Raw genomic sequence first — 144,179 nt, 5'->3', positions numbered from 1 at the left:
CCTCCTTAGCCTCCTCCAATCACCTGTATGTCAGGTTCTCTCTCCTCAAACACCACCTGGATCAGATCATTCCTCTGATCAAAAAGCTTTTAGTGGCTCTCCACTAACTACAAAGTAGGTTTAATCTCTTTAAACAGGCTTCCAAGTTCTCTCCGAGTTGGCCCTCGTCCTCTTATCCAGCCCTAGGTCCCCTCACTGCCTATCCCCAAGGCACCCAGAGGCATGAATTATTTGTCTGTGAGTTCCAATAAGGGCAAGGACTATGTTGGCCCCCTCTCTGTATGACTAGTGTCTGGCACAGAGTAAATGCTCAATAAATAGCTATCGAGTGACTGAATTGGTACATGCTATTCACCTGGCCTGGATACACTCCATGTCCTCCCATCTGCAGTCTACCCACCCATCACGACCAAGGTCAGATCTACCTCCGTGGCACCGGCCTGTCCAGCCACCCCAGCTCACCATGATCTTGCCCTTCTCCAAACCCCTCCTCAAGTATTTTCTATCCCTGTGACCCACTTGACACAGACCACTTACTAGCATGAATCAACATGATCATTCACATTCAGGAATGTTCATTTTTGCGTTGTCTGCAATAGTGAAACAATGGTAACAATTTGTGGCAAAGACTGCCAGTGCCTCCTAAGATCCCTTCCATTCTTCTTTATTAAAAAACTCTAATCCTTAGCTGGGCCTACTGCCGCCTAACTTAAAAAAGATAAAAACAAAACAAAACACACACATATCCCAGCCTCCTTTGCAACTAATTATGGCCACAGGACTGAATTTTAGTCGATCAAGAAAAGGCACACCTTCCTCTTCCATATCCTCAGTCCCACTGCCTAGAATTCAGGTGGGACTCTGGAACTCCAGCAGCCACACTGGACCATAAGGACAAAGGCATACTAGGGGAGAAAAGAACTACATCTATCTTTCTACCTACCTATCCACTTACCTCTATATGTACCTATTTGAGAGAAAAATAAATGGTATGTGCATTATATTTTTAAGTAAAAGGATGGATTTATGTATTACTTGCATAGCAAATGACAAAAAATTTTAATCATAAAAACGCTAATTTTTTCTACTTTGTATATATGTTGCTTCCTAAATAATCTTTTAAGCTTCTCAGAAGCAGAGATCAGAACTTCTGTTTTCTTTGTGTCTGCCACTCTCCCTAGCATGTAACAGATCCTAATATTTGATTGGCTAAAACCTGTCAGAATTTGTCAAACACTGACTATCTGTACAGAAACACTGAGGGTAAGTAGTGAGGGGGGGACTTAAAAAATGAATAACTTTGTATTTCATAGTCTGAAAGGCTACTCACTTCTCTAACCCTAACATCAGAGATTCTACACTCAATTAAATATTAATGTGTCTGACATCTTCACAGCTCCCTTCTTCCCACCTCCCACCAAATTTAATTCATGCATAAGCTAAAAATTAACTATTTTGAATTTTAAAATGAGAGGAAAATGTTGGTTATGGAGTTTAACAGCAACAGAGGTTGAACGGAGGAAAATAAAGACAAAAATGAAATGAAATGGAATTTCTTTATAACATGTGATTTGAAAGATGAAATTAACGCTCATCCACCAATTTACCAGGTTCAAACTTATTCTTACCCTATGTACTTATGCACCAGAGGATGAGATTTCTAAGTATCAGTACTGGAAATCCATCCATATTTTATGCCCTTCACCGGAAGACTTTGTTTGGGGCCCATCAAGAGGTAATGGGGCACAGCACAGAAGTTTATTGGAAAAACCAGCTCATGTTTGTTTCATAATTATATACTTGACATTTGGAAACTCCTGCTTGTTACTAATCGCTTAATTAGGCGCTCCAAAGTTCATAAAAATCATAGGTTTAATTTCAACTTAAAAGATCCTTTGGTACCTCTTGCGCTGCAATCTGGTCTCACCCACTGTACACGAGATCACAGCCCTGACAAATGATCGCTGACGATAACAGACCTTGTTTAAAGGAGAGAAATCTACACACAGTGATGACCTGATTTTTTTTTTTTTAATCTGTGTCCAGGGAAAGAAGGTGTGGAACAGATAAACAATAATGGCAAGAAGAAGGAAGAGGAAGAGGGGGAGAAGGGGGAGGAGGAGGAGGAGAGGAGAAAAAAACTAATTGTTGACGTTACATTCAGCAAATCATTAAATGAAGCTTCAATTAACGGAGATTTACATGAACAGTCTAAGTAGTGAGTGACCTTCAGGAAAATTACTACTAAGGCAAAGGCCTTTGCATATCTCTTTGGAGACGCTGGACCAGAGAAAGACCTCAGCTGCATGTCTTATTACAGGTTTCATTTAAATCACCAAGATTTTTCCTGAACTATCTATACCTCTTAGCTAAAGCAAGTGGCATATTTGATGAATTTTGGCAGTTATAAACACACATACACACAACACCCAAAGTAATTATGTCTAGGAGTACAAACTACATTTTGTTTTCTTACGAGCAGTCATTAGAGAAAATGAGGATGACTTTAACGGTGAAAATACTTTTGATAACAAAGGGTTTTATGAAAATGCAGAATATCACTTCAAGTCAGTATTTCCCAAAATGAGTTACTAAAAACCCTGATTCATCAATATATGCTTCACACACACAAAAAAGGAGCTCTGTGGTCAAAAGAACATGAAATGCGATGCCTACTGTATTCTCTCTTCGATATTTATGTTAACATATTACATTCTATAAGCATATTAAAGGCTCTAAAAAGCCATGCAATAAAGTAATCTATATAAATGTAACCAAATACTTTTTTCTCAAAGTAACTTATATTACTATTCCACTTTGGGAAACTATGCTCTAAATCAATAGTCTCAGGTTGGGTTTTCACTGTGCATTTATAATCCTCAACTGACGCTACTTACTATGAAGGTTAGTTACCAAATTCTCACTGTGGTTAAAGCACTAAAAAGAACAAGAGATGAAGAAAGTAGGATCTTTGATCTCCAGGAGCTTACACTCCAGTAAAAAATCTAACATACATCCCACACTAAATGCATCATGGTTCACGGTATATGCAGGCAACAGTTGCCAACGTTAACTTGCACAGGAAAGGTTTCAGATTCTGTGAAATTTCAAACTGAATTTTAAAAAATGGATTGAATTTCATTTGGGAAGAGACAGAGTTTGGAAATAACGAGGTGCAAAGATAAAGGGGCAGGAAACTCAAGGTGTTCTGTAGGATGATGACTAATTGGCTAGTGTAGAGATTTCGGGTAAGGATCCTATAGGCTAAGTGGCTGGAAAGCTCTCCAGCAATTTTAACTAGAGTTCAGATTATGAGGTGCTTGAAAGCAAGGCTAAGGAAGGTGGGAGTTATTAGGTAGGCAAGATAGAATAATCGTAAAGATAATATGATTAGAGCTCTGTACAGAATGGTTTGCAAGGCTACCCTCAGTATGGGAGTGCAGCAGCCTGAGGCTTCTCATCCTCTGCTTGGATCACAGCAATGCATAATTGAAGATCTTAAACAAATCCATGTTACAAAGATTCAGAGTGGTATGTGTTTTATCAGAAATGTTCACAAGCAACCAAGAGACTAGAAAATTATGGCTTTGGAATAACACAGAAGGGCGATAAATTTCCTCTATCTTTCATAAATCCAACCTGATGGCAATACAAATGAGTAAACCTGAAATATCACCCTGGGCACTCCCACTGTCACTTGGGGTAGTAACCACGGAATAGCCCTGCAAAACTGACGAGACCAATTTCACCACTGCAACATTTATTGGTTACGAGAGGTTACCTTTATCCTTCAAAAGCCACACACTAGTAAAGATTTACATGAAGCAGAAAATTTCGTATCAGGAATCTGTGTGTTAAAAACAAACAGACAAACTGGCAACTTCATATACTTAAAAATGAAAACAGAAAACACACAATTTTATGTTTAAAACCCAATGACTGCTTGCTTTAGAAAAACAGTTTTACTACCACGACTGCCTTCACATCTAGTGGTACAGTTTAGGTAACCAGGAATCTATAATGGTGTTTGCTAGGAGGGTGAAATAGGTTGAAATGAGACATGGAAAAAAATTTTTATTTATAATTATAATAAAACACAAGTGGCAAGTTTCCCCAATGCCCAGGATGGCTCTCCTCATACAGGAGGCTTTTCACTGGGATTTATGCAGCACTCTATGGAATTTCAAAACAACTGACCACTGAATATGTCTGAAGTCTGACTAATTAGAATGGTTGGTATAAATAGGAAGCTTGAGTTCACTTACATTACTAAGTAATTAAACATCACTCTTTTTTTAGTCCTTTTTGCTAAAAATCTTCCTACAATGAATTAATACATATTCCTGCTTGTTCAGTGCATTATTGAGATTAGTCATTTCCAAACTCCAAACTGGCACCAGACTGGCTATATCCAAATCACCTGGAGAGCTTCTGAAAAATGTAGATTCCTGGCCTGCTTCCACCCCCACACCCCACTCTCACTCTGATTCTGTGTGGGTCTAAATGAAGTTCCAGAGATATTCTTTAATGACTCAGGTTTGTGAAACCTCTAATCTAGATGATAATCAGATGTTTCTTAGATGTTTCACAATATCAGAAGGGCCATGAAATCTCAAGATTTTATGTCACTACTGTGACAAGGACCATGCTAGGTAGATACCAAACCCTTTTCCCTTTTATTCCTGGGCACAGAGCTGGACTACATTTCCCAGCCTCCCTTGCAGTTGGGTGGGGTCATATGACTAAGTCTCAGCCGTTGGAATGTGGACAGATGGACTGTGTACCACTTCTAATCCTGACACGCCCCCCAATCTTCCCAGAGAATCTTCCAGTTTAGCTGCCTTCCTTTGCTTGACAATCAGGATCCTTAGATTCAGTTAAAAAACGGTGAGACTGTAGAGGAATATCAGAGCCACAAGAAAGAAAGAGTCCAGGTAACTGAATTTAAGATGCGAGGACCCTTTGTTGCTGCCATTAGTTTACCCTTACAAGTACAAAACCCTTAACATTTTTACAGCCTTGGTTGTTGACTAAACATTTTGAAACCATAAAGAGATATACTTACATTCCAACATCTAACTAGGCATACTTAGATGTTAGGCATAACATCTAAAAGGCACAGAACCATAGGAAATATTTAACATTTAAAATAAAATCTGATATGAGCTTGTTTTTCTGTTGTTTTCTTCTTTCTAAAAGTGGAGTACAAAAAAAAAATCTGGTTAATTGAGAGTTCCAGGTAATGAGATTTCAATTTAATAAGGTTTTATAACAGTTACAGGAATAAAAACAAAATATAGCAACTAATAAATCTGAATTCTCAAAGACCAAAAGAACACAAAATAAAAGGCTGTGAAATTTCAAGACTTAATAGAATCACACAACCAGAGGAGTATTCAAAAGGTCATGATATTTATTTACTTTTGAAAAAATCTGTAGGAAGAAATTCTACCACTGAGCTCATCATTGTCATCACCTTGGAGGTGGTTTTACAATATAATGTGGAGAGGACAAGGTTAGGAGTTAGAGGTGGGTCTACATCCCAGCTCTTCTGCTTAGTACTTGAAAAACCTGAATAATCCAAGGCTCCCTCTCCCCATTTGCACAGTGGTGATATTACCTACTTCATGGGTTGCTATGAAATTAAAATGGGCTTTCAGGCAATATATGGCACACTGTAAATATTTAATGCTTGCTTAATATAGTATTACTATAGTATTAACATCACACTAGATTATAGTTGCCCCCATTACTACTGCTGCTGTCTCCCTCCAGCCACCTCTCCTGCAACAGATCTTAGTTGCAAGGTTTTTTGGTGGGTTGTTTTGTTTTGTTTTGTTTTGTTTTTGAACAACCAGTTATTGTCTTCATGCATAAGGAAGATCAGGAGCCACAGTTTGCTAATTCTTATCCCAAAAGAAAGATGAGGCTGATGGTAGCTATGCCTGGAATTCTATATGGGTAAACACTGTTCTTGTAAAACTACCACTAGTGTGCTAATATCTGCACTTCTCAATCCTTTTTCTGCCAACCATGAAGACCAGTAAGTCCTGAGCAAGGATCATTGGTGCCTGACGCTTCTCTAAAAATGGTAAAACTCTGCCGATTCTTGGAGACAAGGGGAGGGCTGCCTGTCATGGTCATCCAATCTCAGCAAGCCTGAGCTGCAGGGGCCCTTCTTCTCACAGCCCACCTCACAAGTGCAAGTCCACAAGAGGGAGCACAGATCATTTGATGGAATGCACCCTCCTCTCTCCACCTGGACTGCCCGAGGCAGCAGGGAGAGCCTGCCCCCGCATTGCTTTTGATAAGCTAGTGAGGAGACCCTCAGTTTTCTAAGTTTTAGTTTGAAAATTGAATTCAGGAACTTGTCAACTCTGACAGCAGAGCTTTAACGTTCAGTTCAAAAACCATCTGCTTGTACTTTATAAAACCCAGCTTCTGACTTCAGAGCAGTAGGATTTTTCAAAATCTTCACTTCGTCGGGAATGAAAACTTCAGTTTTCCTTCCTTCCAATTAAACTTGGGTTCTTTATGAAAGCCATTACATTTTTCTCCCTCTTCCTACCTAATTCTTCCCCCCAAACCACCTCTTTGAGCTCACAGAACTCAGTCTTACATTTCAAAAAGCAAAGCTGAGACTTTTGGGGAATGTGGACCCTCCTCATCAGCAAAGACTGAGAACAAAAATAGATAATACACCCGGGATTAATCGCCAATCAACATGTTCAACTGACAGGATTTATGACACTTGAGGTTTTAAAAATAATAACAAGCAAAGCCTGTGGGAGAAACCACTCCATACCTTGAAGTTACAAAAGTCACACCTGGCAGCAGAGACCTCCATCAAAGGCTATGTATTGAGAGGTAAAATTACTGGGACTCAAAGGGATAGGTCAGAACCCTACACAGGGCAGGAAACCAAAGGTAAAACCACGATCCAATGACAGATGGCAAAGTCCTGTCAATTCCAGGGAAATTACACGGTGAAATTCATTTCTGACATTTCATTCACACAAGAATAACAGGACCCTGAAGTTAAACAATGACATTCTGAAAGGAAACACCTCCGCAGATGACGCTTCTTGCATAGTTCAGCCTTCAGGGCATACACCCAAACCAGAATTTCATACGGTTCAGGCGTGTGTGGGAGGAGGTGAGGGGGGATGGAAATGCAGAGAGAGCAGAGAAATGAGGAAGAGGGGGAAGACAGCCAACACCTAAGCAAAGGGAGGATACAGTGACAATTCATTTCTACTCCCTCCCAAAGGACCTGAACCTTCACTCTATAGATTTTTTTTAAGTGACATTTGAAAGGTGCTGCAATCATCCATTCATTTGGGTTCTGTATGGCCTTTAAATGTAATATTTCAACTGAGAGTTCAAGCTGCTGGGGAGTTGAGATGTTTTCATGAAAAGTAACCAAGCCAGACAGTTCCTATTGTCAAGAAGATCCTGTTGAAGGGGAGAAGAACTAAAATTAGCCACTTTGGCTAATTTTATCACTCAGGCCCAGGGGCACAGGTTTCCAGACTGTTCCACTCTTCCTAGCAGGAAGGTATTGAAGGAAGCAGTCCTTAGATACTGGAGAAATCCAGTATGTGCTTCCACACATGGTTCGGACACGTGGGGGAGGGGGGGATCGTATCTCAGAGCTGTTTCCATTTACCAACACAGGAAACAAAGTTAAATGCTTTTTAGTGACTGGCAACTCAAGAAAAACAGAGCCCTTTTATTTTTTTTTAGGTTTTTATTGAAATTCCAAAGGCAGGATAGATGATATTCTAAATTCTAGTTGCTAATTTCTGTCTTATTGTCATCCATTTGAATGATGATCATTATTACTTTTATTAAGATTTATTTTAAATTTATTTTCAAATGGCTTCAACAATGATTTTAATTAAATATTACTAACATATACTGTATTAGAAATCAATTCTTAAAGTATAAAAAGCATCAGAAAGGATTCCTCATCTTACAGAATAACACATGCACGTGCACGCACACACACACCCCTCCAAGCAGTTCACTTTTGTTTTCCTCTGCTTTAGAGAATAAACACAATTGCTTGCAATTCCAGTCATACTGAGTGGCCCGTGTGCCCTCCCTTTACCCCAGCATATGCATAACTGTTTCAAAAAGGTGATTACACACACATCTTTCTTCCCACTGAAGCAGCAGATTGGGGAGACTGAGTTTCCCCCGTGTGTCTCAGAAACACAAAACAGGACATTTAATTTGTTTAAGTTTCCAGAGCAATTTACCGGAGACAAAAATAAAATACCATGGCATTTTGCTGGCATCTTAAAAAAAGAAACTCTCTCTGAGAAGTACAATGAACCTCATGAGATCTCCAACATGAGTCTTCTATTTGTATGCGCACATATTTTTATAATTTTGTTCACTGAAGAACAGATTAACATATTCCAACCCATGCACATAGTGAAAGAGGAACTTCCAAGAAAACAGATCTTTTACGGGGTAGCCTTGAAGGTTACCAACAGCTACACAGGCCCAGGCAGCTATCCACACTGGCCTATCCCAGCCTCTGCAATCAAGAGACTCTGTTCCCTGGATCGCCTTAAATTGAAAACATTTGTTCCTATTTAATGGCATACAGCACCATACCAGCATCAGCCCTGAGTTTTAAAATCTTTGAAGAAAACTCCTATGCCTGTGATTAAGGTACGGCCATCTATGCTTTCGTTATTTTAAATGAAGCTTGAAATGAGAAGAATGATTTTTCTAAAAAGAAATCATTCATCTGCAGCTCATGGCTTCTACACTGCATATGGTACCCAAGGAGGTCAAAGGCAGTCATCATTTTAAAAATACTAGGTCTCTACTCTTTGTATTTGCACTGATCTGCTGCCATAGATGCCCTGCTGTCTTGGAAAACTTTCTCTGCTTGGGTGTGAGTTCTCAAGCTCTTTGTTGGCATGCTGATTCTCCTTACCATTGCAATGATAGGTCAGCACAAAACCCCTCAAATGTATGGGGTTCTCTGTTCCACAGCTTCTGCTTGCTCTAACTTGACCCCCAACTACCACATAGCTATTTAATAACCATAAGGAGGATTTGTAAGGCACCATCTAGTTAAGAGGTATCACTTGACAACACACGTATCTAAACAACTGTCAGCCCTTCCACATCAGTTCAGAGTTCTTTAATTGCAAACAATGGAAAATGACTCAGGCTAATTGAAGCAGAGAAACGCTGTATCAAAAGAGTATAGGAGTCCCAGAGTAGATGTCCCAGAGGAGATGTAGCACAGAAAAAAGTAGAAGGCTAGAAAGGCTTGAAGTCTAGCGAACAAGAACAACTGGATAGTCTTAACTGGGAACTGCTACTGGAATGAATGAGTCCTAGTCAATACCCTCGTCATGAGGGTGTTGCTTAGACCACATCGCTGATTTTCCAGAGTCTCAAAAGGTCAATTCCACTTGGCTTATATCAAGGTTTCTCAACCTCTGCATAACTGACATTTTGGACCAATAATTCTTTGTTGTAGAGGAACTGTCCTGTGCTTTGTAGAATACCTGGCAGCATCTCTGGCCTCTACATACTAGATGCCAGTAGCATTAACCTCTAGTTGTGACAAGTTCTCCAGACATTGCCAAATGCCCGCCCCCCCCCAACCCTGGAGGCAAAATCATCCCCAGCTGAGAAATGGCTTAGACTGAATCACAAAACTGTCCATCTGATGACTTAGGAAAGGCCACTCCCTTGATGTAAAATAAAATCCCAGAAGACAAAGGCAAGGTAGGTAAGTCTCCCAAAAGGAAGTCAGGATACTATTCCCCAAAGATAAGAGAATTAATGCTTGCAGTCCATTTCAACACCGGTATGCAGAAAGTTGAAGAAGATTGTTTTCTAGCCCATGTGTTCAGAGAACAAGAAAAAGAAGGTGGAATTTAATACAATTCCAAAAACAGACTGTAGGAAAAGCAGTCCATCAGAATGGTGCACTAGTCCCTCACAATGCTGTGCATTCATTTCCTGCAAAAGCACAATCCGAGTAAAGTGGGTGTTCTCATTTTCATTGAAATGCTCCATGTTTCCCTATCTGTTTTTAAATCCTGCCAGATCTTTTTCCAACTCTTGGTATCTATGGACTTGTGGTAATTGACATGGCTAATTTAAGGGAAACTGATTCCAAATCCCAGAAAACACCCAACGCATCTCTGTATTAATTAGTCAGTTAACTCTGTTGGTTCCAACATGGTGCTAATGAGACCAAAGACATGAATCCAATCCTCATGCCATATGGGCTTGTTCCACAGCCAGCCCGGAGCCCCACTCCAACCAGCCAACTGATAGATAGATGTATATGGCTGCTGGCAGGAAGGGGGGAAGGAGAGAGGATGGAGGTGTCCAGACAAATCCATCTCCGCTGCTAGCACACCCCGTGTGGCACATTCTCCCAGAAAAGGGGAGAGAATCCTCATGGAATCCAGAGCACAGCACATCCATCACGGTGCCTCTTTCCTAACACTCCCATGTGTAATGCCGCGCCTTTTCCTCTCCCCTTTCCAGCTCATACCTACTCATATTAAGTTCCTTTGCTGCTTCTTCTCCCTCCTGTTCATTACCATTTCTTAAAGATTGGAGTGCAGAACTTCATCTCCAATTTGCACTGACTCTAAATTCCCTGATCCTACCATCAGCAGCAAGTCTGGGCTTGTCTCTTCTTCCATTATTATTTCTGACAGCCCCAAAGAAATCACTTAATATTCATTTCAGCCTCCTTTTTCAGACAGTCTTAAAAATCAATTTCAAAATTTTTCTTCTTGATCCTGTCATTTAGCACTGAAATGGCCCAAACTGATTACTTGGGGAGCATTAGCGTTTCTCCCTTCTTCCCCCTTGATGTCAGACTCTGTGAGTCTGTGAGTCTGTTCTGGTATAATTTGGTTTGTTTTTAGTTCAGGGTGGTTGTTTTTCACCGAGAAACATGATTTTTTTAAGCTACATTTGTAGAACAATTATCCTTATTAAAAAAAAACAAAAAACAAAACAACAACAACAACAACAACAACAACAAAACAGCACTAAAGAATAGGCCAAACCCTTCGGCTAGGAGAAAAATCAGATTCAATGGGTGAAGAAAGAAAAAGAGAAGTCTTGAAATTCAATTACTCTAAACCTCCAAGAGTGCCATGTGAAAGCCTCTACTTTCCAAACAGTAAATTAGCAACAGTAACATCATCTTATTTATTAATAAAAAGGAGAAGTTCAAATAGCCATTCATGATAAGACGCTGAAAGCTGCAAGGAAGCCAAGAATGGGAAGAAAAAGGTCTGAAAGGGAAAAAAAGGGAAGGGCAGCTTTTATAAAGAAGAAAAAAGTTCTTTGTCTTTGCTGCCATTCTGTGAATAGTCTAGAGAATTCAGTCCATTATTATTGTCGCTGCCCTTCTTCCTTGCCATTGTTTTGCTTTTTCAGGTTGTCTTTAATTCTCCAAGTAACGTTATTAGAGAAATGGAGAGGTCGAAAACCACCAGGAGGACCAGGGTGTGGGGGGGGTTGGGAACAGAACTCAATGAAACGTGTCCAGAGCATTTTATCCCTTAGCCTGTGTTTTCTCTTCTTAGCAAGCAGAGGACGGTTTTAAAAGTAAGAAATGCTGCAGACATGACATTAAAAAAAGCCCTGGACCATGCAAAACAGTCCTCCAGCTTGATAACCATAACCAGTCTTTGCTCTTAAGAATCACTCTGCTATATTTGTAATTTCACCAGCTTGTTATTTATATTGTCACAGTATCTTCACAGACATCCCCCTACCACGACTCTCACTTGAGAAAGGAAATATCTGCTAAAACGATGAGGGAACAAAAGCCATCGGCATGAACTGCAAGAGAGAAAACAATTGGATTTTTCTTATAGGATCAAAGAGTCAAAAATCATTCTTTCTGGGACTGTGGAACATCAAACATTGGGACTTAAAAAGTGTCACCTCAGGAATTAACAAACAACAGAATGTGCACCCAGCCCCAAACCATTTTCTGAGACTGAAGACAAATTGTAGGAACCCGTCCACATCACGGCAAATGTAATCACACAGACTTTGAAAGGGCACAGTGTGTCTGGTGATGAGAGCACCCTCTATCTTTTCTGCCTACCAAACATGCGACCCTTCTATGTATACCAAGTGTCCTTCTAGCGCCACCAGGAGGCCACTTACACTGTGCCATGGTACTGTCCTGGCTTTTAGGCGCTGATTCCATGACGTCAGCCCATGACTCCAATGGACTGAAAAATCACCTCACATAACCAAGGGATAGTGACAGTACTACTGGCTGAATGTTTACTGAGCCCAGTAATGCATCTCACTTCCCCTGCAACACTGCCGCTGACTAGGAATTCACTCATCTACATGGATGTGCAGTTAGCCAGGGGATACTTTGATGAGAAGGGGAAAATGAGATCTGTTAGATTACTGACCTTTTTTTTTTTTAAATAAATGACTCATCTTTGAAGACTGTGAAGGTCGCTGCGAGAAGAAAAATTTTAATAGAGATCCCGAACTAAGGCATACAATAAGAACAGATGAGTTCTGCAATCACACCCAGAATTCTTCTGAAAGTTCTGACAGACTTCAAGCAAAGCCAACAGAAGAACATCCACACTTCAAAATTAGGTTATGATTCACTTTACCAAGGGTCCATTTATTTCACGAAGGGACTGGCTTCTAAATTCTTACAAATAACATTAGCTCTTTAAATGCATTTCTAATTGCATTAGAATTATAAATATTTCAAACTAGTCTCAACTGTCAGAAACAGAAAATCTGAACTACTCATGCAATTAACACATATCTGTAGGCTAACAGGACTAGAAATGGGACCCTGTGTGAGAATGACACACCCTTAATCTAACGATGCCACGCTCTCAGTTTATCGGTCTTCATCTCTCATTTCCTTACAATGCTTCGGCATTTACAAACTGTCTTTGATTCTAACAAAACAAGTGTAATGTAAACCCAACGCAGAATCACATAGCATTTTCACTGGCAGGTGACCATTAGACGTCACCTAACAAAACCTCCCTCTAAGGTTCAAGGTCCCACAAGCACATGCCTGATAGCCTCACTTAAACACAACCGCTGACAGGAGATGGCTACTTTTCAAGTCTCTTATACTTCATTCAACGTCAATGGCACAGGATCTCATACAGAACAGTTAACATTTACAGACGACTATGTGATATTCTATGATACATGAATGGGGGGACAGTTAAGAGGAAAACATTTTTATTATAGTCACCTCTGTTCTGCTGAGATGGTTTCCTGATTCTTCCATTTCAAGTATTCTACGTAACTTCACCTTTTGAATCCTTTCCACCATACCATCCTCAGATTATCTAAGAATGCCATTCTTCATATAAATGCAGTCATATGATATGCATTATTTTGTGTCTGACTTCCTTTCAACATAATGTTTTGAGATCCAACCATGTTGTTACACTTATCAGTAGTTCTGTTTTTAAGCTAATAGTCCATTGTATAAGTATATTAGAGTATGTTGTTTTCTGTTAATAAGCATCTGACTTGTTTCCAGTTTTTGGCTATCATTAATAAAAATGCTCTACACATTTTTGTTCATAAAAAAAAAAAGACAGGGAAGGGGTAGCCACCTGGAGCTCCCACTTCGGCTCCTCAGCTGTACCATCAAAGGATACAAAAATGCTGATTCGAAGGGGCACATGCACCCCAAGTTTATAAAAGCACTATCAACAACAGCCAAAGCATGGAAAGAGCCCAAATGCCCACTGATTGGTGAATGGATAAAGAAGAGGTAGTGTATATACGCAACGGAATATTACTCAGTAATCAAAAAGAATGAAATCTTGCCATTTGCAACAACATGGATGGAACCAGAGGATATTATGCTAAGTGAAATAAGTCAGTCAGAGAAAGACAAATACCTTATGATTTCACTCATATGTAGAATTTAAGCAACAAAACAGATGAACATAGGGGAGGGGAAGGAAAAATCAAATAAGATACAAACAGAGAGGGAGGCAAACTAAAAGAGACTCTTAAATACAGAGAACAAACTGAGGGTTGCTGGAGGGGAGGTCATTGGGGGATGGGCTAAATGGATGATGGCATTAAGGAGGGCACTTGTTGGGATGAGCACTGGATGTTATATGCAAGCAATGAATCACTAAATCCTATTCCCGAAACCGTTATTACACTGTATGTTAACTAACTTGGATTTAAATAAAATTTTTAAAACGAATGGCAGCACCAAAAATCCCAAATACGATAAATTTCTTGAAAATCACCTATCAGATAACAGTAGTACATCCACTGACCTAAGGAAACACTGAGAGTGCCTTAAACCTCATGGAGAAAGAGCTCTCTGAATTTCACAAACATCCTCAACTTTTAAGTCTGGCATTCTCTAACCTGAGAGCGGATCCCGGTCAACAATTCTGCAGGCTAACAATTAATTGATAACTCTTTGGGGAAGGCCTTTGCGGTCGAACGTTAGACTAGTTACTATGATGGAATAGAAAAAAAAATCTATCAGACGTGGTTCTTCACCATCTCCTCTCTCACTGGGGAGACAAAACTAACACACAAGGCTGAGGAATAAATCCTTAAACTAACCTTTGGTTTTTTTAATTGAAATAGAAGAGGGATAATGCATGGATTTGCTAATAATACTTCTGTGCTGTACATATTGGCCTTGAATGGCTCGTCCGTGGCTTAATCTGACTTCAGGGACATTTCATCAAGGCCTCTCTGGACTCTTCCACATGTTCAGCTGATACCACTTCCCAAGCATGGTGTCTTACAGAACACTCTGTTGGGTGGCTGCTCTCTTTCCCATTTTATACAGAGCAAACATGGAAGTTAAACACTTTCAACACCTATCCTGTATTAGTTTCCAAAATTTTCCATGCCAACATGGAAATAAGCTTCCAAAAAGCTAAAAAGCATCTTCATATAAATAGATGTCAAGCAGTTTTAAATACTTAACAGTCCCTCTCGCACTCTTTTGCCAGTTTACTTATGTGTAATGTTAACAAGGGGAAGAAAAAAAACAGGAAAGGAAACAGGAAACGTAGCTCAAAGCGAGCTGCAAGTGAAAGCTTGAAAGAAAACCTAGGAAAGACATACAGCAGTCCCCTCCCCATCATACCTATGATCGGCACAGTAAGAGATGAACAGCAACAACTAATAAAGTAAAACAATTATCACAATATACTGTAATGACAGTTAGAGGTCTCCCTCTCCCACACATACAAAATACTTTATTGTCCTGCACTGTACTCACGCTTCTTCCTCTTGTGATGATGTGAGATGATAAAATGCCTACGTGATGAGATGAAGTGAGGTGAATGACGTAAGCGCTGCGACTTAGCACTAGGCTCCCGCTGACCTTCTGACATTTCATCAGAAGGAGCATCATCTGCCTCAGGACACAGCTGACCGCAGGTAACTGAAACTGCAGAAAGGAAAAACGTGGATAAGGGGGAACTACTGCATGTAAATCATTTGCATGAACCCTCAATTTTCCCTCTTAAGCTTCCCAGGATTCCATTTCACACTAAACACAGCAGAGACAGCTGAGACAAAGGGGGGGGGGAGAGAATGAATCACTTAATGTACATTCTAGAAGAATATAACCCTATTCTTTTCTGAGAGAATTCATGTCAACTTCCCCTCCTCTGCAGATGAATAAAAGCATTTTTAAATAAAAAGTTGCCATAAATTTTGATGTTGCAAATAAATCCTCCAGATGTTTTGTGTAGTTTCAGAAGTAAAAAGCTTCCAAAGCATTTACTCTGAACATAATAGCGGACTCTACAAGAATACATCGGGCACTAAACCTAAAATGGTATTATATGAAACATACAGCATATTTCACAGTTTTTTTTAAGGAGACTTGGGACATTGAGAGCAATCTCTTGGGAATACAAAGTTAGGCTACAGCAAATAAACTTTTTGGTATTTAAAAAAATTAAATGCTTAAATGCCTGGATCTGTTTAGAGTTATTACTTAAAACCGGAAAGAATTAAGACAGATTTTTAAGTTGGGGGGGGCAAATTAATGTTGGTTTTAATTCTTCACTTTATAAGCACCTATTTATAAATGTTAAATAATTGCTGAAAATAATAGAATACCATAACATCTAAATGAACATTAAAATGTATTAGGTAAAAATATTTTGCATTTGGGTTCCAGAAACCACAATTACAGACTAAAGACTCCCTTACTTGACACAGAAAAAGGAATTTGAAAAGAAAAGAAAAAAAAAGAAAGAAAAAGAAAAAAAAATTTTGAGACAGCTGTGCCCTCTGGAGGTGGCACTTGGGAATTGAATAAATCGTCCCTAAATCGGTAACAATGACTTTCCTAAAGAATTGAACAAGCACTTGCAAATGCAAAGAAGGCTTAGAAGGTTTCATCCATGTTCCTTTCTTTGTGTCAAACCAGTTTTCAATGAATATTAATTTAGAATTTCAATTTAGAAATGTTCAAATGGGCACAAAACATTTTGGTAGAAGGGATTAAAAGCTTGTGTTCGATATCTGGAATACAATGATTAGGAACATGCTGAATATTACAAAAAGAAAGAACGGTAGTTCCAAGTCAAATATCCTGAAACCTCTTTTGGTGAACTGCCTGAAAGCAGACAGCCTACGCTCTTCAAACCATATTTCCCAACACTCTGGGACAGAACCAAATCATCCAGACTAGCCAATGCATATCCTATCTTCTCAGACTAATTCACCACCTCTCCTTCACTTTTCTTTTGACCTGTCTTTTTATAGTTCATTATTAATAAATGGAGCTATATTTCCCCATCTAGGGAATATATTGTTCCAGTGGGAGAGGAAATACGTATTTCCTGTTGGGAGTTTTAGAAATAGAAATTAATAAAGTTGGCTTAGTGTGTGTGGAATTTCAATAGGAGTGAAACATATATATAGATATACACACAGACACACACACACACACAGACACACACACACACACACACACACACACATAAAGAATGCAATTATGGGTGGGGGGAGTCAAAAACAAAGCCACTCAGTAGTACTTAACATGAAAACCAGAAAAAAGCCACTACTTCTAAAGATGAGAATTAAGACATCTCGATGGCAAAATCTGCCTTGGATGTGGGTGAGTGTTGTGTCTTTCTGAAAAAGTGGTGGGAAAGAAATGAGAGAGCGACTGAGTAAGACTGATGCGCGGGGAAGGGAGAGAATTTAGCTACTATCTGTAGGGAGTGGAGGAGAATCTACCCAAGTATCAGCGGGATGTGATTCTCTTCAGCAAACAGGTTCCCTGGTGCTGTCTGAGTGCGTGGCCTTTGGACTGCCACGTGGAACTGGAACCGAAGGTTCGAGAAGAAGGAAGCAGAGAAGGTCTTTCTGGCTTCCAGTGAATCCGGGCCACACTTGCATCTCCGGTTCTGGCCCTCTGTCCAAAGGCAACTTCACTCTCAAACCCCACTTCCTTCCTCCTCCCCAGGGAGAAGAGAAGGGCCCGAGTTACTAGAACCTGGCTCTCAAGCCAGCTTCCACTTGTTTGTGGTTCCAACCTACCGGCGCAATTCTTAACTCAAGTTCTCCTGCCCCTTGGCCAGCCCCTTCTCAAAGTGCGCCTCCTCCCCCGACGCGCACTCCTTAAAGAGGCCCCGGACAGTGCCCCTGAAACTCACGGCGAAATCCAGGTCCCACTGCCGGGTACGCGCGCGGCAACCCCAACTATGAAACTACCACGTGAGGACGGCGGAGAGTCGGGGCCTGCGCGCGCACGCCGCGCGTGGCTTCCCGCCTCACTCGTCCGCGCACCTGCCCGTCCGCCCGTGGGCCGCAGCGCCACCGTAGCGCCGACAGAGGGCGCCCGAGGCCGGTCTCGCCGCCCCAGGCCAAGGCCGGGCAAGCAGCCTGCCTGGACCAATGCGGAGTGCCCCTGTGGAGCCAGGGAGATGGCAGCGTCAGCTAAGGAGTAAGGGACACTGGGCTTCGGCATAGGGGACGACTTTCTGAACTTATCTGAACCTCAGACTCCTCATCCAAGATATTAACACGAATATCTAAGCCGTGGTTGTCAGTTATGACCATATATGCATTCGTTGTTCATTTTGGTCACTCACAGCAAGTATCTTTGAGGTCCCTGCTATTTTCCAAGCGCTGTACAGGCACTAGACATACCCTGACAATCAAATTGGACCCAGGCTCTTGGAGTGAACATTTGAATGGGATGAACGTGGGGTAGCACGAATGAGATTGTGCATACAGAGCCCTTAGCACAGCTCCTAGAACATGCTCGGCCTTCTCCAAATGCTGGTGTTTATTATTATTAGGTGTCTATGCCTACATCGACTCCATCCTCCTCCTACAGAAAAGAGGATTGGCTTATTCCTGGGTGGCCCAAGGCAGGGTACAGACTTCCTCACATTAATAGCTGGATGAGAGTTTGATTAATGAATAAAGCAATTGTATAAACTGTGCCCTGGACCCCTGGAGGAGGGTGGAAGTAATGGAAGGGACAAAGCACTGCCACTCATGAGGCAAATATTGCTGGAGCCTGGCGTGGAAACTTCAGGGTAACCTCCCTCCTGGGAAGGGCCTTGAATCTTTGAAGGACTAACCACTTACCCAAGATAAAATAGAGTCTCTTTCATTAAAAGAGAGGTGAGTCTGCACAGGGATCTCCCCCGCCCAGCCCATATCCTCCTCATTAAAAGCTTCAATGGCATTTTGGGTGTTAGCTACCTCCTACCCTTTTTGTAGGTGTAGTTAGGGGTTCCCAGTGGATTCAGGGCCCTAAAAAGGTTTCTCTTAGAGTTCCCCCTCAAAGGAACTGATCAGAGATGATAACTTATATCACTGAAGGGAGTCACATGGTTGTGGAAACAAATACTCAACAAATGAGAACGTTCTCTACTTTTTTAAAAAGGTTTTTTAGGGTTTTAATTCCTCAAACGGCATCCAGACAGAGGAAGGGTCCTTTTCCTCCCTAGGGCCACTGAGAATGATTTTTTCTTTAAAATAAATTTCAGGGAGCTGTATTAGTCTTCCACTGCTGCATAACAAATTACCATAAACTTAGCAGCCAAAAACAATACTCATTTATTATCTCACAGTTTTTGTGGATTGGACATCTGGGTACTGGTTTCTCCTGTCAAGGTCTCACATAGCTGAACTACAGGTATTGGCTGACACAGCAATCAGACAAGAAAAAGAAATAAATAGAAAGAAATAAAAGGTATCCAAATTGGTGAGGAAAAGGTAAAATTTTCACTATTTCAGATGACCTGATACTCTATATAGAAAACCCTAAATACTCCACCAAAAAACTACTAGAACTGATAAGTGAATTCAGTAAGGTCACAGGATACAAAACAAATATACAGAAGTTATATTTCTATATACTAATAATAAAGTAGCAGAAAGAGAAATTAAGAAAGCAATCCACTTACAATTGTACCAAAATAATGAAATACCTAGGAATAAACTTAACAAAGGAGGCAAAAGAACTGTACTCTGAAAATTATAAAACATTGATGAAAGAAACTGAAGATGATATAAACAAATGGAAAGATATTCCATGCCCATGGATTGGAAGAATAAATATTGCTAAAATGTCCATACTATTCAAAGCAATCTACAGATTTAATGCAATTCCAATCAAAATACCAACAGCATTTTTCATAGATTAGAACAAAGAATCTTAGAATTTGTATGGAATCACAAATGACCCAAATAGCCAAAGCAATCCTGAAAAAGAAGGACAACGCTGGAGGTGTCGCAATCCCAGATTTCAAGATACACTACAAAGCTGTAGTAATCACAACAGTGGAGGACTGGTACACAAATAGACACACAGATCAATGGAAAAGAATAGAGAGCCCCAAAATAAACCCATGATTATAATGTCAATTAATCTTCAACAAAGGAAGCAAGAATATGCAAAGGGAAAAAGACAGTCTCTTCAACAAAAGATGCTGGGAAAACTGGACAGCTACATGCAGAAGAATGAAACTGCACCCCTTTCTTATACCATATACAAAAATGATCTCAAAATGGATTAAAGACTTAAATGTGAGATGTGAAATCATAAAAATCCTAGAAGAGAGCACAGGCAGTAATTTCTCTGACATTGGCTACAACAACATTTTCCTAGGTATGTCTCCTGAGGCAAGGGAAACACAAGCAAAAATAAACTATAGGGACTACATTAAAATGAAAGCTTCTGCAGAGCAAAGGAAATAATAAAAAAAAAAAAACTAAGATACAGCCTACTGAATGGGAGAAGAAATTTAGAAATGACATCTCTGATAAAGGGTTAGTGTCCAAGATATATAAGAACTTATACAACTTAACACCAAAAAAACCCCAAAAATCAATTAAAATGAGCAGAAGACATGAACAGACATTTCTCCAAACAAGATATACAGATGGCCAGCAGACACATGAAAAGATGCTCATCATCAGGGAGATGCAAATCAAAACCACAATGAGATATCACCCTACATCTGTCCGAATGGCTAAAAGCAACACAAGAAACAACAGATGTTGGTGAGGATGTGGAGAGAAAGGAACCCTTGTGCTCTGTTTGTGGGAATGTGAACTGGTGCAGCCCCTGTGGAAAACGGTATGGAGGTTCCTCAAAAGATTAAAAATAGAATGATCATATGACCCAGTAATTCCATTCCTGGCTACTTACCCAAAGAAAATGAAAACACGAATTCAAAAAGATATATGCACCCTTATGTTTATTTCAACATTATTTACAATAGCCAAATTATGGAAGAAGCCCAGGTGTCTATAAACAGATGAATGGATAAAGAAGAGGTGGTGTATATATGTACAGTGGGATATTACTCAGCTAAAAAAAGGAATGAAATCTTGCCATTTGCAACAACATGCATAGATCTAGAGAGTATAATGCTAAGTGAAATAAGTCAGAGAAAGACAAATACCATATGATTTCACTCATATGTAGAATTTAAAAAACAGAACAAATGAACAAAGAAAAAATAAATACACACACAAAAAAACAGACTCTTAACTATAGAGACCAAATTGATGGTTACCAGAGGGGGATGGGGTGGGTGAAATAAGTGAAGGGGATTAAGAGTGTACTTATCATGAGCACTGAATAATGTATAGAATTGTTGAATCAGTGTATTGTACATCTGAAACTAATATGACACTGTATGTTAACTATATTGGAATTAAGGTAAAATGTAACATAACGTAACATAACATAACATAACATAACATAACATAACATAACGTAACATAACGTAACATAAAATGTGCCACCTGGAGGCCCTATTAGGGAAATATCCAATCCTAAACTCCCTTGGGTTGTTGGCAGAATTCTTTTCCTTGTGGTTGTAGCATTGAGGTACCCACTGTCTTACTAGCTATTAGCCAAGGACCGCCGTCCGCTCCTAGAGGACACTCTGGTCCTCACCGTGTGTGTCCTCCATAGATCCTCTCATATGACCATTCTCTCTTTTAAAACTCACCTGATCACATCAGTCACCCTAATAATCTCCTTTGTGAGTAACTCAAAGTCCACTGATTAGGAAACTAATAATGGGAGTGATATCCTATCATATCCACAGGGGTGGAAATTATACAGGTGTCTTCATTTGAGCTGCTGTAACAAATACCATAGTCTGGGGGGCTTAAAAACAAAACAAAACAAAACCACATTTATTTCTCACAGTTCAGGAGGCTGGGAAGTCCAAGATCACTATGCTAGCTGATTCACTTCCTAGTGAGAGCCCTTTTTCTGGTTTGTAGATGGATGCCTTTTATCCTTACATGACAGAGAGGAAGATCATCTCTCTGGTGTCTCTTATAATAAGGGCACCAATCCCATCATGAGGGGCTCCATCCTCATGACCTAAAGATTCCACCTCCTAACATCATCATATTGAGGATTAGGGTTTCAACATGTGAATTTGGGAAGGACAGAAACATTTGGTCAGTAGCAACAGAACAGATACACCGCGGCAGGGGGAGGGCGTGGAACTCTTGTGGGTCATCTGTCTGCCACAGAAGAAAATAGAGGAAAATACACCAAGAAAACACAGAGCTGTAGGAATGTGCTGATTTACAGACATCAAATTCCTATCTAACTTCACTATTGACTAAAGGCCAGAGGTACTTCCAGAGCCCGAGGGATCCCTCCTTCTATCTGACCTCAAGCCCTTAGCCCTCTGCAACCTTCCCCTTCTGCTTTTCCACCCTCTGCATGAGGGGGATCAAGAGCCAATGCTGGAGCTCTGAGGTCAAGGGCATTTACTGCGGGCCACTGGCGAGAAAGGCCACTGACACTTACCCCACGGTGCCTCTGACCTGGCAGCAAGGCGGCAATTAGAAGTAGAAGGGTCAAGAAGGCACACCAGGGTTCTGAGCTCAGCTCTGCCACTTACTCACTTTGTGACTTTTGGTCTAGTTACTGAATATCTGTTTCTGCATCTGTAAAATGAAAATAATAAGATTTCCCTCAGAGTGGTTGTAAGCACCAGCTGAGATAATGTACATCAAATACTTAATACAGCATCTGCATGGGAAGAGAAAATAATGGGGAAACCGTAAAACCTACCCAGGAAGCAGGTTGGAGAAGGAGGAGTTGCTATTTCCTAAGGCATCTAGTGGGTGCCCAGAATGGTGCTGGGAACCATGAGATTCACAGGCATCCATAAAGCGTGATGTTTAAAACCTTGAGATATCTACAATCTGGCAGAAAGACAAGCAACTTACCCGGCAAACAGGCCCTTAGTCATAGAGAGACACATTGGGAGTGCAGGGGCTCTCTTGCTCTCTTTCTCAGGAACTTTTTGCCCAGAACCCACAAGCACTTGGCCTCCCCATGTGTTCAAGCCAAGGCTTCACTTCAGCCTCTGGCCTTGCCATGACCAGAGCCCTCCTGGTGGCCGGATATAAGGCCCTGGAAGTACCACACGGATAGAGACCTACCCGTGGAACCCTCACTTAGTGATGCTCAGGTGCTTAGCCAACATTCCTTGATGGCTCCAATCTCCTGCCACATAAAGGTAAATATCAAGTGAAAATGGCTTTAGAAGGATTGGTGGCACCAGAGACTGCCAACGGTGTTTTATTATTTTCCTATGGCTACTGTGACAAATTACCACAAACTTAGCAGCTTAAAACAACACACATTTATTTATTTTTTTTTTTTTACAGTCCCAGAGGTCAGAGGTCTGAAATCAGTTTCCCTGGGCTAAAATTATGGTGTCAGCAGGACTGCATTTCTTCTGTGAGTTCTGGGGAAGAATCCCTTTCTTTCTCTGCCAGCATCGAAAGACTGCCTGCATTGTTTGCCTCGGGGTCGTCATCACTCCAACCTCTGCTTCCCCCAATCACATCTCCTTCTAGGACTTTGACATTCCTGCCTCCCTCTTATAATGACCCTTGTGATCACACTGGTCCCACCTGGATAATCCAAGACCGCTCTTCCTGTCTCGAGATCCTTAATTTAATCACACTTGCAAAGTCCCCTTTGCCAGGTTAATTAACATAGTCACAGATTTTGGGGGGATCGAGATGTGGAGATTTTAAGGGGCCATTATTTTGCTCACGACAGGTACCTATTCTGCTGAGACAAATGCCTGCATACTTGCCCTCTACCCCTTCTCAAATGACGCGCAAAAAAAATGACTCATCTCTAACCATTTACTTGATCTAGCCCACAAGCAACTTGGTGATGAAGCACATTTTCATAGAAGTAAGTTTGTTGAAGTTTAGTGAGAAAAAGACACTGTGCTCTCAACATCACAAGACAATGATTTATTAAAATCTGCATTTAAATGCAATTGATAGGGCACATTTAACAAGACATGAAAATAGAACCTATATTTGAGAAGCGTTCTAGCATTCTTCGCTTCAAGATGAAGTGATGATGATCACTAACACCAAGGCTCCCCCTACCCTGTTTCTAACTATTCTTCTTTTTTATTAATTTTTTTAACGTTTATTTATTTTTGAGACAGAGAGAGACAGAGCATGAATGGGGGAGGGTCAGAGAGAGAGGGAGACACAGAATTCAAAACAGGCTCCAGGCTCTGAGCGGTCAGCACAGAGCCCGACGCGGGGCTCGAACTCACGGACCGCGAGATCATGACCTGAGCTGACGTCGGACGCTTAACTGACTGAGCCACCCAGGCGCCCCTGTTTCTAACTATTCTTTAAACCCACTTGATACTGCACTTTTTTTGACAGTTTAGTGACAGGCACAAATTACCTCACTGTTACCATAGTGACTAAGGGACCTCCAAATAAAGAAAAAAGTAAGATTAAAATAAAAGAGGGAAGAAGTAGTCCAAATCAATATTAATGAGTCATCGTCTAAGTGCAACCCAGTGTCAACTGCTCAAGCTTTGGGGGTTTTTCCAGTAAGGACCCCCGAATCAGTCAGCCAGCTGGGGAAGTCGCCTGTGTGAACGAGAATGTGTGTCTCCCGCAAGAAGCAACGGTTCAAAGTTTATAGAACCTTCTACTCTCCCTTACTTATGCATCTCTTTTATTTGGATCGCCTCCTTTGTTTTTCATCTCCTCCTGCTTTTTCCCTTCTGAACACATTAGTTACTATGGAAACATTGGTGTGAATGTCAGAAAGCTCGGCTCAGAAATGCTTCATAAAATCAATTTATAGAATGGTCTGACATTTATCTCATGTTTGGGAAATTTAGAGAATTTGTGATATTCATGACCAGGGACAGGGGTGGGTGGAAAACACTGTGCCATATATGGATTTTAAAATTTGTTTTATATACACTGTGAAAGCATCAGGTTTTGTCTTTAAGGGGAAGAATGGCAACAAAAACAGGAGTCTGTTTTGGGAATTGAAATCGGATTCATTTTCCATCAGTTCAGGAAGGATTTCCACTTTCTAAGTTTGTAAGGCTGACTGGAGTCTCTTGTGTCAAAATAAATGCTTTTTGAAAAAATTATGGTTGTCTTATTTTTTTTAACTTTAACCTGACAATAAGACAAATGGCATTATCCATAATAATGTACACACGGCAGCAGCAATATTAGTTAAAGGCACAGAAATGTTGAACCCATGCTGTAAAAATTCTTACTTCACTATGGGGAATATCAGAGTTAGAGTTATCCCTATGGAATAACAATAATGATAGCTAATGTTTAAAGCACATTTACTATGTGTCAGGACCCATTCTAAATACTTTCCATGTATTAATTCATGTGATCCTCAATCATTATACTTTTTTTACGCACAAAAAAACTGAAGCCCAAGGAGGTTAAATAACTCATCCAAGTACGTGGTATAGAAGCTGATTCACACCAAGGCGATTGGACTCCAGAGTCTGTATTCTTAATAATCATGCAAAACTGCTTCTGTATGAAAAAAGTAAAATAATACTTAACAACATATTCAGATACAGAGCTTTGAGTTACCAGTTTTGGACTAAAAAGACATTCTAGACATCCACTTGCATGCAGCACTGTCTCTATGTTATTACTCAAAGCCTTAAGGCTTACCACATTGTTGTTAAAGATCCAATGAGTTCAAATGATTACAGTTGGACCCTGAATTCAGTTTAGAGTCCAATTTGATTTGCAATTTTCAGGCTCCTACAAATTTGGTTACATATGAAAGAGTAATGGAGTGCCTGGGTGGCTCAGTCAGTTGAACAGCTGACTCTTGATTTCAGTTCAGGTCATTGGGTCAGGTCATGATCTCAGGGCTCAAGCCGGCATCGGGCTCTGTGCTAATAGCTCAGAGCCTGGAGCCTGCTTCGGATTCTGTGTCTCCCGTTCTCTCTGCCCCTCCCCCAATTGTGCTCGCTCTCTTTCTCTCTCTCTCTCTCTCTCTCAGATTTAATAAATAAATAAGTAAATAAACATTTAATAAATAAATAAGTAAATATTTTAACATTTAATAAACATTTAATAAATTTAATAATATGTTTAAATAATTAAATTTAAATAAATTTAAAAATTTTAATAAATAAGTAAATATTTAAACATTTAATAAATAAATAGGTAAAATAAACATTATAAAAAAGATTCTTTCTCTCTCCCTCTGCCCCTCTCCCCTGCTCCCACTCTCTCTCTCTAAAATAAATAGAGCAACAATGTTTTACTATGTGATTAACAGCAAATGTATAAACAGCTGACATTAACTCCACTGCATTTCATCAGAATTTTATTACAAAGAAAACCCAGTGTCAACCTGTGGGGCAAAATGTATTCTTTCCCACCCAACATTTTCCCTCCCCTCTAGAAACAGCTCCCAGTTTTCCTTTGAGAAAACTGCACCTGCTTGATCCTCTTGCAGCAAAAATGGATCACGTGGTCCAGGCCTAAGCCAATCAGCACATCACAGCTACCTGACCTCAGTGATTGGTGAAAAGATCATTATGTGACCAGATCAAAATCAAAGAGATGCCAGAAGATTCTTGCTGGGAATGCTCAAACAGGAAGAAGGCCCCTTTTTCTCCCCGGAAACTCCTAAGTGTGGAATGAACAGCTCTAACCATCTTTGCCACCACAAAAGCGTTGGCCTAGAGCATACAGAGGCCTCTAGGCAGAGACACTGAAACTTTTAGAACAAAAAGCACGTGAAAAATTGAGAAAAACCCGGCCAAACGGCATCATGAATAGAATACTGTCCAAGATCTGTCTGGTAGACTTTTGAAGGTACTCTTACCCCTTCTACCCTTTTCTTTTCCTTAATGCTTATTTATTTTTGAGAGAGAGAGACACAGAGGGCAAGCAAGGCAGGGGCAGAGAGAAAGGGAGACACAGCATCCGAAGCAGGCTCCAGACTCAGTTGTCAGCACAGAGCCCGACGCGGGGCTTGAACCCAAGGACCACAAGATCATGACCTGAGCCAAAGTTGGACGCCCAACTGACTGAGCCACCCAGGAGACCCCTTCCACCCTTTTTTTAAACATCTAAACACATTTGAGCTGACTCACAAAAAAAAAGACCGTAAAAGGCCTAATGGGCAAAACAGGAAGCATCTGTGTCCTTTGAGGGCGGACACTATACCTTGTTCACTTTGTTCATAAATAAGCAAACATTCCCTTACCTAAGATTCAGAAGATCCACAAAGCCCTGAAAACCGAAATTTCTTCTGTAGCTCATTTGGTGAAAAAACAGACATGACTTGCATGGGCATGAGACTATTCATAGTCCTTACTCATCACATTTAATGTGAATATTCCTATGTTTTGCTAAAGAACCACTGATGTGTGATCACAGGATGCTGTTGCAGACTCTGCCACAAGCATCAGACTATATGCGACTATCAGACTATAGAGAGAGAGAGACTACTGTCCAAAATCTGTCTGTTAGACTTCTCAATTATTCAATCAATAAGGCACTTCCATCCTGCCCCCTCTTTTTTTTTCCCTAATATAAACACATTTGTGCTGGCTTACAACAAACAGAAAAAGGCCTAATGGAGAAAACAAGAAGCATCCGTGTCCTTCAAGGGAGGACACTACAATCATCTTGTTTATCTTTTTTTAATGTTTATTAAGTTTTGAGAGAGAGAGAGACAGAGTGCAAGCAGAGGAGGGGCAGAGAGAGGGAGACACAGAATCTGAAGCAGACTCCAGGCTCTGAGCTGTCAACACAGAGCCTGACGTGGGGCTTGAACTCATGAACCATGAGAACATGACCTGAGCTGAAGTCAGACACTTAACCGACTGAGCCACCCAGGCATCGGTCTTTTTCTTTTTTTAAAAAAATTTTTTTAACGTTTATTTATTTTTGAGACAGAGAGAGACACAGCATGAACGGGGGAGGGGCAGAGAGAGGGAGACACAGAATCTGAAGCAGGCTCCAGGCTCTGAGCTGTCAGCACAGAGCCACACGCAGGGCTCGAACTCATGGGCTGTGAGATCATGACTTGAGCCCAAGTCAGATGCTTAACCGACTGAGCCACCCAGGAGCGCCATTGTCCATCTGGTTTATGCTTGTTACAAGCAAACATTCCTTTACCTGAGATTCCAAAACCCACATCCTCTGAGTTTTATGTGTATATGCTTATGTGTATATATATGTATATAAAAGTAATGTTATTTACTTTTTATTTGACTGTAGCCAAGAAAACAATCATGCTATGGTGATATCCAAAAGAGTACTGGAAGCTAATTACACACTATCCTCAAAGAAATTTTGGGGTCATGACTCATCTGTTTTCTTCTTTTCTACAACCTAAAATAGTAACTCGCACATAGTAGGTGCTTAAGATGTACTTTATTAATTAATGAAATACGTGCTACATTCTGACACCTCTACCACGTAACAACACTGACAAGTTGTCAATAGGACAACAGACAGAAGGAGGGGAAACCGAAAGAAGGAGAAAAGCCCCTAAGGATGGTGACATGACTAATACACGGAGGGAGACGGTCCAGGCCTCACATCAGTTATAGAAAAGCCAAATGAGATCAATGATCTCCAAGGTGACTTCTAGCCCCATGGTTTTGCTGCATGAAAAGAAAATCTAAAAGGGTGCAGACAGAAGTCTATATAACCTAAAACACTAACTAATAAAGCATGGAGTAATCTCTAAACATGGAGGAGACTCCCTTGAAATTTGAAATTTCATATATATGAAAAAATTCTGCATCAACCATTTTACTCTGCCTAAAAGATCATACAAGTCTAAGAAATAGCCCAGCTCAAAATGGCCCACACTCTCGTCTGAGAAATATTAAACCCTTACCTTCCTGTTAATAAAACTTCTAAAGTCCAAACCACCGAGCTGTAAGAGCCCAGCCCAACCCAGCATGTTGTCAAATTCTTCTACCTCTGGGACCTTGTGCAAATCCAATCTACTTTCCCATGAGAATAGATCTTAACTGCCTCCTTTCATTCCAGGCTCTCCTCCAGTCTTCTGCTCACAATTGCCAGATGAGTTTTCCTAAGGAAAAATTTGGATCCCGACATTGTTTTAAAGCCTTTAACACCTCTCGCTTAACTTCAGCAGCTTGTCTCTACCTTCATGATGATACCGCACTGTCCTATTTCCTATCCCACCTCTAGCTCCTGCTTTTCAGTCTCCAGTACTGAAGCTCTCTCCTCTCCCTGTTCTAAGTGTTAGAACTCCTTAAATCTTGGCGAGAGGCCCACCGCTCATTCTATACCTTCTCCTTAGGTGACCCCATCCTTACAAGGCCTTCATTAACATCTAGATGCCAACAAGTATCATTATTGATTGGTTGAACTGAGGTAAAATATAGATGTATCATTTTTACTACCTTAAAGTGTACAATTCAATGGCATGCAGTACATTCACAATGTTGCACATCCATCACCAATATTACCTAGTTCCAGAATTGTATCATCTCAAACAGAAACCCCAGACCCATTAAGTAGTTCATTCCCCATTTTCCCCCACCCCTAACCCCTGGCAACCACTGATATGCCTTCTGTCTTTATGGACTTGCCTATTCTGCACATTCCACATAAATGGAATCTTAACAGCATGTGGTCTTTGTGTCTGGCTCCTTTCACTTAGCATTATGTTTTTAAGATTCATCCACGTCATAGCATGCATCAGTTCTCCATTCTTCTGTAAGGCTGAAAAATATTCCACTGTATGGATATACCACATTTTATTTACTCATTCATCTACTGATGGATATTCAGGTTGTTGTCATCTTTTAGCTATTATGAGTAATGTCGTTATGAACATTAGAGTACATGTTTTTGCTTGAATACTTTTTATCATCTCTTTTGGATACATATGTAGGGGTGGAATTGCTTGGTCATATGGTATTTCTTTTTTTTTTTTTTTTTTTTGGGAGGGTTGATTTGTGTTTTTTAAATTATTTTTTAAATTTTATTTAAATCCAAGTTACTTAACTTATAGTGTAATAATGGTTTCAGGAGTAAAATTTAGTGATTCATCACTTACATATAACATCCAGTGCTCAATCCCAAAAAGTGCCTTCCTTAATGCCCACCACCCATTTAGCCCAGCCCCCTACCCAATACCCCACCAGCAACCCTGTTTTTTCTCTGTATTTATTTTATATCTCTGTGTTTTTAATCTTACTTTTCGTTCCCTCCCCTTATGTTCATCTTTTTTGTTTCTTAGATTTCACAGTATTTCTATCTGTCACTTACTGAGGAACTGCTGAAATGCTCTCCATAATGGCTGCACCATGTTATATTCCCACCAGCAATATATGAGGATTCTAATTTCTTTACATCCTTGTCAACACTTATTTTTTTTTATTTATGGCCATCCTATCTCTTTGTAGTTTTGATTTACATTTGCCTAATAACTAATGATGTTGAGCACCTTTTCATGTACTTTTTAGCTGTTTATGCATCTTCTTTGGGGAAAAAAATGTCTATTCCGGTCCTTTGCCCATTTTTAAATCAGTTTGTCTTTTTTGTTGTTGAGTTGTAGGAGTTCTTTATATATTCTGAATACTTAACAGCTATATAATTTGCAAATATTTTCTCCTGTTCTGTAGGATGACTTTTTACTCCCTTGATAGTGTTGTTACAAAAACATTTTTAATTTTGATTAGGTCCAGATTATTCTTTTCTGTTGTTGCTTTTGCTCTGGTGTCATATTTAAGAAATCATTTTTTAAAAAAGGAAATTATTACTGAATTCAAAGCCATGAATATTTGCCCCTGTGTGTTCTTTTAGAGCCTTAACGTTTTAGCTCTTGGGGCACCTGGGTGGCTCATTCAGTTAAGCATCTGACTTCAGCTCAGGTCATGATCTAGCAGTCCGTGAGTTCGGGCCCCGCATCAGGCTCTGTGCTGACAGCTCAAAGCCCGGAGCCTGCTTCTGATTCTGTGTCTCTCTCTCTCCCTGCTCCTCCCCCACTTGTACTCTCTCTCTCAAAAATAAATAAACGTCAAAAAAAAATTAAGTTTTAGCTCTTAAATTTAGGTCGTTTGAGTTTCCATTTTGAGTTAACTTTTGTAAGTGATGTGAGGTAAGGGTTCAACTTCATTCTTTTGCATGTAGATATCCAGTTGTCCCAGCACCATTTGTTGAAGAGATTGTTTTTTCCCCCATTGAATGGTCTTGGTGCCTTCGTCAAAACTAAGTTGACCATAGACACGTGGGAATTCTTGTTATCTTTTACACAGATTTCTCCTCTGAGCTCAAGACCCATATATATATCCATCAGGTCATTCAACATATGTACTCTCAAATTTCCAAAGCAAACCTGATGGTTTCCAACCTCCCAAGTTTGTTCATATTCCACTGTTCTTTCTGGGTACCACCATTCACCAAGCCATGGAAGCTAGAAACATTTCCCTCCCCTTCACTCTCCATATCCAATTCCTATCAGCTGAGTCTCCATAATAAATCTGGAATCTATCCAGTCCCTCCAACCTCCTCTGCCATTCCCTAGATCAAGTTACTGTGGCCTAATCCCTGCACCATTAGAAGGTCTCCTAACTAGACTCAGATCCCTACCCGTGCATCCATTCGTGTATTCTTTTAGTCTATTATTCAGGGATCTTTTTTTTTTTTAATTTTTTTTTAATGTTTATTTATTTTTGAGAGAGGAAGAGACACAGTACAAGCTGGGGAGGGGCAGAGAGAGAGAGGGAGACACAGAATCCGAAGCAGGCTCCAGGCTCCAAGCTGCCCACACAGAGCCCGATGCGGGGATGCGGGGCTTGAACTTGTGAACCTTGAGATCATGACCTGAGCCAAAGTCAGACGCTCAACCGACTGAGCCACCCAGGTGCCCCAGGGATCTTTTTTAAATAAACCAAATGAAATCATGTCTCTCTTACTCTCCTACCCCTATTCCAAGCCCGCCTTATTTTAAAATTTTCTATTTCTTCCTTTTGTTCATGGGATAAAGACGAAAATGGTAATGTGGCCTGCAAGGTTCTGTAAGACCTGATTCTGAATTTCCCCACCAGCCTGATTATATACCACTCCTAAACCTTCAAATAAGTAACTCCTACTCAAACTTCAGGTCTCACCTCAAATGCTACTTATTTAGGTGACTTCTCCTAAATGAGACTCCTTGCTAGTTGTTACTATAGTATACTATACATTTTCTTTGTAGAGCTTTTCACAATTTGAAAGTATGCATCTGTGAGACTATTTAGGTCTGTTCCCTGGTAGATGTAAAGCTTCATGAAGTCCATATTTTCTAGCCTGGAAATTTCAAGATCCTCCATCATCTGACCCTTGTAGACCTACTCACAACTATTCTCCTTTACATTCCCATCTTCATGTTCTAATTAACCCCTGTAAAAATTCTGTCACTGTATTCTGTTCTCACTGCTGTTTTCCTATTTCTTCTTAATTTTTTTCTACAATTATGTTGTTATTACCATAGCCCATTTTCATTCTTCACTCATTCGTTCAATTTGTGAAGTACCTATTATGTGTCAAGTCCTGCCCTGGAGATGCAGGACTAAAGACACAGGACAGAGAAAGTCATGACTCCTGATACAAAGAAAACAAGGAGAAAGGCCCATAAACAAATAGCTAGAACCCCAGATAAAAGTTCATATGAAAAGTACTTCTAAAAATTATCATGGGAACAGGTTTCATTTCCTAAGAAAGTTACCAAAGCTCCACTAAAGAATGTGTAATCATAGCTAGGTCTTGAGAGATGAGTAAAAGTGGAAGAGAGAGATTTTTAGGGACAAGCATTTATACAATGTTAAGTCATGATGAAAGAGGGTGGCATGTTTGACAGCAGCAAATGGCCAAGTTGTTTGGTATGCAGGGCTTGGGCAGAGGGTGAGAGCAGAAGGTGAGGTGCCCAAACTAAAAGCCCATGCTTTTATATTGCAGACACAGCTGACAAGCATAGTCTTCAGCAATTGTCCCTTTTCCTCACTTGAATAGAAAGTGTAACTTCCTAATAAAACATTAACATAAGAACTGTATTTCAAGAGAAAACTGGTGGAAATATTTTAGGGTGGCCCCAGTGAATCCTACTCCCTGGTGTATAAGCTTGTGTAATCCCTTGCCCTTGAGTGTGGGTGGAACTTGTGATTTACTCTGAGCCAAAACAATATGGCAAAAGTGAAAAAATTTTGCCAGTGTAATTAAGGTCCTTAATCAGTTCATTTTGACTAATTAAAAGGAAGATATTCATTCAGGTTGAGGGAGGAAGGGGCTGACTTATTCAGGGGAAATCCCACAAGAGAGAGACTGGATGCTCCCTAAAGCAAGAAACTCCACTGGTAAGGAGATGAAGTAGCCAGCCATGTTGGAGAAGCCAAAAAGGAACTTTCGGCAGGGGGCAGTTGACAGTCACCAAAAACCTAGGGCCTGTCGTGCAGCCAGAAGAAAATGAATTCCACCAACAACCTTAATGATTTGAGAAATGAGTTCTTCCCCATTCGAGCCTTTGGATAAGAATGCAGCCCCAGCCTACACCTTGACTGCGGCCCTGTGGGACAGGGAGCAGAGGACCTAGTTGTGCCATGTCCAACTCCTCACCCAGAGAAACTGTGTGATAATAAACGTTGTTGCTTGAAGCTGCTAAATGGTGGTAATTAGTTACACAGAAATAGAAAACTAATATAAACTTAAACTTAGCAAAGGTATTTTTGTTGTTGCTGTCCTGTGTTTTTACACTTTTGCCAAAACAGCTTAACTATCTAAAGGGACAATTGAAAGAATATACCGGTCAGAACAAAATTGAAATGTATTTCTAGCCAACTCCCCAGTAAAGTGAAGTGATGAGTGAGGCCTCAGTCTGACTTGTTCTACTTTACAACGAGATACTCAAGTTGGCTTTCATTCTTGGCAGTTTCTTTGGCTTCTAATGAACCAGTTGCTCTCAGATGAAGGACAAAACAAATGCAGAAACATAGAGGCTTGGAGGATCAATGCACCACCACAGGGAAACAAATGGGAAAGCACACTTATGATACAACACACAGCAGCACATAAATAGTCCACAGCCCGCTTTGCCTCAGTGCCTTCCTTGCCTCTGCTATTTGAGTCAGTATCTTCCCATAGGAATAATTGCATAAAAGGGAGTTGATGACCCAGCATCAAATGAGTCATTACTATGACTGATATGGTCAATTTTTATATAATAAAAGCAAAGAAGGGATTTGGCGTCTCTATAACAACTTAAAATGAAAATATTAGGCTTCAAGTTATATAAAATGGTACAAAATGCTGCTCATCTTATAAAATAAGTTCACAAGTAGCATAATAAACATTGTGGTATAAAATATAACTCTATAGCATCATTTAAAAAATACAAAAAAAGCACTAGACCTGATCAATATATATCACTTAATTTTGCATAATTTTGCTAAGAAGCTAACATATTCCCTATACAAAAACCTAGCAAGGATAATTAGAAACTTATATCGCTTATGGAAATAGAATGGGAACTCTGAAATAAAATGCCAGGGAAAAAGATGCCAATAGTAGCTAAGACAAATAATCCTCCCTAACCATGTAGAATTTACCCCCAAATCAAAAAGTTGGGTTAGTATTCAAAAATAAATCATAGTAACTCACATCTGCAAGTTAACAAAAGGGAGAAAGCTAATCATTAGATGTCGGAAACTATTAAATTTCTATTCACACATTTAATGTTTAAAACTCTTTAAAAACTAGGGCTAGTGGGATAATTATTAAATATAAAAAGCCTTCTTCTCAAACCAATAGTCCATCTAATGTTTAACAGGTAGATGCATTCTAGTTTAAATACACTATCTTTGATTGTGCTTTGATTATTTCACCTTCAATCTGTCGATGGTTCAGGCCCTCTATATTTCTTACCTGGATGACTTAGCAGTCTCCTAAATGACATCTGCTATGGCCCAAATGCTCATGTCCTCCCCAAATCCATATGCTTTGAAATCCTAAACTCCAAGGTAATGGTATTAGAAAGTAGAGCCTTTGACAGTAATTAGGTCTTGAGGGCAAAGCCCTCAAGAATGGGATTAATGTCCTAATTAAAAAGGCCCCAAAGAAATCCCTCGCCCCTCCAGCCATGTGAGGACATAGAGAGTCCTTATAGATAGCCATCTATGAGACAGAGGCCCCCCACCAGCTGTCAAATCTGCCAGCACCTTGATCTGAGACTTCCCAACCTCCAGATCTGTGAAAATACATTTCAGTTGTTTCTAACCGACCTAGTCATGGCATTCTGTTAACAGCAGCCCCGAGTAAAACAGTATCACTGTCTTCGGTCTAATTCCTCTGAAAATATTCCCCTCACTGTGGTCAGAATCATCTTTCTAAATGTGATCATGTCATATCCCTGATTAAAACCCATTATTGGTTCCTCTTCCTCCTCAAAAGAAAATTCTAGTGCCTTGGCATGCACCGAAGGCTCTTGGCGATCTGACTGTGCTAATACCTGCAACGGACATTCTGTCTCCCTGCTTGGTCCTTGCAGGTCCTGTGCTCTCTCTTTCCAGCCTCCTGCCTAGGAGGCACTTCCTCCTCCGTCTTCACCAGGGGTATTCCTGCTTATCTTTAATCCTCAGCTCAGGTCTTTTATCTCTTGATTTACCTCGTATCACCTCTAAGAAGCCTTCTCAGATACCACGCTACCTCTTAGGTTACAGCTAATGCCTGTGCGTATATCCATTCCGCGCTCTTACCACATGACACATGATTATCCAATTTAGATATCTTTCTTTTCCACTTGATGACTGTGCTCCTCAATATGATGCCCACTGCTCAGCACATAAGTGACTACTGTTCACTGAAAGAAAGAATAAATGATTTAAAAATTGAGACAAAGGAGCAAAAGTGAGTTGCGTTGGTTGGAACACTTCTACTGAAACACAGGTTGGAATGGAATCTTCTGTTGGTGTTAGCTGCCCAGACTAGGTGAAAATGCGTGAGATTTTTATCTACCACCAATCCTAAAAGAAATCACTGAAAAGTCAAACTTTTGGATCTGAAATATCCTATAGACCTACCTAAACCACCTTATATTTTACACTCAGAGGATGGGTTATTCCCCTCTTAACTTAAAAACAAAAACAAAAACAAGCCTATGTACAAAATGAAATGTCAGCTACATTTACCTAACAAAGCTGAAGATGGTGGCCACATTTAAGTGTCTGCACACACAAGAAGGATACAAACTTGAGAAAGCCACTCCCCTCATTCCGTAATCTGTGGGCAAACGTCTGTTTCTTGAATGAACTCTAAACTCTTAGCCATGTCTTACAAACCTTTCCTGATCCGCCCCACCCGCCTCTCCGCTTTGCACCGTCTCCTGGTGTGGCTCACGGTCCGGCAGCTCCTCCTTTTAGACAACGTTCTTCTTTGCCAAAGTCAGTAATTTTGTTATTTAAAGAGAGTTCAATAACTATAGCAATATTTAGACATCCAGATAATTTGCAGTCTCATTTTGGCGGATAAAGATTTAGCGTGATGATCACTTTAAAAATGAGAAATAAAATGTTTTCTCATTTCATAGTATTCAAATAATAGAGTAGGTGTCTTTTGACATAAGATGTGCTTCAAATAAATTTTGAAAAGTTCAATTTGTCTGAATGGAAAATGAAGCATAATTGATTTTTGACATTTTAATTTCAAGCGAGTTGGTTGTCAGATTTCACTTGAAAACGACCCACAATATCTACATCAAGGGCACATCAACTATCTTCAGCCATTATTGTTATTTTTCTATGTTCATAAATTTATCCTATTACTATAAGTGGTATCATTTGACACATGTGAGGAAAGAAGAATTATGGTTAGTCATATTTCCAGTTTATTGCAAACATAACAAACACCATACATCCATAATTTTAACAATCCCTACATGGATTCCATTGTTCAATGGTAAAATTAGAAATGATACTGAACCTCTACAGAGGTCAAGGTTATCATATTAGATGTTGCATCCACAGAAAGGATTAAGAAATGGCCTCTGCCCACTGAGGAGAGAAACCTGGAGACAAAATCATCCCCATTCTATGTAATATTTATAATAGTGGTAGGAAATGAACATGATTGCTTTTAGGTCTTGGGAAAATGTCACAAAAGCGGTGACATGTGAGAAGTGTCCTGAAGGATTCATAGGAGCTTGCCAGGCAGAAGAAACAGTGGGCTCTCTCTGGAACCAGAGACTGGAAAATCAGGGGCAGGGTGTGTGGAAAGGCATGGTCTTTGCTGTGGCATCCTGGTCCTTCTTTGAAGGACACCAAAGACCATGGCTTTTTTCCCTACGGACAGTTAGATTTGCCTTTGGGTGGAAACAAATGTAATAGAGGTAGACACAACAGACAAGAAGGAATAGAGGAAGACAAAAATCCTAGTTAGGAGGCTCTTACAAAAATGTCAGCAAGGCATGCTGAGCTCTAAAATCACAGCAGCTGGAACAGAGATAAGTCAAGAAGTTTATCAGTTACCTATTGCTGCACCATAAAAACACAAAAACTCTGAATGGCATATGATGGTATTTATGTTCATAGATCTGAAGGTCAGCTGGGCTGGATTAGGCTGGGTTTGGCTGACCATCCTGACTGAGACAGCTCTCCTTCACATGTGTCATCTTCCTCTTGGAACCAGCAGCTAGCCCAGGCAGTTTTCGTGCGTGTGTGTGTGTGTGTGTGTCTGTGTGTGTGCGTGTGTGCGTGCATGTGTTTAATGTCCACACTGGAAGCACAAGAGGTGTACTTCAAGAAGTGCAAGGTGGTAACACAAAAGACCTCTTAAAGCTTAGGCTTGAAACTCACACACCATCACTTCTGCTTTATTGGCCACATAGCCAAACCCCAACTCACAAGATGGGGGAAAATACCTCTTTACTGGTAGGAACTGCCAAGTCAAATGGCAAAAGGCAGGAAAACAGGTAGGGTAGTTGATAATGGTGTTGATAATGCAATATATCACACTCTACCTCTGGGCCACAGTTACTCATTTTCCTCCCAAATGTAATATGTGCTCACGCCCACCAGTGGATTCTCAAAAGTCACATCCAATCACATTCCAAGTTTAGGATCTTGCAATCTACATTAGATCCAGATGTGTCTCATTTAGAAAAGAACAACAGTTGCTCTTTGTTCAGAGAATACCAAACAAAAGAATGAGTTATCTGCCCTCACCCCCCATCACACACACACACACACACACACACACACACACACACACACACACAGTTTACAAACAGTGGTGAAGATGAGGCAGGATAACTGCAATAAACATTCCTCTTGAAGAACAATGGGAGGCTCTTAGCAGTTGTGAAATCCCACTGGGCAAATGTTGCTCTGTGGATGAAGAAAGTGTCTTGATGAGGCCTGGGTTCTGTTCCCTGGGAGTGCCTCCCCCATCCATAATTCTCTATTGTTTTTGACTCTGTTCTTTGAGATGTTTTTCCTTTTCATCCTCCTCCTCAACCACTTCTGAAAAAGGCTGGAAGATATGCCATTTTAACAACTTAAAAAATATTTTTGAAAAGCTTCAATCTCTTTTAGTCCTAGCTGGCAGTGCTTTTGCTAATTCAGCTGTCTAAAACAATTTGTGATTTTCTGTGTATTTGATTCCACAGTCTACTCTGTGTGCCAAAAGCCAGAAGTCACACCCACAATTCTTTGCTAGACATGCTTTTCTCTCACTCTTAATTACTGCTACTAAGCACATTTGACTAATGTGGGACAATACTCTTAAGCTTCATAAATGCCCTTTTTCCAGTTGAAAAGGTATACTGTCAGGCTCTCCATTTTCTGTCTCAGTCTCTTTTATACAATTAAAAATTATTGAGGACTCCAAAGAGTTTACCTTAGAAAATCCTAGAAAGTACAAGAACGCACAATTACCCATTCCATTAAATACCAGGGCAATGATATTCACTTGTCATGTAACCTCTGGAAAACTCCACTGTGCTCATGAGAAAATAAGAGCAAAAAAGACATCTTAGTACTATTATGAAAATAATTTGATCTCATGGGACCCCAAAAGGACCTTGGAGATTCCCAGGGATCACCAAACCACATTTTGAGAATTCTTGGTCTAGACACCCTTTATTTCCCGAGGTTCATGACAGTTTCTATACATACCCACACCCTTGATTTTCCTACAAATAACATAAATCTAGGCATACAATATCTTTGTATCACCGTAGTCTTTAAGAGCTCCATTTATCTAAGATAAGAATGTGGAAATCGATACCTCAATACATAAAATAATTCTTGACTAGAAATATTTGAGATAAGAAAAAGTGATTATCTATAATACTAACTTGTCTGGCATTCTGTCAACTTCAACCACAAAATAGTATATCTAAACGACAGTAAGATTAGAACTCTGAAAAGATCTACAGAGTTGAAGAGACAAAAATTAAGAGGTCATGACTCGCTACGTAAGAGAGACCTCAACGGAACCCCAAGGGTTTGGTTAAAACTCTGAAGGATTATACCACAAAAATAAGAATAAACCAGGGGCTTAAAACTCAACTTGTAATCACCTCATCCCTAACTGCCTGCAATAGTGAAAAATAAATCTCTGAAAGATAATAGCATTCAAAGACTCAGAGTATTTCTACAATTTTTTGTAACAATGTCAATCACTCAGTAAAGAAATACACACGACCAGAAGGCACAATGTGACCAAAAACGGAGAGAAATAAAATGGAAACAAATCCATAGGATATTCAGATATTAGAGTTATCAGACACAGACTTTAAAATGACTAAGATGAATACATTTAAGGAATTAAATTATAAGATTTCCACAGAGAATTAAAGAACTAATTGGAAATTCTAGACTGAAGAAATGAAACAGGTGATGTTAAATACTTACCAGATTAGGTACACAGTGAATTAGACATAGCTGAAGAGAAAAAGTTTCTGCTAAAATTTTTATTGGGATTGTACTGAATCTGTAAATCAACATGGAAACAAATGACATTTAACAACACTGAGCCCTCCAATCTATGAATACGGCATCTGTTTATTTAGGTTTTCTCCCAGTAATGTTTTATAGAATTCAGTGTACAGGTCTTTCATAACTTATCAAATTTATACCTAAGTATGTCATATTTTTTGATGCTAGTATAAATAGCATTGATTTTTCATTTCATTTGTCAGTATATAGAAACTCAATTGATTTTTGTATATTGACCATGTATACAGTAACCTTGTTACTCACTTATTTTTAGAATCTTTGTATCCCATAGGTTTTCCGTAGAGCCCAATAGGTCAGTGTGAAGAGACTTTTACTTCTTCCTTTACAATTTTTCTTCTTCTTGTCTAAATGTCTTGGCGAGAAACTCCAACATAATGTTTAATAGAAGAGGATCATGGGCATCCTTGCTTTGTCTCTGATCTTGGGGAAAAGCATTTAGTCTTTCACCATTAAGTGCGAAGTTAGCTGCAGGTTTTTAAGATGCCCTTTACCAAGCTGAGGAAGTTCTCTTTTATTTTACTTTACCGAGAGTTTTTATTGGAAATGAATGTTGGATTTTTTCAAATGCCCTTTTTGTACTTACTTGAGATGATAACATGGTTTTCCTATGTTAGTCTGTTAATGAGTAAATTACATTAATTTTCTAATGTTAGCCCAAATTTGCATTACCATAAACTTCACTAGGTCATATATTATCCTTTTTACACCATGCTTAATTCAGATTGCTAACTTTTGTTTAGAACATTTGGATCTGTGTGTGATGACTATTGGTTTGTCGTTTTCTTGTGATTTGGGGATCAAAGGAATGCTGGCATCAAAGGAGTGGGGATTATCCCCTCTTCCATTTCCTGGGCTTATCTGTGGAGAATTGGATATTTTCCTCCTTACGTATTGTAGTTTTTTTAAAATTTATTTGTTATTTGTTTTTTGAGAGAGAGACAGAGAGCAAGCTGGGGAAGGGCAGAGAGAGAGAGGGAGACACAGAACCCAAAGCAGGCTCCAGGCTCTGAGCTCTCAGCACAGAATCTGATGTGGGGCTCAAACTCATGAACTGTGAGATCATGACCTGAGCTGAAGTTGGACACTTAACTGACTGAGCCACCCAGGTGCCCCTCCTTCTTAAATATCTTTAAGAGTTCTAGCTAAATTTGGCTTTTTCTGTCAGAAATATCTGTACAATCTATAGTGCTATCATTTTTCTCACTCCTAATATTGGTAACTTATGTCTTCTTTCCTCATCAGTCTAAGATTTATCAATTTTGTTGCTTTCAGAGAGTTAGCTTTCAGTTTCACTGACTTTCTCAATAGATTTTATTTTCTATTGCATTGATTTCTTCTCTAATCCTTTTTCCTTTCGTTTGCTTATTTTGAGTTTCACTTGCTATTATTTTTCTAGGTTAAGGTGGAAGCTGAAGTTCTTGATTTGAATCCTTTCCTTTTCTAATATAGACATTTAATGATATAAATGTCCCTGTAAGTACTGCTTCAGCTGAATCCCATAAATTTTGATTGTTTTCGTTTGCATTAAGTTCAACGCACTTTCTTTTTATTTTTATATTTAAACCATTTATCTTTAAAGTAGATTTCATGGATTCAATATATAGTTGGATTAAAAAACTCAATCTGATCAGGGTAACTGACAATTTACACTTAATGTAATTATTGATATTGCTGTTTAAATCCACCATCCTACTGTTTTATTTTCTATTTGTCCCATTTATTGTTTCTTTTCTTCCTCTTTTGGATTGTTTTTTGTGGCTACATTTTATCATCTTTGTTGGCTTATTAATTATGACTTTTTTCTTTTTATGGTTGCATTAGGGTTTACAGAATACATTCTTAACTTATCAATCTACTTTCAAGTAATACTATACTATCTCACAGTTAGTGTAAGAATTTTAGAGTACTATACTTACGCTTCCCTCCTCCCATCCTGGATACTGTTGTCAAACATTTCACTTTACATATGTTAACCACACAACATCTTGTCATTATCTTGGCTTCAAATCATTAATTATCCTTTAAGGATAATCTAAAATGAAAAAAAGTCTTACATATGTTCACATATTTACCATTTTTGGTCCTCTTTGTTACTTTGCATAGAAATAGGTTTCTATCTGGTACCATTTTCCTTCCGACTAAAGGCATTCTTTAACATTCCCTATAAAGCAAGTCTGCTTATGATGAATTCTTTCAGTATTTTGGGGTCTGAAACAGTTTTGATTTCATTTTCATTACTGAAAGATATTTTCACTGATATAGAATTCAAAATTGAGTCTTCTTTCAGTAATTTAAAGATGTTACTCCACTGTCTCTAACATTCTTATCTTTGTTACTCTGTGTCTCTTAACTTCAGCAGGCTTAAGAATTTTCCTTTGCCACAAGTTTTAAGGAATTTGATTCTGATGGGTTTTGAAATAAACCCATTGATATTTGACCCAGTTGATATTTGAAAACTGTCTCATATATTTTGTGTTTAAAAATTTTCAAATGGGTAACTCCAATCTCTATTATATTTTGGCCAGAGGCAACAGTTCAATTTCACGTTTCCCATTTTTACCATATAAAATTTTTATTTTTTATACTTAGCTTTTAAATTCCATGATAAAAATGTTTCATCTACACACATAAAGTTACTAGAATTGTTTTATTTATCCCACCTCTTTTAATACACATTATGTGCATTTATAGAAAAAGGCAATAGGAAAATATTAATGGATTTAAATACAGCATGTAGGCAAAACACACTTTTATGTTTTCTAAACCTGTTTGATAATGATATAGAAGGAAGCTTGTTACAAATCATAATGCTTTCAATAATCTGTCAGGAAAGAAAGATCATATTAGCACCCTTTTACATTTCAACACAAACGTATTCTCTGAGCCGCACTAGGAAAAAGTAATATTTCTGTTTTTATTTCTTGAAGTCATCATTAGTACGTTTACACTTATTAAATATATCCTCAAAATTTCCATCACTTGGGAAAACCATAAAGTTAGTAAGCTAGCTAGGTTTCTTTATTATTTTAGTAAATATTTTTATCTCCGAAGTCAAAATTGGGCAGCAGTGCTGTATACAAGGTACATAGCTTACATCTTTGGGACAGGAGACGATAAGAAGGTAAACAAGCCTGGAGCCCTCCTAATCTTATACAACTAACACCGTAGATCATGGCAGGTAGATGTACACATCCACCCATTCGCAAAGAGGTGTAAATTCTTTTGACAATGAACTTTCTAAATTTTACGGTAAGGTCAACAATAAAAAACATTACACACAGCACAGAAAGAATTAGAGAAAGTTAATGATATAAACCACAAAACAAAATAATCTACACTTCTCATTTGGAAGGGAAAAAAATAGGACTAATACTGTAATACTTAGCATCTAATATAAAATTTTCACTGATTATAAGTTGAATCATGTTGATTGAAACTTTACAGAGTAACTTTGCATTTTACTAATTCATAAGATAATCAGTAGATATGCAGCTCTAGTTGAGGCTTATAAACCCCTAAACGTTTTCATAGGTAAAGTGAAATTAGCTACAAAATACAAAACAGGAGTAGAGATTTGTCAGAAGTACAAAACACTAACATAGATGCAATAGGTATATAATGTAATCTGTGCAATTCAAAATTCCCAGAATTTTCTTATGAAATATACAAGTAATAAATAATAGTCATACTTGACTTTATCAAGTTAACAAAATAATTACTAACCAACGTTGTGTTTTACTAGTCAATTGCTTAGAAACACCAATTGCCATTTTAAAATTATTTTCACCATAAAAATAGAAGGCATATCAAGCTCTTTAATCTTCAAACATCCAAAACAATTTGGAAGGCAATTATCAATCAAAAATATTATCTGTTAAAAAAAGGTAATTAAAAAACATACATAACCTATTTTTTTTTGCACAATTTTCTTTTCTTATGAAAAAGGGCACTTAGTGTGTTGCTAAAGCTTTCGGAAAATAAAGATACTGCTGACTTTCCTACTAGGCAGATGACATGTACAGTTCTTAATATAAAAATATAAATATTTTTGACAGAGAAGATGAAATAGTGGTTGGTGTAAAATCCCATCACCATTTTACTTGAAAAACACTTTTTTCCCCAAAGACCATAAAAACAATACTGATTCCATGCAGTTGTGTTGCCAGAAGCTTCTCCAATTACAAAACATTAAGGTATTCACTGAAATTTCAAAAGTGGGCCCGTAGTCTTTTGTTTTCTTCTCGTAGTCTTTCAATTTCAGCCACTAAACCTTCATTCACTGAGTATCTTTCCAGCAAAGAGTGCATTTCATTCTAGAAAAGGGGAAAATGCTTTTTAAATCATTGGTATTTCATTTATTTGGCAAGCTGTTTTACATACTTTCAGCTATCATCTCTGTCATGTTCAATTAACTACCTGAATGATATTTCTTGTACTTAACCATCCTTACTACTTTGTTAATATAAATGAAAGATCACTGGTGAAAGTTATATATTTGCAAGGCTTATATTTGTACATGTGGGAAGCTTTTAACTTAAATAAATAAATAAATAAATAAATACATACATACATACATACATAAATAAATAAAATGGCTGTGAAAAAGTAGCCTTAACTATTATAAGTTAAAAAGAAGAGGGACCAGTTAAAGTCTATTTTACTTACTAAATTTCTAAAATTCCCTATTTATTTATTCTAGCAACTAGATATAATAAAGTAAAAATGTATCACCCTTTAATGGACTCTTTTTAGATCCACAACTCTACACTTATTTAAAATAAAATATGTCATACATACCAATTGCATGTGAAACTGTTTAATCATCTCCACTTGTAAATTCACAATGTCCCTATGGCATGCTTCTCTAGGGAAGAATGTAAAATACTTGTTAGAATTACAATGGTTCTCCCAATTCTAGATGGTTCAAGAAAGTGGCTAACCTTTTCTCATTGTTTCAAATGATTGGATGTTAATAATAAAAATAATAATACCAACGTGTCTAGAATTTATTTACTATGTACTAGGCACTGTTTCTTGGAGAGAGAGAGAGAGAGAGGGCACATGAGCAGGGGAGAGGCAGAGAGAGAGAGGGAGAGAGGCTCTTAAGCAGGCTCCATGCTCAGCACAGAGCCCAACATGGAACTCGGTCTCACGGCCTTGGGATCATTACCTGAGCCAAAATCAAGAGTTGGACGCTCAATTGACTGAGCCAGCCAAGCGCCCATTTCTTGTACTTTAAATGGAAGAACTCATTTAATCTTTACCATTAGGTGCAATTATTACCTCCATTTTACCAATTAAGGAACTGAGTCACGGAGCAGTTAAAACTATCCAATCAAACCACCAGTAAATGGTGGAACTAGTATATAAACCCAGGCTGTCTACCTCCAGAACTCTCATTGTACTACATTCCTTAATATGGAAATTATCATTAAAGAAAGACAGAGGTGGGGCACCTGGGTGGCTCAGTCGGTTGAGCATCCGACTTCGGTTCAGGTCACGATCCATTGCGGTCTGTGAGTTCAAGCCCTGCGTCGGGCTCTGTGCTGACAGCTCAGAGCCTGGAGCCTGCTTCCCATTCTGTGTCTCCCTCTCTCTTTGCCCCTCCCCCGTTCATGCTCTGTCTCTGTCTCTCTGTGTCAAAAATATATAAACATTAAAAAAAATAAATGAAAAAATAAAAAAATACAGAGATTTATATTACAATGAAATACATACAGATAATTTACTAGGTTATAATGTTTTAATTATTAACAATGTTTTAGCTATTAAAAAAATATCTCCAGTAGAGTAGAAAATGGGTATTTGGGTGGTTATAATAGAGGTTACCCAATAAAATGCAATTAATTCAGGCCTACAAAAGAATACATGAAAATTATGAAGTATAATAATAAAAGGATCATTCAGTCACCCACCGCACAACTTATAAGCTAGAACATTAGCAAAATCATAGAAGCTTCCTATATGCTCTTCTCTGATTCCATCACTTATCTTAGGAGAAGCCCAAGAAAGAATTCACTCCTCTGATGAATTTTGTTTAAGCAAAGAAATAGTTTTTTAAAAAAAACAAGAAACATCTGTCTAACATAGAATATACAGTCAATATATTTTCATTGTGCTTGTTTCTGAGTATTACAAAAATACCACATCCTACATAGTACTGAGTAGTGCACATTTAAAAAATAACCCAGTACCATGTTTTCAACATTCATCTTCTACACATCTATAATTCACTGATTTCTGCTGGTGTATACATTCTCCTATCAACTGACATTTGGACTGTTTTCAAGATTTTACTGTTACAATGTTGTTATAAGCAATCGTGCATGTATCTCTCAATCCACATGGCCAATTTCTATAGATGATAGATCCATGAGTAGATACGCTGAATTAAAGGTTATGATCCAGATGTATACTTGTTCAGTTTTACAAAACAATGCAAATTATTTTTTGAAGTGGTAATATCCGTGGACTTGCTCATCATCCGCGTGAGAGAATTCCTCTTGCTCTACGTCCGCATCAAGGCTTGGTCTTGCCAGACTCCGCACAACATTCTCCCATCTAATGGGTGTGCAATAGTGTCCCACTGCATTTTCAGTTCTCTGATTCACAGGATTGGACCTCTCACCTTGTGTTCATAGACCATTCCTCTCCTGTGAAATGCTTGCACAGCTCTTTTCATCTTGTTTTTCTATTGAATGTCTTTTTTTCTTATTTATTTCTCTTTACATAACCTGATTCTTTGTTGGTTATATGAATACTGCAGATAGATTTTTGTCCTGCCGCTTTGTTAATGGTATCTTGTGATGGACAGTCATCAACATTCTCTAGTTACTGACCTATTAACACAATCAAATTTACCCACCTGCTTTTTTATAGGTAGTGTATCCTCTTATGTTTTGATAACTTCCCTACCCTGAAGTCATATATAAACTCTCTTACAATGCCTAAAACTTTACCCTTTAAACTTTTACTCTGGGTGGAATTGATTTTTTTTTAATAGCTGGAAATAGGGATCTATGCTTTTCCTCTGTCATATATCACATTTCTATATATGCACAGGTTTTTCTCTGGTCTATGTGCTTCTTTGGGGCAGTTTGTCCACCCTGTGCTAATGCTACACTGTTTTAATTATAGCTTCATAACTAAGCTTATCATCTGACAAAAAAGTCCCCTTCAACCTTATTCTTCTCTGGAGTGTCTTGGTTATTCCTGGATCTTTTCTTCTTTCACATAAATTTTGAAATTATCCTATCATTGTCTTCCAAAAACCCAGATAGGATTTGATTATAATTTTACTCAATCTATAGACTAATTTAGAAGAACTGACATCTTCATAATATCTTTCTACTTATTTAAGTATTAATACTTTCTAATCAAATTTTAAATGTTTTTCTACAAAGATTTTTACCATCTTTGGTTAGATTTATTCCTAAGTACCTTACTTTTTTTCTTACAACTATACTTTAAAAATTCTCTCGGCTTTCTAATTATGACAAAAGCTGTATTAAAAACAAACAGAAAACACCAGAGAACCATGAAAATTGCTAGGATTAGAGAAGCCATGGTCTTATAAAGGAGGGAAGTCTAGTAGGTAAGCCCCACCTTCCCCCCTGCCTTTCCCTCTGGGGGATGTACTGATACTCCCATGTGGGGAAAAGAAGCTGAAGGGAAAGCAGTGGCCTGGAGCTTGAGAGAGTCTCACTGGGTAGGGCTGTGCTAGGTTGGGAACAGTCAGGACAGCCAAGGCTTTAAGGTACCTGATCCTGGAAAAGGGGTACCTGCAGAAAAGTAAACCTAAAATTGCACTCTCCCCTTGAGACACCTGTTGACTCCTAAGCTATGCCTGTCCTGGGTTAGATGGCAGGAAATCAAACACAAAGTAGCAACTAGCGCAGAGGAAGATTTTGGTGACCTTGTGATGCTGGGGAAATGGAAGCTAAAGTGCAGGACCCACCAAGGTAAAAAAGCCAAGTGAGACTCCAGACGAAATTCAGCTGACATCCCAGAAGGGCACAGACTAAACTGTAGGAATAGAGGCAAACCAGAAATAAACTAGCCCCAAGGAAACCTGAAAGCCAGCAAGAAATGGAACAAAGTGATCTTCTTGCTGGAAGAAATTTAAATCTTCTGAAAAGACAATAAAAATAGAGCCACAGACATCTGCTTAGGAGGTAATCTCTCCAACTCTGATGATGAGGTCAAGCCAGATAAACTATAAAATATACATGTTGAAATTCAACTTGAGAGTGCAAAGAACTCTAAATGCACCAAACTCTAGAAAACAAGAGACCCACAATTATTTTCATCCTCCACAGAGCAGTGGTGGGGAGACAGCAGCTGTTGACAGGGTAAGGAGAGCACGCTGAAATCTGTATAGATTTCTGGAGGCAAGTGAGGACTGGCTCAGCAGTTCAGAATCCCAAGGAGCCCTAGCCAAAAAGGAAGTCCCCATTCATGCACCAACGATGCACAGGCCTTCACTGAGGGCTTCTGGAAACAAGCAGGGGCAGAGCAGGGTGGCAGAGATGCACAAGGTCTGTGAAGACTAAGGGCAGCGGCCAGTGAGCCCTCTGAAGCACTCTAGGCCCTCGCGGAGAAGGCAGCCAGCCTCCAAAGCTGAGGGAGAACAGCTGACAGAACCCCTCCACACCTCGCCTCCCCTGTCCCTCCACCGTAAGTGCGGCTGCTCAAGACTTCCTGAAGTCAGAACAAGTATATTTATAGAAATCCTCTGAGCCACTCTGGGTCCTGAGTCCCAAGCCAGAGCTGCCTTGGTTGACGGAGGGGCAGAAGAGTTGAGAGAGGCCCCGACTCACCCCTACTCTCCAGGTGCAGGCATGCAAGGCAGGCTGAAAGCTGAAGGCAGGGCAGTGCTGTCTTGCTCAGTCTGCCCCAGCATAAGAGCTTTCTCCCTTTCCAGCACTGCTTTACTCACATTATATTCAAGTCACTTTACCCAGACAATTCTGCTGTCTTGCCACATATATACGTTCTCATATTCTTTAAAATTGTTGTGTTGAAAATAAGATGACCCGATTTTTAAAAAAGTAGCCTGTGTGTGTGTACACACACAGGAGGACAAATACTGCATGATTCTACTTATATGAGATCTCTACAACAGTCAAATTCATGGAAGCAAAGAACAGAATTGTGGGCATCAGAGGTTGGAAAGAAAGGGAAACAGGAAGTTTCCAAACACAAATATAAAAGGTCAGTTATACAAAATGAGTAAGTTCTAGAGATCTGCCGTACAACATAGTGCCTATAGTTTGCAATACTGTATTACACAGTTAAAATGTTTTTATTCATTTTTGAGAGACAAAGAAAGAGAAAGAGAGAGAGAGAGAGAGAGAGAGAGATGGGGAGGGGCAGAGAGATAGGGAGAGAGAATCCTATGCAGGCTCTGCATTGTCAGCATGGAGCCTGATATGGCACTCGAACTCATGAACTGTGAGATCATGATGTGAGCTGATGTTAGACGCTTAACTGAATAAGCCACTCAGGTGCGTCTATACTCAGGTGCCTCTTTCTTAAGAAGGCAGATCTCATTGCTAGTGTTCTTACCACAATAAAACTAAAACAAAGAAAAAGGAAAAAGAAAGAAGAAAGAAAATAACAGGACTTAAGGAAAATGGATTGGAGCAGATTACTCAAAACTTAGTTTTTTTTAATCTTTATTTATTTTTGAGAGTGAGAGAGAGAGAGAGAAAGGGAGTGTGAGCAGGGGAGGGGCAGAGAGAGGGAGTCACAGAATCCAAGGCAGGCTCCAAGCTCTGAGCTGTCAGCACAGACCCTGACATGGGGCTCGAAACACAAACCGCGAGATCATGACCTGAGCCGAAGTGAGACGCTCAACCGACTGAGCCACCCAGGAGCCCCCAGATTACTCAAAATCTATGCAACTTTGTAACAAAAACAATTAAACCCTAGTACAAATACCAGCATAGTTTAAATATTGAATAATCAAAGACTTTACCTTAAAAAAAAGTGATGGCCACTTGATAAAAGGGTAAGAAAAAAAGAGAAAGGATTGGGGTCATCAAACATGGAGGCAAGGATAAAATACCCAAAGATGGGGGATAATCACAAAGTAAGTCGTTCCTAACACAGAGCACACAGCCAAACCAGGTTAAGAGAAAGAGTATAGGAAGAGACAGCACTGATAGGTGGTTTGCTGCCTTCAGCTATGTTCATGTACTTGGTTTTAGTATCCTTTACATGAACCAGCAAAATTTCCTCATCATATTGTCATCACTGTCCTATTTATCAATCACAAATGAATTAATTTACATTAATTAACACAACACATTGCACCTACCCCATTTAAACTACAAGGCCTTTGTGGGCAGATCATTCATTTTTGTACCCTTAGTATCCAGTACATATTCTAGGCACATTGTAAATGTCAAAAATGATGATTTTCCTTTAAAAATGTATGTGCTACCATTTAAAAATATTTTTTTTTCAAAAACCTTTTAACATTAAAAAGAAACATGCACCAACAAAAACTATATATCTTCTCTAATATTCTTGCTCAAGACATTCCAAATCAGAGCTAGAATACTAACTATATAGGTCCTAAACGGGGGGGGAGGGGGGGCGGGGGGGGCAGGGGGGCGGGGTGGGGGGGAACACAAAAGATTCTAATAACTGAAAATAGTTTCTGATATATATTGTGATGATAGGTAAAAGGAAGTAACACTGTAGAACACATTCTTATAGTGTTCAAAATTCAAAGGATAAGACAATAGATCCAAGCAAAAAAACTTTTAATTCACTCTTACATTCTGATGCATTCCGTTTGAAAATATTCAGGGGGCGCCTGGGGTGGCTCAGTCAGTCAAGCATCTGACTCTTGATTTTGGCTCAGGTAATGATCTCACAGTTTGTGGGGTCGAGCCCCATCTATGAGCAGAGCCCGCTTAAGATTCTCTTGCTCCCTCTCTCTCTACCTCTCCCCTATGCATGTGCTCTCTTTCTCTCCCTCTCTCTCTCAAACATAAATAAATAAACCTAAAAAAAAAAAAAACAACGAAAAATTCAGAATTCCTTTAAAAAATTCTTTCTCTACTATATTAGTACACATAGCATACTTAATAGGTGATTTATAAATACTGCAAGTAAGAATATCATTTGACCTTACCAGAATCTGTCCACACTTTTTAATGTTTATTTTTTGAGAGAGAGAGACAGAGCGAGCACATGGGTGCAAGTAGGGGAGGGGCAGAGAGAGACGGGGACAGAGGATCTGAAGGGGGCTCTGTGCTGACAGCAGAGAGCCCAATACAGGGCTCGAACTCATGAACCATGAGATCATGACCAGAGCTGAAGTCAACGCTTAACCAACTGAGTCACCCCGGCGCCCCTGTCCACATTTTGATGATAAAAAAAATCCATGATGGCAGCTTGCCTGCTACACTGCCTTGCCAAGTCATCTAATAATTGCCATAGGTAAATATACATTTTCCTGGCTGACAGTCAATAAATTCAGTACAGCAAGATCAACAAAACTCATCATGTTTTGTATGGTTTTATGGACCCTAAAACCTGGGCAAAAGTAGCAACCACCAAAATTACTTATAGTTTTGGTTTTATACCCAATAAAAACAGCCAGTTAATGTCTAGATAGAAAGAGAAACTTCTCAATTACTACGTGAAAATCGAAAATAGTTTCTGATATATATTGTGATGATAGGTAAAAGGAAGTAACATTGTAGAACACATTCTTATAGTGACTTCTTACCTGAAGTCATCCAATGTCTCCTGTATCATATTCTGAATAAACCGGATTTGAACGGATGTCAATGGTGCATTTGGCCGATTATTTCCAATGGTATCAGCTATTTTTTCTGATAGTGAACTGGCAACTCCAGCAGTGACAGAGGATGCTATCTTTGGATCTAAAATAAAAAATGGAGAAAATATTAATAGTCAGCTTAAACTAAGAGATATCAAACATTTGTAAATAAGATTTGGCACGAGAAGACTAGAAAAACAGGTAAAGAACAGCATTCCTGTGACATTTAGAAAAACTCACTGTCTGGAATACAAATCTTAGAAACTTTCTAGGACATTATTTCTAATACCCATTTATCTATCTATATGAACTGCCAACTGTCTAATATAATAACATATGACAGAGGGATTAATCTTGAAGAATCTCGGAACCATTTCCTCTTACAAAAGATGAATGTGACATGTTGCACCACAAACTAGATAAACCAAGACTATTAAACATAAACAGAGGGAATACAGAAGTAAAGTACTGCTACAAGCAAAGCCCCAGAGTTTACGCTAATACGTCCACAGAAACCTTAAAGTGAAATATATCTAAATAAGAGTTTCTTCCATACAAAGAGTTGTTTTCTATAGATAACTCTTATAAATGAAACAAATACTCCATTAAATGTGATCAAGTTTTTAGGATCTATGGCATGAACCCCACATTAATATGGAATACGGCTTTAATATGGAAGGGGACAAAAAGACAATTCCAGGTAGTTAATGACTCATTTCCAAAGGGTCCTACGTTATATTCCTATTTGTACCATATTAGATCAAGACCCTTACATATTAGATTGAAAATAAAATTCAGACCAAAGGAGTATCGAATCAGGTTGCTGAGTTTAACCATTCATATGCATGTCACTGTCCTCTAGTAAGAGTCACAGTAGAAAAGTGTTGTAAATTTTAAACTCCTTTACCTTTCTTACCCTATGATCACTCTATTTATTTATCCTTTTCAAGTTAACTAGAGGGAGTTTTCAACCTAACACTTTCAAACATCAGTGAGTTTTATGTACTTACTTGGAGTTGAGGATCCATTGACCGGGGGTTCATATATTAACTGGGCTTCGATTTCTTTCTCTGGTTTTTCAAATTTCTCAGGACTTCTTGTTTGGTTAGATGGTGGAGAGGTATTCAGATTTCCAGTTTCAGCACCAGGGATCAACTTTGCAAACTTCACATTGAAAATAAAAAAATTCATATATAAATTTTGGTTTTACCCTTATTATACATATAATTTATACCTATTTATCTTTTTTTCTAGTAGGTAGGGTCAGGAAAATGAAAAATAAGAGGGATATAGAAGAAGAAAAAAAATTGCTACAACTAGTGGTAAAATAAATCCTGTCCACGAATCAAAAACAATTTCAATGAGAACATGATGGGGAAGAGCTCACTTACTAAGCATCTGCTGTTGAGTATCTTTAAAATGGTAATCACAGGCAAAAAACAAACAAACAAACAAACAAAAAACAACCAGACTCTCACATGGTAACTAGTCAGAAATATTTGAGAAGTCAAAAGACATTTTTGTACTTCTTCAATATCTTTCCAGTATCATCCTAAAAAAATCAATATGAAAATAAACAGACATAGTATAGAACAGACTCAGCCTTTCTGGTAACATTTGATCATTTTAAGCCCTTATGTAGCAAATTAACTTCTATTTTGGATACTGTATCAGAGCAGAAGATAATAAAGATTATATTCTTAGCTCCACCCCTTTGCTCTAAGACTTAGGGTAAATGACTTGACTACCAATTGGTGCTTTCTGCAGCAACGGAAATAAATTCTAAAAAACTCAGGTATAAACTATTCTTAGACAGTCAAGTATTTTGTCATAGAAAAAAACAGTTTAAGTTTACGTCTGCTTTTACCTCCAAAGTTTTCAAAGACAGATTTCAAAAGCATCCTTTAGTTTTTAACACATGACATCAAGATTCAAGAATATTTTTCTAGCTGGTAGGTGCACAGCACTGTTAGTAATCAGGACACATCCCTGGCAGCTGCCCGCTTTCTGTCTAGTGATGAGCTTCCTTATGCTACTGACAAATCCACACAGCGAGTTCAGTACCGTTTTCAGGCAGATACCTGTTTGAAGGAGTCCTTAGGTTCCTGTTTTCCCAGATATATTTTCTTAGATTCAGCTGTCAGATCATGATTTTCATTTTCTTCTTTCCCTGGAGATCCCATAAAAACGTTAAGAGGACTAGAATGCAATACTGAAGTGCTTGACGTTCCTGGGTTTTTTCTTGGAGGAAAGACTGAGTTCAATTGTGGTAGAAAGTCAAGGCCTGAAAAACAGGAGAAAAAAGCTATTTGCATATGATTTTCTCCAATCTTGAATATTTAAGAAAAGCACTTAATACGACAGACAGGTTAATATGGTAGAAAGACATGCGATTTGGATTCAGAAGACAGGTTCATTTGTCAGCTCTAGCCCTTATTTGATGTACACAAAATCTTGGGCAAAAACTGTAAAACTCTTGTTTCCTGATCGGTAAATGTGATGCTGACATCCATCTGCCTCAGTACTAAGGCTTAAAAGAGATATTATACGTAAAAATACTTTGAAAATCACAAAGCCCAATTAATGTTTTAGTCAATATTATTAGTTTTTGATAACTGAAAATTGTTAATTTAGTATATATCTGCAGCATATCTTGATAGGCAGCCTCTAAGATGGCTCCGAATGATCCCTGCCTTCTGGCATGGATCCATGCCCTCGAGTAATTCCCTCCCTTTGAATGTGGGCTGAACCTAGAAACTTGCCTCCGAAGAAGAGAATACAGCAAGAATGGTGGGGTGTCCCTTCCAAGATTAGGTTACAAACACTCCGCAGCTTTCATTTTGAGGGCCCTCTCTCACTGTCTTGCTCACCAGCTCTGAGGGAAGCCGGCTGCCATGTTGTCAGGTGCCCTGTAAGAGGCCCACATGGGAAGGACTGGTATATTCTGCTAGTAGGCACATGAATGATCATGCAAGTAGATCCGTGCCCAGTCAACCCTGGAGATGACTGCAGCCCTGTTGATACCCTGATCAAACTAAGCCATGCTCAGATTTTTAACCCACAATTATGAGGTGATAAATATTCTCTTAAGCTTCAATGTGTTGGGGTAATTTGTTACACATGAATAGATAACACAATACCATTTTTAATTTTCATAAAAATACTTCTCAGTAGTTCTTACCATCTTTGCCTATGGACTCATCACCTCCCTTGTTAACCACAGCATCTATAATAAAATTAGAAAATCAAATTTTTTAAATTGTGAAAAAGAAGCCATAGCAAATTATTTATTCTCCAAAGAGTTCGATTTCAAAAAGGAAAAGTTACAGTTGGGACTCAAAGAAACTTCCCTTTTCACTCTTTTACCTTCATGCAGAGTAGCAAGTATGAAAAGTAATTCTACGGTATAGGGTTGTTTAATGAGACAGCAAGGTATATGAGAAACACATTGCAGCAGGCTCCAGAAATCTACAATCCAGTCCTGCCTATACCATTCAATAGCTCTATGACCTTAGACAAGCTTTTTATACAATTAGCTTTAGTTTCTGCAACTATATAATGAAGATAATGTCTGGACCACCTCACAAAATTGTTTTGAGGATCAAGTGAAACAATGTGAAACTATTTAGCAATACAATGATATAAAAAACATAAGTTTCCATTAATGTTTTAATGACAGAGTATGTATAAGAAAATTCCAATACTGTAATACTATTCATTTACCAATTAATATCCAAAAGTTGTTCAACTCCATTTTAGCTAATTAATAGAAAAATGGGCAAAAGTCATAAAAAATTCACCAAAAATTCAAATGGCCAATAAATTATCATATATGATTATCACAGTAATAGGACTATCATCCATCCATCCATCTGCATGTGTGTATATATACCTACTAATTGTAAAAAAACATACACTTTATTTTATTTATTTATTTTTATTATTTTACACAGCCTTCACACCCAGTACAGGGCCTGAACACTCAGAACCCTGAGATCAAGAGTCAGATGCTTACCCAACTGAGCCACCCATGCACTACCCCTTTTTTATTTTACACATATATTTTAAGAAATTATTAGTTTCCCTTAACAAAAGCAGAAATATTCTTACTCAAAAGATGAAGACATTAAGGCAAACAGATTAAGCAGAGTTGAATTCTTGAGATCAAAACACAAGTCTCTTGACAATGAAAATCAGTAGTATATTTATTATCCATGTTTTTTTCTTATTAATGATATGAAAGTCTAATAAATGAAGGGCATAAGGTTCAAATTCTAATCATATTTTTAAAAAGTAAAGAAGAATTTCTATCCTTTATTCATTTCTCTTAAAAACCATTAAAGAGAATTTCATTTATAACTCAAACACTTTCAAAAAGCCCCTTCCTACATTCTTCAATTCAAAAGTTACCCCAGGGGTTCTCATAAGCCAAAGCTCCCCAGATGGTTACTAACCTCCAAAACCTTTCTCAACTCCAGCCCATGCCATTCTACTCTCCTTTGCCCACATCTTTCCTGTCTTTATTCTTTAACTATGTAGTCTGACCTCTCTTCATCCTGAAAGAAAGGAATCCTTTCTCTTTCATTAGGTGGAAGACAGGGAAATCTGACCTGGCAAATAGTCATTTTCAGGGCATGGTAAGGCATAAAGCACTAAGTAATTCTGTGCCATCACACATGTACTTTATTTTTTTTAAGATATTTATTTTTTTAATGTTTATTTATTTTTGAGAGAGAGAGAGAGAGAGAGAGAGAGAGAGAGAAGCGTGGAGAAAGGGAGACACAGAATCAGAAGCAGGCTCCAGGCTCTAAGCTGTCAGCACAGAGCCCAAGACAGGGCTCAAAGTCACGAGCCTGAGATCACAAACTAAGCTGAAGTTGGACATTTAACCAACTGAGCCACCCAGTCACTCCTCTTTATTCTAATTATGAAATTAATTGTAGAAAATTTGGAAAGTAGATAATTTTAAAGAAAAAATGAAACTCTATAAGATCAAGAGTGGATGTAACAATTTAAACATACTGCTACTGCTGACATTTAGGTTTGCTCCAGAGTTTCAATACCATAAACAGTAAACATACAAATCTTTGTAGGATACTGTGAATATGTTATTAGGTAAATTTATAGAAATAGAATTAACAGGCCAAAAGGTATGAATATTTAAGCATGCCAAATTATGCTTTAGAAATTTACCCATATTGTTGATAATACTGCTGTTAGCAGTGAGACTATCCCATTAATGAAAACAGTATGAACATCAGTACCAAAAAAACACATCCAAATAATGTGCCCGGTTCATACAGTATGAACAACAATGATATATGTTTCTATATATCAAAATGACAAGTTTTTTATGTTTTTATTTTCTTTTTAATGGCAACATCTCCTAGCAATGGGGAGAGGAGGGAGGGAGGGAAGGAAGGAAGTAGAGAGAGAGACTGTGTGTGTGTGTGTGTGTGTGCGTGTGTGTGTGTGTAGTACTTTCACACATAGTGTAAAAGATGAGCAATCTATCACCTAGCCATATTTCTTCATGAAAACAATGAATAACAATTAGATACTAATAATAAAAAACAATTTTTTTAGGTTAAAAGGTATTTTTTGCCTATCAAAATATCTAAGAATTTAAGATTTATTAGAAACTAAAAAACTGCTTATGGAGGCAAAATTTCCTTTAAGACACTTCTGTGGAAATTAAAATGCTAACTTGAGAGCTATTTGCATAGTTCCCATGTGAAAATGACAAGCGTATACTTTAGAATGGTAACATCTGAAATATCAGGGCAAAGGAAAAGATACCACCCCAGGGACTGAGAAAATTAGCAACTGTCATGAACAGAAACAGACTGAAGCTATTACCCACATCTTTTAGCGAGACTAAAAATGTAATGACTGCCAGCAAGAGAACATGATCCTCTGATCTGAAAAGACTTACCATCTCTGATTGGTGAAAACATGTCACCTAAACTACTTTTTCCAGTATCATCAAAGCTGAAGAAATCCTGATTTTTCCCACTGTCCGTTTCCTTAGATATAATATCAGTGTTTATGCTTCGAGGCAAACCTTATAGGAAAATTAGATATAAAAATAAATGTTACTACAGCCAAAAAAAAATTTATCATCAGAAGCTCAGTTTTAAAAATTAATGCATTACCATATCACTGGTAATATTACAACTATGAGCATCAGGAAAACAAAATAATATAACAACAGCTCAGTTAACCATGATTTTCATGTAATGAAGGGCTCCTCAAAAGCAAATAATCTATTCATTTACATAATACCATCTTATTTTAGCCTTTTTGATGAAATTTTTCTAAAATAATTTATATACTTTGCTACCCTCTGAAACAGTGTACTGAACACAACCAACTTCTATTAGAACAGACTCACTTTTATGATCATCTATAAATGATTAAAGAAGTCTATAAAGCATTTAGCATGATGCCTGACACACAGCAGATTCAAGTAATGTTAGTTCCTTTCCCTAACAGTAAATGGATCTCTTTTTGCCCTCTTCTGTCTTTTCCTTCACTAACAGTGGAACCTTAACATGCTCTCGGTATTATCGACCTCAAATGACTTCACTAGCCTCAGGATAGTTTACTAGAAGGAAGGAAACCAGAATACTAAACTCATAAAGAATAGCATAGCAGACAATAATAAAGAGCCACACGGTTTTGTTTTCCCTGCCAGTATATAATGCAAGGGATTAGGGCAGGGACTTTGGAAGAGGAACTCTGTGAGCTCAGTAGCTTCTTGCTCATTTCTGGGTTGAGGACTGAGTTCTAGAAATTCGAGACCTGTGATGAAAATCTGGTGTTTTAATTGGTAGCATGTTACTGTATTACACTATCATTTAAGTAGTGTTTTATTTGCTATCTTGGTCCCAAGATCCTGAAAAGCTAGGATAAAAACAAAGAACAGCCAGCATATCCAAAAATGTCCAAGTCTCGCAAATGAAATAAACTTTTAAAATAGCACCTGATAGAAAGTTAAAATATTACCGAACATTTGTACACCACTATCATTGAAGTGTTTACACCAAGAGTTGAATTGTTATAAAGAAGAAATTTTCTCTTCTTCTAGGTCGTTAAACATTATGAATGCATAACTCTAGCCTCTCGAACTTTAGGAAACAGAAGTTTAGTAGCATTTGGAAGTAGTGCTAAAGCCTTATGTTTTTACTTCTTAAATGGCTGTTTCCTACTGAAAGTGAGCACTAGCAATAAATCTGCAGAGGTTCTTTATTCTTTTTTAATTTTTTTAAATGTTTTTTATTTATTTTTGAGACAGAGAGAGACAGAGCATGAGCAGGGGAGGGGCAGAGAGAGAGGGAGACACAGAATCTGAAGCAGGTGCTCCAGGCTCTGAGCTGTCAGCACAGAGCTCGACGCGGGGCTCGAACCCACGGACCGTGAGATCATGACCTGAGTCAAAGTCGGACGCTCAACCAACTGAGCCACCCAGGCGACCCAAGGTTCTTTATTTGTTATAAGTTTTTATTTAAATTACAGTTGGTTAACATACAGTATAATATTAGTTTCAGGTGTACAATATAATGAGTCAACACTTCCATACAAGACCCAGTGCTCATCACAACAAGTGCCCTCCTTAATCCTCATCACCTATTTCACCTATCCCCGGCCCACCTCCCCTCTGGTAACAGTTTGTTCTCTAGAGTTAAGAAAAAGCAAAGCTGGAAGCAACACAATTCCAGACTTCAAGTTCTACAAGGCTGTAGTGATCAAAACAGTATGGTAGTGGCACAAAAATAGATACACAGATCAATGGAACAGAACAGAAATCCCACAAAGGAACTATATGGTCAATTAATCTTCAACAAAACAGAAAAGAAAATCTAGTGGGAAAAAGACAGTCTCTTCAACAAATGATGTTGGGAAAACTGGACAGCAACATGTGGAAGAATGAAAGTGGACCACTTTCTTACACCATACACTTAACTCAAAATGGATTAAAGACCTAAAAGTGAGACATGAAACCATTAAAATCTCAGAGGAGAACACAGGCAGTAACCTCTTTGACACGACTCACAGCAACTTCCTTCTAGATATGCCACCTGAGGAAACAAAAGCAAAAGTAAACTACTGGGGCTTCATCAAAATCAAAATCTTCTGCACAGCAAAGGAAACAATCAACAATACTAAAAGGCAACCTACGGAATGGGAGAAGATATCTGCAAATGACATATCTGATAAAGGGTTAGTATCCAAAATCTGTAAAGAACTTCTAAAACTCGACACTCAAAAAACAAATAATCCAACTAAGAATGGGTAGAAGACATGAATAGACATTTCTCCAAAGAAGACATGCAGATGACCAACAGACACATGAAAAGATGATCAACATCACTGATCATCAGAGAAAGATGAATCAAAACTACAATGAGACATCACCTCACACCGGTCAGAATGGCTAGAATCAACAACACAAGAAACAACTGGTATTGGTGAAGATGTGGAGAAAGGGGAACCCTCTTGCACTGTTGGTGGGAATGCACTGGTTGGCGCCTTTAGTAGAGCAACATGAACTTTTTTCAAATCTCAGACTCATTTTAGGGAGTTTAAAATAATAGTAATAGTAATGATGAAAACTGTGATGACAGTATTAGTAAAACCATAATTTACTGAGAGCCTATTGTGTGCCTACTGATATATTTTCTCTGGTTTTCATAATATCGCTAAAAGTTAAATATTATCTATGGAAGAAAAAATAAGACTCAAAGTGGTTAAAAAAACTGCCCAAAGTCATCCTAGTAGGAAGTCACAGACCCAAGACTTATGTCTAACAAACTCTCTGTTTCAGAGCGGGGAAACGTACATGTATGTGTATGTAAGAGAGAGCAAACGATGAAGCAAATGTGGCAAAATTTATAAAACAGTGAATCTGCTGAAGAGTATACTAGAGCTCAGGAGTTCTTTATACTATTTTTTAAAATTTTCTATAAGTTTGCAATTATTTCAAAATAAAATTAATAAATAAAAGTTTCTAACTCTTTGTGGGTACAGGGCAAACATTCATTTTGTCAGAAACTTTGCTAATCAGCCAAGAGTTATCATTAATCAGTGACCCTGCAGACCCAAGTCTTGCATTGCCTAATTAATGCTGTCATCGTTACATGAGTTTCCTTATTAAAAACTAAATGAATAACAGTGAGATTTCATAAAGCTCAGAGTAAATGAGAGAAACTTTATTTTATTTAATTCTGGAAATATGAACAAAATCAGTAATAATAAAATTATCTTTGAAAATAGTGACAATTTTCATAATATAGTTAATTCAACATCTTGGCAAACATTACTCAAAGTTATATTTCAAACTTAATTTCTTCTTCTAAGTATATAGCAATAATATTTGCTTCCAGGAGTTCTTAAATAAGAACTAATTATTTTTTTATATAATATGTAATGACTTCTATGTAAGGATGATGTAGATATTAACAGAAAATTTATAATGAATATATATACTATTTTTTTAAAAAAGCTATTCCATACTATCAAGGCTAACAAAGTTTTGCTTCTACTTGAAAATCATAAACTCATGCTGAGAAGGTACCAACCAATACTTGTGTCCAAGTTAAGTATTTGTCCTGAAACCTTAAAAAGACATGGATACATCCATTTCTAATGAGACTAGTTTGGAAACAGAGTGGTATATATACCATGCAGGCTTTTAAAAAATATGTTGTAAGGTGATAGTATAGCATAACTTAAAATAAAAAAAAAAAAAACGTTTTCAGGAATTGAGAGAAAAAGAATATTCTCTATAGTAAACAGGGAAGCTTATCATCATATTACACCTTCACAAAGTCTAAATGAATTTTTTAAGAACCATTTTATCAATATGATTATTGGAATAGAAGAAATTATTTAAAAATGACAACATTTTTGTTTCTTTTTGTTTAACAAACTACTAATATACTGCTTAATAGGTGCCAGGCACTATTCAACACTTGAATAAATTCACTTCATCACCTGACTTACTTTGTTATGAAATATGAAATAAAAGAAGTCACTAATAGCTTTTTTTGTAACTCAGAGCTCAAATCAAAGTGACAACATCAAAGAATCATATTCTCTATTGATTAATCTGAAGACACAAGACATCCAGTCTGGAGTGGTATTAAGGATAATTTCTAAATTGGTATTACTCTATTTGTAAGATAATATTTCTTACAACAAAAGTTCAGCTGGGGGCACCTGGATGACTCGGTCGGTTGAGCGTCCGACTTTGGCTTAGGTCACGATCTCATAGTTCCTGGGTTTGAGCCCCACGTCAGGCCCTGGGCTGACAGCTCTGAGCCTAGAGCCTGCTTTGGATTCTGTGCTTCCCTCTCTCTCTCTGCCCCTCCCCCACTTGTGCTCTCCTTCTCAGTCAAAAATAAATAAACATTAAAAAAAAAGTTTAGCTAAATAGATTAAGTACCTTTCATTAATTTTTAAAAAATTTATAGCTCAAGTTAAAATGGTCACTTCTTCCATTTTTACCACCTACTAATAATTTTACTTAAATACACAAGTGAATTTGAGTTCTAGGCTCTCGAAGAAAGTGCTAATAATATATATTGGGGTGGGGTGCCAGGTGGAAACTCCGAATACCATAAACGCATAAGCAGCATTTACCTGCTTTGTCTTGAACAGCAACTGCTCCTTTTCCCCCAGCTGTTGTCATGGGCTGTGGGAGAGCTGTGCCAGTGGAAGAGGTGGCTGCTTCTCGGCCGACTCCAGAATTCTGAACTCCTCCACTGGTAGTGCTCACATTAATGGCTCGTTTGTTCACAGCTGTGGGCTTATTTGAACAGCCTTTATTTAAACTTGACTGAAATGTAATGGAATATTTAAAAGCTCAGGTTTCTAATGCTCCATAGTATACATTAATATTTTATCAATTCCTTGTTAGGATAAAAATACATATATTTTCCCTTACAAATCTTAAGCCTGCTGATGAATCTGAGAGTTTCCCTCTGAACCAAAAAGGCTTTTAAAATATTTTTGAAGAAATACAAGAATTAAGGACAAAAAAATAGTTTAAAACCAAGTATCAACTAACTTTGTATCAAAATTATTTAAAATGCTTTCATATAAGAATGATCATAAAGCAAAACTACAATGTGTTTAATGGACAAAATATGACTTCCATATTCTGAGTTACACTTATTTAGTAAAATCCAAAATAATCAAAAGAAAGAAAATACCTTACCTTAGAAAGAGCAGTGGAGTACTGAAATGCTATACATCGCACAGAAGTCTTGTGAGCAGTGATGGTTTTAACTGGTGATTTCAACATCCTTAAATCATATTGATATATTTTCCCACGGGAAGATCCAATAGCCAAAGTGGCTCCATCAGGCATGAAATCTACTGCAGTTAGAGGGGTATCGGCCACTAGCGTTTTCACTAGCCTTTCGAAAGGGGAACAAAGTCTATGTAGGTATGTGAGTATATACAGGTATACAAGCATATGTGACGTTAGACAGCTATCGACCAAAACCAAAGTTACTTAGAATACACATCCCAAATATTTGCATAAAGCAGAAATTCAGAATTAGAGACATTTCTAATACAATGGCAGATAAAGGAACTGCTGAACACACCATTCTATTTTTCTATTCACTTCCAACAGGTTAAGTTCTACATCTTCAGAAGCAATATGTATTCCTTTGAGTAATTACTACTCTGACCGTGAACGTGACAGACTTCCTGGTGTTACTCCACAAACAAGGGTTCTAGTCTCAGGGTTAAGGAGGCCCTAAGTATCCCCTTTCCATTTATTGCCCTGCTCAAGTCTCAAGAGGACTATGACCTTTCATCACAGGGGAGCAGCTGTGCATTTCTTGACCAAAAAGCTAACAATCCATGTAGCTTGATCCTCATGAAGCCAATACAGAAATATGGATACTGATCTGCTGAAGCTGAGCTTTTTGCCACAGTGTCTGGTGTACGAGAGAAATGCTTACTGACTCTTAAGGTTCTCAGCAAATTAGTTAACAAGAAAGAGTAAAACAGAACAATTTTTAAAAAAGAAGAAAGTGAAACAAGTAAACTTTTAACAAGGGCTGATAGTGGGTCCTTCCCTAGTAGTAACATTACCATTTTCTTCCACACAATCTTTAGATATGGTTAGGTGTTTTGAATACACCTATAGCACTCTTATAACCATTTTTTTTTTTTTTAACAGCTAACCAAGCACAGCTATAACTGTAAGAAAGAAAAGAAGGCACAACTGACCCAGATACTTAAAAGATTACATACCCTTTAGCTCTAGATCAGTGGTTCTCAACTAAGGGCAATTTTGCTACTCTTGCTAATTTGGGGAATACTATTAGCATCTAGTGGGTAGAGGCCAGGGATGCTGCTGAATATTCTACAATACCCAGGACAGCCACCCCACCCCCTGCCCCCACACCCCACATCCAAGAATTATCCAGCCCAAAATGTTAGCAGTTTAGAAACATTGCTGTAGATAATGAATTAATTTTAAAGCAAATTAATCATATTGCCTTAAAAAATATATTCAGTTGTATTTTTGAAAAAGAATACTATGCCTGTGTGCTAAAATAAAGATGTGCAATCATTAACATGCTATTCTTAACATTCATCATCCAGATGTACTCTAAAGAACACCCACATTTCATCTATTTTTTTCTGCATGTGAGAAAAAAGAGAAAATTTTATCTTTTAGATATCAAGTACACAAACTTTAGATGTCCCAAACATTAATCAGAGGTCTATGCAAATCACAAATATGCCTGCTAATGAGATTACAGTTATTTGTTACTAAATTAAGAAATGATCATGTCACACTTACTTCTTACTTGAAGTATCATAGAGAATGATTCTTTTATCCAAGCCTATAGTCACAAATAGCAATTCATTGACAGGAGAAAAACAGATGCCAGAAGCTGGAGCTTTATGTGTACTGTCAAAGTTATGGTATGGACTCTGGCTATTCACATCCCAGAGAGTTACTACTCCGTTATCCGAAACACTGCCCAGTAGTGATTTCTTAAACAAGGAGTACTTCAAGTGCCGAACAGACTATGAAAATAAGAATAAATTTTATGTAACTGTAAGCATTCATAAGAACATTTTATATAAACTATATAAATAATGGCCAACCATCAACCACACTATTCACAGGGGATTTAGGACCTCTCTGGTTTATAGAGTAACAGGTTTTAATTATGACAACCATAAAATCATTTAGTGGGCTATAAGATGACCCCAATACATACCAATATTCTAGTAATTAAATCTGTCATGATTTTATTATCTTGGAATAGAGCTACCTCAATCTCCCCTTTTGCGGAGGAAAAATACAAGATGTTGAGATTACTACATTAATTCCTCAGGATTAGGAACATCTACCATAAAGGCCCAGTAGTAGCCAATCACAGCTAAAACACGAACAAGTGTAAGAGAACACTGGCAGAGAATGAGCAATATTTCAAATTTATTTTCTATATGTATCTTAGATATTTGGATATATTTGTTTGAATCTGAGCATCTGATGTACTGGCAATTTAACACCTGAAGCATAATAAAAAATTAACTAAATCACAAAGAAATAATTGACAACACTATAGACTGGGAATGGACAATATCCACTCTTTCAAAGGCATCAGCCTGAGGGCAATACTGGCCTTTCTCTAAACACTCCTCCCTGGGGGCAGTGGAGACATACTCTCTTTCTAGTTTCTGTTGGACCAGAATAAACAAAGATTCAGTTTGAGTAAACAGGTCTTGAATTAAAACTGGATGAATTTTATCCACTTTTACTAAAATGTTGCTTTCAAACTTGTATTGATATTATCATTCACTGAGCAGAGGATTAAATATTTTACATTTAAACTAATTTTTCATTGCACAGAACCAGCAATATAAACATAGAAATTAAAAGTAGAATCCAGGGGCGCCTGGGTGGCGCAGTCGGTTAAGCGTCCGACTTCAGCCAGGTCACGATCTCTTCAGCCAGGTCACGATCTCGCGGTCCGTGAGTTCGAGCCCCGCGTCGGGCTCTGGGCTGATGGCTCGGAGCCTGGAGCCTGTTTCCGATTCTGTGTCTCCCTCTCTCTCTGCCCCTCCCCCGTTCATGCTCTGTCTCTCTCTGTCCCAAAAATAAATAAACGTTGAAAAAAAAAAAAAATTAAAAAAACAAAAGTAGAATCCAGAGTGGGAAACTGGCTCTAAGACATCTTCAAAGAGTTAAGTTACAGTACTGAATAAAGCAATAAAGCAGTCACTAGGAGATAGTAGCCATATATATATATATATATATATATATATATATATATATATGTAATTATAGGTTCCAGATAAAACTGGCACAGAACAAAAGTCAAATCTGAAGGTTGTTTGTTTCTTCTATCCAGTTTAATCTATCACACTCCAAAAGGATTTGAAACCACTAGCTTCTACGTATTAAAAACTCATATACTACTATCTTCTAAGATATTTTAACATAAGATACAACAGCCCTCGACAACTAAAATATTTAGGAATAATACAAAACAAATTCTGTCCAAGGAAACAAAAGGAGTATTTGTTACCAGACACCCAAGGTAAGATAATTACTATGGTCGTCCATTAAATTTGGCTCCTCATTTTCATATGATTAGAGTACAAACAGAAAGCGTTGGTTTATATTTTGCATATTTGTTGAGGAAAAGTATATCCACTCAAATAGCCAAATCTTTCCTCTGGTCTATACTCAAGAAAAAATACACTACTCACAGCTTAACTATATAAAAGACACAGAGATTTTTTGGTGAATTGTGATGTTTATAGAGTCACATATCAACCCATCAAAACATAAGACAATTTTTTAAAAAATTCTGCAGCATGTTAAGAGTTCATATAGTTAGGGTCCTTCATAAAATCTAAATTTGAATTTTTTTTTCAACGTTTACTTATTTTTGAGACAGAGAGAGACAGAGCATGAACGGGGGAGGGTCAGGGAGAGGGAGACACAGAATCCGAAACAGGCTCCAGGCTCTGAGCTGTCAGCACAGAGCCCGACGCGGGGCTCGAACTCACGGACTGCGAAATCATGACCTGAGCTGAAGTCGGCCGCTTAACCGACTGAGCCACCCAGGCGCCCCTCATAAAATCTAAATTTGAATTAAATACACAGGCAGAACTGAAATAAATAAATAAATAAAACCATAAAATCACAGACCTCCTAGATCCTCAAAGTACATACAATTCAACCTCTTAGTCATAGCAGGAGTCCTTAAAATATGGTCATCCAGAATCTATTTGAATATAGCAAGGAACAAGAAGCTTACTACTTTATATAATGAAACTTTATAAATAGTTAAAAATGTATTTCTTGATTAAATCAAATCCTAAATTCCAAGTTTGCTTTATATTCTGTGGACCTGTATGGCAACTCTTTAGGAAAAGGCTAAAGAAAACCATAAATCTTCCTCTCAGATAACCTGGGTTCAAGTAGGGTTTCAGCCAAGTTCTGCAGGTCTTGGGTAAATTACACTCGCCAAGCCTCAGTGTGCTCAACTACAAAATAGAAAACACTCTTGTTTTGCAGTCAAGGTTGTTCTGAGGATTAAATAGTTTCTGCACAGAGCCAGGGACATAGTAGCCATCACCGCTATTCTCACATGACTCATTCTTCATTGTTTATGCACCCATCTGACCATCTTTGACATGTGTATATTTTTTAAAAAACCCGTAAGTAGCTACACTGACTTCTTTAAATGGTTTCCCCTCTATCTCTCTGAAAAAAGAGGTCTTGCTGATGTCTCTACATCTATTAAATCATGATGCCTTTAGAGTATCATTAAGAGAGTATCCATAATCCTGGATACCCAAACTATTAATCTGCTAAATTATATTTAAAATAAGTACTAATACATATTAGTATCAGCAGCACTTATTAAGCCCCTATGTTGCTCCAGATTCAAGCTACTTCTAAGAAAAAAAATACATTTCCAAGAACCTTATTTAAAAAATCCCTATAAAGCAGCAATACTATTTTTTCTCACATTATTATTATGTAAGAATGTATACGCCTGTGGAGAAATATATGTTTCTAAATATAAAAAATACATCACTCTAGATCTGGGGCTGGCCAACTTTTTCTCGAAGGATCAAATAGTAAATGTTTTTATGCTGTTGTGCCACAAAAGCAGTATGAATAAGCACGGATGTGTTCCAATAAATTTTTATTTACAAAACTAATGGCCAGCTATTGGGTCATGGTTTGTTGACACCTGCTATAAATGTTTGGGGGAAAAAAAAAACAACACCCATAAAAAAAAAAAAAAAAAAGAAGAGAAAAAACCATCCATAATCCTACCACCTACAGAAAAACTGGTTAACATTTAGTTTTGTTGTAAATAAGTCTTAGTTTTATTGTTTAAATATTTTTTTAATGTTTATTTTTGAGAGACAGAGTGCAAGCAGGGGAGGGACAGAGAGAGAGGGAAGGAGACACAGAACCCAAAGCAGGCTCCAGTCTCTGAGCTGTCAGCACAGAGTCCAATATGGGGCTTGAACCCATGAACCATGAGATCATAACCTGAGCCAAAGTCAGACACTTAACCAATTGAGCCACCCGGGCACCCCTGTTTAAATATTTTTCTGTGTTAATGTACGTTTGTTTGAATTCCAGTAAAGTATAAACAGAAAACCTGGGATCATACTTTATTAAGATGAAGTTGGTGTTGTCACTAATACTTTTATCACATGATTTTAACAGCTGGATAATACATGAATGTATTAGTATATCAATTTACCTAAATAATCTAATGTTGGACATTTAGGTTATTTCCAACTTCCAAGTACCCTAACTATTATCATTTTTAAAAACTGCTAATTTCTGAAAGAATTTGTATTTCACTGCTGTTCATGCTTTAAAGGTTCTCGGATGAAAAATGCTAAATGACCATCTGTCTTCCTTTTTTTGTGAACTGCCCATTAATCTACTCTGTTTATTTTCTATTGGGCTATTAAGATCTTTTTAAATCCCATTTTGCAATTGATTTTCCTATTATAAAGACATTAATGCTCTCATAGGTATAAATATTTCCCCGTTTTCCTTTCAATTTTGTTAATTTTTTCAAATCTTGCTTTTTGCCAGATTTTGTTTTATGTACTTAATCAAATTTGTTCCCCTGACTTATAACTTTGTTCTTATACATAGAAAAGCCTTACCTTCACAGAGATAAGACTGTACATTCATATTTTATTATAGTTTTATAATCTCTAATACCTATATATACATATATAGATATATTAGACACCGTATATACATTATATACTGTATACTCTATATATGTGTACCTGTACACACATACATAAACATATACAATATCCCTTCAACTCCATCCCCCTGCTCTTCTTAATTTCCAGAGTCTCATTTCAAGCACTAATTAACTGTCACTGGAGCTACTGCCCACTTCCATTCTTAGTGGCTTACTATCATCCTTCACACTACTACAGCAGTAACCTCTTCAAAACTGGAAATCTGAACATATTTGTCTTGCTTAATCAAAATCCTTTTCACTGGAGGACTCTGAAAAGCTGGTTATGGTAGTGGCAGAGTTTCTGAATCTCTCTGAATTCCATTTGTGTGTGTGTGTGTGTGTGTGTGTGTGTGTGTGTGTGTGTGATTATGCATGCAGAAAAGACTTACCAAGCAGGTCTGGGCTGTCTATCCTTAACAAGTCCTACTTTTCAGAGTTGGCCCTTGGTTGTTGTCTGGGAACTGGGATTTGGGGAAGTTTCCACTACTGGTAAGAGTGGCTCACCACGCCTAAACTGTTTGTATAAAAGATACAGTTTACGGCTGAACCATGGCTGAACATCTGCTTTCCTTCTGGAAGTTTGAAAGTTTGATATATGGCACACAGAGGGTACCTACACAACTAGCCTCAATAAAAACCCTAGGCTATGAAGGGCACCTGGGTGGCTCAGATGGTTAAGCATCTGACTTTGGCTCAGGTCATGATCTCATGGTACCTGAGCTCAAGCCCTGCATCAGGCTCTGTGCTGACAACTCAGAGCCTGGAGCCTGCTTCTGATTCTGTGTCTCCCTCTCTCTCTGCCCCCTCCCTGCTTGTACTCTGTCCCTCTCTCAAAAATAAATAAATGTTTAAAAAAAAAAACAAAAACCTGGGCAACGAGTCTCTAATGAGCTTCCTAGTAGACAGTGTTTCATATATGTTGTCACAATTTGATGCTGGAGAAATTAAGAACATTCTCTCCACTGCAAGAGGATGCTTGGAAGCTCATACCTGGTTTCCTCAGGCTTCACCTGGTGTACCTTTTCCCTTTGCTGATTCGGCTTTGTACTTCACTGTAATAAATCATAGCCATGTGTATGATTATATGTTGAGTCCTGTGAGTCCTCCTAGTGAATCATCAAACCTCCTCTTGGGGATCCCCAGCACAGTGAGTGTAAGTGTCTGAGTGTGTGTGTGTTACAGACAGATAGCAACCCAGATAGCAAAACTAAAATCTCATGAACATTTATAACAAAACTAGACTATCAGGTATCCCCATGAGCCCCAAAATACATGCTGGTAAATCAATTGGCAGCCACAGTCCTTCACAGTCCTTCGTGTCTGTGCAAAAGGAAGCAGAAGGAAATAACAGATCTAAGAACGGGAAAAGCCCCAAATCACCCCAAATAGGTATTCCAAAAAAAACATGGTGACAAATTTGACAATACCAGCTGAAACCAGGAATAGCCACGCATTAGTAGGACTACACAGAGATCTGCAGAAAGATCTGAAAAGCTAGAGCAGTTTAACCACAATGAACTCCCCAAACTGACCACTTGAGACACCTCCCTCCCAGATCAGGGCACCACATTAAGGACACACTGTTAGGAGTGGAAGCAAACCTAAATAGGACGGAGTCAACAGAGCTGAAGGAGAGCAAAAGTTCACATACAAGTAAGTGAGTGGAACAAAGCCAGGCAACCTCGGAAATTAAATTGCCATTAAAAAGAAAAACCAAAAAACAAAACTGAAAACAAGAGGGAGCTCTGTAAAGCTAGAAAAGATACCCTGAACCCCACCCCTGTGTAGAAGTTCAGGGAAACTAACTTTGCAGATAAATCCCATACAAAGTTATTATGAGAACAAAGAGAATAAAAAGAAAGGCGTTCTCAAGAAATGACCAGAAAGAAAATAATATGTTACAAGACATTTAAAAAAAACAATATAAATCAGAATTCGAAAACAGAAATGAGACGTTAGAACTTAGGAAAGAATTAGAAATTTTTAAAGTCTCTTCAAAAATGAAGGCTAATTTAAAAGTAATACAAGAATGATTAAATACAATAGATAACACCTTAAAGACAGACAAAAAGGAAAGAATTTCTGAAAATTAAAAATAAGGAAAAAGTTAAAATGATTTGAAAGTAATAAATCACTGAAGAAGATCTAACAAAGAAAAGACAAACATAAGGAAAATAACAAATTACTAAAAGCTATATAATTCAAGAAAACTTTCCTGAAAGATCTGAAACAACATATTAAATGAGCACACCATGTCCCTATGAATAGCAATACAGAACGATCAGTACCAAGACATAATCTAATAAAATTACTGGACTTTATTCATTTTTTTGAATGCTTATTTATTTTTGAAAGAGAGAGCGAGTGGGGAAAGGGCAGAGAAAAAGGGGGACAGAGGATAAGGAGGCGGCTCAGTGCTGGCAACAGACAGCAGCCCAAAGCAGGGCTCGAACCCACAGACCATGAGATCATGACCTGAGCTGGAGTCAGATGTTTAACCGACTGAGCCACCTAGGTGCCCTGTAAAATTACTGGACTTTAAAGAAAAAAAAATCCCTTGGAAATCTAGGGTGAAAGAACAAGTGACTTATAAGGAAAAAAATACTTAAATTATCATGAGACATTTGAGACCAAAATTGATGGGAGTAACACACTCGAGCTCCTCAAGGAAGAAAAATGTGAGCCTGCTACTGAGTTACACTGAAAGAGAATTTGTTATCTCAGAAAAAGTCAAAAACAGAAAACACATATTTACGGAAATAATATTTTTTTTTTATTTTTTTTTTATTTTTTTAAATTTTTTTTTTCAACGTTTTTTTATTTATTTTTGGGACAGAGAGAGACAGAGCATGAACGGGGGAGGGGCAGAGAGAGAGGGAGACACAGAATCGGAAACAGGCTCCAGGCTCCGAGCCATCAGCCCAGAGCCTGATGCGGGGCTCGAACTCACGGACCGCGAGATCGTGACCTGGCTGAAGTCGGACGCTTAACCGACTGCGCCACCCAGGCGCCCCCGGAAATAATATTAACCGGAAATAATATTAATAAATATAGATAGGGTGCTTGTGATTGTAAAATATTGGAAAATATCTAAAATATGGGAAAGTTTAGATAAACCGTGGTGTTTGAAGATGGAATGTTATGGAGCCATTAAAAAATTATGGTTATGAAGACTAGTAAAATGAGAATACTTGGGATGGAACACTACTGAGAAAAAGGCAGGAAACAAGACTGGACCAACAGAATGATTCTAACTATGGAAGGAAGATAGATATACATAGTAACACTGCAAGAAAACATTCTTCCCATTAAGGAAAATTTGGAAGAGAAATATAGAAGGAAAAAAATAGTCTTTAAATATTAAAGATATGGATTAGAAGTTTATTTTATGCCAACACGACAATTATAAAACTGCTCAAAGAATATACTATATATAGACTAGACAAATATATACAAATACTAAGAAAATACTTCAAGCACATATTATCATGCAAACTGTATATCAATGCTCTTATAGAACATCAAGGAGATCACTTGATAGATATAAAGCTCTGTGGTCAAACTCTGAGTGGTGAAATTCAGGTATAAATATAAGCAAACAAGTTAACCAAATTAAAATTAAACTCATTCTGGACAAAAATAATTGTTATTTTTAAGTGTAATTAATAATTACTTACATTTACCAGACTCGATTCAAACAGGCTTACTAAAACTTAAAAGATCTATACCTAAAATATCAAAAATCACACTGAATAAAATTTAACATCTACTAAAATACATTATATTTAAAATCTCATGAAAAGCCTGCTGCATTTAAAGATCGTTTTTGGGATGGGCACTTGGGTGTTGTATGTAAGCAATGAATCATGGGAATCTACTCTGGAAACCAAGAGCACACTGTGTATACTGTATGTCAGCTAACTTGACAATAAATTATATTTAAGAAAAAAAAAAAAGGATCATTATTGATTCCTTAGATTCCTATTGAAATCTTCGAAAAGGACTGCAGCTTGGGAAAGGCAACACAGGTCAACCTATTTGAGAGCCTGTGCTGCTGAACCTGCCAAAGAGCAACATGCATCTGTAACCTGGGAGGTCTGTCAGCCCCGGCAGTTCTGCAGAGGCAGCAAGGCTCTTTTTCCCCTGTGAAAAGACACTGTGATCCGCACAAAACTAATAGCTTCAATTCAGCTCAGACACTTCAAAGTTAAGACCTAAATATAGGCAATCTCATTTCTGATACAAAATTCAGTATAATGCAGATTCATGGACACTCCACGGTTGTCACTTTTGCTAAGAAACCAGTTTGATAATTTTTAAAGATTTCAAATTCTTGATTGTTCAGAGAAACAAAAATTTTACATTTTAATCATCAGATGTCCCCTATCAACTATTTTTCTCAATAACCTAGACCCTGCTTAGAGTAAAACTGATCAAGACAGAAATTGGGCTGGGTAACAGTATATGAGTTGAATTATATCAACTTTCTGACAGACTTAACATTTTTATGAACACTGTTTAAGAGGTGAATATTTAATATATTTGAAATCTTAAATGAATTCTAATAAAAAAAAACTTTTAAATGAATGCTCAAGTAGCGAGTCTATGCGTCTAGTCACCAATAAGTATGCCATAATGAAACCATTTGTAGGAGAAAAAAAAATCACTCCAAAGATTTCAATTATGATGCCTGTCTGTATAAGGGAAACATAAGTATGCAGAATCATGAAAATTTAACTTTCTTCACTAAGAAAACTGGAACTGCATAGTTACAAACACAGGGACCAACCGGTATTGTCTAGCCCACGCACTCGGCTTTAAAGGTATTGAGGAAAATGAAATAATACAGTATACAAAAAATATATAAACATTCGCTCCAGGGAAAGGGGAAAAAATTAATTACTCCAGTTCAATTTTTTCACTTTCTTTAAAGCTTTCCTTTTTCTAAGTCAGTCTAAAACACAAAACATGATTACTGAGGGCAAGTTACAACTGGCAAATTAGCAGGTGTTTTGAGGGAATACATTAAACCTAAAGATATTCACACCAGTTTGGGAAAGTAAATCACAAAAGCTATTTTAATGATTTAATATGATTATTCATTAAAAGCTCACACTGAAGTTCACTGATCTTTACCCAAACATTAGGAGCTATGTTAAACACATTCACCATCTCATTTAGCCCTTAAAACAAACAAACAAACAAATAAAAACACAACTCTACTGAAAGTATATTCTCATTTTCACTGGATAAAGAAAAGGAGGCTTGAGAATTAAGTAACTTGCCGGAGTTCACACAGCTAGCTCTCCAAATAAATGTGGGACCTGAGAGACAGAACTATACCAAAAGATCTTATAGAGTTGCTGACCTGTGCTAGCAGGAGGCAGCAGGTATGTGAAAATCTCAGGTGACCTTGCACAAGAGATAAGCCTAGAGCATTACGGTTTTCCTCAACTAGAAGATAATTTAAATTCAGTTTTGCTCTGCAACTAATCAATGAAAATCCTTTGAAAATCAACAATACAGCGACCTATCTGTCACCTAGAATTTTAAAGTATCTGTGAAGTGACAAGAGAATACTGCAAAGTTTCCAAAAGCTTTGGATTCTCAAATCTTTAAATATTCAGCTGTTCCTGAGATAGAAAGAGATTCCAAAGAAAACAGTGCTACCACTCTTGAAGAGTAGATCTTCAAAATACTAAGTTAAAAGTCTTATAATCTGAAAGTCCTCATTTATAAAATGAGAATAACATACATCTCACAAATGAGTAGCAAAAATTAAATGAGAAAATGGAATATAAAGCAATAACCACAGTGCCTGAGACACAATAAACGGTAGTAAGGATTCCACGAAGGTGATAACCTCTGCCTGGAATGCTCTCCAAACCCTCTGACCACCGACACTCACTGGAGAGCTACAGGATAGTCTTTGCCATATGAATGCTGATGTAATTACATATCTGTATGGAAAGTTAAACCCTATATCTCACACCATACACAAAAATTAATTTGAAATGGGTGATAATAGACACAAATGGGGAAAGCAAAACAATAAAGCTTTACCTAAAAGAAAACAAAGGACACTATTTTAAGACCTTGGGGCAAGCAAGATTTTTTCAAGAGGACACAAAAAGCAGTATTTATAAAGAAAAAGTGATGTACCAGAGTACATTTCATTAAATTTAAGAACTTCTGCTCATTTAAAAAAAAATTTTTTTTAAAGCTCATTTATTTATTTTGAGACAGAGAGTGGGAAAGTGAGTGCACACAAGCAAGGGAGGGAAGGAGGGAGGGAGAGAGAGACAGAGAGAGAGAGAGAATATCCGAAGCACGGTCCACACTGTCAGCACGAAGCCTGATGTGGGGCTCGCACCCACAAACTGTGAGATCATGACCTGAGTCGAAATCAAGAGTTGGATGCACCCCTCTATTCATTTTTTACAAAGGCATTAGAGTTAAAAGGCCAGCTAGCTGTAAGCTAAAAGAAGATATATGCAACATGCATATCCATAAAATTGCTCCATCCAGAACATACAATAAACTATAAATCTATCAGAAAAAACACAAGTAACAAAATACAAAAAGGAGGAACACTCTTGAACAGTGACTACACAAAAAAAGGCATATGAAAATACACTCAACTTATTCAACATAGAGAAATGAAAATTAAAACACAGTAAGATACCACCACACAACCATCAAAATTGTTAAAATTAATAAGACACAAAAGTTGGTACTAGCAAAACTGTGGAGCAACTGAATCTCACAAACAGTGCTGGCAGAAGCGTACAATGGCACAAGGATTTCAGAAAATCCTTTGGCATTTTTTAATAAAGTAAAACATGATGCCTACATTAAGACTTAAGTCCATTTCTGAGTGTTTACTCAAGAGAAATGAAAACATATGTCCAAAAGAAGACACATACAATAATATTCACAGCAGCTTTATTGTAATAGCTAAAAACTAAAAACAACTCACATGTCCATCAACAAACTGTGGCATATCCATGTAATGGAAAACCACAAAGCAGTAAAACAGTATAAACTACTATTCCATTCAACAAAGCAAACATACTGAAGACTAAAAGAAACCAGACACATCCAATTCTTTTAAGAAATATGAGGTAGCACCTCCGAAGGGTTAAGAGGGAGTCCTCCGATGTGCCAGAAATGTTCTATACCTTGATCCTGGTAGTTACGCAGGTATATGTACATATAAAAATTCATCAAGCTGTATGCTTAAGATGTATGTACTTACTATGTAAGTTATATTTCAATTTTAGACATTTAAATAATTTACACATAATAAAGCCAAGAGCAATAACTAAATCTAATGTTTTCAGGACTATTCCTTCATATCTGGTTTTAATAAAAAAAAACAAACAAAAAAAACCCCCTCTCATTATAAGATACAATACAAACTGAAATGTAAGAATATACATGGTAGGTATCTGACCTTTTATGTTACTAAAAAGTCAACTCAGAATTTATAAATCTAAACGTGTCATGCTTCTAATATATCAGAAATCGGGGGGAAAAAAAGGATAGAAAGAAGAAAAATTAATTTCCTTAAGAAGCAAGACATTGGAACACTATGATGTTTTTCACAATAGTTCCAATGTCTATGGGTTTAGGCTTTTGTCTCCCTCATCAAAATATAAATAACCAAAAAGAGAATCACAAAATCAAAATATTACTTCCTGCTTTTATGCTAATATTAATGAATTTTTGTGGCAAATCTCTCATCCACATCCATAAAAGGCAGAAAGTGAAACTGCCTCTAAAAGCTTTCTCTCAGTTCAAGGTTTCTAGGATTCTGACATTCAACTAATCGATAACTCTGGTTAGCAACTTAAACGCCTTCCAAAATAAAAGCCAAATCTTTGGTCTGGCATTCAAAGTTCCACATCAACATTATTCTATATTTACCTTTCCAATATCTTCTCACATTGGCCCTATAGAAGAACCTACGTGTTCTCCTTAACCCTTGTTTTTGTTCATGTGGTTTCCTCCATATAAAATATTCTTCTCCCAAAGTTCTAGATTAGCCTATTAAAATCTTTGTTATCTATAAATCCATTCACATATTTATTGAGGATCTTTTCCACATGAAGTACAAAGTTGGATAATGGTTGAGGACAAAGGAATGAGACACGGTTCCAACTGTAACATGGGAATGTACAGAGCTAACCCTACTATAAATTAGAGTCAACTAATTAGCAGTCAATTCATAGTGTCGTAAAAACAAAACAAAATAAAAATCATTTAAGCATTAGACCCAGCTAAAAATCCTCCCTCCTTCAATTTTCTCTATTTTATTCCTAGATAATTTTCTCTCACTGTTCTGAATCACCATAAGATTGTTTTATAGGAATCACCTATAATATCATCTATAGGTTTATCTCTTTTATTCTCGCAATACAGAAGAAACTTGAGAAAAGACTTTTTTCCGTATTTTAATATCCATTAAATTTTCTTTAAACACTAAATATACAGTGAATACTGATTTCCAAAACTGCTTTTTAAAAGTGAAGAGCTCCCATATTTTATCTAATAATAGGGCCAAAGTGATTACAATAAAAAGTAAGGATTAAGAGACTGCACTTCACTAGAAATTTCTGTACAGAATTTCACGGAAGGTTGGCCAAGAATTAGATTTTTTGAGTAACTAAATTTATTTGGTTAACTATCGAACACTTAACGCAAAAAAACAAAGCTCAATTTACCCTGTGCCTAAACACACTCAATTATCCATGCCCACCAAACAGTATTTATGAATAGAAATATCTGTCTTGTAGTTAGTACAGTTGGAAATATGCAATGCTTCTATAATTGTGATGTCATAGAAAGATTAATATCCATGTTTCAGATTTGACCTGCCAACAACTGTTTGTTTTGTTATATATAGTCATATTCTAGGATCATGTGGCTATTCAATGGCATAACTCAACGCACATAAGCAACATAATCTAGTATGAATTACCTTATTTGAACATTTTTAAACAAGACCATTAAAAATAGCTAGCTGTAAATTTTTCAAGCAAACTAAATACAAATTTAAAATACTTAATTTTAAAAACTTAAAATTGAGAGGACCTGGGTGGCTCAGTCAGTTGAGCGTCCGACTTTGGCTCAGGTCACAATCTCACAGTTCGTGAGTTTGAGACCCTGCATTGGGTTCACTGCTGTCAGCACAGAGTCAGCTTCGGATCCTGTGTCACCCTCTCTCTCTGCCCCTCCCCTGCTCATGCTCTCTCTCTTTCAAAAATAAATAAAACATGGAAAAAAATTTTTTTAACTTAAAATTCATTGTCTTATGTAACTGTGTTTTATCAACTCTGTTTTGAATAAACCCATACTGTACCTGGTTACTACCATGGCCAAAAGGAGTACTAGATAAATTAGTGGTTACACTGTGCAAAATAATTTCACCACTGAGAGATCCAGAAGCAATGTAACAATCATTCCAATTATATGTAACACAAGTTACTTCATCTTTATGATCCTGAAAAAAAGAAAGCAAAGTTAAGTACACTGCCACATAACCGTCACACCTCACATCTTCATGTTCTTGTAAATTTCATTTTTTTTTAAATAAAATAGTACGTATTTGTGAATCTAATATTTGCTTTAACATTTTCCTCAAATAACCTAAACAAATTACTCAAATGAGTAGGAAACTATCCGATCAACATCACGTCTTCTCAAGGAACAGAGACTTAGTTTTTATAACTGTAATAATGATCATGCACTCCAAAACAAGAGACAAAAGGGAAGGTAATTTTCTAGATAGCATTATGTCTCCCTTCCACTGACAAGTAACATTTACAGCAAGTTGACTGTTGTGGGAGAGTCCCTGGCCTTGAGAGAATCACTGTTCAATCAAGAAGAGGGGACATTTAAATTAACATGAAAATGGCAGAAGGAATGCTAAATGAGTAGTAGAGGCAAAGTGTCCTAGGAAAGAGAAAAAGGCATCACTGGACCTGAGTTGACAGAGGAAGCTTTGTGGAAGACATAAAGCTTGAGGTCAGCCTTAAAGAAAATAATAAACCAAAAGCAGGGAAAGGGGAAAGAAGCCAGACATGCAAAATGCAAGACAGCCAAAACAAAAGCCCAAGCCAGAAGGAGCAAGGCATGGTTGACAGACAAGAGCAGCTGTTTCCATTTGCTGAATACCTACTAATGCTGGGAACTTTATGGATTATTATTAATCCTTAGAAGAATCCTAGGAGGCAAAGTCACTTTTCTTATTTTATGGATGAGTTAACTACATGAGGCACAGGAAGTTTACGAAATCTGTGCAAGCTCACATAACTACTAAGTGGCAGACCCAGGATTCAATTCCAGGTCAAACCCCGAAGCCTATTTTCTTCTTGGGATATTAGGCTGTCTCCAAAATCCAAAGGGGAATCCACTTTGAGGAAATAAAAGTGGTTTTAAACAAACTGAGTTCACAAACACTATATTTTCCAAAGTCAAGTTAGAGATATCTAGTAGGCACAGAGAAAAGTGATGAGTATAGTTTTTAAGAGTTTGCTATTTATATTAATAATATAAACAAAATAACTTTTGTATCTAATAATTAGCTTAATGTAACATCAAGAATAGTAGCTATAATATTCCACTTATAATCCAATTTTTTCAAATGGTCCCTCAAGCATGTCTGGAGATACTTTCACATGTCACTCCTTTCCTAAATCAAAGAAAAAATTGCTATCCCAAGGGGGAAAAAAATGCCTGATGAGAAGAAAATGGAGAGTGGACATTTAATGCATTGTTCCCACTTGGAAAATTAAGAACATGGGGTCCAATACAATTTCTACGACTTTATAGAGAGGCAGGGGTCTTCCTTATTTTAACTGTGGAAAATAAGTTATTCTGTAAGTCTTCAACAAGCACCTACCAAGTGCTAAAAATTGTGTTACCAGGGAGAGCACCACAGAGAAGAGAGCCCAGGTGAAAGATTAGATTTCCCACTATCACAATTAGTCAAATACTTGTTAACTGAATGAATAAAAAAAAAAAAAAAAAAAAAAAATGAAGTGCCCTAAGAGTTGCAAACAATGAGAAGAGCTAAAACTATCTGGAGTAATTGGGGAAAGTGAGGAAGGAAAAACAAGTAGAATTTTTCATGCAGTAGGAGTTAGAGGTGTAAGTGATGCTCCTAAAATGAATGAGAATATGTGACAAAAACTGGCCACAGACTTCTAATCTCTTCTCAATTCTGTAAAACATTCTCTGCTCATAGTATGTATACCCCCTCTAAATAGCTTTAATTCAATTATTTCATAATTTAAAAGATTAAACAATGGATAATAATCTGAGTTTGCATCTCATCTTTGCCATACTAGTTGTTTGGCACTGAAGAAGTTCTTTAACTTCTCTCAGCCTGAGCTCCTCCGAAGGTACACAGGAACAGCAAGCACTACCTATCTGCAGAATTCTTGAGACACACAGAATAAACGTATATTATGCACAGTGGCTGGCATATTAAAGAACTTAATAAAAGTTAACTATTCTCATTTTGGCAACTTTTGAATTTTCCTTAATTCTCTTCAAAGTTTAGCTAATACCTAAAATAAACTTCCACAGGTAATATTTTAAACAGCAATTACAGGATTATATTTTAATTACTCTAAGAGAAAATCATTCTCTATATACAACTTCCCTAGTAAGAATTAAGTCAGTGACATCTGACATGAACAAATAGTAACGACATCCAGCATTTGCTTCAAAATAATCTGAGGTTGAGATTATATAATAATCTGATTAGAGAGAAGATAAGGGAACAGATAAAATAATACTAGCCATGAGTTCATCATCATCAAAGTCTGATAATGAATGTGTGTGCGTGTGCATGTGTGTGTATACACATCAATGTTCAGAAGTTTTCATATTAAAAGTTTTTTAAAAACATATAAAAATTAAAAATAACTTTAAAGATGAGTTTCCAAATATTAAAAGTACACAACAGTGAAAAGTAGAATTCCAAAAAAAGCATAACCCAGAAGCTTTCATGTGGTTATTTTTATTCTGTGAAACTGCAAAAAGCTAACCATTTAAAGAAATGTTAATTATCCATAGTAAATTATTTTAGAAAAAATACCATTACCAAGATGAAAACACAAACAAAAATAACACAAACAGCAGCAATCATATACAGTAGAGAACTAAGAAGCTGAATCCCAACTCTGATTAGTAGACCGATTACTGCCATCCCAAAACCACTCTCATTTTTTTCAGAGACTTAAAAAAAGATCTCTAATGACAACAACTCATACTTTAGAAAAAATGAAGGAAATGGTTTACTCAAAAAAGAGTAGACTAAGTGAAAACTAAGGGGAAAGTTTTAAACACCAATAATATGCATTGGTGACATATGGAGATAAAAATAGACCAAAAAATTTTTTCTGACTAATAGCATCTTTATTTTCCCTAACAAATCTCACTTCAATTCTGAAGCATCTAATTTTTATCATCAGAGCTCAAAATTAAAAGTTTGGTAATTACTTTAAACATTGTAAGATGTTCTAAAAAACAAGTTGCTTACCTTAAGAGACCGATGAACTCTTTTTGATTTTAAATCCCAAATATTAACAGTGTTATTTAGGCCTCCACTTACCAAATACATAGATGTGGAATTTAAACTGACACATGTCTGCTTTTGCTATTAAAGAAAAAAGAAAGTTACCTTAATTTAACAGAGCCCAGAGCTGACTTCCACTTCCCAACCAACACTTAGTACTATGTAAACATTTGTTGAATTAAATGTGATAAACAAGCTAAGACTTCTCCTAAAGATTCAGTTCTCATCATCTTCCACATGCATCCAACAGCTTGTAAGGAATTCAAAAGGACTTCAAGGAAATCAACCAGAGTCATGTTCTCTTCCATAGAACACAGGAAACAGAGGAAGCTTAGGGAATATCAGCAGGTCCTGGCTTCCTATCAGGAGTTACTTGCCCTTAATATTTCCCCCCAGTAAAATCTACTCTTGCACTTCCACAGAGTATATTGAGTTAGGATTCACCCACAGCTCATAAAACACTAAACCTGGAAGAAACTTTAAAGAATGTCTAGACCCCTTATTTTACAGATGGGGAATATAAAGAAGTTAAGATACGTGCTCAAAGCCTCACAACAAAGTCTCCCCCTAAGGAGCCCAAGTCTCAAACATCAGGTCATGAGAACCTGACTCTACACTCTTCCTTAGGTCTGTAAAGACACCATCCACTAAGTTTCTCAAGATAAAAGTCCAGAATTAACTTTGACTCCTTTACTCCTTCCCTGTCATCTACAGAAAGTTCTTTAAACTCCAACACTAACATAAACCCCATAGGGCCCCCCTCTTTATCTACCGCAGCCACCAGCACACTAATCCCAACTCCACAGAACAGCAGCAGCCTCTTAACTGGCTTCCAACCCTACTCCTCTACCTTCTATGCTCCACAAGTAGGATGACCTTTAAAAACTGCAAATCAGATCACAACGCTCATATTCAAAAATCTTTAATGGCTTCCATTCAGCCCTAAAATAAATTTCAAACGTATTAACCTGGCTTTCAAAGCCCCATTCCTCTGACCCCTTCCTACCTCATCTCACCATTTTCCTCATCACCCACTAATTCTCTAGCCACACTCACCTTCTTCTATTACTTAAACATAACAGCCCTGTTCTGGCTTCAAGGCTTCTACACAACTGTTCTTACCTAGAAAGCTAAGTTCCCCCAAACCTTGGCTGAATGACTCCTTCTGGTCAATAGACAGCAACTTTCAATGCCACCTCTACAGGAGACCTCCCTTGGCCTCCTAACGTAACCTGCTATCTCAATTTCTTATTTTAGTTCTCTGTGTAACACCTTATCACTATCTGGGTATCATTCTGTAGTCTATTGTCTATCTCCCCCCAGAATGTCAGTTTCATTATCACAAAGCCCATTTCCATGCCCAATAAATATTTATGGCATAAGTAGGTAAAAATACAGAAGTTATCAAGTTTCTCACTATGAGTATCTACAAGCATCATCTATCTGGTAGTGCCATCAGTAACTAGGCTACCAATAAAATACAATGTTGCATGTTATTTTTCCTATTTAACCTTCAGATACACGATGCAGTAACATTAATTGCTCTCACCTCTAGTTGTATGCCTTGGGGAAAAAAATAGAGAAATGAATTCCAAGGGGGACATTTTATTACTCAGCTAAAAGTTAAAAGGCAAGCTATGTAGGTTTAGGCAAAGTCATCTCACCTTTCTAAGCCTATGTTTCTTCACCTAAGAAGTGAGAAATGAGGACAAGATCTATCATTCTCACCTTAAGAGTCCATGCATCTGGAAAAACACCCCATGCTCAAAAGAGCATTTCTTTCCTTTTTATTTTAATTCCAGTATAATTAACACAGTGTTATATTAGTTCCAGGTGTACAGTATAGTAATTGAACAGTGCTATCCACTTAGTGCTCATCACAATTAAGTGTACTTTTAATCCCCTTCAAGAGCACTGGATTCTTAAAAGGGTACAGATACCCACCTTTCCCCTCCCTCAAGGTTTCTTCCAGCTCTGAAATTTCTGACCGAGAGTCAAAATTACTAACACATATAAAAATATCAGGAGCACATTACATCAGTGTTTCAGTACAGTTGCTATAATTCCCTTATGGACACCGTTCTAGGAACTGACTTTGGTCTAAACAGACTAGTAAGATTTAGAATCTCGTTATCACCACTAATCAGGACAGTTTGCTAAGAGCTTTCTGAATAACTGTTAAAGAAAATAGATAAGAGTGGTATCCATCAAAGATCAATATATTACAACTTTAATCATCAAAAACAAGTCAAATTACTAAGGACTCGGAACAAAACCTACGTTTTTAACTGGCTTACCCTGATGATAGAAGATCTTTTTTTATGCTGATATATTATTAATGTAGCTAATGAACTTAAATAATTAATGAACATTGTGTGCTTATCAGGAATCCTGTACCTTAAGACACAAGCAATGGGTGAAGTTTTTAAAATCTAAAATAAGAGCTGTTCAAATGTCTAGGTTATACAGTAGCCTATCGTATTCATTATACTACTATTAATACCAAATTGCCTATTCCAATGAGATAAAATACAAAATCAAAGAAAATAAATATAAACTTAAAGTTCTGCTCTAAAAATTGTGTTAAAGTAAGTAGGACAGAATCTTATTTTCCCAAGTAGTAATGGTCTAATATCTCAAATGGCATGTGAGTAATAGGACTTGGGTCCTACAAAGCAAAGGTTATCAGCACACTAATATGTTACAAGAAATTACTAATAAACGCTAAGGAACCACTGTTTGCAAAATATTCCTATAAGCAAATTAAATTAAAGCAAGTTCAAATTATAAGAAATAACCTCACCTTTCATCCACCTGTATTCTGATGTCATTTCTTAACTGTAGGAAAGAGAACTAACTATAGCAACTGACATGGAATATTCACAAAATCCTTACAACTGTGTTACATTTGTGAATATCATCTGTTATTTTCATACTTTAACAATAACAACAACTACAACAACACAGTTCCCAAACTGTTCTAAGGCATAGTGCACAGAAGGAGCACAATATATACTGTGGTGGAAGAGGAATCTGAAATTGTTTTGATGTTGACATTCAATTCAACAAATGCTTGTTGACACCTTCGATAGTATCTAAAGATCCAAATATGACTAAGATGTTCTGCCTGCTCTTGAAGAACACAGTTTCCTTTTATCGACCAGGGACGCTCTCTGCCTCAATTTTACTTAACTGAGTTTGAATAGGCAGTGTGTCTCAAATTTCATGTCTATCCTAGCAGACATTCTCTGCCCAGCCTCCAACATCTGTGGGCTGGAATTGATGCTTGGGTCAATCCCAAAAAAAGAATGGTAGAAACCTAAAGTCCTTTTTAAATTAGATGAGCTCATATTCCATTGTTCTCCTTTATTTTTTCTAAGTGGACTACCTCACCTATTCCAGTGTATAAAATTATGACAATTCATAATGCTTTGTGGCTTGCTATGAAAATTTTGAAACTTAAATTAAGAACAAGCTACCACCTACTTGCACCTTTTTACTTAAACCTTTAAAAAAAAAATAGCTTTCAGGAAGTGTGTGTGACTAACAATGAAGACACCATCATTATCCTGTATCTGAGGGATTAATCTATAAAACAAGAAACAATATGCAATGAGAACTTCACTTAAATGCACTGGGACCAATGCTCAATTTGACAAAGCCATTCTGTTCTAGGAGAGCTTGGGGAGACTCAGGCAGGCCCCTCAGTACCATAGGGACAGAAGCTATAGAAGCTACCTTCACATAGCGGTCATTAGCTGATGGTCCTGAGCTCAACGTCAGTAAAGGGCAGGGATACATCATTAGGACTCTTATGACCAAATCCACCTGGTAACCTAGCCAGGGGTGAGGCTTAAAAAAGGCAGCAATACCAAGGAATCTCCCACAGAGAGATGGAGAAAGCAAGTGACTAGTTGAAAAAAATCTAAGTCCTTGATTGCTCCCCTTGGATCCACTATTATTTTACCTAAAGATGTTTCAGTACCTATCTCCTCTTCAAGTGTTATTGTATTATTTTGAGCTTAGGTTAAGCATAGTACTTTTAAACACATTTATATTTAGTTGCAAGCACCATAAGAAGCAGTTACCACCCAAGTAGAATTAAGATTTTTAATAGAAGGTTAAAAAAAACAAAACCAAAAACACTTACCCCTTCACCAAGTTCTAAAAGTGGAACAGGTTTACATTTGCAACTTGAAACAACAATTTTGTCGCCACTGGAAGAGGCTGTCACTAGAAAGTTATCTAAATGAAGAGTTATGGAGCATCAAACAATCCGTGAGCATCTCTATCACTAGACTATTACTGCAATAATTATTATGATAAAAGCAAGTGCACTAACCTAAGACAAGCAAGTGAATATAGCTTACACACCAGCTTTCAAAAATGGCTCAGGTTACTAATTACTACGACTAATTCTCTTTACTACTACCGCAGGGAAGAGCCATCCTCTCTGGCTTTGCTATTACTTGAAAGCTATTTTACCCAAGTGAAATACTACTCCATTTTCAAAGAACAGGCCAGAAGGTCTAATTTTATCCTTCAAGAATGAGATCATGATAAAAGCAACATCAGCAAATATCAATCAGCCTTTTCATCTATACACACCATTCAAGATAGTTATTTATTATTAACACAGTGCTTGGTACCAATTTAGTCTAGGAAGTAAACATCCACATTAGTCTCCTATTCGTCCACTAAAAATATAAAGCCTGATATATTCTTAGAACTGGAATTTTTATGATAGAATGTTTCAATCTTAAATATATTAACAATAAATATAACAGTAAGTACAGAAAATATAAATAAATGTGGTTAAATAGCAACTATTTATGCCATGGAAGAGTTAAATTTTTAAATAACTAAACAATGTAAAATTAAATTTTAAATAAATTTAACTTAATTTAAAATTATATTACCGTATTTTACAGAAATTATAAGCAGAACAATCAGTAAACACAAAACAATGTAAATTAAGTATTTTTAAATTAAAATGATTAAATGCGATATACTCAAGAACAAGAGTCTAATTTTGAGAGTCATAACAAGTTAAAATATCAGAAGTTTAAATCTATGCTTTTTAACAAGCAAGTCTTACCTGCCTTATTTTTGGATGGTTTGCACAACATTCATATATTTCATGAATAGACCATGGATTATGATTTTATTATGATACATGATTCAAAAAAAATATCATTCCTACCTAAATATTACAGCACTGAGAAAAACAAATCATTTCCCTTTCCTTGGCTTCATCCTCTACTTACTGCTACTTTTTCTCCTTAGAATACAGAAAAGGACTGAACAAAGATAATACGAAAAGGTAACATACTTACTCCTTTAATTTCTCTTGTAGCTTTTGAAGTCATGAGAAAGTGAGGGACATTACCTAAGAGGGCCGAAAAACTAATTTCCCTGGCACCTCACCCTTAATCCTGTTCTTGGAATCCATGCTAAGTGGACCCCAAGTAGCTGAGCCTGGGAAGTACCTGTTCTTTAGTCACTAACCTCCAGGGACAAGATCAAAGCCTCATTAGAAGTAAGACTATATACAAAAGTTTCCTGTACATATCTACTTGTACAAGAAAACTATATAGAAATAAGACCAGGTTCCAAAAATCATCCCACACTACCTCACGATCACATCAGTTTTGTTGAGAACATTAAGTGGTTTATCAGATGCTAACTAATAAAATTCCTTGGACCCTGATGAATATGGATGCAAAAATTCTCAATAAGATACTAGCAAATCGAATTCAACAGCATATAAAAAGAATTATTCACCATGATCAAGTGGGATTCATTCCTGGGATGCAGGGCTGGTTCAACATTCACAAATCAATCAACGTGATACATCACATTAACAAAAAAAAAGAGAAGAACCATATGATCCTGTCAATCGATGCAGAAAAGGCCTTTGACAAAATCCAGCACCCTTTCTTAATAAAAACCCTTGAGAAAGTCGGGATAGAAGGAACATACTTAAAGATCATAAAAGCCATTTATGAAAAGCCCACAGCTAACATCATCCTCAACGGGGAAAAACTGAGAGCTTTTTCCCTGAGATCAGGAACACGACAGGGATGCCCACTCTCACCGTTGTTGTTTAACATAGTGCTGGAAGTTCTAGCATCAGCAATCAGACAACAAAAGGAAATCAAAGGCATCAAAATTGGCAAAGATGAAGTCAAGCTTTCGCTTTTTGCAGATGACATGATATTATACATGGAAAATCCGATAGACTCCACCAAAAGTCTGCTAGAACTGATACATGAATTCAGCAAAGTTGCAGGATACAAAATCAATGTACAGAAATCAGTTGCATTCTTATACACTAACAACGAAGCAACAGAAAGACAAATAAAGAAACTGATCCCATTCACAATTGCACCAAGAAGCATAAAATACCTAGGAATAAATCTAACCAAAGATGTAAAGGATCTGTATGCTGAAAACTATAGAAAGCTTATGAAGGTAATTGAAGAAGATTTAAAGAAATGGAAAGACATTCCCTGCTCATGGATTGGAAAAATAAATATTGTCAAAATGTCAATACTACCCAAAGCTATCTACACATTCAATGCAATCCCAATCAAAATTGCACCAGCATTCTTCTCGAAACTAGAACAAGCAATCCTAAAATTCATATGGAACCACAAAAGGCCCCGAATAGCCAAAGGAATTTTGAAGAAGAAGACCAAAGCAGGAGGCATCACAATCCCAGACTTTAGCCTCTACTACAAAGCTGTCATCATCAAGACAGCATGGTATTGGCACAAAAACAGACACATAGACCAATGGAATAGAATAGAAACCCCAGAACTAGACCCACAAACGTATGGCCAACTCATCTTTGACAAAGCAGGAAAGAACATCCAATGGAAAAAAGACAGCCTCTTTAACAAATGGTGCTGGGAGAACTGGACAGCAACATGCAGAAGGTTGAAACTAGACCACTTTCTCACACCATTTACAAAAATAAACTCAAAATGGATAAAGGACCTAAATGTGAGTCAGGAAACCATCAAAACCTTAGAGGAGAAAGCAGGAAAAGACCTCTCTGACCTCAGCCGTAGCAATCTCTTACTCGACACATCCCCAAAGGCAAGGGAATTAAAAGCAAAAGTGAATTACTGGGACCTTATGAAGATAAAAAGCTTCTGCACAGCAAAGGAAACAACCAACAAAACTAAAAGGCAACCAACGGAATGGGAAAAGATATTTGCAAATGACATATCGGACAAAGGGCTAGTATCTAAAATCTATAAAGAGCTCACCAAACTCCACACCCGAAAAACAAATAACCCAGTGAAGAAATGGGCAGAAAACATGAATAGACACTTCTCTAAAGAAGACATCCAGATGGCCAACAGGCACATGAAAAGATGTTCAGCGTCGCTCCTTATCAGGGAAATACAAATTAAAACCACACTCAGGTATCACCTCACGCCAGTCAGAGTGGCCAAAATGAACAAATCAGGAGACTATAGATGCTGGAGAGGATGTGGAGAAACGGGAACCCTCTTGCACTGTTGGTGGGAATGCAAATTGGTGCAGCCGCTCTGGAAAGCAGTGTGGAGGTTCCTCAGAAAATTAAAAATAGACCTACCCTATGACCCAGCAATAGCACTGCTAGGAATTTACCCAAGGGATACAGGAGTACTGATGCATAGGGGCACTTGTACCCCAATGTTCATAGCAGCACTCTCAACAATAGCCAAATTATGGAAAGAGCCTAAATGTCCATCAACTGATGAATGGATAAAGAAATTGTGGTTTATATACACAATGGAATACTACGTGGCAATGAGAAAAAATGAAATATGGCCTTTTGTAGCAACGTGGATGGAACTGGAGAGTGTGATGCTAAGTGAAATAAGCCATACAGAGAAAGACAGATACCATATGGTTTCACTCTTATGTGGATCCTGAGAAACTTAACAGGAACCCATGGGGAAGGGGAAGGGGAAAAAAAAAAAAAAAAAAAAAAAAAGGACGTTAGAGTGGGAGAGAGCCAAAGCATAAGAGACTGTTAAAAACTGAGAACAAACTGAGGGTTGATGGGGGGTGGGAGGGAGGGGAGGGTGGGTGATGGGTATTGAGGAGGGCACCTTTTGGGATGAGCACTGGGTGTTGAATGGAAACCAATTTGTCAATAAATTTCATATATATAAAAAATAAATAAATAAAATAAAATAAAATAAAATAAAATAAAATAAAATAAAATAAAATAAAATAAAATTCCTTGGAATAAAAATAAACCCAAGATATTAAAATTTATCAAGAATTGCTACTTTTCTCTTAAACGGTAAATAATAGGGAAATTAAGCTCCACACACAATAAAAACCTAATAATAGATGCAGCCTCACATATTTGTCACTCTCTTTAAAACATTCCTTCCTGCCCCCCCCCATCCCCCACCAATTACACATCTGGAGAGTCCTTCAAAAATGTACTCCCTTGGCCATGAGTTTGATTAATAGAGCACCAAAGTAATTTATGTTCCTACTTTAATACAAAATCAAGGAATGATAAAGAGGTAAATTTAATTTAATAAAAAAAATTCATCATTTTTTGTTACATATTTGCAAGAATAATTCGGTTGGGCATGAAAACTTGTTTTTGTTCATAAATCAGTCATATTTTAAAGTTCTGATATTTTTACTTTTATCAGGAAACAGAATATTAATACTTTGGTATTGATAAGATCAGACACACATTAAAACTTTATTCATTAAGAAACAGTCTATATGTAAGAGCTACACAAAAGAATGATAATTTCTAGCATACCAAGTTTACAGAACATGTTCATAGCACTTTGTTTAGAGCAGTGGTTCTACTGAGGGCTACCGGAATCTGGTGGGTAAAGGCCAGGAAGGCTTCTAAACATCCTACAATGCACACAACAGCCCCCCAAACAGAGAATTATCTAGCCCCCAATGTCAAAAGTGCAAGGTTGAAATATTCTGATTTCTAAACTTCATTTCCTCATGCATTTTATCCACATTTAGGAGCTTACTAAGACAAGGAGAGAGAAAATCAGAAACATAGAAAAACTGAGGAAAATTCAATGTAGACAATTTCTCTGAGAAATCAGGCTATTTTCAACATAGACAAGAAGAGAAATATAAGAGCATATCAGTAAGATGAGGATGTTGGAGAATTTTAATTTTTATTTTAAATTTAATTGTGCTTCTGTCTTTGTCTTTAATTTGCAGACTAGATCCATAAATATCCAAATGTAGATGCAAAAACTCATTCCAAACCTTTCAGAAGTTTTCCCACCATTACCTACCTTAGTCCATCTGGGTTCAATAACAAACTGTTGATAAGAAAACTAATTCTATGGTCTGGATCTAGTAGCATATATATGTATATACATTCATATGATGATATACTGTTAAACTACTATTTCGCTGTATCTATCTAGCTTTCATAGCTATGCAAAATATATTATTGGTCACATGCAAAAGGTTTCACTGATACTGGTTTTTTAGCCTAACAATAAGTGTTCTGTTTTTTTTTTTAAAGGATACTATTGCTGCTCCAACACACTGAGCTGATTCCATGTGGTGATGTGTGTGGGTTGAATTTGTCCACCAATGTCATAGATGGAGCATCCCATATTTTAACATCATCTCCAGATGAAGCAAATCTGAGGTTCTCCTGCATGACTGCACCTACAAAAATAGTTTTAAAACACTATACTTAAAAAACAGTTAAGGAATGAGCACTGGGTGTTGTATGGAAACCAATTTGTCAATAAATTTCATATATAAAAAAAAAAAAAAAAAAAAAAAAAAAAAAGTTAAGGATAGGTCCAAAAAAAAAAGTTAAAATGAAGGATCTACTCTAAACCCAGTGGCTCCACTGTCCACTTTTGTTCCAGAGTGGGTGCTCACCACCAAGTAGCTGGAACGATACTTCTAAAATCATATTCTCTCGGTTGACCCTTCCAATGGTTCTCCACAGCAATTATGATATCCAACCTTCTTGACATGCCTTATAGGACCTGGCCCTGGTGTAACACCCCTATCTCTCTTCCCCAGGGCTACCAAATTCCCTGGCCTTCTTTCTTGCCTCAGTCCTTCCATTTGCTGCCCCCTCCCCCTGGAACGCTCTTTCCCCAGATTTCCCAGGGCCATCTCCTTCACCTCACTCCAGTCTCAGCTCAAATGTCTCCTCAGAAAGGCCTTCCTGGCCACCATGGCTGAAGCAGCCCCATACCAGTTGCCCATTATACAGTTTCATGTTTTTCATGACATTTTCTATTTGCAACTCTTGTTCTCACAATAATGTTGGTGTCTCCTGACTTGAACAAAGATCCTGAAAATGGATTTTGTCTTGTTTACTATCAGTCTTGAAATGTTCCTGGCACACCATGTGTACTCAATAAATAACTGCTGGATAGAACTTCCTAAACTGAGGTGCCTGGGTGGCTCAATCGGTTAAGCACCCTACTCTTGATTTCGGCTCAGGTCATAATCTCATAGTCTTGACACTGTATCCCAAGGTGGGCTCTGTGCTGGGCATGGAACCTGCTTAAGACTGTCTCATTCCAGGGGCGCCTGGGTGGCTCAGTTGGTTAAGCATCAGACTTCGGCTCAGGTCATGATCTTGCAGTTTGTGACTCTGAGTCCCGCATCGGGCTCTGTGCTGACAGCTCAGAGCCTGGAGCCTGCTTGGATCCTGTGTCTCCCTCTCTCTGCACCTCCTCCACTCACACTCTGTCTCTCTCAAAAATAAATAAACATTAGAAAACATTTAAGTCTGTTTAAAGACTAAGTTTATCAAAGATTCTCCCGCTCCCTTTTGCCCCTCCCCTGTGCATACATGTGTACACTTTTTCTCTCTTTCTCAAAAAAAAAAAAAAACCCTCCCTAAATCTTTTTAAAATGTGTAATAAAATGTAGCATTCCCACCATTTCAAAATCCAGAGACTTCAGTTTTTCCAAATAACTCCAGAATTAGCAAATACAGCCAAAAGAGATGCCTGTCACTAAGTCCCTAAACCAATACTTGGTCTACAATGCCCCCACTCATATTATTTATTCACAGTTTGTAATTCAAACACATAATTCTGACAAAGGGATCTCACAAACCAAGGCAGTCTAAAAGACAAAAGGCAAGGGAGCTGCTTTAGGCAGATACTTTAAGAGCAAGTAGTAATGCATAATGAGTCAGAAAAAAATCCTCAAAAATACATGGAAGAACAGGGAAAGGAAGGGGGCCTAGAGATATACCCTCTACACCTTCCTGGTGTGGACGGTGTAAGAGTACAGCACTGTATTAGTGATATCACAGACAGGCTCCCAAGTCACCAACAAAGCATCCCATCTATGTCCAGTATACCCTATTTCAAAGGCTAAGTTAAAGGCATAATAAATTACAGGGCCCTTTGATTCTCAAGAGAAAAAAAAAAATGTGTTTATAAAAAGACTAAAACTTTAGTTAACTAGAAAAGTCACTTATGCGGTTCATTATGCTTCATTCATCGGATAAATACAGCGTTACTAAAATTAAAATCCTTTAGTCATCTGTTGAAACGTAGACATGCAGTGTTTGGATTTGGCACCTTGACATGTGTTTACGTGTTGGTTCCCTACTCAAGGTACAATTAAGTGCTGGAAAGGCAATCTCTTAAACCCAGCAAACACAACTGGAAAATGCCTTTCCTATAAGCTTCCACTGTTCCTGTTGAGCAGTGTGATGATGTAGTGTGGAAAGATCACTCAAGCCAGGGTTCAGAAAAAGTGGGTTCAAAGGATCTGTCCCAAAGCTACGTGACAATGACTCTGGCAGAGTCACTTAATGTCTGTTTCCTTCTCTTCAAGTGCAGCGGGGAAGGGGACCATCTGCCCACCCACCTCAAGTCTGCTGAGAACTGAGCACTTTTAAGGGAGAGGCATTACATCAGCCTCCCAAACAGGGTCCCATCAAAGCGAGCTGTCCAGACACAAGGCGGTAATTTAGGGAGAGCGGCTACATGGAAAAAAAAAAATCCACTACAACAAATAAAAGTTCTTCAACTTTCATTCACCCAAAGTGCATTCTACTTGCAGGAGAACTTGCTCAACTGGGGTTACCTTATAAAATGCATTCGAGTCGTACTGGAGAGGTTTACAAAAGCGGGGAGACGGCCGGTGGAGAAGCGGCAAACTTTTCGGGGGCAACACACCCCTCAGAGCCGCCACCAACCTACCCCAACAGACCGGGTCACCTCTCGGGTCGAGCCGGAGACGGTCGCAGACGGAGGTGCGCGACCCCGGCCCGCGGCTCCCAGGCACTTCCGCGCCAAACCCGCTGCCGCGCCCCTGCCCGACAACTGTCCGAAGCACCGGACCGGCCCGGGCGCGCGCAGCCCGGGGACCTCCGACCCGCCCCCGGGGTGGCAGGAGGGCGGGCGGGGTTCGGGAGTGTGCAGGGACGCGGCGGGGAGCCACCCGCTGACCCCGGGCCCTACGGAACCTCACCTCTCAGCCGCGGTACACCGGGGGCCACGGCGCGGCCCGCTCCGGCGCTGGGCTTCCGGCTCCCGCCCGGACTGTTAAACTTCGGCGACCGGAAGTCCCGCCCTCAACTGGCGTCATGAGGAGAGGCGCTGCCAGAAGGGGTGGCTAGGGTTGGCGGGGCAGGGCATGGGGCGGTGCTGGGCCGCCACTCCGGGTAGCTACCCCCAGGGGCAGGGCGGGAGCTGCGGGTGCGGGCGGCTCCCTCCACACCCCAGCAACGTTGGCGCTCTGCACCTTTGTGGTTCGTTTGTTCGCTGACTGCCCGCTGTGTGCCAGGCACTAGGCTAGACTCGGTGCGCGGTGATGAGTTTAGCCTGCAAGTCATGGGTACAGTGAACACTTCTTCCTGGCCGCGTGGAGCTTACAGTTCGCCGTAGGAGGCGGGCCTTAATACATAATTACATACTTAAAAGAAAAGTGAAACTGTGACAGTTTCTTCAGAGGAAAGCTAGCAGATGAGCGAAAGATGTACTAAAGGGAAATGAACATGGATATGGGTTTTGGAAAGGCTTCCTTGAAGAGGAACCCATGAAGAGCAGATAATACCCCATGCAATTTACAAACCAGAAGGCATGCTCAGAAAAGCTAAGAAATAACCAAAAGTGTTAAGTGTCTGAGCTATCAGACTTCAAAACCCATGATCTTTCTTCCTAACCATTGATCTTGCTTCTTAATCGTGCTGCAGGGTCATGAAATCAAACACCATCTTGTTGGGAATTCTTTTGAAAGAGATGTTTCTCAGCATGGAAAAAAGCGGGTCTGAACTGAGTTTTCAATACCAAAGCTTTTTTTTTTAGCTCTGCTGACAATTTTTCTTAGAATACTTATAATACGTATAGGGCATTTCTTCTGCAAACAGTATTATTATACCCTCATCGCAAGTGTGCGATAGAACTAGGAGTGGGTTTCTGAACTAGGTACATAAGCCCCAGTTGTTTGTACCCATGTTGCAAATAACTTGGAAACTCTGAGTGCAATTTTTCGGAGCAGAAATTGAAGTCCTAACCAAGATGTAAAGATTGATGGTGAGCCTCAAACGGAGAAAGATAGCAAGCAGCAGCTGCCTTCACTGTATAGTTTACACTTCTTGAGTTTATTAAATCCAATTTTGGCATGTATAGTCAAATGCCAAATGGCAAAGTTTTGGCATTTTCCTGCCAAAAAGTTGGAAAATGAGAAAATAGAGTAATGGACTAGGGACAGGGAGAATTGAGGCAAATTCTCAAATGAAGAGCCAAATGTTAACCTCCACTGCCCCTCCTTGCTGGTGCCACAGCCTCATCAAAACATACATGTTCTTGAGATGGTTCTGTCACTCTTATGTCCTACCCTTGTGTCTACATGCCTAGTTACCTCAGGTCTGTAAAGTTTAAGCAATAGAAGCCAAATGTTAAAAACCTCCCTAATATATGAATTATATAAACATATGTACCTTTCCAAAAGTAGATATCATGAAATATTTCTAGATATGACAAGGGATATTTCTAGACACAAAGAGATACGTCATAACAATAAAAGTGTCAAGAAAACCAGAATCTATATGCATCAAAAATATGTGAGACTAATTACAGAAACTCAAAGTATATGAAGAATAAATGTCACAGCTAAAAAGGGAAAACAGGCATATCCAGAATCATTGTTGGAGATTTTGACAGAATTCTTTCAGTAATTGATAGAATATCCAAATAAGAAAAACAATAAGTAAAGATGTGGAAGATCTGAATGCTATTAACTATTTCTTCTATATTGCAAAAAGAAAGAAAGAAGAAAAGAAAGAAAGGGAAAGAGAAGAAAGAGAAAGTTTCGAAGTCAATAATCTATGCATTCTCTCTAGGAACCTAGAAAAAGAAGAGCAAATTACACAAAGTAAAGATTAGAATGGTAAACAATGAAATTGAAAATGAACAGTAGAAAAATTCAATGAAATCAGAAATCAGAAGAAAGAGAAAACATAAATTACCAATCTGGGAGTTGAAAGAGAGGCCACCAATACAGAAACAAAAGATAGTTCAAAGGATAGTAAGGGAATAATATGAACAAGTTTATAATAATAAATAAATTTGATAACTTTAAACAAAGTGGACAACTATCTTGAAGACAAATATTAAAACAGACACAAGAAGAAATAATATGATTAGTCCTATATGTACTACAGAATTTGCATTCATAATTAAGGAAACACTTCCACAAGGAAAATCCCAGGATCAAATGGCTTCATTGTTGAATTCTATCAAACACATAAGGTAGAAATAATACCAATCTAAATCAAACTTTTTCTGAAAACAGAAGAAGAGGGAATATTTCCTAAACTTGTTTTTTAAGGATAGTATTACTCTGATACTAAAACTTAAGACGTTATAAGAAATAACTATAGACTCATATCCCTCATATATACAACAATTATACATGTATGCAAATTAAATATTTTTGCAAATCAATTCCAGTAACATTTAGAAAGGATTATACATCATGACCAAGTGATGTTTATTCCAGAAATGCAAAGTTAGTTTAACATCCACAAATCAGTTAATATAATTCACCATATTAACAAAATAAAGAATACCCATATAATCATGTCAATAGGTGAAGCAAAAGCATTTGAAAAAAATCAGCTTTTATTCATGATTAACAACAAGTCTCAGCAAACTAGGAAAATAAAAGGAAAGGAAACAACTCAACCGGGTCAAGAACATCTATGAAGAACCAATAGATAGCATCATACTTAATGGTTAAAGACTGAATATCTTTCTCCTAAGATCAGGAACAAGGCAAGGATGTCCAGTCTCACAACTACTATTCAAATTCTTCTGGAGGCCCTAGCTTATGCAACAAGAAAAAGAAAAGAAAATCTGGATGTCTTCTTTGGAGAAGTGTCTATTCATGTCTTTTGCCCATTTCTTCACTGGATTATTTCTTTTTTGGGTGTTGAGTTCTTTACAGATTTTGGATACTAACCGTTTATCTGATATATGTATTATATGACATGTATTATTACTTCCTGTCTTCTGCTGGTTTTGGGTTTTATTTGCTGTTCTTTTTCCAGCTCCTTAAGGCGTAAGTTTAGGTTGTGTATCTAATATCTTTCTTCCTCTTTAGAAGGCCTGGATTGCTATGTACTTTCCTTTTATGACCACCTTTGCTGTGTCCCAGAGGTTTGGGGTTGTGGTGTTATCATTTTCATTGACTTCCATATACTTTTTAATTTCCTTTTTAACTCCTTGGTTAGCCCATTCATTCTTTAGTAGGATGTTCTTCAGTCTCCAAGTATTTGTTACCTTTCCAAATTTTTTCTTGTGGTTGATTTCAAGTTTCATAGCGTTGTGGTCTGAAAATATGCACGTCTGTATCTTTTTGTATTTACTAAGGGCTGATTTGTGTCCCAGTATATGGTCTATTCTGGAGAACATTCCATGTACACTGGAGAAGAATGTATATTCTGCTCCTTTAGGATTAAATGTTCTGAATATATCTGTTAAGTCCATCTGGACCAGTGTGTCATTCAAAGCCATTGTTTACTTGTTGATTTTTCGCTTAGATGATCTGTCCATTGCTGTGAGTGGGGTGTTGAAGTTTCCTACTATTATAGTATTACTATTGATGAGTTTCTTTACGGTTGTGATTAATTGATTTATATATTTGGGTGCTGCCACATTTGGCACATAAATGTTTACAGTTGTTAGGTTTTCTTGGTGGATAGACACTTATCCAAAGAAGACATCCAGATGGCCAACCGACACATGAAAAAATGCTCAATGTCACTCATCATCAGGGAAATACAAATCAAAACCACAATGAGATACCACCTTACACCTGTCAGAATGGCTAACATTAACAAGTCAGGCAACAGCAGATGTTGGCAAGGATGTGGAGAAAGAGGATCTCTTTGCATTGTTGGTGGGAATGCAAGCTGGTGCAGCCACTCTGGAAAACAGTATGGAGGTTCCTAAAAAACCTAAAAATAGAACAACCCTGCAACCCAGCAATTGCACTACTAGGCATTTATCCAAGGGATACAGGTGTGCTGTTTCGAAGGGACACATGCACCCCCCCGATGTATATAGCAGCACTATCAATAATAGTCAAAGTATGGAAAGAGCCCAAATGTCCATGGATGGATGAACGGATAAAGAAGATGTGGTTTATATATACAGTGGAATATTACTCGGCAATCAATATTTCTTGTCATTTGCAACTATGTGGATGGAACTGGAGTGTATCATGCTAAGCGAAATTAGTCAGAGAAAGACAAATATCATATGACTTCACTCATATGAGGACTTTAAGAGACAAAACAGTTAAACATAAGGGAAGAGAAACAAAAATAATATAAAAACAGGGAGGGGGACAAAACAGAAGAGACTCATAAATATGGAGAACAAACTGAGGGTTACTGGAGGGGTTGTGGGAGGGGGGATGGGCTAAATGGGTAAGGGACACTAAGGAATCTACTCCTGAAACCATTTTTGCACTATATGCTAACTAATTTGGATGTAAATTTTAAAAAATAAAAAATAAAATTTAAAAAAAAAGAAAAGAGAAAAGAAAAGAAATAAAGAAAAGCATACAGAATGGACAGGAAGAAGCAAACTCTATTTACAGACAACATGATTGTGTACTAGAAAATCACAAGAAATACATAAAAAATCTCCTAGAACCAATAAGTAAATTTAGCAAGGCCTGTGTAAAATCAATATACAAAAATACAGTAGCATTTCTAAATGCTAGCAATAAACAATTGGGCAATGAAATAAGAAGTATAATTCCATTTCCAATGGCATGGCATCCAAAATCATAAATACTTAAATTTAATTTAATAAAACACTAAATTAATAAAATACATTCAATAACTACATATTAAAAACTATAAAACATTACTGAGAGAAGTTAAAGACAAAGAGAGAGCCATATGACAATAATGAGGTGGAGAATATTGCTAGAATGTCAATTTTTTAAAAAGATAAATTCAGAGGACCTATACCTGCTATCTAGATTTAACACAAATTAATTCGTAATGACAGAAAGCAGTGTAGCACTTGCCTGGGTAGAGGAAGGGATGGACTATAAAGGAGTCAAAGACGTAATTGGTGGTAATGGAATTGTTCTTTACCTTGATTTTTGACATCTGTCAAAGTTCATACAAGGGTTTATTTTAAATTATGCAATTTACTGTTTGTATATTATACCTCAATAAGTTTTATTTTAAAAAATTTCAGGAACAGGCACCAGGGTGGCTCAGTCCGTTAAGCGTCTGACTTCGGCTCAGGTCATGATCTCACAGTTCCTGGGTTCGAGCCCTTCATTGGGCTCTAGGCTGACAGCTCAGTGCCTGAAGTCTGCTTCAGATTCTGTGTCTCCCTCTTCCTCTGTCCCTCACCCACTCACACTCTGTCTCTCTTTATCTCTCAAAAATAAAAATAAAAATAAACATTAAAATAAATTTTTTTAATAATAAAACAATTTCAGGAACAAAGAGCTCCTGATCCTTAAGAAATAAAGTGATGTCCTTGGCTTATAATAGAAAAAACAAAATTAATTATTTTTTTGAAAGAGATACCAAAATACGTGTCAGATTTCAGAATATTGGCTTGGGATTGATTTTAAACATTACCAAAAATGAAAAGAGAAAAGTTACTACACAAGTTTCAAGGATTTGAATGACTTCCATGTTCTTAATAGTAATACTGGAATTGATAAGACAATGGAAAAATTCCTTTATATATATTTTTAAATATTTATTTTTGAGAGAGAGAGAGTGAGCAGGGGAGGGGCAGAGAGAGAGAGGGAGACAGAGAATGTGCAGCAAGGTCTGCACTGACAGCAGGGAACCCTATGGGGGGCTCGAACTCATGAGATCATGACTTGAGCCAAAGTCGGTTGGTTAACTGACTGAGCCACACAGGCGCCCCATAATTCCATTATATTTTTGAGCAAAAATGATTATTAACCAAAAATATTACCATATTACCACTCAATTATGAGAGAAGAATACAAACATTTTCAGTAATATAACATCTCAACAAATTTACCTCTTGTGCACCCTATAAGGAAGCTACTTGAGGGGGTGCTCCACCAAAACAAGGAGCAAATGGAGAACGAGGAAGCCTGGGCACCCACACTGAGAAAGGTAAGGGATCCCCACAATGCCACTGAAGGAAAATTCCAGAATAACAGCTATGCACTGGGCTTAAAGAGCCATCAGCCCAGACAGCAGGTCAAAAGTCTCCAGGAGTGCTATTGTCAAAAATAAACACACACACACACATACACACACAAACAGACACACTCATATCTGACATGCTTAATTGTGTTAAGAAGAGATTTACAGAACTGGGAGAGAGGAGGTAAAGGGCTTAATTCATGACTGAATACATAAAAAACTAGAAGACCAACCAATGAGCCAAACAATAAGAGAAAACTAACACTAGGGAAACAAAACGTTGGGCAAGAAAGAAAAAAATGGAAATAGCAACCATAATATGCCATATAACTCTGTGACGAGTATGATTAATGCAATTGTACAAAGTGAACATGGAATGTTAATTTAACCAAAATCATGACACAGCTATCTTGAGTTGATAGGGAGACGGGAAGTATGCATTTGTGTGTAGTTAGGTCCCGTGAGAACTGGTTCCTTGTGTTCCATGGTGGAAAGTTAACAGGTCAATCTTAAACTGAAAAAAAAAAATCACGAATTAGCTTATTAGTCAGAGAGATGGAGATGAAAACCAAAAGACATAGCAAAGAAGTTGAAAGTTGCCTTAGGGACAGTGATAAGTGGGTGATTGATGATGGATGGGGCAAGGGACTGCTTTTTTGTTTGTTTGTTTTTGCCTTCTGGTTTTATGTTCCTCTTTTCAACTTATTCCAATATGTCTGATTTTCTTAACTAAATTTAAAAAGAAAAAAATTTAAGTGCAATATATTGACCCATATTTTAAGGCATCAAAATTTAGGAAGGGCAGAGCAACTAGACAATATGTTTTTATAAGTGGTTTCCAGGGATATGCCAAAAAGCCATATTGTTTGTTATTATTATACTGTCAATGCACATTTGTGGGTCCTCCAAGTTCCCAGAAAATTGTGCCAGTTAGCTCACACACTAAGATGAACAACATCCCTACCTTGGAGAAGTTCAGATTATACCAAGGTGACAAATACGAGTGATACAAAGTAATATATGCTATAATATATAATATATAATATGTAACATATAATATATAATATATAACATATAACATATCATATATAATATATATTATTATATATATTAGACAGGGGAGTCTTGGTGGAAGAAGGAATTAGTACTGCCTAAAGAGCTAGGATTGGTTTCAGAAGGAAATAAGATGATATATACTCAACAATTGAAGATTTTCAGGTACTGGTAGGTCCTGTTATGTGGAGATCTACATCCCTTCCCTCACCCTCCCTTCCCCACAACTGCCACCACACATTCCTTTGGGACCCTGCTGCCCCACATGGTTCTTCTTCTTCTTCTTCTTCTAAATTTTTTAATGTTTATTTATTAAAAAAAAATTTTTTACGTTTATTTATTCTTGAGAGATAGAGACAGAGCATGAGCAGGAGAGGGGCAGAAAGAGAGGGAGACACAGAATCAGAAGCAGGCTCCAGGCTCTGAGCTGTGAGCACAGAGCCCAATGCGGGGCTCCAACCCACGAACCGCGAGATCATGACCTGAGCCGAAGCCAGACGCTTAACTGACCGAGCCACCCAGGCACCCCAATTTTTTAATGTTTATCTTTGAAAGAGGGAGGACACAGTGTGAGCAGGGGAGGAGCAAAGAGAGAGGGAGACACAGAATCCGAAGCAGGCTCCAGGCTCCCCACAGTGAACACAGAGCCCAACGCGGGGCTCGAACTCAAAACCTAGAGATCATGATCTGAACCAAGTCAGAAGCTTACCCAACTGACCACCCAGGAGCCCTCTGTGTGACTTTTCTTTGCACACTCTTCCCTGGGACTTTCCTGTGGCTCCTCCTGGCACTTTAATCAGGTTTGTACTCAAATCTCCACTCACCACTTCAAAGATGCTTTTCTTTGGACTAACTTATCTAAAATATCCCCACATCTCATCATGCTCTGTCTTCTTACCCAAATTTGTTTTCAAAGCACATACCTACCTGACATTTTACAGTATATACATTAATTTACTTTGGGTTGTTTAGTATCTTTACTGGAATGAACAAGCCACAGGAATAGGAATTTTGACCCCTTTTTTCTCGTTACTGTATTCCCAGTGCTTAGAACATGGCCTGGCATATGATAGACCCTCAGGAGTTGTTTGTTGAATGTGCAAATGGATAAAAAGTGAATATCTCCAGTCTAAATCTCTCACCTGAGTGCAGACCATATCCTCAACTGCCTACTGTCTCTACCAAATCATACAACTGGCTCTCTGCCAAACTATTTTCTCTTCCAATGCTCTTCATAGCATCCCGGACATTTGCTAGTCAATATTGACTTTCCCCTGTTCCTTCCCTCCTTTCCACAAACATCCAAATGGTCATCACTAAACCCAGTTTGTTCTGTTGATGAATAACTCTCAAATCTGTCCAGTTCTCCCCATCCCCGCTGCTATTATCTTGATTTAAAGCATCCTTGACTCTTGCCTGGGTTGTTGAGTTTCCTCCTAATTTGTTTTCCTGGCTCCAGGCTTTTATCTCTCCAACTATCCTCCAAATTCCTACCACATTGCTTTACATAAAATGCAAATCTGATCACATGACTGCCCTGCTTAAAACCGAGGTTCTTAGAATAAAATCCAAACTCTTTTGCATGGCCCCCTAGGCCCTTCACCACTGCCTCGGGCTGACGTCCCCAACTTTTCTCTGGCCACCTGTTCAGCCTTACCTACCAGATATACCCTGTAGCAACTTGTGTAGCCTTTGCCCTCCCTGCTGCCTCTGTTTAGAACGTGCCTTCAGTCTCTCTTCAGTCTGATCAGATGCCAGAGACAACAAAACTGCCCCCCCTGCTGGGGACATAATTGACATATTCTGGACAAGATGAAGAGAGCCTGGACACAAGCAGAGGCAACAGGGATGGAAATAAGGAGTCAGAATCAAGAGACTTTTGTTTTTTAAAAAAAGCTATTTTATGAGCAAATGCAATTGAGCACTGTATGTTTTCTGAAGGATGGGTCTGGTGTTTTAAATTTAGACAAAGGACTGGAAAGCCAGACATACCCCATGAGAAGCAATCAATCAACAAACTTCTTGAAAGTGAGAGGAGGTGATTGAAGTAGACAAAGAGGTTAGCGAGGCACATAGAGTTTTTGATACAGAAATAAAAGAGAGTGTTTTAACTGCCGAAGAATCAAGAGGCTGACAAGGAGAGAGAAGATTTTAGTGTAGAGGATGTAATAACTGGAAAAGTTTGCTTCAGCGCTTACCATGGTAATAAAATTTGCAGACAGCCTACAATTCTATACTGACTGCAAAGTTATACATTACACAAGCTGCCTTCCATTTTGATGACAGAGTTATAAAAGCAAGCAAGCAAGTTTCTGGGATTTACTGGGGGGAAATAACAAACTTCCAGGGCATGTCATAGGATCAGTGTAGCGTCATTTCATTTACAAGTGATTGACATCTCTAGAGCCATAACATGACTTAATGCTTAAGGTATCCCCAACACATGGAAAGATTCTGTTATGACGTCTGTGCTATTAGCCTACGTGTGGGGAAGGGAAAGGAGCCTACTATGTGCAGGACACCACGGTTTGTATGTGTCTGTCACCCACCTTCACTTTGTAATAATGAACCTGCATCATTATCTGTCATAATTGATTTTGGGAAATTCCTTTTGAGAAATTCTTCAAAAATAATGAATACCTGCTAATACTTCTTGTTTCTGAATAGTAATAAATACCTATTGTAACACATTGAATCAGTACAAAAAGGTAGAGCTAAAAATAAATTTTCTCCCACCCCAGATACTGAGCCCATTTTTCCCCCCTTTTGGACAATAACTAAAAGTAATTTCTTATGCATCTTTCCAATAATACTCTATGCATATGTACACTTTTACATGCTTCATTCAAAAATCCACTCAATTTCACTGAACACAAATGTTAGCTTATTATACATCTAGTCTGTGTTCTTCTTTTTTTCACATAGTCTACCTTGGAGAGTTCCCCATCTTGGTATGTATTGATCTCATTCCTTTTTCTTGTCACATAGTATTTCACTGTATGCATGTATCATGTTTTATTTCACAAAGCCTCTGTCAGTGAATATTAAAAATTTTTCTAGATATGCTTTACGCATGCACACTTTCTCATACCCACAATTAGAAATGTATTTGCTAGCACCGTTCAACAGTATTATGATGTGAACAACTTACATAAATTTAAATGTTCTAGTTCTGGTGTTTTTTACATTAAACAAGTAAAAGAAACAAGTAAGAAATTAATTTTTAAAATATATTTAACCCATTATATCCCAAATACTTCAACTTGTAAATCAAAATAAAAAATCAGTACTGAGACATTTTACATTCTTTCCCTGGACTGAGTCTTTGAAATCCTGAGCATATTTTACATTTAGTGTACCTCCCCATGCAGACAAGCCACATTTCAAGTGCTCAGCAACCAGGTGTGGTCATGGCTACCATATTGGACAGTGTAGATATATATATTCCTAGAAGAGGAAATGCTCAGAAGAGTATGAGGTAAATTTTTATGGCTGTTTCTAAACTGCCTTTCAAAGAAGTTGTACCTATTTACATTACTCTCGGTTTAGTTAAAAATAGTATGTCACTGAGGTTTGATTTGTATTTATTTCATTACAAGTAAGGTTGAGCAGCTTTTCATGTGTTTAAAAGTTATTTGCACTTCCTTTTCTGTGGACTATATTTATGTATTTTGGCTTTTTTTTTCTTTTTTTTTTTAACCGATTGATCTTTTTCCTCACTGATAGATCAGAGAATGAAAATAATCCCTTGTCCTAAGTGTTGCAAACATTTGTTGCTCATTTACCCTCTTTTGGCTTTGGTGATGGCATTATTTTGCCATGCAAAAATGTTTACATTTTGGGGCACCTGGGTGACTCAGTTGGTTAAGCTTCCAACTCTTGATTTTGGCACGGGTCATAATCTCATGGTTTGTGGGATCGAACCCTCCTACGGCTCTGCATTCACCATGCAAAGCCTGTTTAATAATTCTCTCTCACACCCTCTCTCTCTCTGCCTCTTCCTAGCACACACACTCTCTCTCTCCCAAAATAAATAAAAATGAACTTTAAAAAATGTTTACATTTTAAGCACTCATAATATCAATCTTTTATGGCTTCTTGATTTTAACATACATATAGAAATTTTCCTCTCTCTTGGGTCATTTAAAAAAAATCTTTTCCATGACTCTTCTGATCCTCGCAATAAAGTTAAGGAACTGATGTCATTATTTCCATTTTACAAATTAGAGAATAGATGCTTAGGGAAATATTAAATAAATTCCTTAAAAATACCCAGCTAATAAGTGGCAGAGCTAAGATTCAAAACCAGTGAATCCTAACTAAAGACTATGCTGTTTTTCTGACTAGACGGTAATGATGAATATAATCTGTGTGAGGTGTCTCACTATTGTTCACTTCTTTTACATACTAGAACTGTATTAAATATATCATCATTATTGATAACTAAAACATTACATCAGTGCTAACACCATATTCCCACAAAATGCCAGGTAAATAGAAATGAGAAGTCTGGGCATCGCCATCGTGTGAGGACAACAGGTACACCCCAGGTGGAGGAAACCAAGGATAATCAACTAGAGTGCAACAACCAGGGAAGGCTAACACAAGGGAATGATGACATTTGATCAGTGCCATAAAGGACATGTAGAAATTGGACAGAAAGAACAAAAAAGATAAAATTCAGGGGCTCAGTTGGTTGAACATCTGACTCTCGATTTCAGCTCAGGTCATGATCCCATAGTTTGTGAGTCTGAGCCCCACATCGGGCTCTGTGTTGACAGTGTGGAGCCTGCTTGGGATTCTTCCTTCCTCTCTCTGCGCCCCTGCCCACCTCAAATAAATAAAAAAACTTAAAAAAAAAAAAAGTCATAGAGAAGGAACATAAAATATTCAAGAGTTCAGTTCATTGGGTGAAAGAGAGAACAAATAAATTTCAGTGAGACTGCAAAGAGCCTTGGCTTCCAGACCAAAGGATTGGGACATATTTATGTGAGAAGCCAGAAGTCACTGATAGATCTTGAAAAAGGTAGTGACATGATCGGACTCATGCTTCAGAAAATTAATTTGGCTGGTGTGTGTAAGAGCTACTGGAGAGAGAGGAGTGAAGGAGAGAGAGAGAGAAAAAGGAGGGAGGAAGAGAAGGAGAGGAGGAGAGAGAGGGAGGCAGAGGAGTGAGGGAGAGACAGAGAAAGGAAGAGAGAGGGAGAGAGAGAAAGTGGGAGAGAGGGAGAGAGAGGGAGGGAGGGGGAGAAGGGGGGAAAGGAGCAGATCATTTAGGGTCCTGGAGAGGAAAATCAATCCATCTTACTATTGTATTACATGATTGTGCTATATTCCTATTATTCATCTTTTTCAACAAATCTTACTCCAAATGCCAACTTATTTTTTTAAAAACTCAAATCTGTCCTTTAAAGAAACGGATTTTTACTTCTTCAAACTCTGAGACAAATTCAAAAGAGTCTTTGGGGATTTGTCTTTGTTTTTCTATCAATATCTGTCAGAGCTGAATCTAAAAGCCTGACTGGGTTTCAACTGCAAACTGGCTTCCACCATCATCATTCAACAGATTGTAGACATCTGTTGTTTTTGGTTGCCCTCCATTTCTCCCACATATTCTGGAAACAGCACCTCTTCCTCTTCCTTCCTTCGGATTTATTCTTCTGTCAAACCCTGTGATTCCAGTAATGTGACCATTCACAGTACCTACTCCCAGATCTAGGAATGGGCCCAAGACCCTGGCCTGACCATTCAGAGTCCTTCTCAGCAAGTTGTATATGCTGAAACAGGAAAAGTTGTTCCCTCTTTTCTCTGGAGTCACAAGGCTGAGGAAATGTCAGCCTGGAGCTGCCTACAGTCTTTGTCCCTGCATGGACAGGGACCCTGTCTGCAGTAGAAGAGAATGAGACCAAAAGGTAGAAGGACAGGGATGTGTGGAGAAGGGGTTATGGCAGGAAGTGGAGAGAAAATGTTAATATCATTTAAAACCTGGACCCTTCCTCCCCATTCTCATTAATAGGAATCAATAAATTCCTTAAGCTGATTTGACTTGAGCTTCCAGTAATTACAACAAAAAGAGATCTAATTGCTGCTCTTACAAAGTAGTTCCAGTGTACCCAGGATGACGTCACAGTCTTTAGCTCATCCAATCTTTTTGACGTCCATGTCTCTGCTAGCTATGTTCTTTCTTACTCTATTTTTTTAGCCTTTATCCCGTCTCTCTGGCCACTCCATCTTGGTCTCCTTCTGGCACTTTGCCCCCTGGATTTTCATGCTGTTCCTTTCATCCTGTGAAATAGCATGAAAACTCACAGCTTCAAAACCCACTTCTACTCTGTGGACTGTAAATCATACATCCCACAGGCCCCTCCAGCCCAAGGGGCTATAGTAAACTTAAGGTCTTTAACACCAACCCTGTTCCTCCTACTTACTATAGTCTGTTGACCTATCACCTAACCATAAGCCCAATCCAGAATCCCAAGAATCTTTGTTAGAGTCCTCGTCTCCTATCTTCTCTCCCTCCATTCTATCAATCATTAGATTGTATAGATGTTACTTCCTAAGCATCCTTCAAATCAGTCCCTACTTTTTGCCTTAACATGTCCTACCCTAGTTCAATACCACTGCTACCTCCTAATGACTCATCTTACCTCTAGGTCTGTCCCTTTATAAAATATGTTCTAGGGGCGCCTGGGTGGCTCAGTTGGTTAAACATCCGACTTTTGATTTCAGCTCAGGTCATGATCTCACGGTTCATGAGCTCAAGTCCCACATCAGGCTCTGAGCTGACAGTGTGGAGCATATTTCAGATTCTTTGTCTCCTTCTGTCTCTACCCCTCCCCCATTCATGAGTGTGAGCTCTCTCTCTCTCTCTCTCTCTCTCTCAAAATAAAGAATATGTTCTAAACTATTGCCAGAAGGATCTTCCTGCAAAACAAATATGATCATTTCACTCCTCTCTTGAACGCTTCAGGAGATGGCTCCCCATCACTTTTGGGATAAATTTCTAATTCCTTAGATCACTCTGAACAGTCATTCTTTAGTCACTAAACATGTATTAAACGCTCACCATGTCAAGTTCTGTAGTAGATGTTAGAGTTGCAAAAAATAAAATAAAACGTGGCTTCTGCTTAAAAGAGCTACTAGTTTTGAAGAAAGTCACTAAATAACAGCAACTTGATTGAAATGTACAACACGAATGCTGTGATTCATGCCTTTTGTAATTCTATGAAAAAAACAACATCAAAAACACGATCCAAGAGACCTCACCTTGAGATTTTTGCCCACTATAGACCCACTCTTACTTTTAGCCATTTTGTTTGAACTATGATGAGGCTTTCCTAGAAAAGATTAAAGGAGGATTCAGCCCAAAAACTGACTTTTTTGCATTTCTTATAGCTCTCAAGGAGATTTGAACACGATAGCCCTGCACTCCTATATCTTGTTGGAGAATGCTCTGTCTTCCTGTAGCCACATAGGTTCACCTTTGGGTCAGATAGCTGTCCTGTGCCTTCTAAACACAAACTAAAGAATGCTCTATATCATTTGGTTTCTAATAACATGCCATAGACTTTAATGCAACATTGTGGGGTTATAGTATCTAATTGGTTTGGTGTGTGCTTCCTGTCTATTCCTATAATAAAGGGTACATTAGGTGTGCTTTATGTGTATGGCTTGACTTTGAATAAAACAGCTGCTCTCATTTTAAACTAGAGGAAAAAAAAACTAAGAATTATATCAGAGGGAACAATCCTTCACCTGGTGACCTAAGGGATTTTTTTCGTCTAATTTACATGAATCTAGACTCATCTTTTGTGAGGAAAAAATGCTTTCTGGCTGCTAATTTGACAGCTGGAAATTTTTTCTCTTTTTCACCCGGACTTTCATCGCTGGATTCAGCTTTTGGGGGGCGGGGGGAGGGTGTTGTCTGAGAGAAACTATTTTTGAAAGCTGACTAACAATGGTCCAAGAGTGACTCGTGATGCAGGAAGGTAAGTGTTAAGCAGATTATTGAACAGGAAAACAGTTGTTTGATGTATTTCCTTCCTCCTGCTGAAGTATTGACCAGAAGAGGGCTTCTTGGGTGCTAGTGAAATTCTATTTCTTTATCCCCCATGGTTACCAAGTGTGTTCAAGTTGAATAAATACATTGAGCTATATTCTTTGGATTCATGCAATTTTCTGTATGTATGTTATACTTCAACAAAAAGCTATTTTTTAAAAACCCTGCAGCATCCCCTTCTCACCTGGAGGATACAGACACACGCACACACACTCATGCTCCCTCTTCATGCAAAGGGATTATTTTCCTAAAACATCTTTTTTTCTTTTTTCTGTTAGACTGTAAATTCTCTTTCTTCTTTATTAGACTTTAAATTTCTTGAGAGTAGGGCAAATGGTCTTACATAGTTTATGCTCCCTCTTGGAGCCAGCACAAAGGAGACCCTTAGATATATGCTGAACGAATGAGTGAGTAAGAGGACTGAATAAATGACAAAAGTAAGGATATTAGAAACAGGTTTTAGTGAATCAGAATAGGAATACAGTAAACTAGTATTCTCTACATTGTAAAAGACAACTATGTTTGTGATGATCTTAGACACTGGCCAGGTTCTCCAGGCAACTGGAAATCTCATAATTGTGGCAAATATTAAATATAATATTTGAACAATCAAATCAGCCTTATGCTCAATATTACCAAATAAACGTCAGGAAGAGTAAGGTCTCTGTGACTTAGTGATTGTCTTTAACGAGTATTGTAACTACGGCACTGTAGGGTGAGATGGGCTCAGTGTTGGAGCAGGGGACACAGCACTGCCTCCATCCCCCATGTGATAAAATCTTCATTCATGTTATAAGAGTCACTGATATTACAGGGACCTGACTTAACATATGGTTTTATTTTGTTATTGTTCTCTTTAGCCTTCATCTTGAAAAACAATTCCACGCTTAGTTTATGGAAGAACAAATAAGAGTAGAACAAGTAGAATGTCTCAGAATGTTTCTCATCAATGACCTTTACCATTGTTTTTATATTTGGTGTTTACAAAGTCTCTCTGGAATAATGGATATCATCCCATCACTTGAGAAGCAGGGGTGGAGCAGTGATATATTAGTTAGGTATTTCTGTGTAACGAATTACTCAAGAACGTAATGGTTTAAAATAATAAACACTTATTATCTGTCATCGTTTCTCTAAGGAATTTGGGAGCAGCTATGCTAGGCAAATTGAGGCTCAAAAAAGATGAACTAACTTGGCCAAAGTTATAAGCTAATAAGTAGCAGTGCCAGGATCCAGAACCAGGTTCTCTGACTCTTCATGACCAAGGGTGACACCAGCGATCAAGATTCCAGTTAGGAAGCTATTGCAATAGTCTAAGCAAAAAATAACTCAGGACAGTTACCACGTAAGGTACAGGTAGAAGTGGAAATGTGGAAACATTTTGACAGCTGACTGCAGGACGATGCTGAGAGCCAGGCAACAGGGTCTCCTTTCCTGGACAGTGCTTTAGAAAGCTGTATTCTGGGGGCACCTGGGTGGCTCAGTCGGTTAAGTATCCGACTTCAGCTCAGGTCATGATCTCACGGTTCATGGGTTGCATCAGGCTCTGTGCTGACGGCTCAGAGCCTGGAACCTGCTTTGGATTCTGTGTCTCCCTCTCTTTCTGCCCCTCCCCCACACACTCTGTTTCTTTCTCAAAAATGAATCAACATTTTTTAAAAAAATACAAAAAAAAAAAAAAGAAAGAAAGAAAGCTGTATTCTGGAACATTTCCCTGCCCACAGAGGAGCCAAGACACTGGCCTACCTGGAGCCCACATTCCTCCCTTTAACCTCAGGTGCCCAGAACCCTAGAATTCCCTGACTAGAATGACCTCAGCCCATATCCAGAAACTTCACAGGACTCTTTTCTGAGTTCTGTTGAAGCCAGAACTTGCTATTTGTGTACACAACTCTTATACCTGAGAAACGGCCTCAGCTGACTGTCTGCCAAGGGTTTGGACAGAACTTTACAGTCAGGAGGGTGCCAGTCCATGTGCATGGATATGAGGTTTCTCGCAGCGCTGGGTGGAGCCGGGGGCAAAAAGAGAAAGGCCATAGCTGGGGGCATCTCTGTTTGTGCAGCCAAGCTCCTGTGTAGCACCCCAAAGAATCTGAGAATCCTACATTCAACCTGCCCTTCCAGGTCGTTATAGAAGTATATTTATCATTAGAATGACAGAACACACTCTAGTTAAAAAAATTAGAGCTCGATGTATAACTTTCAATTATTTGAATATCCACTTTATGTGCCTCGATTTATACCCTGGTTGATCGAATATGATCATATTGGAGATTTATTTTTACGAAATGTTGTTGGCTAGAAAATCCCCAAATTCGTGTACTCTGAGAGTGCTGGATAGCGTTCTAGACATCTCTAGAAATTCTGGTTAAATGTAATAAATATTCCTTGAAAGTATAGGTGAGCTTGTAAGAAAGACTAAGAAATCCCCAATGAAGGAAATGAAGAAATGAAATCCAAGGTAGAGAGTCTGAGTCGATACTGTAGCCTCACTGGATGAGGCTTTTGGTTTTATTAACACAATGGTGTAGATTTTAATGACTACGAGGCCTGGGAATGCGCAGAGTGCCAAGTTGTAACTAAGATCCTTGCATAAAGCTGAGATTTTGAAAATACCACATGGCCAGCAGATAATGGCTCCCCCAAAATATCCACATCCTAATGCCAGGACCCTATAAGTGTGGCCACACATGGCAAAGGGGATGTAGGCCGCTAATGAACTGACCTTATAACAAGATCATCTGAGTGGTCCCAATGTCATCACAAGAAAAGGAAGAGGAAGACAGAGGAAGAGGTCAGAGCCACGTAGCATGAGAAAGACCTGACTCATCATTGTTGGCTTTGAAAATGGAAGGGGGACACCAGCCAAGGAATGTGGACTGCTTCTAGAAGCTTGAAAAGGGAAAAAAATGGATTCTCCCCTAGAGCCTCTGGAAGGAACTAGGACTGCTGACACCTTGATTTTACCGCCATGAGATACATTTTGGACTTCTGACCTACAGAATTATAGCCAGTTTGTAGTAATTTACTACAGCAGCAATAGGAAACTAAGGCAGACCTCATCATTCTCCATAAAATGTTGGAATAGAAAAAAATCTGTATCTAGTATATGTGCTGCTGAAGTGAGTACAAGGGATTTGATCTAATTTCCTGGTGCTTTACGTTAAAAAGTGTCCCCTGTGATTTTGTTACTGTGGCTCTGCCTTTCCCTGGATATAGGGTCTGGGCCTCCCAAACTGAGAAATTGCCAGAATAATTGCTCTTAGGGAGAGGTTCCTGGCAAAACCCTCTTAGAAAGATCCAACCTTAGCCCAGGCCACACATGATTTACACAGATAAAGTCTTGATAATACCCTACTTAAAACAACAATCCAAATTAAAAAAAAAAAAAAAGAGGAGAAAATAATCCAGCATAAACCAAGGGAAGCAGATATTGCAAAGAGCAAAATCAGTATCACAGGAGTATCATATGATAGAAAAATCTGACAGAGACAGGAAAACAAGTATGTTTTCAATGACTGACAACAGAAAAGACTCAGAATAAAAACACACGACACTATAAAAAAGATCAGACAGATTTGATAAAAACAAAGTAGAAAAACTACACATTAAATAATTAGTGACTTTCCTATGTTGTGTATTATAGGTTTCTCCTCTGTCAAAATATAATTTGCAAAAGTTGAAAACATACTTATAGGAGTGCCTGTGTGGCTCAGTCAGTTAAGCGCCCAACTTCAGCTCAGGTCACGATCTTGCGGTTCACGAATTCAAGCCCCGCATTGGGCTCTGTGCTGACAGCTCAGAGCTTAGAGCCTGCTTCAGATTCAGTGTCTCCCTTTCTCTCTACCCCTTACCTGCTCATTCTCTCTCTCTCTCTCTCTCTCTCAAAAGTAAACATTAAAAATTATATTTATACAAATATAAAATGAGTATAAGACAAAGACTTCATCCAATGCATTAATTAGGGAGGGAAGCTTTAAAAAGGTAAAGCTTATTCAAAGGGCACTTAAAAAAATTTTTTTATGTTTATTTTTGAGAGAGAGAGAGAGAGAGAGACAGAGAGACAGAGCACGAGTGGGGGAGGGGCAGAGAGAGAGGGAGACACAGAATCCAAAGCAGGCTCCAGGCTGTGAGCTATCAGCACAGAACCTGATGCAGGGCTCGAACCCACAAACAGAGAGATCACGACCTGAGCTGAAGTTGGACACTTAACCGACTGAGCCACCCAGGTGACCCGTTTCTCAGAATAACTTTTAAGGAGAAGTCAATTGGTGGTAGGAAACAATGTGATTGGACTACTCCAATAAAATTGGCGTAGGTAATTTAGGGCAGCCTACTTTCACTTTATCATAAAAAACAACACCAATGCCACAACCCTAGGGAGGATTTGCAAAGAGAGCTACATCTTTCCTGCCCATTTTCAATCTTGTCTCCCTATTGCAGTCGGAGTGACCTCTAATGCAAATCCGATTTTCTCATTCCTGGCTGCAAATCCTTCAATAGCTTTCACACCTTACTGTGGCCCCTGCAGCATTTGTAAGTGGTGTACCTTTCTAACTCTTCCTCTTACCATCCCTGTACCACCACCTCAGGCTTGTGATTCAGCCAGATTGATCTTTTTTTTTTTTTTTTTTCACTTCAAGTTATTTTTTTTTTTTTATGAAATTTATTGACAAATTGGTTTCCATACAACACCCAGTGCTCATCCCAAAAGGTGACCTCACGCCAGTCAGAGTGGCCAAAATGAACAAATCAGGAGACTATAGATGCTGGAGAGGATGTGGAGAAACGGGAACCCTCTTGCACTGTTGGTGGGAATGCAAATTGGTGCAGCCGCTCTGGAAAGCAGTGTGGAGGTTCCTCAGAAAATTAAAAATAGACCTACCCTATGACCCAGCAATAGCACTGCTAGGAATTTATCCAAGGGATACAGGAGTACTGATGCATAGGGGCACTTGTACCCCAATGTTCATAGCAGCACTCTCAACAATAGCCAAATTATGGAAAGAGCCTAAATGTCCATCAACTGATGAATGGATAAAGAAATTGTGGTTTATATACACAATGGAATACTATGTGGCAATGAGAAAAAATGAAATATGGCCCTTTGTAGCAACGTGGATGGAACTGGAGAGTGTAATGCTAAGTGAAATAAGCCATACAGAGAAAGACAGATTGATCTTTTTTTCCATTTCTTGAAAAGCCATTTCTTGAAAGTGTCCAGATTAAGTTAATTAAGGTAAGTTTCCATTTCTTCAAAAGCACACCTGCCTTTAGGTGTCCAGATACGCTGTTCTCTAAGTCTGGACTAATTTCCTCCATCTTCACAAACTATTTCTTACTTATATATTTATACTTAGTATTAGTTGAAGCCTGGTCTTAGCCCAGGTTTCCTAGACAACAAGGTCTAAAGCAAGAAACCAGAGCTGGCGCTTTGTGGACAGGGTGAGGGTATGTAATCCTAGAGCAAGTAAGTGTAAGAAAAACTTGGGTGAATCAAGAAAGGGTGTGAAGCAATGTGGAATGCATTAGAACACTGGCCACCACTTTAGGACAAGCCTTAAAAAGTATGGCAGTTTGCTCAGCAGATGTGATTGTTGAGTATTCAAGATTTCTCAAGGTGGCTATACAGACAAATAATGCCTCAACATGGGAGCAAGGGAGATGAGGAATATGTTTGCCCCAATCCCTTGTGTCTTTTGTTTCCCACTGGACTGATCTTTTGATGATCTCAGCTTTATGCAAAGATCTTAGTTCTAACTTGCCACGCTGTACAGACCCAGGCCTCACAGCCTTTAAACCCCAAGTAGACTTAACCATTCCATTCTTGTAGGTCATGACATCTGGCCCTTTCTGCAGCTTCTCAGAATACTAGATCCCATATCCAATGATGTAGCATGTAGAAATCAATATATGCCATTTACGTGTGCCAAGATATGCCACTTGGAATAAGAATTGTATTGAGTTGAAAGCATTTGAGACTCAAGAAATACAGAAAGAAGTTTTTCTGGGGCTTCCCTTGTCTGATAAAAAGCAAAAACTTCCAAGAAATGAATACCATTGGAAATCCCCTCTCCAAGGGAAGTTTTATGGCCACAAAAAAGATGGAAATTTAGTACCGAGTGGATCTGCATAAAGAAAATACACTCATTGGTTTCTCCCATATATTTACCTTCTCATGGTTTGTTATCTTTGGAATCCTGAAACCTCTTCCTTTGTCTTGTCACTTCTCTACAAAGTTATTATTCTTTGTTAAGATGCTTTATAAGCCCAAGTTCTAACCACCCCTTTGAGTTACTCATCACTGAGTTTCTCCTAATGTATGCATGTTACACGTGTTAATAAACCTTATTTTTCTTGTGTAAATTGGCCTTTTGTCAGCCTAATTCACAGGGCCCCAGTCAACAGAGTTAGAAAAATAAAGGAAAAGTATTTTTTCCTCACCTACAAGTATTCCTAGAATAAGGTGCCAAATGTGCTAGTTTGGATCCTCTGAGAAGCAGATGTCAAAACTGGGTTAAATGTCCAAAATATTTGTTGTGTGAAACAACCATGAGGAAATTGAGGGAAGGGGGGAAAAGGTGGAAAAAGCAGAGAATGATGTCAAAGCACGATGGAGACAGGGAGTGAAGTTCTAAGAAAGTTTCAGTCAGGCTGATGAGGATCCTAGAGAGCCAAAGTTGCCTATCATAGGAGTTCTGCGTCTTATGGGAATGGGCCTGTCTCAGGATCCCTCTGTCACCTAGTCCCTGGCAGAGAGCAACCTGGGGAAATAGGGCATCAGCACCAACTCAGTAATGGATTCAGAGCACAGAAGCTAGAGTCATCCATTGCTTCTCTTCCTCTCGGCAGATCTGAGTAGTGCACAAGGAGTGAAAACCTCTAGCTGAGCAGCAGAGGCCAAGATGCAGGCCAGGACCCCTGGGTGTTGGCAGGACAGCCCAGTGTAGGGGGCTGAGAGAATCTGAGGTGGCACATAAGATCTGTGTTTGATGCAAGAGTCTAGGCAATTCCATCAGGAAGCCTGCCTTCAAAAGCATGTTAATCTTTCATCCTAAGTTAGGAACTCCTAGTCTTTGTTCTGTGATTCCTTTATCAAAGCACAATTATACTTTATGATAATTGCATATTTATTAGTAATCTTTCCTAATAGTGTAAGCTCTAAGGAGGCAGGGGCCATATCTGTCTTGTTCCTGGTCCTCAGAAGGGGCATAACAAAGAGAGGTGAACAGATGAGAAATAGAACACCTGCTGTCTGTCACTGACACTTTTAAGGCTGTGAAATGATTCGTGGGCTTTTTTATACCTAAGATTCTCTGTCTTTAAAATGAATTTCACGGGGCGCCTGGGTGGCGCAGTCGGTTAAGCATCCGACTTCAGCCAGGTCACGATCTCGCGGTCCGTGAGTTCGAGCCCCGCGTCAGGCTCTGGGCTGATGGCTCAGAGCCTGGACCCTGTTTCCGATTCTGTGTCTCCCTCTCTCTCTGCCCCTCCCCCGTTCATGCTCTGTCTCTCTCTGTCCCAAAAATAAATAAACGTTGAAAAAAAAATTAATAAAATGAATTTCACTTACAGGACACCTGGGTGGCTCAGTCGGTTAAGCATCTGACTTCAGCTCAGGTCATGATCTCATGGCTCATGGGTTCAAGCCCCGAATCAGACTCTCTGCTGTCAGCATGGACCCGCTTCACATCCTCTGTCTTCTTCTCTCTCTGTGCCCTTCCCCCACCCATGCTTTCTCTCTCTCTCTCTCTCTCTCTCTCTCTCTCTCTCTCTCTCAAAAATAAACATTAAAAAAACTAAAATAAAATGAGTTTCAATTAAAATCATAAATAAATAAATTAAGCCTCTTCTAGAGGCTGTGAAGGATAAGCTTATAAAAAGATGCGGAATGGAACTTTCCTTATATTCTCAGAATTTTCCTAAACATTAAAGAAGAGGCCAACAGTTAATAAGTCAATTCACATTCTAAAGATTGCTGAGGAAGTTTCTAGACACCCCATTCCAGGACTTGCCAAGAGATGGCAAAACAGGCCATTGCATCCCTTCCCCCTTCCCCTTCACCCCTCCCCACCACACACACAACACACACACTTCCCTCACCCCAGCTATCCTACATAAGCAAATGAGAGTTCATTTAGAAATGGAATTTGGGGACAAAGGACAGTGCTATAGCTTTTCTCTCTCTCTTGATGCGTGGGGTAATGAAAATGAGTGCTCTATGCTGAAAAATGGAGTTGGGGTGGAGTGATTCTAGAGAGAAGCAAGGTACAGACCTATACCAATAGAAAACCAATAGAAGTCACTTGACAACTTCATCTGGGGCCATGAGGAGCAGGCAGAGCTTTTAGGGAGGATCTATGTACCTTGAGTTTGAGGCTGTAATTGAACATGTAGCATGTGCTTCCTGCCTGCAGAATTTTTAAGGTGAGAGGCTGTAATTCGACCCTACTGCACACCCTCACCCCAGACTACGTAGGTTGGTGTCTGCAAGCTCTGTATAATTCTGACATTCTGGGATTAGAATGTGGTTTACATTTTTATGTCACCTTTGATTCAGAAGTCCTACATCTCTGAGTTTGTTCAGTTTTCGGATCATCTTCCCTCATGTACCCTAGACATGGAGCAGCCTTTCTTTGATTTCCCCTTTGATGTCTGTCTCTCACAGAAGGCTGTGGAACAGGGGAAAGGGCTTTGTGCCTCCCTGTTCCTTTTCACCCTTTCCCCTAAGGACTCTTCCTTTTCTCATTTCTCCTTTCCATTGGTGTCCCTAAGAAATTAATTGTCCTTTACTTTTTGCTGTGAAAGAATTTAGCCCACTGCATCCTACTTGCACAGGGCTTCCATTTACCTATACTTAACACGCTCTGTAAACAAAGGACCACTTTCTCCAAAGCTTCCACCTTGAGCAGCACTAAACTCTGCTACCAGTCTCTGAAATTATACAGCTGAAGACATCTAACTCAGAAGTCATTGAAAAAAAATTGATAAGCCACCACTGTCCACCCCCTGCCTTAGTTCCCTAAAGAGTTAGCAAGAGGGCATGGAGACCTCCATCATGCTTGAGATAGGTCTCATGGCAATTTCGAAGGTGGAAGAAAATATGTTTCCCCACTAGATAAATTGACTCTCCCCACTTTTGAAAGCAGATGCTGGGAAAGTCAGTTTTCGTTTTAAAGAACACATTTTTGTCCTCTTTATTTTACATCTGTCACATGAACCACACCAGAATACATTTAATAAAGAAGCCCATGCTAATCATTAATTATTATACAATACACCAGTTGTATTGTATTCTAATGTAACTCACATTTGTGGATTTCAAAAAGCTTCTCCAGATTTAATTAATCCTCAGCTTTGCTAATGAAAAGCATGGCTTCTACCCGGTATTGAGTTTGGGTTTCTAATCTGTTCCTTAAGGTCACCTCATTTTTCTTGAAAATGTACATTTATAGTTTAACACTGCAGATCTTTCACATTCCCTATTAAGCAATTATTTTGATTACTTCATTATCTTTCTTTTTTTTTTATCCTAGACTATTTAGGTTGGTTTCTGCCTACCGCTAGCCAAGTGTAATTCCGACATTCTCTCTCACTCCCTTTATTAGCATGATTTGCATTAGCAAGGGATTCATTTTCATTCTGAAGACTGAAAACAATTTCATTATCTGATAAAAATTATCTTCTCATATGCTGTAAGAAGCAATTCTCCTCATTTATGGTCTCATTAGGCATTTCATCTGCCTAATACATCTACTCAATTCTTCCTCTTTCCGGAAGCAATCATTCTTGTGGCTCAACTAACAATATCTTGGGCTTGGGATTCTCATTTTTGCCTTCCTTCCCTCTTTTGTTCTTTCTTTTCCTGGTGTAGTAACTGCATCATCTCTGTGAACGCTGGCTATTTCCTTCTCTTCCTACACATTTGGTTCAAGTTTTGTTCTAACACCTACCCTGTTGTATCATCAGTTGTAAGTGTACATTTCTGTTGTCCTTAATGGACTGTGAGCATCTGAAGCGTGGGCCACAGCTTCTGGATCTTTATATTTTCAGAGCCTGGAACTGTGTCCAGTGTATAGCAATAATCAAAAAATGTCTATTGAGTAGATGAAGGACGAAGTTCACGTGCCCGTTCATTTTTATCTTGAAAATTAATACTCTTCAAAACATAGGAGAAAGTGGAGAAGCCAAAGCAACTTGATTAAGAAATCAGTTGGATAAACTGGGGGCAAGCTGAAGAGATACACAGATCTGTAAAGAATAGAAGTGATTTAACTGTCCCACTTGGAGCTAAAACACCTTTGAGACTGGCTGCAAGAGTCTAGTTGAGCAAGAGTAAAAATCCAAAGCAGTATCTGGAGAATATGGATATATCACAAATGATCACATGGGACAAGTTCCAAGTCAGATCTAGTGCCGTCTGTGCAAATAAGATACTGAATCATGACTATTTCTTCTCACCAAATCTCCAAAAGCTGACAGATATTGCCAAAAAATTCCTCAGTCTGATGTCACATTTTTTATTTATTTCTAAGCTTTATTCATCCCTCAAGGAGGAAAAAGAGTGATTAGAATACTTTATTTTCACCATAAGTATATTAGAAATATAAGGACTGATGAAGAATCATCCTGTGCCATTGGGGTCAAGTTCATGGGAATGCCAAGGTACTTCTGCCGACCGCTTAGACCTGGGCCTATTTTTAAGGAAGCAGAGTTCCTTAACGAGTTTTAATTATGTTAAATTTAAAATGCTACTAAACCTTTAAATGGAGATGTCAAGCAGGCAGGTAGCTATAGGAGTTTGGAGATAAGGGAGCAGTCTAGGTTGGAGATGAAAATTTAGAAGATTTTAACACACAAATGGTACAGATATGGTCATCCTGAGTGAGAATATGGAGAAAAGAAAAGGCAGCACATGTGAAGAAGAGAGTTTTTTGCTTAAAACTGGTCAATCTTCTAGGTAAAAGGTCAGCAAACTGTGATCTGTGCGTCAACAGCCCTCTGCCTATTTTTGTTCAGTCTTTGAGCTAAGAATGATTTTACATTTTTAAATGATTAGGAAAAAACAATCCAAAGAAGAAGAATATTTCGTGACACATGAAAGTTATATGAAGTTCAAATCAGTGATCAAATTTCTGTTGGAACACAGCCATGTGCATTTGTTTACATATTATCTATGACTGCTTTTGCACTACAATAGCAGAATTGACTAGCTGCAACAGAGACACACAGCCTAAAATATTTACTATCTTGCTCTTTACAGAGCAAGTCTGCTGGCTTATCATGTTGTGTGAGAACATGAGTCCTGGAACTGCGATGCCAACTGTGATACCAGTCTGAATATGAAAGGTGGCAGGGAAGAAGGTTGCTAAGATACTTGCTAAAAAATGGAACCAGAGCCCAGAAGTGACTGAAATTCCCAGACTGAATCAAACCTGAAGGCCACTTTACCAGTGCACTTTTCAGTTAATGAGTGAATAAACTCCCTTTATTTTCTGATCTAGTTGGATAGATTTTCTATTAACCAAAACCAAAATATATTTAACTAATACAGTTATGAGATCCAGATTTAAATCATAGTCCTTTTTGCCCTTAATATATACCAACTTGATACAAATCTCCCATTTCATAGCATATAACAGTCCAAGGTTATCCTCATGATTTCTACAAATTCCTGAAGATTTATTGTCTTAGTTCGGGCTGCTATAACAGAATACCATAGATTGGGTGGCTTAAACAACAAGCATTTACTTCTCACAGTTCTGGATGTTGGGAAGTCCAAGATCAAGGTGCCAGCCAATTCACTGGTGAGAGCCCTTTTCCTGGTTTAAAGATGGCTGCCTTCTTGCTATATCCTCACATGGCAGAGAGTTAGCTCTCTGGTATCTTCTTGTAAGGGCATTAATCTCATTATGAAGACTGTGCCCTCATGACCTCACCAAAACCTAATTACATCCCAAAGACCTTACTTCCAAATACCATCATATTGGAGATTAGGATTTCAATGTATGAATCTGGGGGGAACACAAACATTTGGTCCATAGCACTCATGGTCCTTGCTCCATGCATTCCATGTCCATGACATATGCTATCTATTTTTCACCCATTCTACCTCATCACAAGTTTCCCAAGCCTACACACACACTCTGTACCTATCATTTTGTGATTTCAGTAATTGTGCTTAGGGTTTGAGGGTTCAGTAAAACTTCAACTACTATACAACTTCCCACATCTCTTGGCTATCGCTTCTCTTCTTCTCTCTTTACTCTCTTATTCTCAATTTCCAAAACAAATTAATCCCTCTCTTTGTAGGATGAACAACCATCCCAGCTTGTGTGGGACTGTGTTAATTTTTGGACTTTCCTGCTTTTTGCACTGAAATTCCACGTTCCAAAAAGCAGCTTTGTCCTGGATGAAGTGGGAAGATGGCTGATTCTATTTCCTTGTCTCAAGTAAGGCTTTTTACCTGCTTCTCTGAATCATCAAAGCCAGCCCACACCTGTGGCTCACAGAAACCACCTGCTCCAAGAGACTTACTGAAACATCTTCCTAATCAAGGCAACTCTCTCATAAACGGAATAACTGTACATGATGTTTTGAAAATAAACATTTTTTAAATTTTTTATTTTTATTTGAGAGAGAGAAAGAGAGCACACGTGTGAGCAGCGGGGAGGGGCAGAGGGAGAGAGACAGAATCTCAAGCAGGTTCCATGCTCAGTGCAGAGTCCAAAGTGGGGGCCAGTCTCACAACCCTGGGATCATGACCTTAGCTCTAAATCCAGAGTCACTCACTCAACTAACTGAGCTACCCAGGGGCCATACAGATAGGAAAATAAACATTTTTTATCATTATATGCATATATACTTAGGGTTGTTATGTTGTCTTAATCAACTGATGCTTTTATCATTATGAAATGTTTCATTTTATCTCTGGCAGTAATCCATGTCTTGCAATATATCTTGATATTAACATAATCACACCAGATCTCTTATGTTCACTGTTCATAACGGTATACATTTCTCCATCCTTTGATTTTCCACATGTCAGTGTGTTTATTTAAAATGCACACAATCTCTGCCTTTTAACTAGAAGTGTGGGTCCATTTATAATTAATGTAATTAATGATATGGTTGAATGTAAGTCAAATATAAGTCATTGAGTCTTCTAGATCTGTCCATTATCTTTTGCCTCTAATGTTTCTGATAAGACATCAGTCTTTATTCTTACCATTATTCCTTTCCTTAGTATGTTCTCTCTTTTTCTTCTAGATGATTTAATACTTTTTCCTATCTTTTGTCTTCAGAAGTTTGAATATGATTTACTTGAGTATGAGTTCTTTTTTAAAAGGCAGAGATCATTTCTGTGAGCCAGAGATGTAGGCTGGCTTTGACGCTTTCCATTCTGCAAGTTTTACTGTCTTTTTTTCTTCTGTGGTGCCTGATTTGCTATTAAGTTTATCCCATGAATTTTTTTATTTCAGATATATTGTTTTTACTTCTAAGATTTCCATTTCGTTCTTTTTCATACTTCCATATCTTTCTTAATATTCCCCATTTCTTTTCCCATTATATTAATCTTTCTAATCAATTCCTTTACATGCATGATAGTTATTTTAAAGTCTTCATCTGCAATTTCTAACATTTGAGATTTTCATGGATCTGTTTGACTTTTTTTCCTTGATTGTGGGCATAGTTTCTTGCTTCTTTATACATAGTAATTTTTAGATTATACACCATACATTGTGGACAATATATTGTGATGATACATTATTTTTCTCTAAAGACTGTTGAGTTTTGTTCTAGTAGACCATTAAACTACTGACAAATCACCTTCATCTTGTGGGGGTTTGATGGAATGAATTTGTCATTTTTCCCTGAGGTCTCAGTTGTCATTCTTAGTCCCGGGATTCACATTCTTAAGACATGGCCTGCTTAGCATTTCTTTTTTTTTTTTTTTTTAATTTATTTTTTATTTATTTTTGGGACAGAGAGAGACAGAGCATGAACGGGGGAGGGGCAGAGAGGGAGACACAGAATCGGAAACAGGCTCCAGGCTCCGAGCCATCAGCCCAGAGCCTGACGCGGGGCTCGAACTCACGGACCGCGAGATCGTGACCTGGCTGAAGTCGGACGCTTAACCGACTGCGCCACCCAGGCGCCCCTAACATTTCAATGAAAAGTACAAAGAATTTAATAAGCCCCTTTTACTTGGCTGGACTTGAATTCCAAAACTTGTCTCTTTCAGCACCTACTGAAACCTTTGCTCAGCTCTTTTAACCTTCCAGTTGTTACCTTCCACTGGATTCCCTGGAGTCTGATTATGTACAAGTGAAGCTTGTCAAGGAGTCAACAGTTTGAGGGGAATTTGTGCACAGATTTTGGCGCTCCCTACTCTGTCTCCCAATTTTCTGAAATATCCTTCCTTAATCGCTAGCTGCTCTGACAACACCACACTCTGCCCTGTGAATCCTCAGTCCCATTCATCCACCTCTTCCTGATTGAGCTCTATCCCTCATGTACTTTACAAAATGAGGAGTGCCCTCAAGGAAAAAGCTATTTAAATCTGGGTCTCATGTAGTTTGTTTCCTTCATTTCAAGGATCATATCTCCCTCAATTTATGCATATTTTCAGCCATTCCCCAGGGCTTCAAATAGTTATTTGAATTCTTAAAAAATTTTTTTTCTTAATGTTTTTATTTATTTTTGAGACAGAGAGAGACAGAGCATGAGCAGGGAAGGGGCAGAGAGAGAGGGAGATACAGAATCAGAAGCAGGCTCCAGGCTCTGCACCATCAGCACAGAGCCCGATGTGGGGCTTGAACTCACAGACTGTGAGATCATGATCTGAGCCGAAGTCCGACGCTCTACCGACTGAGCCACCCAGGTGCCCCGTGAATTCTGATTTTATAATTATGTACACTTTTTAGTCCTAAGTTCAAAATGGTTATTACCAGATGATAGTTCAATGAAAGCTACTCTGCCAGTAACTAGAGGTGAATACCTCTTATTACTAAAAATTAAAAAAAAAAAATTCTGAACTTCCTAGGCAGAACCGAACTTTCCTTAAAGGTGCATGTAATAATATAAGATGCAATTAAAGTAAAAGATAACTACACTGAGTGTCCAGTATCTGCTAGGCACTGTTCCACATGCTTTATCTATCCCCAATTTATAGATGAGAAAACCAAAGTGCAGAGAGGTTAAGAAACTTACTCAAGTTTATGTAGGTGGTAAATCAGAAAACCAGGACTCCAACCCACATGGCCTGATATCATTGCTGGCCATCTTACCCACTGTATGGTGGTGCTATTTAAGTGTGGGCTGCTATTCAATGTGGTGTTTCCTTGAGGGAGACAGTTTAAAGGGGATTTAAGCTTGCAGCAGAGCACTGAACTGGATAAACTTTATGGGTCTTTTAAACCTATGAATCCATTATCCTATAAAAATTATAATCTCCAATCAACCAAAAACATTTTCATGTCAGAAAAATTATTTTCCTTCAGCCAGAAATCCAGAAAATGTACACACAAAATGGTATTTCCATGTATACTCAGCTCCCACAGAATCCCTTCTCTTTTCTCTACTTTAGAATTTGACTTACAGCACCTCAAGCGGAACTATATATCTACCTGAACTACTGCAGCACTGGCTGTAGATGGTGTTCCTTCCGAATGCGATGTCAAGACTGATAAACCAACTTACTTCAAGCAATTCAAAGCATCAACCTTTGAGGTTTTGAAAAATAGCCATTTTGGTGTGTTTTTCCATGTCAGCCCAATGCATTTGAAAAATATTTTTAACCAGTAAAATTGCTGGGTTTTTTTTTTGGTCTGAAACTGGGTTTAAGCTCAATAAATATCTGTTCTTCGCTACATGCCTCCCAAATCGTTTTAAATTGATTCATCAGATGTGGATATTGTTTTGCAAAAAAAAAAATAAAATAAATAAATGAAAAAAATAAATGAAAAATTCTCATAAGAAAGTCTGAAAAATACAGTCCCTTGTAGATCTAAAATCCTTGAAATGGTCTATGAAATAGGTTGCATTTCACTCTAGGCTGCTGTTGAAGAAAGAGTTCATTTAGGATATAGTCTCATGAGACCCCACAGGAAAAACTGTTCTCTGGAATTAGTGCTGGGAATACCAGTGCTTCTAAGTACGTGGCCCATGTTTCCCCAACACTGTTGATGTTGTAATGTGCCGCAGGAAAGCATGCAGCCGCATCCGTGGCTGACCTCTAGTGAGTGTAAAGGTTGTAATATTTTTTTTTCAAGAAATTAATTCAACTCCTTATCTTTGTACTGAGCACATACTTGTAAGCTCTCTTACATCCTTTTTGAGCAGGTCTGAATATATCTAAGTGATCAGGATTTGACTCCCACAGTTTTAAAAATAAAAACCACTGAATTGTAAATGAAAGGTGAGAGGCAAATAAAAATCTGAAAACAATGTCACAAAGTATTTGAAAAGGGCATCAAAGAATCTTGGAGATCAGCAACAACAATAACAACAACAAAATAGATGGACATACAAGTAAAACTTGAGTAAAGGTCCTGAAGAGACATGAAAATAGAAAAAAAATGTGATCCACAGATAACAAATGTAAAAAATAAAAAAACATTCAACTTCAGTTGTAGTCAAAGAAATGCAAATCAAAACTTAATGAGAAATTTCCATTAAAAAGTGGAAATATCCAGTATCTGCTAGCCTCTAAATTAAAAATGGGAACATAAATTCATTTGTTTCTTGAAATCCACCTGCATTGCTCACTGACCTCAAGCTAGGGGCCAGACATGCAAATAAGCATGTGTAAAATAGAGTGGGTGTGTGGAGAAACCAGGGGGCGGCAGGAAACACAGGTCCCAGTAGGGGAGTTGCCTGGGCTGTATCTAGAAAGAAGAGCTGTATCATTAGATGTGGCCTTTTTTTGAAGGAGGGACTAAGCGGCATTCCTCATGTGTAGGCTCCAACATATAGTGGGCACTTGATAAATATTTTATAAATACAAAGAGTGAGAAAGGACATTCTTGCCAAAAAAGCAAAGGCACAAAGTAATGAATAAAATCTATCAAATGAACAAGGGTGTGCTTAAATTAATGACCGAAGTTTTTCAGGGAAATACTAGCATATCTAAGAAAGAGTGATTAAATGACTAGCCTCCAAAGGACAAATGAAGATTTGCTGTGGATTTTTTCCTTCCTATGGATCATTACCATATATTTATTATTTCGAAGAACTCTGGGCAGTTCCTTTGGATCTAATTACACCCCGATTTTTCTAACTGCATTTCATTCAGACCACCAGGTCTAAACACTTCCAATTTGGGCATTTTCCCAACGAATATGCTCTGAAAAGGCATCTGCACTACACCTAAGGAATATGGATAGTTGCCTCAAATCTCAATACTTCTCAGTCTAAGACTATGTTTTTCTGGCTATTAGGGAAGACAATTAGATATGCTATTGGAAATACATTTAAATGTTAACATTGTTTCACAGTGGTGGATTTTGGGGTAACTTCTACTTTCTACTTTGTACCTTTTAATATTTCATGAATCCTCTATATTAGTTCTGAATTGTTTTTGTAATGACGAGGAAAGACATCAGTTCAAGTTTTCTCATGAATCTTGTGGGGGAGAATTAAATTAGGAAAGTTGTGAAACTCTTCGAAAGTCTTCAAATTATTTAGAAATCTACTGATTTTTCTTTCACACTGTGGACAGTTTTAAGGGAGGGATCAAGGTGATTTGCACTTGGGCAGAATGTGGTTTTTAGACCCGTTCCCATTCTCAGCTATTAAATACAAAATGTATAAATGTTATCTTAAATGTCAAACTGGACCAAAGACAATTTAATAACAATTAATTTTGCGTTGTTTCCAAAGCTCCAGTCGAAAATGTCCTTTTTGTAATAAAATTCCTATGCCTCTTAACCCAGCATTTTAACTAATGAATTAATTATGAAGAAAACTCCTGTCACTAAAGCCTTCCCGTTAATCATGTCTGTATTTATGACCAAAAAATATCTGTTGCTATGGAAATTTTAGTGTCAAAGTTTCATCTCATAAAGCTCTACTGATATGTAAAGCAAAAATAGGAAATGAGTCTTCAGAGAAGAGAAACTTCTTAATACATTTTTAAAAACATTGAAATTATGGATAGATGGATTTTACAATGACCCTCATTTTGCATAACTAGCAATCATGTAAGAAGTCCTGCATATATCTAATTTTGGAAGATCAAATAATTTAAAGTATAACTAGGGAATTTACCATTGACAGGAACTGCACAGAGAATCTGCCTCAATTTAATTAAACATATACTGAGGTTCTACTAACTTATATTAAAAATTAATATTTTCATAGATTTGAGTTTTCTAAAATTGAGCACATATATAATCTGACAGTAGTTTCCAGATGATTTTTAGTTGTCACTAAAACTCCAAATAATGGAACCAGATGTGAACTACTCAGTTACAGCTGTATAATGAGACCAGAGTCACAACTCACATTTAATATTCACCAGTAGGTGAGCCAAGAACCACACAAAGTATGCTGGCCAACAAGATGAGGAAGGAAAATGATATATTTGCTTTTAACTTATGAAATGTCTCATGTGTGCAAAAAAAAAAAAATAGTAGAGACCAATATAACAAATACCCCGCTTAAAAAAGACAATTTTACAAGTACAAATGAAACTTCTTGGGCATTCTTGCTAGATCTCATTCCCCCTCCTTCATCTAAGAGGTGACTGGAAACCTGAATTTGGGGTTGACTATTAACCTGTATTCAAAATGTTGTTAGTATATACTCACACATTCATAAAGACTCTATTATGTCATTTCACCTGTTTTAAAAAGTTTTATATAAATGGTGTCTTCCTATATGTTTTCTTTAACGCTACATTTTTTTCTTTTGTTCAACCTACTTTTGAAGTGTATCCAGATAAATATCTCTTTAATTCATTTAAAACTAACTGTTCTTTGGTAGTCTGTTATGCATTCATTTGTAATTTCCGTCTTATATTCTACTATATGACTACACTATTATTTTTCTATTCTCTACCTGAGGGAAATTAGGTAGATTGTTTGCTTGTTTTTTGCTATTGTAATCAATGCATCAGGAAAACAGTTTGCACAAGTTTCCTTGGGCACATGGGCGAAGTTTCTTTGGGAGATATAACACAAACATTTCAAGCATGAGAAAATGAGAAAAGGTGGTTAAACAGTGGACTTCCTGGTCCACTGTTTTCTCCCCTAACCCACAGTTATGGGCTTGTCCAATCCTGTGCACACATAGATAATATTAAATTATTAAAATCTCTTTTTCCATAGATTGAAGATATCTTTGATGATGAAAGATAGATAGGTATAGATAGATATAGATATAGATGATATAGATATAGATATAGATAGATATTTCACCTAAATTTCCTGATTGTAGGGAAATTGTACATCTCAAGATATAGTGCAAACAATGAGGTGCTCGGTCTCAAGCTAAATGAAACCCAAAGGAATGTGGGACGCACTCACACACTTATGACACCCCTTAAGCTAAGGTTATAAGACTGCACTGTGAAAATACAACAGTGCAAAACTCTACGCTAAAGGACACTATTAGAGGCCTACTATGAGTAGGGCACCAGCAAGTGCCCAAGGAGTTCTGGGAGCCCTATGCTCTGTCATTTGAATTAGGATGGAGAGATTCATACCATGCTGTCCAGAAGAAGCAAGAGCAATGTGGAATAGAGGCAGAAACCAAGCTTCTAGTACTCTCCAGAAATGTGCCATTTCCCCCCTGCAATTCAGTGAAGGAGAACAAGTTAGCTGGGGTGGGAATTGTGTAAAGTGCCAACACATGAAGTGAACAAAGACTACTGCCCTGAAGCATCTGAATAGCTGGCAGGTGGTCAATTTCTAAAGCAATTTCTTAGAGATTGATATGGAGAAAGATATGGGAAGCTCTGGGATTTTATTACCCATCACTTAGCTGTTGGCATTGGCCTCTATTCTCTCGCTCCCTGCTTCCCTCCCCTCTTTCTGCTTCCCTTTTTCTCCCCTTTCAGTTTGTGTCCTGTCATTCTCTGTTATAATTAAAATAGGAAACATTGCATGTGTGTGCTATAAAGCATCTGCAGATACTGTATATTGTATGAAAAAATAAGCAGCTGCAAATTGTGTAATTTGGTCTTAAAAAAAAAAAAATCCTGAAAGACATTTCCGGAAATAAACATCTTTCATCCCAGTAGGTTTGAATTTTCTTTTTGTTTGTACTTCAGTCCATTTTATCACCATCCTCACTGCCTTGTACAGAAAGTTTCAGCTTTAACCAGTGAGTGTTCCTATTTTAGAAGAGATGAGGGAATTTCTGGAATGATGGCTTAAAATGGGGCAACTACGATAATAGGGTGTGGTGCAGTTTTACGCAGTGTTTTTCTCAGTCAAAACAACACCTAAGAATAACAGCAGCTGTAAGTTATTAAGAGTGGAGAAAAAGTAAAAATGTGCTGAAATATTACCTGTTACAGTTGGGAGGGATCTGCCATCCCCAGAGGAAACCGGTATATTGGCATGGCTACCACTGGCGTGGACAACATGCTTTCTTGGGGCATCTGTTCAGGTCTGCAAGTCATGTTTCAAAATCTGCTCCTAGGCAATAGGTGTTCCACTTTTAGCTTGAGGCTCAGCCATGTCTTCCTTTTCCTTGACTTCCCAATTTCCAGGAGCAGTGGAGTGGGCGAAAGGGCTGGGGAAGCCAGTTTAGCAATGAAGAGCTCAGACTCTCCAGTCAGACAGAGCTGGATTTAAATCTTGGTTCTGCCTCTAACCGTGATTATTGGGCAAGTTACTTAACTGCCTTTTGCTTTTGTTTCCTTATCCATAACACGGGGTGAGTCATCCAATGTGCATCACGATCTTAATTCTTGTGAGGACAGAAAATGTTCCAGAAAGGTTAGGCAATAATGGTAGTGGTAGTGGTAGTGGTGGCGGAGGTGGTGGTGATACCTTTGCTTCCCTTCCTTTTAGAAGCCCATAGTACCATCTTGCCTCGGTCACATGCATCCATCCATCCATCCATCCATTCATCCATCCATCCATCCCAGAAATGTTATAAACCTCTACTATGTGCCAGGCATTATTCTAGGGTCCTATAAAACAGTACATGCCTTTATATCTACTAATATTTAAAATAAAGAAAAATGAGGGGTGCCTGGTGGCTCAGTCAGTTAAGCATCCAACTTCGGCTCAGGTCATGATCTTACAGTTCGTGGGTTTAAGCCCTGCCTCAGGCTCTGTGCTGACAGCTCGGAATCTGGAGCCTGCTTCAGATTCTGTGTCTCCTCTCTCTCTGCTCCTCCCTCGCTTGTGCTCTGTCTCTCTCTCTCTGTCTCTCAAAAATAAGTAAGTGTTAAAAATGTTTTCAAAAAAAATGAAAAGCACCCAGTTAGTAAAAACTTACTAGTGACAAACAGTGGAATACATGCATATACACTCCTGGGAAATTAATATTAGGTTGAAGTAAATGGCCTTGGTTACTAGTCATGCTATATTTCCACACCTATATTAAATGCATAGTAACCTGTTGTGCCTTTTTTGCCCCTGGTGGCTAAACTTCCCGTAAATTAAACTTTTCCTCTGAGGAACACAAAACCTTTAAAGGCATTCTCTCTCCTACCAGAGAAACTTATAAGCTCCAGTCTCTGGACAAAGAATTTGGACGCCCTCACCACATAAAACCCATCATATCTTAGTGGCTTTCCTGCAAGACCCAAACTTTATTTCATATGAAGGTATAGTCATCAGGCAATTTTCTTCCCTGAATTCAAAGGGAAATAGTTCCTTTTTTCTTTCACTGCAGCATAGTATCCCAGTTGTTCTGTCTCTGTTTCTTCCCTTTCCATTATATACGGAATACATATCTTTTCTGAAAGCCAGACCATCATTTCATTCATTCATTCATTCATTCATTCTTTTTCACTCACTCAACATTGACTGAAATTCCACTAGTGCTAGGAATTTGTCACTCCTCTCCTTAATCACCAGTCATAGTACCCTATGATACACCGAATCAAGCCTGAAGCCTTCAATCTAGTTCCACTCTTAGAGTTTAGCTCATTTTCCATTATGACTGTCCACTCCAGATAGGTAGCAAGAAAGTCCTTGACATACAAACCATATTCATTATCATTGTTATGCGTCTGTTCTCCTACAGCATCCTCCCTACCAGCAAATTTCTGACCGTGAAAATTCTTAATATTAAAAGTCTTGCTTAAGGTTCATTTTCTCCATGTACTATTCTAGGACAATTCTACCTTGGCTGTTCCTGGACTTTGGAACTGCATGGCTGTGTGAATTTTTTAAAAACCAGGGGCCAGAATACAGTTGCTACTTTTTTCTTTTATTATAAAGTAAGAACATTAAAAAATGTAAATAGTTACCAGCTACTATTACCACTACTTCATAAAAGAAAAGCCAATTTAACAGAAATAGGAAGCAGAAAATTCATAATCTCAGGATAAAGGGCAATTAATTGACCACATTTAACTTTAGAAAAATACATTTAGGTTATACCTACTTTTTTTTTTTCATTTTACTGTTGCTGTTCATGGCATGAACAGGCTGGCATGTAGGAAGCATTTAGGCATAGCCTTCTTCAATGTTAAAGAAAATGGATGACTCTCCCATCACCTTGATCCCCCTCCACCTTGGCAGGGACATAACTCCCAGCACGGTGATTAGTACCACCTCAGGTATTGCGCTGAGTCCTTTATTACACCATCTCACTTAATTTAACTCACATAGCAATCCTATTAATAGCCCCATGCTACAAATGAGGAAACAAACAAAGGCTTAAAGAATTTGTTACTTTCCTAAAGGAGCAGAACTGGTAAGTGGTGAAGTTACTGTTCAAACTCAGTTCTATATAATTCCATAGTCCATGCTCTAAAATTTTATATAATGTGGCTCCCAGCAGTATAAAATATGAAAGGTCTTAATTTGCTACAGATTTCTTTCCAAACCACATAGACAAACTTCCAAAGTTGAACCGACCACATGTTGAGGTTTAATCCAGAGTTTCTCACTCTTGGCACTATTGACATTCTGGGCCAGATGATCCCTGGTCGTGGGGGGGCCCTCCTGGGCCTCTTAGGATAGGCAGCAGCATCCCTAGCTTCTACCCACTGGAGGCGGGTAGCACCCTCCTCCCAGTTACAGCAATCAAAAATGTCCTCACACCTTGTCACATGTCCCCTGGCGGCAAAATTGCCCCCAGTTGAGAACCACTGTTTTAATCCAATCTTGTTCTACGGACACATCTAAAGACAACCTGTACGTGAACTGTATGACCATGGGAATAGTTGCACCTTGCACAAACATATTTTCTATGAACAGTTCTGTAAGATTGTTTTAATAAGCAACAGCATTGTTATTTAATTCAGACACAATTTAAGACATTACTCAAACTATAATTTTTGAGGAAATTTTTGAGGAAACAATTTTATTTTGCTTGTTGTGAGAAGACAGTTCCAAAAATGTATTTAAACCAAGAAAAACAGTATCACTTAAATCCTTTATAAGGTTAACATGTGAAGAATGTTTAGGGAATAATCGACACCATCCAGTTGAAGAGGCTTCCTCCTGATACAATACAACCGTTAGCAAGATCAAAGAGTCTCTCAAGATTGAATATAGATGGCAGCGAGATAGCAAATGGGACCTGAGAAGAAGCAAAAAGTGTTCATGAAATGCATGGTTTCAAACTGTTGGCTGAAGTAAAGTTCTCAAACACACAAATACCAGTTCCATATAATGATTTTATGTGAAAGATATTTAACTCTTGCCTAAGGTAAAATGCAAAGTTTCACGTCTCTGCACTGCTGAAATGTCACACATATCATTTTTATATCCTATTAAGATTCATAGATTAGCCTATAAAAAAGCAGGTATTTCTAGAAATATGGACTATTTGCATTTCTATAATCACTGCGTATGATTCTACAGGTCGGACTTTGGCCCTGTTCCTAACGAAATGCATTCTTCCATTAACAGGTTGTCCAGTTGAAAATCTCCCTGTCTTGCTTTGAGCTTAAATCCTGCCACAGTGAAGCAAATTCTGTTTGGAGCTCACTGTTTCTGAAAGACACACGGGGAGACCATGCAGAGAACTAGTGCAGCCAAAGTCACCTGAACAGAACAAAAGACGGAAAATAAGACTGCTTTTACGATCACAGCACTGGTTATTTCATTGAGAGAGAGGCCAGAAGGAGAGAATAAACAGGAAGGAGGGGAAACAATGTTTCCTGGGAATCTACTTTATGCAGATGTAGATAATTTGGAAGATGAATGAGCAAATGTCATGCAGAATGACCATAACAGATTAGCTCCTTGTGGGCCTAAATTACGGTAAGAAATTAGAAGAAAAGTTTTACTAATTTCTTGTCCAATTGTTAAACGAAACTTTTATTCTTTTTTTATTTAAAAAATGTTTTTTAATGTTTTATTTATTTTTGAGACAGACAGAGACAGAGCATGAGCAGGGGAGGGGCAGGGAGAGAGGGAGACACAGAATTAGAAGGAGGCTCCAGGCTCTGAGCCCCATGTGGGGCTCGAACTCACAAACCACGAGATCATGCATGACCTGAGCTGAAGTCGGACACTTAGCCAGCTGAGCCACCCAGGCGTACCAAATGAAACTTTTATTCTTAAGAAAACTCAGTGAATCTAGAAGTGGAGGCTGCCTTTTATTTTTTTCTTCACTTTGTTGGATTAAAATATGACAAAAGTATTCCAGTACTTGTCTATAACTTAAAATAATAAAGAGGTGAAAAAATTAATAATGTCCTCCTTTCTCACTCAATCCTGAAGTAATAAGTATTACTAGTTTCAGGAGTATCTTTCCAAAACTTTTAAAATCCTCTAACAAATGTATATTCATGTGGGTTTTTTCTTTTCCCTTTTCTCTTTCCTTTGTTTTTTGAAATGGGATAACTAGATTTCCATGATTTTCTTTTTTTAGTTACCAATATGTAAGAAGAATCCCTCTTTAATCAATTCAGGGAGGCAGAATAACTACGTTGAGTTTAAGAGTGTGCATTCTGGAGTAAGACTGTTTTGATTCAAACTCAGACCTCAAGCACACACCAGCTATGTGAGCTTGAGTAAAATATTTGGTCTGTTTGAATTTTAACTTCCTCATCCATGAAACAGAAATAATATTGTAATTACAATTGTTATTACAACATATTGCTATTACAGGATGGGATGAATTTATACACATAAATACTTAGAACACACACATTACTAACATGGTCGAACACATTCTTTTTAATGGCTACATAACAATGCATGGGATGGCCGCATCCTAATTTATTCAATCACTTACCATAGAGGTTGTTTCTAGTTTTTGTACATGCTTGTCTATTCATACACATCATTGGGTACACATGCTTTAATTTCTGTACTACTGATTCCCTAAGATGGTTTGGTTTAGTCAAAGGGTGTTTACCCTTTACATTTTTAACACTTCCTTTATTTTTTTTATGTTTATTTTTTAGAGAGGGAGCGAGTGCAAGCAGGGGAGAGGAGCAGAGAGGGAGAGAGAGAGAATCTTAAGCAGTCTCCATGCTCAGCACAGAGCCCAAGGCAGGGTTCGATCTCATGAACCTGGGATCATGACCTGAGCCAAAATTAAGAGTTGGATGCTCAACCAACTGAGCCATGCAGGTGCCCCACATTTTAGCATTTCTTGCCAGATTTCTTTCCAAATAGGTTATAGCAATTAACATAGATACCAAATTGACCTAGATCTACTTGTTGAAAAGACCGTTCTTTCCTCCCTGCACCGCAAAGTCACTTTTGACATAAACCATGGGATCACATATGTGTGCATCTCTTTCTGGTCTATATTTTGTTCTATCGGTCTATATCTATACTTAATCTCGCACTATTATTACAGCTCTTTCATAAGACTCGACAACTAAAAGTATAGCTTCATTAGCTTTGTTCTTTTTTTTAATGGTTTTGGCTATTCCACATCCTTTGTATGTCTGTGTAAATTTTCTGATACTACTGCAAATGATAGCTTTAAAATTTTTTCACTTATAACTTTTTTTCTGCTATATAGAAATAAAAGTTATATGTACATTCATATGTTTATACCTACTTCACTAAATTCGCTTATTCATCCTAGGAGACAATTTTGGATTTTCTATGTCTATAAAGAATAAGAACTTTCTTCCTTCCTTTCTCACACTTTATTCCTTTCTGTTTTCTTCTTTACTTCACTGGCTGAGAATCCCCATGCAGTGTTAATTAGAAATGATGATAGGATGTCATAAACACAGGATTAATTGACTTTTCAATTCAGGGAAAGGGGGAAGGGTTATTTAATGAATGACATTGTAAAACTGTCTACTACTAAAATTCAACCTTTTCTTTACTTACGTCCTCTACTATTTTTGTTAAGTTTATTCCGAGGCATTTTATAATTTGGTTATTATTGTGAATGTTTTAAAGTTTTAGGAAAACTTTAAAAGTTTAAAGTTTAGTGAAAATGCTAAATTTATCTCACAGTCAAAATACATCAACGCTATAAACACTAAGAGAATCTGAACGTGCTTTAGGAAGTCAGAGTTACATCTTTTCCCCAGAGAGTTCAAGATTTTGCAAATTAGAATTTATGGGATTTCAAATAAAATGATAGAGTTAAAAGATAAAGTGTTTCTTTAGTCATGTTTCTTGACCTGTATCTACTCCATCTTGATACCTGGACATTTAAAGTGAGCCCACATAATGGTTACAACGTGAACACACCCGTGAGGCTCAGAGACTTTAGGCAACTTGCCCAAGCTCCCTCAGCTAGTGTCAGAGCCAGGATCTCTACTCAGACACACTGGTTCCTCAGAACATGTTCCTAACCACTCTGATGCACTGCCTGTCCCCTGCTGCCAATGCTGGCCTCTGAGGTCCCTCCTGGCATGGCTTGTGTGCCAACCACGGAATGTCCCTGCTCCCTGCAGCCTCTGCTCCCAATCCCACCTGACTTCGGTCTCCTGCTCCTCCCGTAGGCTCTGTGGCACTCTGGACCCTTCTCCAGCTCTGACTTTTAGAAATTTTATGGAAGCTTCTAGGGCTTCCACAGGGAATTTCTCAAGTAAAGTTAAGTTTAGGTGAAATCACTGAATTTCTTTTTTTGCCATTCAATAGAGACAGGATTAGCAATCATAGAATCATGGGAGAGTCTTTTATGTCTTTTGTAAGTAGCTTTGAGTCTGGATTGTCCTGGATAAGATACCGGGGAATCCTGGTTCCTTTTCCTGGATCAAGAAAGGCTTTGTGGAGAGAAAGGAAGGGAACGGCTTGGCAGGTAAGCAGACTGAAAATTAGTTCAAGTAGGTTATGCTTGCAAGGAGCAGTGTTAAAGAAATGGTGATGATTCTGGCTTCCTAGAAAGGATAGAAGTCTGAAATAATATGAAGAAGGGAAAAAAGTTAATCAGGTTGAGAAACACTGAAGGGGTTCATTGCCAGGACTTGAGCTTGTCTTGAGGGGGAGCTTGTGAAAGTCATTGGAGAGTTAAAGGTTATTTGCCAAGGCTATATTTTATAGAAGTGTCTGCGTGAAAACTAGATTCTATCATAATGAAGGATTTTATTACTTCTGTTCTTTTGTTCCAACAATTTTCCTTGATCGAAAGAAAAATCATACCATCTTCAAAGTATCTATGATTCTCCTCAATCCAATGAGTTTTTATTGAGCACCTACATTGAGAATTCTTCTTGATTCTCTCAGCACAGTGTCAGTTGCCTTTTTGTTGGTTCTAAGCGTTAATGACCAAGAAAAATGGGAGAAAGCGAAATTCCCACTACTCAGTTACATTTGCCTGATCTTGTAAGAGGTAAGAAGGTTATCAAAAACTGGGCTTTGTGATATGGATGGATTTAACTTCACCTCGTTTCAAGAATTTTAAAACACAGAGAGCCACAGCCATGAAAAAAAAAAAAAAGGTTTAAAAGCTTCAGGGTAGGAAAACAAATGCTGATTTCATCCAGCATTCTCACATATAGGTTTCTGTACCACGTTATAGGTCTATCTCAATATGTCACCTGAGTCTTTGAAGTTAATAATTTATTGGATATTTTTTTTCAGACTGGGGAATAATATACATTCCAAGGCAGAAAGGATAATATGATACTGGCTTCCTTAAGACTCGGTATCATGAATGACTAACAACAGTAGACGTTATCCTCCGCAATCTAACAGAAATAGCACCCAACTCTTAAGAAGGTGAGAAGGAGAGTTGTATGCAACTCTGCGAGACCACAGGACATTTCACACTTTGCCGAGAACAAGATTATCTTTTTTATCACTCCAATTTGGGGATAATAAAACTTTAAATATGACAGGAATAAAGGTTTCTTAACATAATATGAGATCAAGGGTCATTTTGGTAAGATGGTAGAAATCTTCTAAAATTAAATTTTAAAGAAATAACATTATTATAAAGACACCTTGCTGAGAACAAGAAAATTAGAAATTAAAGATGGGATATGGGAGAGAAAGCATTTGTACAGAGAATTGTTTCAAATGTCACACTGTCTATGAATAGGATTGATTCTTCACAAACCATCATCATCACCGCAGCTATCGTCACTGTCACTGTCCCACCACTGAGCCTCAGCTGTGCATGGCATTTCCTTGAGCTCTTGAACAGAGTTCACCTTTTAGTAAAGGACAATGTTTGCTCAGACACGTTGTCCTACACGTACAGGAAACCAAATATTTCAGTCAGTTCAAAAACTGTTCGGCAACACTAAAGGACCCTGTCTCTCCTCATACCCAAAAAGATGCCAAAAATGTTTTGGAATACATGAAAAATGCCTCGATGAAGGAAGACATATTGAGGGGGACTACATCCATTGGGTGTATGTTTGAAATTCAATTTTAGGTTATGTTCATAGTTTATAGCTATGGTATAATAAGAAATAAGTAATTGTTCTTTGTCCTAGGTTCCTGGCATAAAGCTCTTAAAATCCTTGGGAATTTTCCTTTGTATGCTAATAAGATGACTGTGGGGTAGGGGACCGATAGCTTCAGGGGCTGGTCACCAGGAAAACCAACCATGTGATTGAAGGATGGAACTTTCAGCCCTAGCCCTGACCTCTGGGGAAAGGAGGGGGGCTGGAGACTGAATTTGATCACAACAGCCAACCATTTAATCAGTCGAGCTCATGTAATGAAACCTTCATAGAAACCTCGTAAGGACAGATTTCAAGGAACTTCTTGGTTGGTGAACGCGTTGACGTGCTGGGAGTGTGAGACACTCAGAGAGGGCATAGCAGCTCTGCCCCTGTCCCCCGCCACACACACACAAGATCTTGCCCTATGCATGTCTTATATGGGACTATTCCTCAGTTGTATTCTTTATAATAAAGTGGTAATTGTAAGTGAAGCACTTTCCTGAGTTCTGTGATTCATTCTAGTGAATTATCGAATCTGAGGGAGGTAGCCAGCATCTAAAGTGGGGTCAGTCTTGGATTAAACCTTTAATCTGTGAAGTCTACCCTAACTCTGGTAGTAGTGTTGGAACTGACTCGAATGATTAGACCCCCAGTTGGTGTCAGAGAATCACAGAAGTGGTTGGTGTCAGGAAAAACACCCTAATAGTCATGTTTGGTATTATGTAAATTAGGGCAGTGCTCAGCTAGTGAGAGTCTCTGGGGTCTTTGGGACATTCTCCTACACCCCCCTCCTCCTTGGCAGATATTGCCCTCCATACCCCTTCCCAGGCCAAGCTGAGGCACTACTTAGTGAAAAGCAATTGAGCTGGCAGTGGTATCTCCATTATGGGTGTGTGCTTTGCTTTTTATAGGGAACTATTCAAGAAACAATCCTATAAGGCCAAAAGAGATCTTTAAGAAAAAAGTTGGAGTTTAGGCTGTACATACCCGGCTTATTCTAACTGCTCAAGAGACTAAGGCCCAGAGAAAAGGGTCTTTGAAATATGACACCCTATTGTGCAGAAAGAACAGCTGCTCTCCCCCTCTCTCTCCAGGAAAGTATTTTTCGCCATATAAAGAACTAATAAAGGGTCTCAAACAGGGCAAATCCCCTTTAAAATATCAAAAGCTCTAATCAGAACAGGAAGGATGAGTTATGCAACCAACAATGAAGTGCATGGGGCATAAAGGCTAGATGCAAGTTCATGGCCAATGGTTCAGTGCTTATAATCAGGGCTTTGGGGAAAGAGTTAAAGGAGAAGTGTCTTGGATGGAGGATTTAACAGAAATGCCTGCATTCAATGTGTTATAAAATTGAATGCTTATTTCTCACTCTCTCTGGAGATGCAAGAATATAAATTCTAAGCTAGTACTCATATGTGATTATATCATTTTACATCACTGCCTTTATTTTGAGAAATAGTTTTAAAGCTTTACCAAGTCTTTGTTTTTCTATTCCGAAGAAAAAAAAGCTTTTCCTAAGAAAGGAAGCCAGCATTTATTGAGGCTTGCAGGTAGGCTGGAGTCTTTGTTTTACAGAGTTTATTTCATTTGTAAATTAACTGTCAAATGGAGGTCAAGAGAAAATGTGGCTAACTAAGGGGTCACATTGGTAGAATGTAGTTTTAATCATGATTGGGTGACATGTGGGTGATGTTTTGTCTTTACTTCTTCATTAGGAAATAAACTTTAAGCCAGAAAGTATGCTTCCTATCTCCTTTGGAATTCTTCTAATTCCAATAAATAAGAATTAATTGAGCACCCATGTATTCATCACCAGTCAGAGATTTCATTTTTTTTTAAACTCATTGCTGAGGTTTGGGTTCCTGGAAACAGATTCTGAGATGGAACTCAGCTTTCAGGAAGCTTATTAGGGAATGCTCTTGGGATCAACACCCATAGGAAAGGAAAGAAAGCAGGATTAGCAGAGAGAGAGAAGAGCAGTCACAACAAAGGGCTCAGCCAACCCCACGGAGAGGGAGTTTTGAAGCTGGGATGACCCTTCAGAGATGCTCTGAATTGTGGTAGGGGGGTCAGGTCTTTGTACTGCATATCAACCAGACTTCCCCCCCCCCCCGCCCCGCAAAAGGAGGCCATCTCTTTTCCCCCCATGGGCATTCCTGAAGAGGGTTGAGAACTCAGTACTGTCGGTACATTTCCCAGAGCTGGGAAAATAAGCTCTTCAGTCCTGAAGGGAGATCTGGGGGTCTCAGTGGAGGGGTCATGAGAGGCACAAATATTTAATTCAACGGTTAACTATAGAACCATCAAGCAACTGACAATATGGCAAAAAAAAAAAAAATATATATATATATACACACACACACACACACACACACACACACACTAGTATACAAGTGATACAAGCCAAAGGGAGATTTGAAGTAATAACTAAGAATTCTTATACCAGACTTCCAGATGCTGCTTGCTTTTCTGGGTCATGGTAGAACAAGCTTAACACATTTTCAGTAAAACTCCTATTAATCATGTTATTTGATTACCCTGAGGAACAGTGTCCCTTCTGGAGTATGAGAAGAATTAGAAAACAAAGAATAGGAGGAAGATTCAGAAATAATTTCTTCCCTCAAATAATATCTTTCCATAAACTTAAATATGAAGAAATTCAGTAATTTCACCTAAGCTAAATTTTACTTGAGAAATTCCCCCACGGAACCCTGAGAAGCTTCCATAAAATTTCTAAAAGTCAAGCTGGGAAAGGGTCCAGAGTGCCACGGAGCCCACAGGAGGAGCAGGGGATTGAAGTCAGGTGGGATTGGGAACAGAGGCTGCAGGGAGAAGGGACATTCTGTGGTTGACACACATGCCATGCCAGGAGGAACCTTAGAGGCCAGCCTGGGCAGCAGGGGACAGGCGGTGCGGCAGAGTGGTTAGGAACACATTCTGAGGAGTCAATCTGCCTGGGCATGGATCTTCTGACACAGACTAGCTGAGGGAGCTTGGGCAAGTCACTTAAATTTCTCACGTGTAATATAAGGATAATCATAGCATCTAACTAGAAACAGAAATCTAAAGTCAAACATTGAACATCAGAACATACATGCACATTCATGTCTGATTGCTGCTGTTACAAATTTGTGACAAACCTAGTGGCTTACAACAACACAAATGTGCTCTCTTACAGTCCTGTAGATAAGAAATTGGAATTCACTTTCACTGTGCACAAATCAAGATGCCAACAGGGCTGGTTCTCTCTGGGGGCTGTAAGGGGACAATCTGTTTCTTTGCCTTTCATGGCTTCTACAGACCACCTGTGCTCCTTGATTTGTAGCTGCTTTAAAGCATTCACTCCAGTCCTGTTTCCATCATCACATGCCTTCTCCTACTGATGTCAAATAAGGATACTGTGACTACATTTACGGCCTACCTGGATAGGCCAGAATAATCTCCCCATCTCAGTATCCTTAATTTAATCATATCTGCAAAGCCCTTTTTGTCTTACAAGGTAAAAGGTTCTGGGGATTAGGATGTGGATATCTCTGGGGGGCCATGATTCAGCCTACCACATAAGTAATTAAATAATAAGGTTTAGCTCATAAGAACATCCTATTTATATCATATCTGCTCAACAAAGTTTGGGTCACTGAAGTTATTGAATTGTTTCTATTTAAAAATTCATAGCATCATTTGTGACAACATGGTTGGAGCTACAGAGTATATAATACCAAGTGAAATAAGTCAGTCAGAGAAAGACAAATACCATATGATTTTACTTGTATGTGGTATTTATTTATTTATTTATTTATTTATTTTTTATTTATTTTTGGGACAGAGAGAGACAGAGCATGAACAGGGGAGGGGCAGAGAGAGAGGGAGACACAGAATCGGAAACAGGCTCCAGGCTCTGAGCCATCAGCCCAGAGCCCGATGCGGGGCTCGAACTCACGGACCGCGAGATCGTGACCTGGCTGAAGTCGGACGCTTTAACCGACTGCGCCACCCAGGCGCCCCTGTATGTGGTATTTAAGAAACAAAGCAAATGAAAAAAGAAAAAAGAGACACCAACCAAGAAGCCGACTCTTAACCATAGAGAACAAACTGATGGTTACCAGAAGGGAGGTGGGGGGGGGGATGCGTGAAGTAGGTGAAGGGGATTAAGAGTACGCTTATGACGAGCACTGAGTAATGTATAGAACTGTTGAATCACTATCTTGAACTCCTGAAACGAATATACCACTGCATGATTCTATACCGGAATTAAAACAATCAATCAATCAATCAATCAAAATTCACGGCATTCCTGTAAAATGACTATTGTTCCAGAAGTTATCAGTGTTCACTATAATATGTACTGGTTTCTCTACAATTTTCCACACCCTTGCACATCAGGTTGAAGTCAATATGCTATGAACGGAAATTATGATAGCCATTCCATACTGGCTCTTGGAAATGGTCACCTTAATTTATTGCCTAAACTAGGACATAAAGGAGGAATAAAAGGAAAAAGGAAATAAAAGGAGAATAAAAGTAAATAAGAGGAAAGTTTCTTAAGCATTATTCCGAATCAACAGGTATATGTTATGACCACCGCAGGCCAGCCGAGATGAATGGCCACCCTACTTAAAAACCTCTGGGGAAGTCCTCCAGTCCTCTTCCCCTGCAATGGTGATGTTGGAGCCCATGTAGTCCAGACAGAATAGCTACATGTAGAAGGAGAGTCGTCCAACCCTCACTGAACTTTGTTTGAAAAAGAAATGAACCTTTATCGCCACTGAGATTTGGGGTTTATTTGTCAGCACAGCAACCCCTGCCCCATCCTGTCTAAAACACCCATGCTCTAGCAAGTTTGTCCTTCCCTTATAGTATACACGGGGAGAATTCCATCAGAGTGAGGGTTTAACTCCACTTAAAGGTCAGGACTTTGAATCTCAGCAGCAAAGAAAGGCTGTAACTGGGTATCCTGAAACTGGGCTCCCTCCTGAAGGGCTGTGTCCAGTCTGCCTGTGGGCTTCTGACCTGGGACACAGAAGTGAAAACCCCAGAGTTGGAACAATACTTGGCAAGTCTTGATGCTTTTTTATGAAAGAGATCACTGGGCTTACAGTCTGGAAACTAGAAACAGGAGGCTCTTTTTTAGAACAAAGGCTTAATAAAGAACGTGAACTAAAGTTTGCATTTTGCTCCTGGGACTTTGTTGCTTAGAACCAAAGCATGACAAGCTTTGGTAGTTAGTAGCTTCCACTTGCAGTAGCAAACTGGAGGGCAGACCTCTTGTGCATGGTGTGGAAAGAAAAACTGCTCACGCTGACTTCTTTATTCATTTATCAGCATATACAGCAAGCCACTGCAAACCACTCTTACACCGTGGCCAACACTGACCAGCAATTTCTGATAGAAAGTCTAACAGAGTTTGCAATTTATGAAGGATTTTCACATTAAATCATTTCACTGAACTCTTTTTAAAATGCCTAAGTTGAGTATTTAGCCTTTGTTTGTCAATATTAGTAAGAGTGTGCTCAGAAGAAGGGGGCAAGGAAAGAGGAAAAGGCCAGATAGGAGGAGGAGGAAGGATGGAAGGAGGTGGAGTGAAAATCCAGTCCTGAGCTTCCCTGAACGTGTGCCAGCGGTATGTGCCGGGTATCGCAGCAGGCACTGTTGACTAATGGTAATTCCATGGCTAAAATAAAATGTGCTGATGTTCATAAGAATGTTTTGGTTCATCAAGGTATAGTTTAACAGCTCTCTGGGGGATTATACCGAGCGAAAAAAATGACACCCCCGAAGGTTACATACTATATGGTTCCTTTTATCTAACATTCTTAAAATGACAAGATTGTAGAAACGGAGACCAGATTAGTAATTGTCAGAAATTAGGGACAGTGGTGGGGGGTAGGAAGTGAGGTATCTATCAGAGGACA

At 38.2% G+C, this 144,179-nt stretch overlaps 2 protein-coding genes across 4 annotated transcripts in view; both read right to left on the bottom strand.

The window, feature by feature from the left end:
• Window positions 1-42,401: 42,401 nt before the first annotated feature.
• NEDD1 (NEDD1 gamma-tubulin ring complex targeting factor) lies at window positions 42,402-94,097 on the bottom strand. 3 transcript variants are annotated; one of them, XM_032594028.1, is made up of 16 exons: window positions 94,000-94,048; window positions 91,063-91,206; window positions 85,676-85,770; window positions 84,329-84,363; window positions 81,490-81,606; window positions 78,301-78,441; window positions 64,478-64,707; window positions 62,870-63,071; window positions 62,293-62,488; window positions 57,584-57,712; window positions 54,830-54,874; window positions 53,730-53,932; window positions 52,659-52,812; window positions 51,595-51,751; window positions 44,646-44,712; window positions 42,402-44,161 (listed from the first exon to the last, which is right to left on the bottom strand). In XM_032594028.1, exons 5-16 carry the CDS (start codon window positions 81,568-81,570, stop codon window positions 44,057-44,059), a joined length of 1,710 nt encoding a protein of 569 aa, XP_032449919.1. In that variant the 5' UTR covers window positions 81,571-81,606; window positions 84,329-84,363; window positions 85,676-85,770; window positions 91,063-91,206; window positions 94,000-94,048; the 3' UTR covers window positions 42,402-44,056. The 3 variants fall into 3 exon arrangements, with proteins under 3 accessions (XP_032449919.1, XP_030179314.1, XP_030179315.1); XM_030323454.1 differs by lacking the exon at window positions 84,329-84,363 and having other exon boundaries at window positions 94,000-94,097; XM_030323455.1 differs by lacking the exon at window positions 84,329-84,363 and having other exon boundaries at window positions 62,293-62,458; window positions 94,000-94,097.
• A 37,601-nt stretch (window positions 94,098-131,698) lies between these two features.
• The window catches only part of CFAP54 (cilia and flagella associated protein 54), a 353,980-nt gene continuing 341,499 nt past the window's right edge, over window positions 131,699-144,179 (bottom strand). The window contains exon 68 of the mRNA XM_030323452.1: window positions 131,699-133,022. Coding sequence (XP_030179312.1) covers window positions 132,903-133,022 — 120 coding nt within the window. The 3' untranslated portion in view covers window positions 131,699-132,902. The remainder of the gene's footprint in view (window positions 133,023-144,179) is intronic.

Source organism: Lynx canadensis, chromosome B4 (genome assembly GCF_007474595.2).
Source record: "Lynx canadensis isolate LIC74 chromosome B4, mLynCan4.pri.v2, whole genome shotgun sequence".
Lineage (NCBI taxonomy): Eukaryota > Metazoa > Chordata > Mammalia > Carnivora > Felidae > Lynx > Lynx canadensis.
The sequence above is the reverse complement of the archived record's forward strand: the minus strand, read 5'-3'. Positions and strand labels throughout refer to the sequence as shown.

Excerpts from the sequence above, each read along its gene's own strand:
- NEDD1 (XM_030323454.1), bottom strand. The coding sequence starts at position 91,198 with ATGCAGGAGAACCTCAGATTTGCTTCATCTGGAGATGATGTTAAAATA. Across the intron at positions 52,813-53,729 it reads CTAAGGACTCCTTCAAACAG|TTTGCAAAGTTGATCCCTGG; the intron begins GTATCTGCCTGA and ends TTCAATGTGAAG. Across the intron at positions 44,162-44,645 it reads AACAGTTTCACATGCAATTG|AATGAAATGCACTCTTTGCT; the intron begins GTATGTATGACA and ends CCCCTTTTCTAG.